This window comes from Lampetra fluviatilis, chromosome 39 (genome assembly GCF_964198595.1).
Source record: "Lampetra fluviatilis chromosome 39, kcLamFluv1.1, whole genome shotgun sequence".
Lineage (NCBI taxonomy): Eukaryota > Metazoa > Chordata > Hyperoartia > Petromyzontiformes > Petromyzontidae > Lampetra > Lampetra fluviatilis.
This window is the reverse complement of record NC_136313.1, coordinates 3,924,612-4,047,704: the sequence shown is the minus strand read 5'-3', so window position 1 is coordinate 4,047,704 and position 123,093 is coordinate 3,924,612. Positions and strand designations below refer to the sequence as shown.

The following is a 123,093-nucleotide window of genomic DNA, read 5'->3' as shown; positions in this document are numbered from 1 at the left end:
CCCCACTCCCCCAACTCTGTACCCCCCTCTCCGCCCTCACTCCTAAGAGACACAATTAGAAGTGGCTGCAACCCCCCTCCCCCCCCCAGCACTCTCAACGGGTGGGTGATCATGGCAACAGAGTGGTGCCCCCCCCCCCCACAAGCTCACGCTGCCTGTGGGAGTGTGGGTGATGATGGTTCTTGGTGTCCTCTAGGGGAGCTAAGTCCCTCCACCACCACACACCTACCCCACCCACAAGCCCCATGGGGCTCATTGAGCCACACTAATGCCCACGGAGGGTGCCCCGCGTGGGACAGCGAGGCGGGGCAATGGCTGCGGCGTGCGATGGCACCCCAAAAGCTGACATATTTCCATCATTTGTGCATAAATTATGGACGTGTGTGTGTGTGTACAGTATGTATATTATTGGTTCTTTCGGTAAAGTCACGTAGAAGGGAAATAATAATATTTTTTATTGTTTTATATTTGTATTATTTTATTGTTTCCCTTCTACGTGACTTTACCGAAAGAACCAAGAATATGAATCCCTGCAGTCACGAAAGCTTTAAATCAAAATGTATACAGTATGTGTTGTTGAATTAATGGATGCTAGTGTAATATTATCCACGACAATTATTTATCCCGAAGAGCCCTCAATGAGCTGTGACCATATTTTTCAAGAGGATTCCCGCATCGGGGATGTTTGACCAATTTCCGTAAATCGCCGTTTGGCTTTCATGCGGGAGGAAATTAGAATATACGTAGAGCACCCGTACAAGGCATTCAAGAATGCGCTGTTGTTCTGTCACCTCTTGACCACCTCAGGTCTCAAGCCGACAGCAGCTGCTATCGCCAGGCAGTGTCCCGTATAAAGCAGTGAACAGTCTCAAGCCGACACGTGTAGGCTGCTGCGAACAATATCATGATTATGGAAACTGCCTGATGATGCCGGTTGCAACTATCAGCGACACGTCCGGACGTACCCACTTGTGGAATGTGTGCGAATCGATGTCCAACACAGCGGCGCTGCCGCGACTTCACTAATACAATTTGCCACGTTTGTCCGTCACGTGACAACTTTTTTAGTCGCCTGTGTATTTTATTTTTAATAAAAAAAAAATTATTTCATAAAACTTTTTTTTTTATATAATTATTTTAACATTTCTTATTATTCTTTTATTATTCTTTTCACCTACGTGACTTTACCGAAAGAACCAAAAAGGCTGAGCTCACGGGGTCCGGCGAGATTGAGTCTGTTCAGGGTGATTGGGTCACATGGTCCGTTGTCCTTCCCCCGCACCTCCGATGAGCACGGTTGGCTTCTCACGGTGCGAAAGAAGTTCAACATGTTGCTTGATCGTGCACGGATTTTTTTACATGAAGATAAATCAAAGTATCCTGCGTTCTCCAATGTGCGTCTGGCGGTATTAAATTTCCACCGGTGTTGCTGAGCCAGTGCTGAAACGTCCACATTCCTGCGACGGACACGATTAAATATTTAAAGTGCAATTGAGTTCCTCACGAAGTGTGGACTTACACGATGGCACTCATTTTACCAACCCCAGAGGGACCATGATGATGATAGTGATGATAGTGATGATGACGATGGCAATGCTGATGTTGGCAATGATGATGATGATGGCAGTGACGTTGGTAACTATGATACTGACAGTGATGATGATGATGATGTTGAGGATGATAAATCTGGAGCTGAAGACCTCACGACTTGACAGCTCGGAGCCCAGTTGATCTCCCAACTAAGTTGTTCTGCATCGTACGTAAATATTACATTTCATACGTGCTGTATTTACAAACACAGATAAATATACGCACAGCGAAAAGTCACCCACATACGTCCGCAGTAAGCTATTATTACTTCCACAACTCGCCTTACTCAAATGCATTTCAAAACCATTTACTTGCATTTGTGGAGGTTTTTTTTGGCGTGCGTGCGTGCGTGCATATGCACACAATAAACTGTATGCACACATAAATGATGCATATACGTGTACATTAGTTTACATAATAAATGCAGTAGGAAATGGCAGGGGATTACTCGGGGGGGGGGGAGGGGAAATCACTGCCACCTGCAAGCCTGCAAGTATGCCGTGACATTACTGTGAGACGTCACCAGGAATGATCAATCCATTGCTGGATGATGGCCTCAACCTCCCACGATGCACTTCGTGGCACCTACACTCGAGCTGAGAGTAGCTTTCGTGTGCTGTGCGACATGACAAATGTAATTTTAACTCAACTATTTTATTTTACCACTGAGTTATTCGTTTTTTTGTAGAGGCGACCGGGCCACACATCATAGCTAATCGAAGTAGATTATTATCATCACCATCATCAAGTGTGTGAATTTATATTCCCAGCCAAATAATCTGAATGCACGCGTCGATTCTAAGTGTGCAGGGCAAAATACAAACCGGAGGACCACGGAAAAAAAATCCACGCGATCACGTGGAGAGAGAACACCCCAACTCCAACTATAGAAGCAGGCATCGTCAGGGTCCGGGTTTGAACCCACGACCTCCTGGGAGGAAGATAACATCTCGCCAAAGTTGCGCCCCCGCAATATGGATTCGTTATATGGGGGGGAGGGGGGCAAATAGGGGGCACGTTCAACCCCCCCCCCCCACCGTCAAACCCACGAGACCATGACGTCACCATCGTCTCATCCTGCCGTCCCTTCAATTATTCAGCTCTCACAGCACTTGCGAACGAACCCACTCGGATACAGGCAGACACACCGCACGCCACCCACGCATAGCTGCAAAGAGACAGACAAAGATACCCCGTCTAGCCTCAACAGGCTGTTGGGGCAAGTGCTGTTAGCGAGCACCCATGAAGACCAAAACGGCACACGAGGAGGTGGGTGGCCAGCACCACGCCCGGCCGCCTTTGTCTCCCTAGAGGCGATGTTTATATACCGCAACAGGTAGTAATTTGAGGCTGAGTCGACCTAGCGGAGACCCAGCACCGGCTCAAATAATCGTCACTGGTATTGGCCATGGGTGGGAATCGAACCTGGGCCGCCGGGTTCGTAACGCAGCGTGCTAACCGCTACACTGCCGCTCCAGCATACAAATAGCTGCACACTCACACACACACACGTGGCCTTGCTTGGCCTGTCGATGATCACGGTAAAGGTACAGCCCTGCAATTGCTCGCTCGCGTCACTGCTGGCGAAAGGGTCTCCACTTGGAGGGAGCTCCAGAGAGCCTGCCCGAGAGGTAATGTTGGTGTAGTTATTGATATTCTTATTACCAGCTTTCGATTTCGCCTGGATTGTATCTCTACTTCGTGAGTGTAGCTGCATTTTTACGTGCAGCGCTTTGAGATACTTCAATATGAAAGGCGCTTTAGGAAATAGAGGTTATTGTGATGATTAGAGATTACTTTGACATGGTTTTGGACTGCAGAAATCGATTGGCAGAAATCAATGAGCAAACATCGGGCAACAACAACAACATAAAACGCACACCGATAGGCGAATTTCATACGAAAAGAGACGTCTTTGCCAAGTGTGCCGCTCGCAAGACTCCGTTGGTGAGAGGCGGGCGCGAGGAGAGAGACACATTTTTTTGTTACCGGGAGAGAGGCACAAACGCCTCTCCCCGGACTGAGCAGCGGCAACCTCATTTCGCCAGCGAAAACCTCAGAGCCCGTGACCCCACATTGGCACGTTCATGAAATTAGACCCCGTAGCCCCTCAAAAGGATAGACTGTGATCCATCCACATGAATCACCCTGTACCTCCGATTAACACGGTTGGCTACGTACGGCGCGAAAGAAGTTCAACGTGCATATACATACGCCACTGATGTCTTCTTTCTGTCATAAGTAGGTGATGTAATACTGTACGGTGGAAGCGATGGTCTGTGTATCTTAGGCGGCAACAGGGAGGTCGAATGAATGCAACTGGTGTGTTGAGTGAGATTGTTGAGTGACACAAAAAGGGAAGGATTTGAAATGTAAGTGATATTTTTTTCAGATCCATGAATGTGTCCCTATTATTTCAGAGGTGGGTATACCAGTACTGCACGTGAATCACGTAAAAAATAAGCTGTGGTACGGGACATATCGGGTAAATGCCACCAAATAGGTAAATGCCACCACAGAAGTAAATACTCTTTGGTTGTTTCGGTGAAGTCACGTAGATATCGATGTGACTTTACCGAAAGAACCAAAGAGTATGGATTCCTGCAGTCACGAGAGCTTCAAATCAAAAGAGGTAAATGCCACCAAAGAGGAATCCAGATAAAAGCAATAGCAACGTCTGTGGAAGGTAACAGAGGACCGCCAAGGAAAAACGGAATGGGCTGATGTAGTGGAGGAGGATGAGGTGAGGGTAGAAGAATGACGAGAAACATCAGACACAGACGGGATGATATATAAACTAATCGCATTTTATTGTTATTTTAGCAGGTAAGGCCCACTGAGCTATATAGCTTTTTTTCAGAAGCGACCTGGCCACAAATGATAGCTCAACGAAGTGGCTTATCGCGTGGAAATTTAAAGTAACCAAATACTCTAAACGCAATTTTTTCTAAATGTGGAGTGAAAAACCGCAGGACCCAAAGAAAAATCCACACGATCCCAGGGATCAAACCCACGACCATCCTGTATACTAGACGAGGTAGTTAACATCTCGCCACCGTGGCGCCCTCATCATCATCAAATCATCATCTAATTATGATCATATAATGATGTTCTCAAAAAGCGGAGGGCTACTGCTGCTACTGCTGCCTGAAGTTCATGGTTCCAGCGTCCTCTGTAAAAGTGGCAGGACGGGAGAAGAAGAGATCTATAAATGGATCACCTTGTCCATGGGATAGAAGGCGGGCGAATTCCTTCCCACCCGTGCCTCGACGGGTGGGTGGGTGGGAATGTCGCTTCACTTTCTCACGAAAAACCCAAGAGAACCGGACAGTTTGGCGATGAGCTGCTTGTCAGATGAGACTCCGGTCAGAGCGAGCAGTGTCTTGTGCCGAAGTCTCACGCACGTCGGACGCACTGGCTAAATATAGGTCCTGAGACTCACGTGCAAAGAACCTCCCGCAAGACGAGGCCAGTGAGGCCCGTAGCCCGACACCGAACCCATTACCCACGCCCCTTATGAGTGAGCGCAACGCGGTTGGCATGGGCCCTGGGGTCACCATAGCCTGACACCGAACCCGGTACCCACGTCCCTTATGAGTGAACTCAACGTGGTTGGCATAGGCCCTGGGGTCACCATAGCCTGACACCGAACCCGGTACCCACGTCCCTTATGAGTGAACTCAACGCGGTTGGCATAGGCCCTGGGGTCACCGTAGCCTGACACCGAACCCGGTACCCACGTCCCTTATGAGTGAACTCAACGCGGTTGGCATGGTCCCTGGGGTCACCGTAGACCGGCACCACCCGCAGACTTTCTCGATAGATCGCCCCGCCATGGAGCGAACCCGGACGAGCCGTGAGGTGCGGCTCTACGGGACCATCCCCGAATTGACAACTGAACCTTTTTGGCCGCCTTATTCTCGGCTTGTCGGAGCCACAGCGATGAACAAGATAAGCCAGGCGCATAGCTTGCTTGCCGCGCTGCTCGTGGTGCAGCTGTGCCACTTGTCCCCCGATTACGAGCCTCTCATTGAAGCCGCTGGCGATAACCCGGGAGGAAGTTACGGCATCTGTGAAAACCAGACCCCCAGGATATCAGGATTTTTGAAGAATACTTTTGTGTGTGCGCGAAAAAAAAAACCCGAAAAAATTGAAAGTGACAAGTTTAGTTTCTACATCAGCGATGGCCAACTGGCGTCTCTCCCGAGCCGCGCACGGCTCTTGAATCCGCCCACACGCGGCTCCATCGAAGGGGCATAACGAACAACGCAGCACTATCACCGTCGTAGAAAAGAGATACTGAATTAAAGTGGCACGATAAGTTGTTTGATATAATAATATGATATATATACATACACTTGGATGTTTGTAGACCATGTGGGTGCTTTGTGGCTCTGAGTCTGGAGCAGGTCGGCCACCCCCCCCCCTTGCTCTACATAAACGCGCAGCTGCTTTGGTCATCTTGTTTACGATGCGTGAAGGCGAATCGCCGAGTTGTTAGATGGCTACGGTGACGTCAATCTCCAACACGCGCCGACTCAGTTGTTGGGCCCCTGTGTGGCCCGTCACGTTACCACGCCAGTTAGCGAAGGGTTCGTGGTGAACGCTGGTGGTTGGGGATCTTATTGAATCGGGATCGATGCGATGAACACTGAGCAGTCAACACTGATCGGTGTTCACCTCCGATGAGCACGGTTGGCTACGTGCGGTGCGAAAGAAGTTCAACATACATACAGTGAACACTGATCAAAGGTACTTAAACCGGCTTCGGGTTTGCCTCTGCTCTCCAAACACCCACGAAAATACCACGACGATCCCCTCTATAGCCGTAACTGTTGGGAAAAGGCGCTGTTAGCGAGCACCTATTAAGGGCCGAAAGCACAAAGCACGCGGGCATCAGCGTGGCCAGAACACCACGCCCGGACTATCCACCTACAGCGTGTCTTACCCAGTGCTGGTATTCACACACACAGCACCAGATTCTAATCTATGGCCGAATCCACCTAGCGGAGGCTCGGAACCCTGGCTCAGAGAATACGACCCGTATTTTTTTAATCACGACGTTACGGAGGCAACACAAGCCTCCCTCATCAGGTGTAAAAAGGCACAGCAAAGTTATATAGTTGTTTTCATTTATTTAATTGTATTGTTTTACCTACGTGACTTTACCGAAAAAACCAAAGAGTATGAATCCTTGCAGTCACGAAAGCTTCAAATCTAGAATTAATACGGCCCGTAACCAATTGTTGGCCTCGGTGGGGGAATCAAACTCGGGCGGGCTCCGGTTTTTAGTCGCAGTGCGCCGAAGCATCTTTCCCGCAACCTCCGATTACATAGCACTGTCGGCTACGTACGGTGGGAAAGACGTTCAACGGAGCGAAGGCAAAGGTCCCCCGTGTAGGCTCTCACAGGCGGTTGGCTAAGGGCGGTGCGTTCGTGAGCTAATAACATGCACACGCACACGAACGCACGCGCGCCCCCTGAACTTACAGACAACTCTTGCCCCCCTACAAAAAAGCTCCCCCCCCCTCTGCCACCCCCACGGGAGTGACGCACACGCAATGACTCATTCCCATGTGTCGGCCTTTGCGAGACACTGACCTCCCTCTCCCTACCTCCACCCCCCTGCACGCTGCTTGTTTATCTCACTCACTCACTCGCTCTCACGCACAGACGCACGCGCAAATTCATGGGGGTCCAATGCTAGACGTTGTTGTTGTTGTTTACCAGGTAAAGCCCACTGAGAGCCGTTAGCTGTTTTTGTTTTGTTTTATCAGAGGCGACCTGGCCGCGCATGATAGCTGATTGAAGTAAAACAAACCCGAACTATTAAACTTTTTTTTATTTTCCAGACGCGACCTGGATATCACACATTTGAGCCCAACGAAGTGGCTTATCGCGTGGAAATTTATAGCAGCCAAAAACTCTAAACGCGTGTTGTTGATTCTAAACGTGGAGTGAAAGACCGGAGGACTAGGAAAAAAATCAACGCGACCACGGGAAGAGAGACACCGCACACTCTAAATATACAGGGTCTGGATCGACCCCTCGGGTTCCTGCATACCAGGCGAGGTAGTTAACATCTCGCCACAGTGGAGTGACTGATATCATCAACATCACCACGTGTGGGAATGTATCATCGCAGCCGAATCATCTAAAAGGCATGTTTGTAACTGTGAAGGGAGGGGAGAAAACCCCGAAGGGACCAGGTGAAAAGTTCACTCGATTACCACGGGGAGAGAGAACACGCAAAACCCCAAATATACAACAGGCGTCATCACCAGGGTCAGGAATCGAACCCATATTCTCTTGCATAGGGGTTCGCTGTGCATTTAAAAAAAAACATCGTGCAGTTCCTGCAAAACTGCATTGTAAGACCATCGCTGTCTTAGGTCACCAGCAAAAAAAATTTGAGCAAATGTGGATGGGCTGAACAATGTTGGGGCATCTGGTAGCTAGATAGATATTGGTCCTGAGCCAGCGATGACAATGCCATATAGACAGTGCCGGATTAAGCTAGTGCGGGTCCTGTAGCATGATGTTATAAAGGGGCCCTAAACAAAAAAAAACACGTAAATATTAAATCACATATATTTTTTACTTGCATAGTAAAGTGATTGTATTTTTTCATTTGCTATACAGCCAGATATGACAAATCGCTAACCTTAAATGTTGAAGGCAGTATAGTGATAGGATAATCTGGCACTGCATATTGACATCACAGGGTCGAGTACTGCTACAGATGGAAGGGTCTGTCCGTGCCGTGGTGCGCTCCGCTAGTAGCTGGTGGTCAGTCCGCCGGCTTGGTGAAGAGGCCAGGTTCACTATTTTTTTCAAATTTACGGGCACGGGAGCATAGAAGTACAGTACAACAGTGGAGTCTGCTGCACTGCTCCACCTGGCGAAGACACTGACGCTCGCTTTGTACCAATGGTCTGCATGTCAACAGCGGCGGGAGGGTGGCCTGTGTCCCATACGTCACGGCACACGAGAGGGGGGTGGGTGGCCAGCACCACGTCCTGCCACCTTTGTCTCCCCGGTGCTGAAGTTCACACACGGCACCAGCTACCCGTATTAAGGCTGAGATCAAATATTCGCCGATCTTCTTGGTAGTGAGCAGCAATGGAACTCGGGTCGCACAGCGCATTGAACACAAGCGAGACACAACAAAAGGCAAAGGTGACCCGTATAGCCTTAACAACATGTTGGGGCAAGTGCCGTTAGCGAGCACCTATGAAGACCGCCACGGGACACGAGGGGGTGGGTGGCCAGCACCACGCCGGACCGCCTTTGTTTGTCTATTGGCGATGTTTACACACCGCACCAAGAACTCATTTGAGTCAACCTAGGGAAGGAAACCCAAGACCGGTATAGATAATCGTCACTGGTGTTGGCCGTGAGCAGGAATCGAACTGGGTCGCCGGGTTCGCAGCGCAGCGCACTCATCGCTACACAACCTCTCCAAAGACAAAGATTCTCGAAATAGCCTTTAACGGACTGTTGGGGCAAGTGCTGCTAGCGAGCACCTATGAAGGCCGGTACAGCACACGAGGGGTGGGTATCCAGCATCACTCCTTGTCGCCTTTCCTCAACAGGTGTTAACCAGAGAGTACACACGAATGTGTATATAGAAGTAAACGATTCCATTAGACATCTACATTCATAAAAAAAAATCTAATCACACGTTGCGCATAGTGATGCCTTGCGGCAGTTTGGCCCAAATGTATTGCTCAAAGCACCTCTCGCAATTCCCATCATCGCAGACTCGCGCGGCACTCAATGAGCGTCACGCGAAGGATGAGTCGAGACATTGACGAGGAATGACCAAACAGAAACAAAGCAATACCTGTCCACACATTCCACAGGTCAAATAACTTGACATCCTGCGTGTGCACAACCGGGCGAATTAGATATTGAATTTATTTATCTGACTGGAGATGACAGCAGGTCCCCCCCCCCGTCACGATGGCGTTTTCTCGTCAATTACAGATTGATGGCAAAATTTTGACAGAAAACTTTCGTGACTGCAGGAATTCATATTCTTGATTATTTCGGTAAAGTCACGTAGATACAAAAAAATATAATAATTTTTTAAATAAATTGAAAATAATATAAAAAATAATAAAACATTTTTTTTAAATAAAAATTATTAATTGAAAAGAATATAAAAGATAATGAAATACAATTTTTAATAAAAATAATACATTGAAAATAATAATATTTTTTTGATCTTCTTGTGGCGGCTGCTGATGATGTTGATGTAGGTTCTAGAGCAACAGCTCAACTTGTACAACGAGGTGGTTAATGAGCCACGTGCTTGCGTCCGTAGTGGTGCATCGCTGCTCTGTCACAATTCCTCCCTCCAACCTCGTGTCTGTGAATCGGACCTCGAGTTGATCGTTCCACGTGTCACGGTTTCTGTTCTGGATGATCACAACCGCCATGGCGAAACGTTAATCCCTTCGCCTGTTCATCTTCTTGGTTCTTTCGGTAAAGTCACGTAGAAGGGAAATAATAAAAGAATAAAAATAAAACATAATAAAATCATTCTCACGACGTTTCGGCCACAACGCAATCAGCCGTCCTCAGGTGAAGAACAGGTCTGTCGGAAAGACAGCGTCTGTCTACCTTCGCCTGGCATACAGGATGGTAGTGGGTTCGCAAACCAGATTTTGACGGGATCGAACCCATATTTGGAGTTTGCATGTTCTCCCCGTGGTCGCATGGACTTTTTTCCTCCGGGTTTTCCCCTCCACATGCTTTTTAATCGCATCAGATTTCCCACGGGATTAATCCACCTCGCTTAGCTATCATTTGTGGCCAAGTCGCCTCTGAAACAGAACTACATAACTCAGTGGGCCTTACCTGGTACAATAAAATAAAAAAAGTCTAGTTAGAAAAACGTGTCTGACTGCACGGTGACACAGGTGAGAGAGTGTTGAGATGCCGTTGTGTTGAGACTTGATCCACTGCCGTGTGATAAGCATGCCCCCGTGTGAAAGTTAATACCGATCAAAGCCTACAGCAAAACATGTAACGTACACGTGTAAGACGACAATAATCTCTACAGCCCCTTTGTTAATCTACTGCTGGGTGAAAGCCTCCGCATTTTATGCCGGTCACGTGATGGGGGGACTGTCTGGCCATACTTCACCACGCTGGTCGGTGAAGGCTGATGGAACGTGGGGTCTGGGTGGGGGGTTGAGAGAGAGAGGGGGAGGGGGTCGGTGCAGACTCGGTTGAGATCCCACCGACCACTGTGATGCTATCCGGGAATTGAATTCAGGTGGCCTAGCGCGATAGGCACCGACAACAGATGTCACGGTACCGCACGCTTCCTCGCCAGCATTGTTAAACTTCAGTGCCTCTGTGCACTGAAGTTTGACGGCTGCGATTGTCACAACAATGTCACACGGGGAGACGAACAGACCACTTCGGGGGGCTTTTTCTCTCTCCATACATTCTGATGCAATTAAAAACGCATTATTTGTCAAAATCCCGACAATTTTGGGTCAGGATTCAGATGTTTTTTTTATTTCGGCATTACCCGTAGAATACTTTCCACAGCTAGTGACCCGCGAGATGATTTTGGGCCACCTCCAGCACAAGTATTTGTTTTTGTACGGACTCTCCGAACACACTGTTACATGTTGTGTATGTACGTGTGTGTATGTATGTTGAACTTCTTTCGCATCGTACGTAGCCAGCCGCGCTAATCGGAGGTGCCGGGGAAGGACAACAAACTAAACAGAAAAAGCATTTCTAAAGAAACGAGCTTTCAATCTAGATTTTAAAGTCAATCGCTCCAGTCGCTTCCTAATATCGGATAAGAAGAGCGTTCCAGACGGCCGCAGAAGCGCATCTGACAGCGCGCGATGCAGTGGCCGTGTTTGTTCGGTGACTCGCCAAAAGCCGCTGCAAACCCAACTGAAAACTAAACATCTCCCAGGCGAATGATTCAGAACCGTCCGACAAAAAAGAAAAGAGAACGCAACACAGTTTTGACATCCGTAGCGCGTGTGCGTGTAACACAGATAAGACGCGAGCATGTGCCAGTCAAGGAGCCATTGAACCCACAGATTGATAAAGAAACGGAAATCGTGTCCGTCAACCCACATTCGATCCGACACTACGCACGTGCACGTCGCTTTATTGCTCGCTTACCACTGCACATTCCCCCGACAGCCTGTGTAGGCTACACGAGGGATGTTTGTCGTGTGTGTGTGCGGGGAGCGGTAGTGTAGCAGGTAGCGCGCTGCGCTACGAACCCGGCGACCCGAGTTTGATTCCCGCTCACGGCCAATACCAGTGACGATTGTCTGAACCGGTCCTGGGCCTCCCCTAGGTCGACTCAACCAATTGTAAAAAAAAAACACATCGCCACTCGGGAAACAAAGGCGGTCGAGCGTGGTTCTGGCCACCCACCCCCTCGTGTGCCGTGCCGACCTTCATAGGTGCTCGCTAACAGCACTTGCCCCAACAGCCTGTTACAGCTATACGGGGGTATTTGTGCCTGTGTGTGTGCCTGTGTGTGCGTCTGTGTGCCTGTGTGTGTGCCTGTGTGTGTGCCTGCGTTTGTGTGCCTGTGTGTTTGTGCCTGTGTGTGCCTGTGTGTGTGCCTGTGTGTGCCTGTCTGTGTGTGTGCCTGTCTGTGTGTGTGCCTGTGTGTGTGTGCCTGTGTGTGGCTGTGTGTGTGTGCCTGTGTGTGCCTGTCTGTGTGTGTGCCTGTTTGTGTGTGCCTGTGTGTGCCTGTGTGTGCCTGTGTGTGTGCCTGTCTGTGTGTGCCTGTGTGTGTGCCTGTCTGTGTGTGCCTGTGTGTGCCTGTGTGTGTGCCTGTGTGTGTGCCTGCGTTTGTGCCTGTGTATGTGCCTGTGTGTGTGCCTGTGTCTGTGTGCCTGTGTGTGTGCCTGTGTGTGTGCCTGTGTGTGCCTGTGTGTGTGTGTCTGCGTTTGTGCCTGTGTGCGTGCCTGCGTGTGTGCCTGCGTCTGTGTGCCTGTGTGCGTGCCTGCGTGTGTGCCTGTGTGTGTGCCTGCGTGTGTGTGCCTGTGTGTGTGTGCCTGTGTCTGTGTGTGTGCCTGCGTATGTGTGCCTGTGTGTGCGTCTGTGCTTGTGTGCCTGTGTGTGTGCCTGTGTGCGTGCTCACACTCTCCGCTCGCACTCGACTCACCTCCCCTCCCGTGTGCCGCAAGCTCAAGTTCACGGTCCCCCCCCACTCCGATTTTGCCGCTCCTCCCTCCTCCTCCTCCCACACTTTAATCAGCCGCAGCCTCCCCTCCCTCCAGCCCTGATGCCGGACACAAGGGGGGCAATTCCGCCGAGCCGAGGTAGCTTCTGTGTGCTGCGTTCACCTTGTGTCACCGCCGCCCCACGCCAGAGCAGAATCCAAGCCAGACCAGCTGGCTTCACGAGCGAACCCTCTCTTACTATCTCTCTCTCCCTCTCTCCCCCTCTCTCTCAGATCCTGGCCCCGGTTGGTGGGTGGAGAGATAAGGGTACTAAGAGTGGGCGGGAAGGGGGTTGCGAGGAGGGAGTGGGGATGGAGCGATGGGGTGGGGTGAGCGAGGGAGTAAGTGGGTGGGTGGTGGCGATGGGAAAAGGTTGCTGTGAACCAGTTGTGTTGGGAGATGTGAGATGGGATGTGAAAAAATTGTGAAGCCGTGGAGCAGCAGCGATGAGGTGTTTGCGCGCGTGTGTTATGGAAGTCGTTTCGGAAGCGGCAGTTGTCGCGGTTAGCGGCCGCGCTGCGCTACGAAATCCTGGCCACCCGAGTTCCATTCCCGCTCACGGCCAACACCAGCGACGAATATGTGAACCAGTCCTGGATCTCCCCTAGGTCGACTCAGCCTCATCAGTCTCGAATGAGCACCTGGTGCGGTGTGCAAAATCGCAACTGGGGATAAAAAGTTGGCCGGGTGTCGTGCTGGCCACCAGTACTCCTTCGTGTGCCATACTAGGCCATCGTAGGCGCTCACTAATAGCACTTGCCCCAAAAGCTATGTTAAGGCTATACGGGTGGTCTCTGTCTTTGTTATGGAAGTCGTAGAGTCTGCCGAGAATTAAGTTCTCAACCAGTGGCTCTTCTTAAGATGGGGTGCGAGACGTGGAACAGATCATTGTATAAAGTAAATCATTAAGTACGGGCACGTAAGTACAACTACTTTGCTTCATCAAGCCCTCTATGTATTAATTAACATTATAAAAACATTTTACGATTGAGAACCAAAGGGGTTGCAAGGCTGCAGTAGAGGTTAAGAACCATTGTTCTGAAGCTTTCATTGTTAATACATTTGACTCGTTCACTGGCGCACGTTATTTCTTTATTTAGGCACTTGAGATGACGTGCATATTCATAAACTATTTTTCGAGGAATACCTGAACACCGAATTTGCATAATGGCTGCAATATGTTTCGGTGTCAATTAATTCAATGGCCGGAAATTTCTCAAATGTTGGCCTGCGGTTCATGACATCGCCAACAATGCAGAGGTCTTAATAATCTCACAAGTGATGTAGCGGGGAATATCACATCCGCTTTCAGACAGCACGCTTGGAAAAAAAAGGCCTACGATTAATAGCAGAATTTAGCGACACCGTGACATTGTGAGTACGTGCCTTCACTGACACGTGATGTTGGTTGATAATTTGCAGGAACGCCACTGCCCACAGTGTGGAAACTCATTCTGGCCTCCCAGCACTTCAATTTTCAAATGTAAACTATTTAAAACAACTACAACTATTTTTATTTTAACAGTTAAGGCCCACTGAGCTATATGACATTTTTTTTAGAAGCGACCTGGCCACACATGATAGCTTAACGAAGTGGCTTATCGTGTGGAAATGTATTGCAGACAAATTCTCGAGGCGCGTGATGTTGAATCTAAATGTGGAGGGAAAAACCGGAGGACACAGAGAAAAATCCACGCGACCACGGGGAGAGGGAGACACACATGCTCAGAATATACAGCAGGCATCAGGGTCGGGATCGAACCCACGACCTCCTGTATACCAGGCGAGGTAGTTAACATCTCCTAGCCACAGTGGTGGTGATGATGAGAAGGAGACACGCATACTCCAAATATACAGCAGGCATCAGGGTCGGGATCGAACCCACGACCTCCTGTATACCAGGCGAGGTAGTTAACATCTCCTAGCCACAGTGGTGGTGATGATGAGAAGGAGACACGCATACTCCAAATATACAGCAGGCATCAGGGTCGGGATCGAACCCACGACCTCCTGTATACCAGGCGAGGTAGTTAACATCTCCTAGCCACAGTGGTGGTGATGATGAGAAGGAGACACGCATACTCCAAATATACAGCAGGCATCAGGGTCGGGATCGAACCCACGACCTCCTGTATACCAGGCGAGGTAGTTAACATCTCCTAGCCACCGTGGCGCGCCCACTTAAACCACGCTAACCCTATGAAACAATCGCATCTGGGCCACGCCACAAACCTCGAGTGCCCACGCTCGCTAACAACAATGATGCCATCGGCATGAATCTCATAGATATATTAAAAAAGCCCCCACAACTATGCAGCCATCAGTTATTTGGCAAGCGGCGGGCGGAGGATGTGAGACGCCAAGCCCCTTGCAATGTCCCCGCCATCCCATGCCGAGCCAGGTTCATCAACTCGTCAAGCAAATCGACGCACACAAAGACAAATATTCCCCACCCCCCGTATAGCCTTAACAGACTGTTGGGGCAAGTGCTGTTGGCGAGCAGCTGTGAAGGCCGGAGCGGTACACGAGGGGGTGGATGGGTGGCCAGCACCACGCCCGGCCGCCTTTGTCTCCCCAGTGGCGATGTTTGCACACGGCACTCAGGTACTAATTTGAGGCCGAGTCGACCTAGGGGAGGCCTCGAACGGGTTCAGATAATCGTCACTGGGTTGTTGGCCGTGAGCGGGAATCAAACTCGGGTGGCCGGGTTCGTTACGCAGCGCGCTAAACGCTTTACGACCGCTCCGCGTGCATACACACAGACACAAATACCCCGTGTAGCCTTCACAGGCTGTCGGGGCAAGTTCTGTTTGCGAGGACCTATGAAGGCCGGAAAGGCACGCTCGAAGTTGAGTGACCAGCACCACGCCAGGCCGCCTTTGTCTTCCTAGTGGCGATGACGCACAGACACACACACGCGCACGTCACGCCACGTACGTGTGTGTGTGTGTTTATTCGAGACTCACTGCCTGCTCGCAAGCCTCGAGCTCAACAGCACCCGCACCATCGTGCCCCCTCCCCCTCACCATGCCCCCCCCCTCACCATGCCCCCCTCCTCACCATGCTGCCCCCACCGTGCCCCCCCTTACCATGCCCCCTCCCTCACCATGCCCCCTCCTCACCATGCCACCCCCCTCACCATGCCCCCTCTCACCATGCCCCCCTCTCACCATGCCCCCCCCCACACCATGCCCCCCCCCCTCACCATGCCCCCCCCCTCACCATGCCCCCCCCCTCACCATGCCCCCCCCTCACCATGCCCTCCTCACCGTGCCCCCCCCCTCACCATGCCCCCCCCCCTCACCATGCCCCCCCTCACCATGCCCCCCCCCCCTCACCATGCCCCCCCCTCACCATGCCCCCCCCCACACCATGCCCCCCCTCACCATGCCCCCCCCCTCACCATGCCCCCCCCTCACCGTGCCCCCCCCACCATGCCCCCCCCCCACCATGCCCCCCCACCGTGCCCCCCCCTCACCATGCTCCCCCCACCGTGCCCTCCCCCACCATGCCCCACCAACCCAACCGTGCCGTCCCCCACCACTCCATGTCCACCCTCCGCTCACGTCGCCCCTCGAATCCCCGCTGCCTCTGTCCGTCAGGGCCGCAGTATTTTTATCCGAACAGGTGTCGCTTGGACGACACTCGATCCGGCAGGGCAGCAGCGCTCGGCCAGGTCTTGCGGGCTCTGCTGTGGTTTACAATTCTACTGATCTGTGGCATAGCTGCCCATGAGCCAACCCCATCCGCCCACACCTACCCACTCGCGCACCCTCTCTCAAAGGCAAAGGTCCCCCGTATAGTGCTGTGGACGGTTCGGGCAAGTTGCTGTGAGTGAGCACGCAGGCAAGAGAGTGGCAAAGATACCACATGCGGTAAGTTCACTCATTCATTAAATTAATGTTTTTGTTTAGCAAAAAGCTCGCGCCGCCGCACTAAAGAGGCCATCGATATACTTTTAGAGTATAAATTAAGCGAAGGAAGTCGTAGCGATAAAATCAAGACAGCGGGTGATGTTAGCGAGCACACACAGACACGGACACGCAAAGGCACATGTCTCTCCCCGTATAGTCTACATAGACTGTTGGGGCAAGTGATGTTAGCGAGCACCGATATGGTGGCTGGAATGTTTGGAATGGCGCACGATGGAATTTTAGCCGTGGACGGGAATCGAACCCACGAGGCCAGAGTTTCGCAAGCGCTGTGTGCTAACCAACGCACCACCGCTCCCTCACACACGCATCGCCGCCCTGGTCAGAGGCCGGCCAACAGAACACAGCTGAGAACTAGTTCAAGGACAACGCTACTTGATATGCTATGGTTCTTTTGGTAAAGTCACGTAGATAGAAAATAAAATATTAAATAAAATAATACAAATATAAAAAATATTTAAAAAAACAAAAAACTCACGACGTTTCAATCGCAACACAAACGTCCTCTGGTTTAACACCGTTTTTGAGACGAGGCTCAAAAGAAAGCTGTCTCTGGTGTGAACCAATCAGTTTCAAAGACAATGCATATATTTTCAGAGTATGTTTTTTGTTTGCATTCTGCCCACAAGTATTGTGGTTAATGCAGACATGATTCCTTATAAAAGGTTTCAGTTTGGTGTTTTAACACCTTAACACCTGTTTCGTTGCCAGAAAAAAAGGGAAAACTGATTCTCATATTTTGGTACTGGCCCACGATGTAGCTATTTGGCTGTTGCGTAGCTGGCCGCGACTCGCTGATGAGCGCTAAAAGGGAAGGCGACGTGAGCTCAGCTGGGTTGAGTCGCGCAAAAGTCTTCCAAGTGCCGCAGAAGAAACACTCACCGTCGCGCGTTACGTAAGCGCCCCCTACTTTGCGCGAAAAATGCTCAATTTCTTTCCCCCATTAATATTTTGACTCCGCGAGAAATTTTAAACACTTTGCTGACGCGGTAATTTCTCGAACGTTCGCTTCTTTCCCCCCCCCACCCCCTTTCTCCCAAAAATTTCTATCCCGATTGCTATATCAGCGTCGCGAGATCCATTCGGATATCTTGTGGAGAGCCGCCGAAGAGAACAGTCGCAACGCTTCTGCCACGTTGTGCACTTCTACGGACGGAAGAGCAATGTTCACTGCGTCGCGGGAAACATACCGACAAATTAAGCGCGGGGAAGCAAATTTAAAGCGACGCGGTTTCTGCGTAGCCACTGCCGATGGGAGTCTGAGATCATCAAGCCCACGGCTCAATCAACGACAGCTGCCTGGACTCGAACCAGGGATTTCAGTGCCAGCTCAGTGGACTGACACCCGATCCAGCGAGCCGCCTCTCTCCTCGTAATTCTCAACGTTCGTACAGAATGTATGCTCCTCGACATAAATTATGGAGTTATTTGTTTGTGTGTGTGTGTATATGTGAGTTAAGGCCAGCGAAGGCTGGGACATTCTGCAGTAAGGATACAACTGGAGGAAGATTTGCACAAGCACATGCAGTGTAAATGAAATATCCATTAATTTCCACCCCGCAGTTGAAATGGCCAATATTTGTGATTATCTGGTCATCATCGTCGTCATCATCATTATTCATGTTCAATGCACTGCTGGATAAAGGCATCCCCGGGGTTCCAAATAAAACAAAATGGCCGAGGCAATTAAATATTTTATTTCTGGGACACTTTTCTCCAGGCGTGTACTTAACTCCGCGACTGGGGTATCAATCAATCTGAAATCAGTGCCACACTCCGCGATGTCGAAACGCAGCGAGGACGATTACGCCGAAACCCTGAACGCTCGCGTACGCACCGTGGCGGTGCATCGTGTACAGCTCGTCGAGATGAGTCGATTGCCGCATTGCCGACCATCAACAGACTAAAAATGACTGCATCACGGACATTATGCGAGAGCCGGGGTACTATGGTACCGCCATGAAGTTAAATTATAGTATCTGGCCAACCTAATCATGAACACATCTCCAGGAAGGATCATAAAATACCTATAAATAATTACCATGCGTTCAATGATCTCCTATATATGCAAATAAATAAGTGAATATTTGAAGAGTCAATTGCAGGTAGGAGGAATCATGTCAATGTCTGTATTGTGTTAGTCACGTTCTCCACAACGACGCTGTTGGGTTATGTTGTGTTATATTCCTACTGGACGTAAAATTTGACATCAACTAATTCTCTTCTAATTCTCAAGATGCAAACATCGAACCGTACGTGCGTGAGAATTGATGATCTTGCAAATAACATGCCAGGCTAATGGAGCAAACGACCATACAAACAAGACATAATCGGCATGGGAGAATACAACTGACTGAAAAATGAAGACAGAAATTTAAACCGTGCTATCCCTATCGAAAAGGTTGCACTGCTCTGCAAGGGCATGGTGACTGTGTGATTGCGTGGGGAGCGGTGGCTCAGTGGTTAGCGCTACGCTGTGCGGCGAACCCGGCGACCTGAGTTCGAATTCCGCTCACGGCCAACACCTGTGACGATAATCTGAGCCGATGCTGGGCCTTCCCTAGGTCGACTCAACCTCAAATGCGTACCTGGTGCGGTGTGTAAACAAGGCCACTAGGGAGACAAAGGCGGTCGGGCGTCGTGCTGGTCAACCACCCCCTCGTGCGTCGTGCTGGCCTTTATAGATGCTCGCGAACAGCACTTGCCCCAACAGTTAGTTAGGGCTATACGGGGAATCTTTGTCTTTCCTTTTTGTGTGATCGTGTGTGATTGTGTGCAATTGTGTGATTTTATGATTGTGTGTGTGATTGTGTGCGATTGTGATTTTATGATTGTGTGTGTGATTGTGTGCGATTGTGATTTTATGATTGTGTGTGTGATTGTGTGCGATTGTGATTTTATGATTGTGTGTGTGATTGTGTGCGATTGTGATTTTATGATTGTGTGTGTGATTGTGTGCAATTGTGTGATTTTATGATTGTGTGTGTGATTGTGTGCGATTGTGATTTTATGATTGTGTGTGTGATTGTGTGCGATTGTGATTTTATGATTGTGTGTGTGATTGTGTGCAATTGTGTGATTTTATGATTGTGTGTGTGATTGTGTGCGATTGTGATTTTATGATTGTGTGTGTGATTGTGTGCGATTGTGATTTTATGATTGTGTGTGTGATTGTGTGCGATTGTGATTTTATGATTGTGTGTGTGATTGTGTGCGATTGTGATTTTATGATTGTGTGTGTGATTGTGTGCGATTGTGATTTTATGATTGTGTGTGTGATTGTGTGCGATTGTGTGATTTTATGATTGTGTGTGTGATTGTGTGCAATTGTGTGATTTTATGATTGTGTGTGTGATTGTGTGCGATTGTGATTTTATGATTGTGTGTGTGATTGTGTGCGATTGTGATTTTATGATTGTGTGTGTGATTGTGTGCGATTGTGATTTTATGATTGTGTGTGTGATTGTGTGCGATTGTGATTTTATGATTGTGTGTGTGATTGTGTGCGATTGTGATTTTATGATTGTGTGTGTGATTGTGTGCGATTGTGATTTTATGATTGTGTGTGTGATTGTGTGCGATTGTGATTTTATGATTGTGTGTGTGATTGTGTGCGATTGTGATTTTATGATTGTGTGTGTGATTGTGTGCGATTGTGATTTTATGATTGTGTGTGTGATTGTGTGCGATTGTGATTTTATGATTGTGTGTGTGATTGTGTGCGATTGTGATTTTATGATTGTGTGTGTGATTGTGTGCGATTGTGATTTTATGATTGTGTGTGTGATTGTGTGCGATTGTGATTTTATGATTGTGTGTGTGATTGTGTGCGATTGTGATTTTATGATTGTGTGTGTGATTGTGTGCGATTGTGATTTTATGATTGTGTGTGTGATTGTGTGCGATTGTGATTTTATGATTGTGTGTGTGATTGTGTGCGATTGTGCGTGATCGGGGAGGTGCGGGCAGCCAGCGCAGGTCGTGAACCGGGGTTGGATTGGAGGGTTGAATTAGGGAATCGAGGTTACACAGGGGTCAGCAGGAGTGGAGGTCAGCGTCCATCTGTCGGGATCTGCACATGCGGAGGATGCCTCGATAGGAACGGAGACCTGGGTTCACCTCCATCTGCAGGAATCTGCAAGTGCGGAGGACGATTCAGCAGGATGGGAGACCTGGGCTCACCTCCATATTCAGGAATCTGCACGTGCGGAGGATCCGTCGATAGGAACGGAGACGTGGACTCACCTCCAACTGCAGGAATCTGCAGATGCTGACTGTGTGTGCTTGCTGGTTCCTGTTCTTTTTCTTCTGATCTTTTTCCTTTGCTGACGCTTGCAATGTTCCTCTCCCTCTATGTCTGATTTATTTTCCTTTGGTCGTCTCTGTAGATTTTTCAAATTGCTCATGTAATTTAATCTCTTGCACTGCTTACTCGCGTGAGCGTGCATATTTAAGACAAATACCACCGATTTAAAGCTCGCTTCTTGATTGAGTTGTCGTCTGTGAATAATAATAATAATAATGTCATATTTTCATGAAATTAACCTAAACTCTACGTGACAGAATATCTCAAAATAAAGTTAAATACATTATTGAACAAATTGATATCTTACTTTTCATTTCCCGATGACACTCGGTGGCCTTACTTTCAATCAACATCAATGATTGTATCAGCAACACCAACAACAATTTGACGCATTACCAACAATTACATCAACAACAATGACATATCAACATCCGCAACAATTAAGAGTATTGTTCATATCAACAAACATAAACAAAAATATATCCCAATCGACATGACATGTCAACAAGAATGTAAATGTTAACATCATCAACACCACGTGTACAATAAATATTAGCAACAGCCGTAGAACTATTTTACAACCACAATTGAAGCTGCAATACTGTATAACTCGACCATTATAATGACAACGACAACCACATTATCACCACAACCACCACATTATAACCATAACAACCACGTTATAACCACACTATAATAACAGCCGTAATACAACCATAACAACATCATAATCACATCCATGACCACATTATGAAGTGCAATATAACCACAATCACCACATTAAAACCACAACCATCACCCTATTATAACCACAACAATGCCCACATTAAAGCAACGTTACGTATATTCGTTCTGCGTGTTTTCAACAGACCGTATAGGACAGTGTACTTCACTAATTTTCAGAAGACCGAGGGGTACTTTCGCCGACAAGACATCATCAGTGTGAGGAAAGCCGCCACACATTTAAAACCATTGCTGAGTTTGACAGCAGCACGATGATGATGATGATGTGGGGGTGTTTTCACATCTGTTGTGTAGTGTCGGCTGCCTGCAAGCCAGGGGCCGCACTAAAGGCCATCGGGGACCGTCAGTAGCCTTGCCATGAAGAACGCCGCTCGAAGCTGATGGTAGTGGCAGTGTGGGCAAATTGGCGACTGAGTTCAGGTGACGTTCAGATCGACACAGCTTCACACCGACAGCTGGTTCATATCGGATCGTGGAGAGGTGTCGTGACGTCAGGTCACAGACGGACCGGACGAATGCATTAACGCTTTCAAGTTTAATCAGCAAGTGATCCATAAAAATATGATGAAAATGTCGTTAAGATTTAAAGCTTTCGTGAGTCACGTCGGGCGCAACACAAGCGTTCATCATCAAGTGGGAAAGCTTGGTCTGCTGCTGAGGCAGACTGTTTGCCTGCGGCAATGAAAGCGGTGTTGTGTTTTACACACCGGACCAGGTACTCATTGGAGGCCTCATCAGCAGACCAAGCTTTCCCACCTGATGACGGACGCTTGTGTTGCGCCCGAAACGTCGTGATTTATTTTATAGCTACGTGACTTTACCGAAAGAACCAAAGAGTATAGTGTGTGTGAGTTCTTTTGAACTCCACTCAGCTCTCGAAGCTGCATCGGTGTTGAGCTCGCATTGCTGAAGTTTGAGCGCATCGCTACAAATGAGTTAAGCGCGGCCAAGAGTCTCGTTATACCGTGACCGTCAGCCGTCGAATCCGTTTTGTATGGGTGCGCCAGTTTGTAGGAAACCCACCCTCACCGTTGCTTCTCGCCTTAGCCATGGTGCAAAATACAGGAGCTGACTGTTTCGTCCCATCCACGCTCTGTTCAACCACCAACTCAGCAGGCCACAAAAAACAAAGACAATCACCCCCCATATAGCCTGAACAGACTGTTGGGGCAAGTGCTGTTAGCGAGTAGCACCTATGAAGGCCGGCACGGCACACGAGGGGGTGGGTGGCCAGCACCACGCCCAGCATCAACACATTCACTCACTCACCCACTCACCACACCGCAGGTCACCTCACTTTTCTTTCTGCTTCTTCCCTCCTCACACCGCTCCGTTTTGAGATTCACTCTCCCATCATCTATTCTCCTCAGCTTACCATAACATTGTTCAATTTAAGTAACGCGTTTAGCCGGTGTCTGTTTGTTGCTTGAGGGCTATGTTTTGGGCCTTTGTGCCTGATCATGGCAAGTGTAAAAACACACACACACACAAACAACCCATAGTTTATTATGGAAAGGGCACATCTGTGTATGAAAATTAGCAAATGTGGAAAGTTTGTTTTTCAACTGTGGTTTGGTTTTAGATATTTCAGCGTCGTAGATTAAAAATATTGGATCGATCATTTGGTTAAAAACAATGTATTGGACGGAAGAAAAATGAAGAATTTTGCATGCTAAATCTACTGCACATATTTTTATCTTGGTAAATAAAAACTAAAATACGACATAAACATTTACGGAAGTGTACCTTTATGGGTTGAAGAGCCGGATATAGTTGCGCTTTCACTCAAGATCTGAGCTCCTTCTTAAAGCTTTCGTGACTGCAGGGATTCATATTCTTGGTTCTTTCCGTAAAGTCACGTAGAAGGGAAATAATGATTGCTTGTGTTGCAATGGAAACGTCGTGAGAATTTTGTTGTTTTATATTTGTATTATATTATTATGCCCCTTGTACGTGACTTCACCGAAAGAAGCAAGAATATCTGAGCTCCTGTTAACAAATCCACGATACTGAATGCGATCCCCAACGAAACGTCGTTAAATTAGGTTACTCTCCAACAACAACAACAGCGGTGGTGCAGCTGAAGCAGTGACAACATTTGGCCACATACGATTCACGCGAAACGTTTATTGATTGGCTGTGTCGGGTGGAGGAGGGTTCTACGACACACATTTTGACGCGAACTAACGCAGAAGAAACCAACTGTGGATCAAAGAGATCGCGTTTGCAAAATGTAAAAATAAGGTAAGGTGTTTCACCACCACTATTACAAGTAAAAAATCTAATTATTTGGTGATACTGCATTGGCAGTGGTGCTAAAGGAAACGTAACTAATAACTCAACACGTTCATTAATAATACGACTGTGGCTTTAACGGGACAATTACAACAATGTCTAAAATAAGAATAAGTGACATCTTGTAAAATTCTTCTTCCTCTTCAGAACACATAGAGAGGCCAGAGAAATAAGAGTTGCGGATTGAACTTTACCCCATGGGACCTAATAAGAATAATATTTTTAAAATGTTTACTGATCAAAAGGTTTTGTTTATTGTGATATGAATAATCTTAATTTTGGAGCTTTCGTGACTGCAGGAATTATTCTTTGGTTCTTTCGGTTATTATTTAATTTATTATTTTATCTTTAGACGTGACTTAACCGAAAGAACCAAAGAATGTGATATGAATAGTTACCTATTACTTGATATTAAGTAACACACAGCCCCTTAAATAAGTATCACTAAACTCATTTGTATGAAAAGGAAAATTATAAAGTGTTGCTGGTACATTGCATTTATGGGTGGACCCGTTGGAGCGAGGTGAATTTGAACCGTGGTTAGCATAATCCATACTCTTTGGTTATTTCGTTAAAGTCATGTAGATAGAAAAAAATACTAATAAATCACGACGTTTCGATAGCAACACAAGCATAATCCACTTAGTGATGATCCATGTCTGGGCCCAACTATCATTGCAGGAGGATTAGTTAATCTCTCAAGAAGCTTGTTTTTGTTTTCCTTTTCAGGCCACGATGTTATTGACGAACACGTCGAGTTTAACCTCTCACTAATTACGCGACATTAACTACGACCATTATCATCTTACCGCCACCATCAACACAATCGGCCATCATCTATCCACTGCTGGATGAAGAACTCCCCAAACCTTGAAGAATTATGATGACTACATGTAATCCCCGACCTACGAACACCCGACTTACGAACATCCACACTTATCAAGGAGCTTCCTTCCACAAGGGATTAATTTGTAACCATCCGACTTGCGAACGTGAACTCACACTTGGGAACAGAATCGTGGAGCGATTTTGCTTTGCAAATCTAAACATGTGCAATATGTCTTCTTATTTTTGAGTTTAACAATGCTTCCCATTTTTGTTGCACCGTAACACTGACCGTGTGTGTATTTAAAGACAGTACATTCTTGTGTTCCGACTTACGAACCGTTTGACCTAAGAACGAGTCACGGTAACGGAACCCGTTCGTAAGTCGGGGACCGCCCGAAATTATATCTCGCCGTCTCGACCTCTCTCCCTCTCGGGTGTCTTTCCCAGAGGTGTGGACTCGAGTCATGTGACTTGGACTCGAGTCAGACTCGAGTCATGAGTTTGATGACTTGCGACTCGACTTGGACTTGCATAACAATGACTTTGTCCCACCTATGAGATGTGGACTCGAGTCATGTGACTTGGACTCGAGTCAGACTCGAGTCATGAATTTGATGACTTGCGACTCGACTTGGACTTGCATAACAATGACTTTGTCCCACCTCTGGTCTTTCCCTCCTTTAGCTGCCACTCATCATTAGTCGCGACCACCGCTCACAATTCTTGCGAGTCACGTGTTCTGTCTAAGGCCAATTCATTTTCTTAACAGTCAAAAATGTCTAGAAACTTGCATATGCTCTCCTAATCCACGTGTTCTTCTGAGTTATAGTTATAAACATGGACCTCCCTAACAATAAACAACGTTTCAGCTTGTGGTTCCTTTCCTTTGCCAATGTCCATGTGCACGATACTTACGTCACAGTAGGTAACAGACACGAGGTTCATTTTTTGTATTCAGGCCTTAAACAACTGCCATAGGTACACACATTATCTTCTGTTTTCCAGTTGTGCGCATCCCATGAACACCTTACATTGTTTAGCAAACATATTGCAGATGTTACTGGTAGGAACCCACTGGTTCCACCAGCCCATAGGGGATTATTGTGTCCGTCCGTCCGTCGTGCAGGGAGGGGCTGGGTGGGGAGGGCGGGGCTGGGTGGGGAGGGGAGGGTGGGGAGGGGCTGGGTGGGGAGGGTGGGGAGGGGCTGGGTGGAGAGGGTGGGGAGGGGCTGGGTGGGGAGGGTGGGTTGCTGGGTGGGGATGGGCTGGTCACCCCGTGGTGCCCTTATAAAACTCAACGTTCAACCTACTCACGCCGGCTTGTGCCCGCCCTCACAGTCGGGAATATTTGCGGAATACACCACGCCACCGTTGACCCTGGCCATTGACCGAACCCAACGTTCCTACCAGCTCCCTCCGCAGGAATGTGTTATCAAGCAGTAGTTGACAAGAACACACCAAAGACCACGTCGACTGCGGAGACGGAGCGACGAAATCAGCTGGGTGGATTGTTCCGTCGCGTGACCTTGAGTGATGACAACGACCTTGGGAAGGCCTTCATCCAGCAGTGGATAGACCGTGGTTGTGGGTGCTAAAGACGATAGTTACATGTACGCCAATGGAGTTGGGCGCTTCGGTTTCCATCCACATACGAACACTCACGATTGGCCCGATGGCACCTTCACGTATATAGAGGACCGCAGAACTTGGGCAAGTGCAGGCTCCCCGCGTGGCTGCTGCCTTCTGACCATTCATCGCGTCGCCTGTGGGCGGGGCGAGGGGTGGGTTTGGGGGGGGCGGTGCTGGGGAGATAGGGGGGCGGTGGGCTGGGGGTGCCGGAGTGGGGATGGAGGGGTGGGGCTGGGGGGGATCGTGAGCGGCGCCCGTGGGGGTGGTGTAGGAGGGGGTGGGGGTGTAGGAGGGGGTGGGGGTGGAGGGGGGCGGGCGGTGGGCTGGTGGGGGTGGGAGGGAGGGGGGTGCAGGAGAGGTGCACGCGGCCGTGCGGGACACGGGGGTGGGGGACGGTGGCACGTGACCTTTACACGCGCGCGCGGTCACCCGATATCCTCACAAGTGTCACAAGTGTACCGGCAACCTGACACGTGGGGCAATTCCCCTGTCGCTCGCTGCCTGCTCCCCTAACCCCCCCCTTCAACCCACCGCCACCAGCAGCATCAGCACCACCACCACCACCACGATCTCTCCCTGCTCCCCCAACCCCCACCACCACCACGTTCTCTTCCTGCTTCTGATGATTGAAGGGCCGTTGCCCGAAACGTCGCCTTTTATATACGTTTTTTAAGGACAAACGCACAGTGCTATTGATGAATGCGTTAAGGTGTTTTGTTCAAATTAAGATCCTCCATTACACCGCGAGCATACATTTAGATTCTAGATTTGGCCGATATACATTTAGATTCTATATTTAGCCGCTATACATTTAGATTCTTTATTTAGCCGCTATACATTTCCACACAATCAACCACTTCGTTGGGCTATCATTTGTGGCCAGGTCACTTCTGAAAAAGAGCTATATATAGCTCAGTGAGCCTAAGCTGGTAAAAAAAACAAATAGTTGAGTATAGTTGACAGTTTAAAATACAGGTGGTGATGGTTAATGCCCTGTGCTTTGAGCGCCCCCATTCTTCCACACACAGCAGTGTTCGTCACTCACTTTGAGTGCGAGGCCACCTTCACCGACAACAAGACATCGTCGGTGTGAAGGCAGCGCCGCACATTTGAAACCATTGGGGGGTTGACAGCAGCAGCACGATGATTATGATGATGGGGGGGAGTGTTTTCACATCTTTTGTGTAGTGTCAGGGGCTCCACTAAAGGCCATCAGGGGCCGACAGTGTCCCGCGGGACTTGCTACGAAGAACACCGATTTAATACGGAGACTCGCGCGTCGATCACTCGCTACATGGCACCAAATTTGAAAAGTTACCCGCAAAGTACTCTGCTGGAATATACGAAGCAATCGTCGTGCGTGCCGTCACCCCCTACCGCGAACACTTGGCAGGTCCCTCTTGAATAACTAGTCTCTTTAGGGGCCGTTCATAAATGACGTCACGCACCTGGGGGGAGGGGGGGGTCAGACATTTGTGACGATGGGGGGTGGGGGGTTGAGAAATGTGACGTCACATCAAAATGCGCAACTTTAATTAAATATAGACAACACATTCTACTTTTTGGGGGGGGGGGGGGGGCAGAGCTTTGTGACGTCATATTTGACGCCGTGTGACGAAGGGTGCGGGGGGGGGGTCAAAATCGTCCAAAATCGCGTGACGTCATTTATAGACGGCCCCTTACACTCAGCGAGGCATTTTTTTATTTAACAAGCATCACGATAGAACATTAATGACGACGGTACAGCGACAACTCATTCTGGCGATGTGGAGTGTTGGTTAGCCGCAAGCAGGCTCTGTACGCTTTCTGTTGGCTTCAGCATCACACTCCGTGAGAGGCCAAATATTTGGAAGTGTGAAAGCACAACATAGGAATATATGTTGACTTCTAGGCTGACCCTGGCCCTAAGAGTGAAACCTCTGGGGATGTAATCTCTGGAGGAAACTAATTTCGAACATCTTCTTCTACATGACTTTACCGAAAGAACCAAGAAGATGAATCCCTGCAGTCACGAAAGCTTTAAATCGAAATAATTTAGAACACTTTCGTTTTTAGTATTTTTCCTAGAATCGATATTTGTGCCAAACTTCAGCTGTCTGGCCCTTCTAGAACAACATCAGAATACACGTCAGCCACCCGCTCACGCTCACAATCGTCTGTATCACATGTACGGGGGGACGACGCGGCTATGCCAAGTACCTGGCGACTTGAGTTCGATTCCCAGACTGGCTGATATCATTGGTGAACGGACACCTCTGTAATGACCGATTATTAACAAGCAATCTTGATTTGAAGCTTTCGTGACTGCAGGAATCATACACTTTGGTTCTTTCGGTCGCAACACAAGCAATCGTCATCAGGTGGGACAACCACTGACGACGATTGCTTGTGTTACGATCGAAACGTCGTGATCTATTATTTTTCTACCTACGTGACTTAACCGAAATACCATTAGAACCTCATTTGCCAGTAAAAAATATGATATGTTTTTTACCCTTTTATCTGGCAACAAAACTGACACCTTTTTTTTTACCGAAATAACCAAAGAGTATTAACAAGCACTCACCCCGAGGCAATGTGCAGCCAAACGGTTATTTAAAAGTAGGCCAAGGTCTCAGATTGACGGAAAGAGGCCTCCACTGTGATTGGTCGGGAGGCGGGGCTTTCAAAGTGATTGGAGGAAAAGGTTTTGAACGAGAATAGGCGGGGCCCAGAGACGAGACGGCGGTTGGGAACCGTTAGAGGAGAAGGGCAGGGATTGGCTGGGGGGAAAAGAGTGAGGGAAGATTCGAGAAAGGGGGCTCGAGAGAGATATAAATGGGGAGAGCACGAGGGGGGGCGTACGTTCGAGGGAAGGGACGAACGCTAGGCCCGAGCACGAAGCTCGGGCCGAGCGTTGTTCCTGTGTCTGAATAAAAGAAGCTCCGAGTGGTTCGCCAATCGAGTCATTTCACCTCGACCACTCCTGGGCCTCCTTTCACCAAACCACACTCACTGGCGTGGCGAATGGCGGTAAAAACTAGACTGAGATGGCATGGGGGGAGACTTTCATCTAGCAGCTGATTGATCAAGGCTGTGAGAATTTAGCTTTGGATATATCGACAGTCAAAACTGTGATCTTCTGTCGGCTCTCCGAGGGACTCGCGGGTTCAAGAGATCTCTTGCGACAACCGGCGTAGCGTTGCAGGAGGCCTTCTGCAACGCAGTGGTACGTGGACAACTCTGGTTGGCACAATCGGCCTTCATCATCGTGATCGCCATGTTCCAATGGGCCTTCATCGTTGTGTTACAATGGGCCTTGATCATCGTGTTAGTAATTTCCAATGGGCCTTCGTCGTGTTCCAATCGGCCTTCATCGCTGTGTCCCTGATGATGATATCCCTCAGAACGTCTCTCAGCACTATTCCGAGTACGTATCTTTGCTCACTTTTCAAATTTTGTTTAATTTTTTCATTTGTATCCACCAAGGAGAAGCAGCGATGGGGGCACCGCTCCGTGCACAGCGGTGAGATGAGGGATTGTGGCATCGCAGGCCACAAGTGAGGAGGCCTTCATCCAGCAGTAGATACAAATTGGCCCATGATGCCGATGGCAGTGTAATTATAGATTCAGGTATGTATGCGTGTTCACCCGTAAGTATATACTCTGTGTACACTATATAATCCACGTAGAGACAATGCACGATCGTGTGCTATACACAGATATATTTTATTTTTCACTTAACATGCAGCATTATAAGAGCTATAGTGTTTGAAGCATGGCGCATTCAACACAACAAATGGTACACATATATATTACATTTTAATGCTTATGCTGCATATGCTGTATAAGTGTATGTATATGTAGAACATGCATATAGACACACATTATAAAAGTATAAATCAAATTAATTATTATAAACATATCTAACGCGCTTTTGTGCTGGTCTGGTGAAACATCACAAGTCACTTAGGACCCCCAACTTCGAGCAACAACAACAACCACAATTCAAGGAACCGCCAGTCCCACACTTGTAACGCGTGCAGATGCTGCAACTGGCAAAACAGAAATAACAAAACTCAACGAAGCAAACTTTACAACGCGTAAACGTGCGCGACAAGACGGTGGATCGCGCGGAGCATCGGATTCGGACCATCTCCGCATGGCGTCATCTCGGGAGGAGGTGGTGGCGATTCGTATCGCGGGAGACCTTGCACAATCGATTTAAGGAAACCCAGCAAATACGACCACAACAACCGTCCGGCATCGACCACCCCACCCCCACGTACGCGAGCGAGACCTTACAGACTTCGAAAAAAAAGTGCCCCCCCTCTAGTCCACGAAAGGCACGGAGCCGCCGTCCATGCCATATTTGGCGCCCGCGCCCCACGCGCTCGTCTCCCCCCACCCCCAAACCTTAACGAACAAATTGCGAGGAATGAGAGAAGATGGAAAATCGACAAAGCAGCTGAGCGAGCGAGATCAAGGTGGGGGTGGGGGGGCATGGGGGAGGAGGGGGGGCTGCCGCCAACTCACGCCGCAAAGTGTCCCCGCGATCGCGCTTCCTTCTCCTCCGTGGGCCTCGCCCTGCCCCGCCTCTCCTCCTCCTCCCGCATGAACGAGCGGAGCAGAGCGGTGCTCGGGTGGGGGTGCCGGCGGGAGAGTGTATCGCCGCCCTCCGTCCCCGGCCCTGCTCCCGCGGCCTTGCCCCCGGCCCTGCCTGCGGGGTGGCAGTCGGCGTCTCGGCCGGGCAAGGATTGGCCCCGCCAGCGGTTGAGGATACCGGCCCCGACCAGGCGGCGCTGCTGGGACTTCTCGTCGCTCGCCTCCTCCTGCTGCTGCTGCCCCGACGTCGCCGCTGCCCTAACCGGGGCCGGCCCCGCACCTAATCCAATCCCGGCGACCGCGGATGACGAGCGGGAGGACAGCGAGGAGGTGGAGGATGACGAGGAGGAGAGGGATGAGGAGGACGTCGTGCCGAGGCTGCCCCGCCTGCCCAGGCCTCTGGATTTCCACCACGTGGTGCCTGGGCCCTCGGCGGGGTCGGAGGTCGTCGAGGGATGCCCGCCGGCTGCCCGCGTGCGCCCCCACTCGGCCTCTGAGAGAAGGAAAGTGTTGATGGAACAAAAATAATAATTAATTATCGTACATTCAGACAAGGTCCTGCAAAGTTTACCATTCACGGCATCTTCACGGTGAGTCGATTTGTCGCATGAGAGCAACTGTTACGTTTCTGATACACGCTTTAAATAATGAGCGTGTGAATCAATTGTGTTATGCACAGTATATACATGTATATGGTAATCGAGGGCTTGTCGAGATACATTTGGGGCCTCGGTACATAATGATGATTTGGGACGCCCACAATCCTATTCCAAGCAAAAGTAAAAAAAAACACCTAATCTTGTAATGTTTGGAGTCCACTCTAAGCTTGGACCCCGAGTGGTGGTCCCGAATTTCCCCTCCTCTCATCATCTGCAAGAGAAGAGAAGCCTGAGTGTAAAGAAAGAAAGGGGCATTTGAGTTGAGAGTACTGTCTCTATTACTGTATGGATCACAGAGCTGAATACAAAGCAGCTTAACTCTTTCGCATTCCAAGATGTCGACAAGTTTGCAGGGTGGGTTGTCCCGTTCACCACTGAATCTCAGAAGGCACAAGTGGTTCAGCGTTAATTTTATTTAGAGAGGCATAGTGCCGTTGTTTTTAAAGACATTCCACTCAACGCAGAGAACTGTAGCAACACGACCACACGTTATGCTAGCTGGCCCCAAACTGTGCCACACGCCCTCCCACATGGCCATGTGGAAGCCTTGGTACCGACAAAGTTATTTTATTTTAGTTTTTCTTCTGGTTCCGTTCCAATAACATACACGTACATCATCAGAATGGAATCGGAAGAAAAACTGATGATGTACACGAACGTCATCGGAACGGGAATGGCTTAAAAATACGTTGTTGGCATTTGAGCCCAGGTGTCTGAGACGAATCCTCGGAATTTCGTGGCGAGACAGGAGAAACAATGCAGGTCGGTGTTGTAGCTACGCTTAGGCTGGCAGGGACGAGCATGCAGGATGGGGGATGCCGGTTCGACTGGACATCAGTAAAAAAGAGCTTTATAGCTCATCGGATTCCTCCAGTATAAATACATATTCTTGGTTCTTTCGGTAAAGTCACGTAGAAGGGAAGTAATAAAATAATAAAAATAAAACATAATAAAACAATTCTCACGACGTTTCGGCCACAACGCAAGCAGCCGTCCTCAGGCGAAGAATGAGAACATTATCAAGCTAGGAGCTTATGTAGGTGTAGCGAGGAGGAGCGCCTTAACAAAAGAATGTGCATATGAAGAGGAATTTAGCATACCAATGGGCAATGAGTAGGAGGTGGGCGGAGGGGTTTCAAAGTCCCATTATGCCCATGCATTATGCAGGATAAACAGCACCACGGGGGGGCGCAAGGAACAACGTTAATAAAGGAAAGGAATGTTAATGATATGTAGCTGCATTTACCCAACAACCACGTAGAAAACCAAAGTAAAAACTACATAAAAAACTAAAATATAAACTGATACTTACTATACTCTACAATAAGCTGAGTTGCTAACAACAAATAATAACTTACAATTCTACGTCGTAAGAAGTATATAATATACTTCCATCTAAACTTTATTCTCTTAGCATATACAGTACTATATACTGCCATAGATAAACCCAACATTAAATTATGTACTGTATTGCTGTAAACCACCCTATACTTTATACATTTTAATATAACACTATGTATTATTCAACTCACCCTAATGTGTATCGAAATGGTTTATTACGTCCTTCCAATGATTGCTAAGCCTGAATCCATCTTCTCGGTTAAAATTGTCTCTGTGTTTGTATATGTGGATCGCCTCATGAACGAATCTCTCATGATAGCCAGATGGCTTGCAGAGAACCTCCGTCTTGGAGAAGTCAATGTCATGTGAGCCCACTGAGTTGTAACAGTGGTCTGCCACGGCTGAGGTGTTTGTCCTACCGTGTTTTAGATCAGCTTTATGTTCACGAATGCGGTCTGAGACGTGTCGTTTGGTTTCCCCAATGTAGCTGCTACCACAGAGGCAACTTAGTTTGTAGACGCCAGGGTACTGTATGTCTGGAATCACATCTTTTACAGACGGTACCAGATCACGGATTTTATGTACTGTGTTGAATCGGACCTGGATCTTGTGTTTAATCAGGATTTTGGAGATCTTTTTTGTGACCCCAGCAATGTAGGGTAAGGTGATGGTCTTGAAAGGCTCCTCAACAGGATCTTTCTTGATGGTTGGAGTGATGGCTTTGCGGATTGTGTAGTCGGAGTAACCATTAGCCTTAAGAGCTTGGCGTACGTGTTTGAGTTCACTGGAAATGTGTTCATGGTCGGAGATGCATTGGGCTCTATGATATAGAGTCTTGATGAGGGAATTCTTCTGGGATGGATGGTGGTGGGAATCCGGTTTTAGATAAGCATCCGTGTGGGTGGCTTTCCTGTAGACAGAGTGGCTCATTGAACCATCAGGTCTCCTTTTGATTAGGACATCCAAAAAGGGTAGCTTGCCATCATTTTCGACTTCCATGGTGAATCTGATGGCTGGGTGTATGGAATTGATGTGGTCGAGAAATTGGTCTAGAGCAGGCCGGCCATGTGGCCAGATGACAAAAGTGTCGTCTACGTACCTCTTCCATAAGGTCGGGCGTAGAGTGGCAGTCTGGATGGCGTCCGTCTCAAATTTCTCCATGAAGATGTTGGCTACAACCGGAGATAGGGGGGAGCCCATTGGGGTGCCCTCAATTTGCTTGTAGAAGGTTCCATTCCAGGTGAAGTATGTATTGGTTAAGCAGTGTCTCACCAGGGGGGGTACCCCAGCATTTAGTCCTTGATGAACCAAGTCTTCAATGATTGCGATGGTGTCAGGCACAGGCACCTTGGTGAACAAGGAAACCACATCAAAACTGACAAGCAGGTCGTCTGGGGACAGGGCAATCCCCTTGATTGTCGATACCAGGTCAGTAGAGTTTAGTACTGCAGAGGTGGTTTTTCCAGTGAAAGGCCGTAGGATTTCGGACAAAAAACGAGCCAGTTTGTAAGTGGGGGAGTTGATAGTAGAGACAATGGGACGAAGATGTGTATCTTCTTTATGTATCTTTGGCAAGCCGTACAATCTTGGTGGCCTAGCTGCAGAAGGTTTCAACGAGAACTGTTTGGTCTGATCAATTAATGCGGTTGAAGCAGAAATGATGTTGTTGGTTTTGGAGACGAGGCTGTTGGTGGGGTCTCTTTTTATTTTTGTATAGCTGCCATCGTTGAGTAGTTCTTGAATTTTGTTGTTGTATTCTATTTCTGCTTCAACCGCATTAATTGATCAGACCAAACAGTTCTCGTTGAAACCTTCTGCAGCTAGGCCACCAAGATTGTACGGCTTGCCAAAGATACATAAAGAAGATACACCTCTTCGTCCCATTGTCTCTACTATCAACTCCCCCACTTACAAACTGGCTCGTTTTTTGTCCGAAATCCTACGGCCTTTCACTGGAAAAACCACCTCTGCAGTACTAAACTCTACTGACCTGGTATCGACAATCAAGGGGATTGCCCTGTCCCCAGACGACCTGCTTATCAGTTTTGATGTGGTTTCCTTGTTCACCAAGGTGCCTGTGCCTGACACCATCGCAATCATTGAAGACTTGGTTCATCAAGGACTAAATGCTGGGGTACCCCCCCTGGTGAGACACTGCTTAACCAATACATACTTCACCTGGAATGGAACCTTCTACAAGCAAATTGAGGGCACCCCAATGGGCTCCCCCCTATCTCCGGTTGTAGCCAACATCTTCATGGAGAAATTTGAGACGGACGCCATCCAGACTGCCACTCTACGCCCGACCTTATGGAAGAGGTACGTAGACGACACTTTTGTCATCTGGCCACATGGCCGGCCTGCTCTAGACCAATTTCTCGACCACATCAATTCCATACACCCAGCCATCAGATTCACCATGGAAGTCGAAAATGATGGCAAGCTACCCTTTTTGGATGTCCTAATCAAAAGGAGACCTGATGGTTCAATGAGCCACTCTGTCTACAGGAAAGCCACCCACACGGATGCTTATCTAAAACCGGATTCCCACCACCATCCATCCCAGAAGAATTCCCTCATCAAGACTCTATATCATAGAGCCCAATGCATCTCCGACCATGAACACATTTCCAGTGAACTCAAACACGTACGCCAAGCTCTTAAGGCTAATGGTTACTCCGACTACACAATCCGCAAAGCCATCACTCCAACCATCAAGAAAGATCCTGTTGAGGAGCCTTTCAAGACCATCACCTTACCCTACATTGCTGGGGTCACAAAAAAGATCTCCAAAATCCTGATTAAACACAAGATCCAGGTCCGATTCAACACAGTACATAAAATCCGTGATCTGGTACCGTCTGTAAAAGATGTGATTCCAGACATACAGTACCCTGGCGTCTACAAACTAAGTTGCCTCTGTGGTAGCAGCTACATTGGGGAAACCAAACGACACGTCTCAGACCGCATTCGTGAACATAAAGCTGATCTAAAACACGGTAGGACAAACACCTCAGCCGTGGCAGACCACTGTTACAACTCAGTGGGCTCACATGACATTGACTTCTCCAAGACGGAGGTTCTCTGCAAGCCATCTGGCTATCATGAGAGATTCGTTCATGAGGCGATCCACATATACAAACACAGAGACAATTTTAACCGAGAAGATGGATTCAGGCTTAGCAATCATTGGAAGGACGTAATCAACCATTTCGATACACATTAGGGTGAGTTGAATAATACATAGTGTTATATTAAAATGTATAAAGTATAGGGTGGTTTACAGCAATACAGTACATAATTTAATGTTGGGTTTATCTATGGCAGTATATAGTACTGTATATGCTAAGAGAATAAAGTTTAGATGGAAGTATATTATATACTTCTTACGACGTAGAATTGTAAGTTATTATTTGTTGTTAGCAACTCAGCTTATTGTAGAGTATAGTAAGTATCAGTTTATATTTTAGTTTTTTATGTAGTTTTTACTTTGGTTTTCTACGTGGTTGTTGGGTAAATGCAGCTACATATCATTAACATTCCTTTCCTTTATTAACGTTGTTCCTTGCGCCCCCCCGTGGTGCTGTTTATCCTGCATAATGCATGGGCATAATGGGACTTTGAAACCCCTCCGCCCACCTCCTACTCATTGCCCATTGGTATGCTAAATTCCTCTTCATATGCACATTCTTTTGTTAAGGCGCTCCTCCTCGCTACACCTACATAAGCTCCTAGCTTGATAATGTTCTCATTCTTCGCCTGAGGACGGCTGCTTGCGTTGTGGCCGAAACGTCGTGAGAATTGTTTTATTATGTTTTATTTTTATTATTTTATTACTTCCCTTCTACGTGACTTTACCGAAAGAACCAAGAAGATGAATCCCTGCAGTCACGAAAGCTTTAAATCGAAATATAAATACATATTCTGATTCTGATACCGAGAACAGGCATTGGTAGACGGTCTCCACGAGTCTGGCGATCAAGTCGAAGACCTAAGAGCAGATGGTGGGATACTGATCGGGCAGAACCTGGGAGGTTTTGTGTCTACTGTGCAGCAGCTGCGAGATCTGGAAGAGGGTACAAAGTGTTAGCAAGGCGAGGTGGTGGCACCAACGGCTTTGGGCACAATGGCGTCCGGCTCGATCGTCGGAGGTCTCGACACCGCACGCCCACGGCAAACGCACCGGCGAGCGCCGAGGTGTGGATCAGCGGTTGCTCTGCGTCGGGCGTCATGGCGGTTCCTGCCGCGGAGGAGGAGGAGTCGCTGACAACGCTCGTCCCCAGCGCGGAGCTCGACTCCGAGCGATTGGTCCCCACGGTAGAGCTGGACTCTGTGACGGAGGAGCGGCTCGAGGATGTGGAATCGGGTCCCTCCGATGGCGACGAGTTCGGGGGGAAGAGTGCCGACTGAGCGATGGGCGGGCACGGGCGGGAATGCATTTGCAGACACGCACACAAAAAGACAAAGATTACCCCATATAGCCTTTGAACAGACTGGTGGAGCAAGTGCTGTTAGCGAGCAGCGCCTATGAAGGCTGGCACGGCACACGAGGGTGTGGGTGGCCAACACCATGCCCGGCTGCCTTTGTCTCCCCAGTGGTGATGTTTACACTCCGCACCAGGTATTCATTTAAGGCCGAGTCAACCTGGGGGAGGCCCAGGACTGGTTCACATCATCGTCACGGGTGTTGGTCGTGAGCAGGAATTGAAATCGGGTCGCCAGGTTTCTAGTGCATTGCACTCACGGCTGCGCCCCCGCTCCAAAACACACAAAACAAAGATCCCCCGTATAGCTTTAACAGACTGTTGGAGCAAGTGCTGTTAGCGAGCACCTATGAAGGTCGGCACAGCACACGAGAGGGTGGGTGGCCGCCTTTGTCGCCGTGGCGATGTTGACACAATCGCACACAAGCAAGCGCACACAATGAAGCAAAGATCCCCGATTAGCCTGCAAAGACTGTTCGAGTGAGTGCTATTGGGCAAGCAGCTATTAAGTTTAACACGTAGGCTTTGCCCGCTGTTACCTGCCTTGCCAGCTATTAAGGTTGGCAAGGCACGCAAAGGCATGCACCTGCTGATGAGCCCGTGAATGTTGAAGCCGGTTCACTGTTTGCTTGTTGAAACAAATGCCGCCGCCGGTTTAATCATATGGTCTCCAACGCCCACTGGGCTAACGGAACTAGACAACGTTTTTGCATTGTGTGCGCCGACGTACAGAACGGGATCCGAGCCACTTATTTATTAATTTAAACCCGCAAATAGTGGAAGGAGCCACGTTTTTTTCGTCTTCTTACAAACGAGGGTGCTAATTAACAGGTGAGTGCACAGAACACAATCAGCACATAGCTTCACACCTTGATGCTGCAGAGCAGACGTGTCAGATTCTGTGCCTTCCCAACCACCTGGAACACAGTGACACGCAAAGACAAAGGAAAAGATCCCCCGTGTAGCCTTAGCAGACTGTTGGGGTAAGTGCAGTTGGCAAGTAGCACCGATGAAGGCCCGCACGGCACAGGACGGGGTGGTTGGCCAGCACCACGCCCGACCGTCTTTGTCTCCCCGGTGGCAAAGTTTTTGCACACCGCACCAGGTACTTATTTGAGGCTGAGTCGGCCAAGGGGAGGCCCAAGACGCACACACGCACGCACACACGCGCACACGCGCGCACACACACGCGCAAGCGTTCTGCTGCAGGCGAGTGCAAATGTACCACATCACTTCTATCATCATTATTATTATCCTGAAGGCAGAACCAATTATATATATTTTTGAAAATCTATTGGTTACTATCTTTTTTTTCATTAACAAAGTGACGGTGGGAATTGCAACTCGCTGAAATGGGGTCGTGAGCCTTTGGGAAGTCGCGTTCTGCCAATACCGTTTACAACACTCCTACACATCACGCACAAAGCGCTCGACACGAACCACAACACCTTACTGATCTTGCCAAGGCGCATAAAACACTTTCAAGCGAACTCCAGTCAACCTCACAGCAGCTGCTTTTGGCTAACCATCGAACGAAGACGATCACCGCATCGCGCACTTTCAGATGCGCTTCTGCGGCCGTCTGGAACGCTCTTCCTTCCAACATGTGGAAGCCGCTGGAGCTTTTCACTTTTAAATCCAGATTGAAAACTCATTTCTCGAGAAATTATTTTTAGTGTTTAGTTTGTTGTCCTTCCCCCGCACCTCCGATGAGCATGGTTGGCTACGTACGGTGCGAAAGACGTTCAACATACACACACACATTCTGCTTGGCGTGAAAGCCACTCAATCTGTTCTGCTCTCGCCATCGTCTGAAAACCTCTGCGCAGTTGGCTCCCTGCCTCTGTTTAAGTCCAGGCTCAGGTTTAAGGCCTTCCTTTCCTTGTTTCGCCTTCTTCCAAGCCTAATGCCCGATTCTCTCGTCAAAATAATTACGCTCACCGTTTCTGTGCAGCGGTTTGCGATGTGGTTGCATCTTAAGATGCCAAATTAATCTCATCAGATCTTGAAAGCCGAGCCAGTTAATTTGCGACCTGGCCACAAACGAAGTGGCTTATCGTGTGGCAATTTATAGCAGCCAAATACTCTCAATGCACGCTGATTCTAAAAGTGGAGGGAAAAATTGCAGGGCCCAGAGAAAATTTCACGCAACCACGGGGAGAGAGAGACATGCAAACTCCAAATATACAGCCGTCAGGGTCAGGATCGAACCCACGACCTCCTGCATACCAAGCGAGGTAGTTAACATCTCGCCACTGGGTGTTGTAGGTTTCGGCTGCGAGGTGACCGGGAAATGCCAATACGGCAATGGATTCTCGAATCCTGTCCATGCAAATGTTTTAGGCGTCACCCTCTCGTGCGTGCGGGTTTTCCCTGGGGTTCTTCCGTTTCCTCCCCCAAACCATTAAACGAACCTGGCCAAACATCCCCAGCGCACGACCCTCCAGAAAAAAAAATCATATATTTCTTGAAGCTCAGTGAGACTTTCCTGGACAAATAAATAACCTGTCTCCACCATTCTCTCGAATAAAGACGGATGAGTGGGGAAATTAGCGTCGAGGAAGCCATTGTTTAGGCACCGGATGAGAGAGAACAAGGGAGATCGGCAGTAAAACGCCGCATGCTTGGAACCGATTCAGCGGGCGAGGAGGGCACAGCGGGCGGGGAGGGCACAGCGTGAGTCCACGACGTGAGAGCGAGCGATTTTGTTTGGCTCCGGTATTGCCGCTTCACGCCGCCTCCATCTGGCTCCACGAGCCTCGATCACATCTCAAGTTTTGTGTGACTCAGACCAGGTGAGAATTCGAGGGACAAGGATGAGCCTCAATTGCAAGAGTGACCTGCGTCACCTAAATGACAAAATGCGATAACATGAAAGCAAGTACAGCAATGAATAACAAAATGCTTTTTTGGTCACGTGAACAAAACGGTGTGTCGGAGAGTAAATCCACAACATTTACGCGATCTAACGGAAAACAACAAAAAAACCTTGACTATCAATAGGATTGGTCGCGAAAGCCGACGTGTTACATTTACAACAAAGAAGCAAACAGAAATGACAGTGGAAAATAAAACTTCGTCAAATAATAAAAAAACATTGCACGAACCGCTCCTTGGGTTTTCCCGAACGACGTGATTGTGATTGGACGCCCCGTGCTGGCCGGACACGAAGCGCACTGGAGAAGAGGGGTAATCAAGGGCGCAGAGGGGCAGAGAGAAAGGACCCACCCTCAGATATGGCTGAGTCAACCTAGGGGAGGTACATGTACGGTACCGATTTCGCGCTGGTGATGTGAGTGGGAAATAATAGGATTTGGGCCATGGGCCATGTGCACCTCAAATTTCCAGGCCACAGCTGCCAATCCCACCAACACACTCACACAGATACAACACACGCACACACACACACACGCACTGATACAACACGCAAACACACACGCACAGAAAGACAAAGAACCCCCATATAGACATACAGACTGTTAAAGCAAGTGCTGCTAGTGAGCCCCTGTTAAGGCCAGATTGAGAGAGTGTTGTGGCCAGTACTCCACCCAACTGCCTTTGTCTCTCCAGTGCGGATGCTTAGGTACTAATTTACGGCTGAGGCAACCTTGGGGAGGCCCAGGATAGCTTTTAGAAAGCACTTGACACAGATGTAAGCTGTGGCTGAGAATAAAACTCGGCAGGTTCCTTGCGCAGTGCCCACAAGACATGCTGTCCGATCATGCAAAGACAAAGATCCCCCCTATAGCCTTAACAGACTGTTGGGGCAAGTGCTGTTAGCGAGCACCTAATGAAGGCCGGCATGGCACCCAAGGGACTGGGTGGCCAGGACCACGCCCGGCCGCGTATGCCTGTCTTACTCCTCGCGATGATTTGTTTCAACATCGCACTGAGTACTCATTTGCATCTGAGTCGACCTAGGGGAAGGCTCAAGACCGGTTCAGATAATCGTCACTGATGGGGTGTGAGTGACGAACGCAGAAGGGTGACGCGGTTCATTTAAATTGCTCTTAACTGTTACATTTGTGCTCTTATTAAAGCCATTCTTTTGGCAGAATATTCTTGAAATCCTACAAAATTAAAATAAAAACCATTCCAATACAAAATATCTTGGGTATTTTATTATTCCAGATGATGATTAAACAAGACAGCTATTTCTTCTTTTCCAACTGCAGAGCAACGGGTTCACTTACTCGTGATAATAATAATAACACTAACTATTACGCGTCTGTTGCACGCACGCTGCCAGTTCCTCTCCCATGCACGGCGAGACCCGGTACCTTCTGCATGTCTGGCAGATGCCTCCACTCCTTGCTGAAGTGCGACAGCAGCGAGGAATCTGAACGCGTCAGAATCCCTTTGGTCTCCAAGCCTGATGGCACACACAAAACCAAGATCACCACCTGTACACGTATAGCCTTCTATGTACGTATATACAAAATAAAAATAGTTTTGTTTAGTTTCCCCGAGTCTCCCATCCAAATATTAACTCGGCTCAAAACCCGCTCGGCTTTCGAGATTTCACGAGAATCATTTGGTATCTGAAGACACCACCGCAAACCGCTGCGCGGAAACGGTGGGCATATTTGTGTTGACGACAAAATCGGTCATTAGGCTGGGAGGAAGGAAACAAATGAAAGGAAGGCGTTGAGCCTGAGCCTGGACTTGAACAGGGGCAGGGAGCTGACTGCGCAGAGGTTTTCAGACAATGGCGACAGCAGAAGAGAATGAGTGGCGTTCATGCCGATCGACTCGTCAAAACAGAATGCACGTGTGCACGTTGAACTTCTTTCGCACCGTACGTAGCTAACCGCGCTAATCGGAGGAGCGGGGGGAAGGACAACAAACTAAACACAAACAGCAGTTGTAGTCAATGCTCCACTCCTCCCCATCATCATAATCATCAACATTAACCAGCCATGATTGATCCACTGCTGGATGAAGGCCTCCCCCCCAAACCACTACCGAACCTCACGATCGTACGATGTGACACTCCACCCAGAACCTGCACACCAACTGACTTAATCCCGTCTCTGCAAGTTATCTTGAACCCATTCCATTCCTTGGCTGCCACTCCATTGTAATCATTTACCAAAGGCCATTAACCTCGTCCGGCAAAGTGTCTTGCCTAAGCCCAATTTACTTTTCCCAACAGTTTGATAGATGCCATCAAACCAGCGCGTGTTGTCGAATCCACGTGTTCCTCTTTCTGTTTCTCAATGTTATTCCAAAATTTAACTAAAACGAAACTAAAGTAGTTTTATTTCACCAAGTAAGGCCCACTGAACTATATAGCTCTTTTTCAGAAGCGACCTGGCCACAAATGATAGCTCAAGGAAGTGGCTTATTGTGTGGAAATGTGTTGCAGCCAGATACTCTAAACACGTGATGTTGATTTTCAATGTAGAGGGCAAACCGGAGGACGTGGAGAACATCCACGTGGCCACAGAGAGAACACGCAAACTCCAAATATACAGGCATCAAGTTCAGGATTGAACCCACGACCTCCTGTATACCAAGCGAGGTATTTAACATCTCGCCAAGCTCCGCACATTACCGTTAATTTCAATCACATTACCTTCCATGTCACGGTCACTGCCGATGGTATCGTTGTCGACGTTCGATCGCACGCCACTCACATGCTGCTCGCAATGTGCGGAATAACGGCCACGCCATGACCACCCTGTGCCGAGTACACCCCCGGCGCGCCCAGCCGCCGTGTCGTGCGTTCCCTACCCCTGCCAAACCCGCATCTCCCCTCCCCCGTCGCTCACCGGCGGTGGTGAGCAGGCCGCCGCTCTCCAGCGCCGCCAGCGAGTTGGCACGGTGCGGCGCCGCGTGCGTCTCCGAGCCGTCGCGCCCCACGCCGTCGTGGCTGCGGCCGATGATGCCGGCGGCAGCCGCCGCCCCCTTGCAGGTTCGTCCCGGCGCGGCGCAACAGCTGACCGTGCTGCCCTGCCGCGCAACCGCTCCCCCGGAGCACAGGCCCATCGCCTGGTATGCCGACACGAGGCCCTCCAGAGATTCGGCTGTGCACAGCACGGCGGGGGATGGGGGGGGGGGATGCAGGAGAGAAGGTCGGGGTGGGGGGGAGGTCATTGGCGGCGGCGAGGCTGTGGAAGGTCTGGCAGGGCCACCTTGTGGACACGGACCGCCATTTTGTTGTGAATCTACTGCTGGATGCGTACCCCCCCCCCCCCCACTCACATTATCAGAGGAAGCTCCTCGTGGTGCCTGTGGGAGGCGCCGCTCACTCATGGCGCATCAAGCCGTTGGTGCTGGCTCACCTTGCCGTCGCTTCCTGCCCTCTGCCAGGCCCAGTCGCAGTTGCATAGCCAGGCGCCCGTCATTCTCACACGACTATTGATGCGTTCAGTATGTTCGTTCGTCATTAGGGTTTTAGAATCCAGAGTAGAAACTTGATTTGGAGCTTTCGTGACTGCGTCACGTATAAAGAAAATAAATTAAAGTCACGTAGAAAGAAAATAAGTTAATTTAGTTTATTTTCTTTCTACGTGACTTTACCGAAAGAAACAAAGAGTAATCCAGAGTAGGTCAAGGGTGAGCATTTCAGCGTGAACCCGCAGGTCGAGCAGTCATGCCCCAGTGCCGCCGGTAGAGGTCACCGGGCACTGTCGTCGCATTCAGAAACGTCCCGTGGCCGTGATTTTTCTCAATTCTTTGGCGCAGCTTCAAACTTGTGAAGGACACACGACGGAGGCGATACGCAAATGGCACCAGGGCTGTGTTTGAGGGATTCATTATTCTGCCTTCGTAGGATTTCGGGAAGATTAAAATGCGGATTTGGAGGAGAGTAGAAAAGAGATGTGATTGAGCAAGAGGAAGAATATCTGGATTGGGCAAGTGGTGGTTGTGGGAGGAAATGAGCTTAAGGATGTGATTGGGCAGGTGGTGGTGATGAGAGGGAATGAGTTAAATGAGGTGATTGGGGAGGTGGTGGTGGTGAGAGGGAATGAGTTAAAGGAAGTGATTGGGCAGGCGGTAGTGAGGGGGAATGAGCTGAACATTCTTTTTGAAAAGACCAAGAGGAAGGAAACAAACGGCGACGCTAGGCGACGTTCAACAAGGAAGGACGTATGGACAGGCTACGGCGCTCTATAAATATAAAATATGAGATCTGTGTACGGACAGAGCGCCTAACAAGTGAAGCGTGGGATGCCGCGCTCGCTGTACCGTGCCGAATGGCTTCGTCGATCATGGCCCTGATGCGAGTCGGGACCTGGGGCTCCGCGCAGGCTTCGGCCCAGTCATCCTGGCCACCCACTTGCTCAGCTGCACGCGGCACAAATACAATCAGGTGAAGCTCTTTTTCACAGATGTCCACTATGGGCGGGTCAGCGAGTCACAACACCAAACAATACAAAAGACCAAAATAGAGAAAAGGGAATAAAGCTGCTAAATAAATAATACATTCTTGATTTGAAGCTTTCGTGACTGCAGGAATCCATACTCTTTGGTTCTTTCGGTAAAGTCACGTAGGGAAAAAAAAAAGTATTTATTTATTTTATTTTTATAATAAAATAAAATTCTATTGCTTAATTATTAAGTCTGATTGATCAAGCTTGGGCAAGGCAGCAAAATAACACCACACAGCAGTAGTCCCTCAACAAAATGGCACGTTAATTGAACTATTGACACCGCACAGATAACGATCAAAGTTACAAATCACGTTTGCAAATGTGACCGCTCTGTATCCAGCAGGAGGCCAGAATGTCACCGCCCGGTGCCGTGGACAGTCTGGGCAGGAGCTTGCAGTGACGCGAGTGGCTAAACGTGAGAGACACGCGGCTTGCCAGGACAAAGGTATTCCCCGATTAGTGCAGCAAAGATGACGTTGCCGGCTGTAGGTTTTCACTGCTACAAGACAAAGATCCCCCGTATCGCCTTCAACAGACTTGGGGCAAGTGCAGTAAACCAAGTAGCAGTGCCTATGAAGGCCCATCATGGCACACGAGGGGGTGGGTGGCCAGCACCACGCCCGGCCGCCTTTGTCTCCCCAGTGGGGATGTTTACACACCGCACCAGGTACTCATTAAAGGCTGAGTTGACCTCTGGGGAGGCACAGAACCGGTTTAGACAATCGTGGGTTCGCCGGTTTCGCAGCGCAGCGTAACGCTAACCGCAGCGCCACCGCTCCCGTCGAACGCTCGCACGACGGTTCACACCTCTTTCTGGAGCCGCCTGCCTGGAAGGAGCTGACGTCTCCTTGACGCTCGCTCTGTGCATCCTCGGCTCCTGGCACCTGGGGACGCACAAGCGCGAGAAGCCACACGCGTGGGCACACTCCCGTTACGCGCTCACATGTTCGATAGGACGATGGAACGAACAAATACGCAACCAGCGAGACGGAACAGATGAGACGGGACGATACAGGCTATAGAGCACAAGGAGGATCATGAGAACTGAGTGTTGAAGCAAATCGTGGCAATTGGATCGAATCCTTCCCGACACTTCCCCCCTACTCACACAGACAAAGATCCCCCATGTAGCATTGCACAGGCCGTTTGGGACAAGGTGCTCTGAGTGTGCGCACACAGGTGCACAAGACATGAACAAAGATCCCTCTGTATCCTTATCAGGCTGTTTGGGGCAAGTGCTGTTCGTGATGAAGGCCGGCATGGCACACGAGGGGGTAGGTGGCCAACACCAAAACCCACTGCCTTTGTCTTCCCAGTGGTGATGTTGACACACTCTACCAGGTGCTCATTTAAGGCCGAGTCGACCAATGGGAGACCCAGGACCGGTTTAGATAATGGTAAAAATATTTGGGCCGTGATCAGAAATCGAACTCGGGTCCTAAGGTTCGTAGTGCAGCGCCGCGCTAACCGCTACACTACAGCCCCCTACACCCCCCCCCCCCCCACACTACCACACACACACACGTGTGCAGACACGGACGAGCACACTCACGTGCCGCTCACGGACGCACACGCGCACGTACCGCTCGGCGGCAGCTTGGCGGATGCGCTCCCTCCAGGAGTCGCGTGCGTCGCGCGATGCCAGGCGCACCTCGTACATGTGAGGGCCCTGCTCCGAGTCGTAGAGGAGGAAGAGGCCGCGCTCGTCGTTGGCGATCTCGCGCACGAACAAACCTCGCAGGGGGACCTCCGCCGGCTTGCGGTCCTGCGCGCGTTTACGTTGTGAGAGGTACGTGCCGAGCGTTACTCGACGCGTGTTGCTTGTGTACCTCACGTACGTGCGTTACGTGCGGTCCGTGCGCGCGTGTCTTAAGTGTGTTGCTTGCGTACGTTACGCACGTGTGTTACTTGTGTTATACTTTTATAATTTAACTAGCTTTTTGCCCGTCCAAGGATGGATGTATATTGCAGTAAATCTGAAATATTCAATAGAAAAATTGTTCAGCTCATGATTATTAATGAGGGGAGGGTTGCCCCATGTGGAGTGACGTTACCCGCTAATGGTTATTGGGGCGGGGTGCGGCATGTGGAGTGACATCACCCGCTCAGGATTATTAATGAGGAGAGGGGTGCGGCATGTGGAGTGCGCGACCTTCTTGTGCGTCAGTGTAAATTTCCACGCGGGCAAGAATATTAAAGAAGGGGGGAGGAGCCTCTTTTGCAGTGACGTCACGCACGGATGCTGCACTGTGCTGCGTAGATTTATTTTTTTACCGTCACTTTCTGTAAAGAAACGTCGTATTTGAAGTGACTTTGCGTAATAAATAATTTAATTCAGCTCGACCTTCCTCTGCGTTAGTGTAAACATCCACCCACTCATGAATATTAATGAGGGGGGATGGGCCTCATGTGGAGTGACGTCACGTGCGGGACGGACAGACATTTCTGGGTGAGTATAGTAGGTAATTTACAGGGGTGGGGGCTAAGAGCCCGACTGGAACAAAACTGGAAAAAGGAAAAGGTGAACAGGAAGCAAGGTAGGGGGGGGGGCAGCCATCGTGTTCTGCTGAGGGGGCAAAGGCAGTGGTGGGGAGCGCGTGCGTGCGTCTGTGCGTACCAGCGAGGCGAACGTGTATTTGTTGTCTCTCTCCTGCAGGAAGACCAGCGAGTCCGAGAGAAGCAGCAGCAGCGTGTCTGCGTGAAAACACACGGACGCGAGAAGCGACACACGGAAGGAGGTCAGCATACATACACGAAGACGACGACGACGCTGGCGAGTGCGCGTCAGGCTCGCTGAAACCGATCCTAGCGCACTGCCAGAAGTTCACGGGCAAGGTCCCTCTCTCTAACGACGACACCGACGACCATGACGACGATCGGCTGTTGGCTAGGGCGGGCGCGCTCGTGCTCACCCTTCATGCGCCCGCCGCCGCTCTTGAGCGCCACGACGCCCTCGTGCAGGAGCCGCCCCCAGCTCCTGGGCCCCAGCTCCCCGACGCCGCTCGCCGCCGCGTCGTCGCCCGCCAGCGGTCGCGACGATCCCCCAGAGACAGCGGGCGACGCCTGCTGCTGCTGCTGTTGCTGCTGCGAGGGGGAATGTTGCAGAGGCGGAGCGGCGGCGGACACGGAGACGCGGGCCCCGTCGCAGAGGCGTGTGACGATGTGAGCCAGGCGGGCGTCGAGGGAGCGCTCGCACACGCGAGCGTCCACCGCCGAGACGGCCTCGCGCACGCGCCGCAGCGCCCGCGTCACGTCCTCGTGCTCCTTCGTGTGCGCTGCGGGGGGCGGGGGGCGGGGGAAGGCACGCGGGGGGACGCAAGGCGACGAGTCGGAACGTGCAGCGGACGCACAGGGGATGGCGACGACAATCGAGGGCAAAAAGGCGACTGGTGGGAACGCGCGAAAGTTGCGCGGGGATGCGCAGGGACGCGAGCGGACGCAAGAGGAAGTGAGGGAACCAATGAGTACACGCAGAGATGCACGGGCACACGTGGGGGTGCACAAGGGGACACGGAGGAAGCGGTGATCTCACACGGCGACGCACGGCGACGAGCGGAGACGCAAGGGGACACGGAGGGACACGAAGTGTGCAGGGGGGTGATAGATCTGAGGGATGACTTCAGCCCTGACTGGGAATCTGCCGATTTTGTAATAGCGAGCCGTAAGCGTTAACCTCTCTTCCAAGTGAGTGAATGAGTATATGAATGAGTGAGTGGAAACGTGCGCGAGTGATCGAGTGAGTGAATGAATAATTTTAGTAGATTACTTGAGAGTGTGTGTGAGTGATTAAGTGCACAAACAAATGAGCGAATCGAGTAAATGAAATAACGTGTGAGTGGGTGAATGAATAAGTGAATGATCAAGTAAATCAGTAAGTGAGTGAGTTAAGTGGGTGAATGAGCGAGGAAATGAATGAAGGAACTGATGAATTGTTCCGCTCCCTGGCGTGGCGCACACTCACCCTCTGTGTGCTGCAGGATCCTCTCTATGAGCACGGGGTACTTGGTGATTCTCTGCGTCACCAGAAGGATGCATTCGGGAATCCCCATGCGGTAAACCTCCGGGCTCCGACTCTGCTTCTACAGGGAGTCAACAAAGTCGAGTATGTATGTGTGTATGCACGCAGACGCCTTTTGGCGTCATCGGGTCCAACACCATGTGAGACTGGGCTCTAAGAATAGCTGTCTCGGATGTGGACCAATCAATTTCAAGGACAGTGCATACATTATCAGAGTTGTCTTTTTTGTTTGCATTTTGACTGCAAGTGTTGCGGTTAATGCAAACATGATCCCTTGTATAAAGGTGTCAGTTTTGTTGCCAGATAAAAGGGTAAAAACCTATTACTATGTGTGTATGCATGTTGAACTTCTTTCGCACCGTACGTAGCCAACCGAGGTAATCAGAGGTCGGGGGGTGCGAGTGGAGCCCATGGATGTAGGCCGGTAGAGCCCACTGCCAGCTGCCACTGGGGGGTCCCCTATGCTAGACTGCAGAGCGACCATCGCCCCTTACTGACACTACTCATGCCAGGCTTGCAGGCCACGCACCGAGTCACATTGCGCCATCACCCCCAACCCCTCTCCAACTTGGGTCTTGCATCCATAATCCTCATCAGTGGTATTGATATCTTCAGCATCATCGTCAGCATCGTCATAACCACCACCATCATTGTCAGTGGCATTGTCACAGTAATCGTCTGTAATCGGCCCAGCTCCATCCCTAACCGTGGCGCCACCACTCCCCCCCACCTCCCCCTCTCCCCCCAGCCCCCCCGCGGCAGGCACCTGTATGAACGCCTGGAACTTGCGGTCGCGCGCCAGCAGCTCCTTGTGCAGGGCAAGCGCCTCGCGGTGGCGCGAGCAGAACTCGGCGTAGGTCGACACGAGCCGCTCGCCGCACGCCCCGGAGAACTGCCGAGAGGGAGAGAGGGGAAACCACGGTCACCCTCGCAGCGGCAGCAGTGGCGGTGGCGGTTATCAGCAGGCCATCAAACAAAGCCACAAGGGCACCGTGCCGCGTGCTTTTGGATGCGCTTCTGCGGAACGTCTGGAACGCTCGTCCCCCTTCCGATATTAAGAAGCCACTGGAGCTCTGCGCTTTTAAATCACCCAGAGTGAGAACTCATTTCTTGACAACTGCTTTTTGTGTTTAGATTTGTTGTCCTTCCCCCGCATGTCCGACTAGCGCGGTTGGCTACGTACGGTGCGAAAGAAGTTCAACGTACGCACACGCACAGGGTGTCACGCGTGGCGGCTTCTCCTCCTTCGTGTGGCTGATGTCGACGTAGACCAAGCGAGGTGGTTGACGAGCCGGGCTAATTAACTATTTGAAACTAGTTTATTTTTTTTCCAGGTAATGCCCCACTGAGCTCTTTTTCAGAAGCGACCTGGCCACAAGTGACAGCTCAAAGTGGCTTATCACGTGGGAATTAACAGCAGCCAAATACTCTAAGTGCAAAAATCTACAGGTGCCAGGGTCTGAATCGAACCCACAAACTCCGACATACGAGGTGAGGCAGATGCCATCTCGCCACCGCGGCGACTGCAATTGCGTCAGGAGTAGCGCGGTGCGTCACTGTGATAATGCCTGCTTCGTATTTGTGAATTGGGCATTGAGTGCACATAGACTAACATTGCCCATAGACTAGCGTTGCCCATGGACTAACATTGCCCATAGACTTAGATTGCCCATAGACTAACATTGCCTATAGACTAACATTGCCCATAGACTTAGATTGCCCATAGACTAACACTGCCCACAGACTAACATTGCCCAAAGACTCACATAGCCCCTAGACTCACATTGCCCACAGACTAACATTGCCCATAGACTAACATTGCCCATAGACTAACATTGCCCATAGACTAACATTGCCCATAGACTCACATTGTCCACAGACTAACATCGCCCATAGACCAAAACTGCCCATAGACTAACATCGCCCATAGACCAACACTGCCCATAGACTAACATTGCCCATAGACTAACATTGCCCATAGACTCACATTGTCCACAGACTAACATCGCCCATAGACCAAAACTGCCCATAGACTAACATCGCCCATAGACCAACACTGCCCCTAGACTAACATTGCACCACCACCACCACAGCGTCACCGCGCTCGCCAACCGACAACAACGACAGCGGCCGCGTCACCTGCTGCAGCAGCACGTCTCCGAGGCGCGTGACGAGGAAGTCTCCCGAGCCACCGGATCCCAGCGCCTGGCGGCGGCGCGCGAGCATGGCGCGCAGGAAGGCGGCGTGCACGCGCGCCAGCGCCGGGGCGCACGGCACGAGGCGGCGCACCGCCTCCGGCGCCAGCCCGGCGTGCCGGCGCAGGCCGCGCGCGTAGACCCGCAGCACCACTCGCAGCGTGCGCAGCACGTGCGCCTCCGTCTGCATGAGCTCTGGCGGGAGGAGGCGGGAAAGGTCGGAGATTTTGATGGAACGTCGGCGGCAAGCGCCCGTCAAGGCCCGGAGCGGCACGCGAGCGGACGGCGAGGCGCCGGTGGACGGCGTTCTGTTCCCAAGGAAGGTGACCGCGTCCGCGCGGCGCTTTCGCACGCGCCGTCTGGAACGCTCTTCCTTTCGATGTTATGAAGCCGCTGGGAGCGACGCCACTTTTAAATCGTCGAGATTGAAGACGCATTTCTTTAGAGCTGCTTTTTGCGTTTAGTTTGTTGTGCCCCCCCCCCCCCGCACCACCTCCGATTAGCACGGTTGGCTATGAAGAGTGCGAAAGAAGCTCAATGTACCCATAATATAGGGTTTTTGGGTTAGATAGCGTAAATATATAAATGTGTTGTTAAACCCGCACCACCTGACACAGCCAACTAGTAAGGGTTGTCACGTATACAGAACGTGCCAATTCGTCACCAGTACAGCAACACGGGGTGTTCTGTTTACCTGACATACCTTACTAGTTGGCTGTGTCGGGTGGCGGCGGGTTTAACGACACATTTATATATTTATGCAATCTAACCCAAAAACCCTGCATCATGGATGATATTTGTCGCGAAAGCCTGCGTGTTAAGCTCAATGTGTCTGCACATCATCACCATCGTCATCATCGCATCGCGACGAGAACAATCCGAGACAGTCCCGTCCCTGCGCGACACCGTCCGTCGACGCCGTTGCCCACGGCGCGGGTCGGCCGCCCACTCACCGTAGATCACCTCCTGGCGCTGGGAGACGGCGCGCGGCTGGCGCCTCGCGAAATCTGGCTCCACGGTGGCGCCCCACGAGCCCGCGGCCAGCACGCTGGCGCCCTCGTGGAGCACGCGCTCGGCCTCGGCGTCCCAGTCGTCGTCCTCCTCCACCTCCTCCTCCTCCTCCTCGTGCTCCGGCTCCTCGTGCTCCCACGTGACCTCGCCGCCGGCGCTCGGCCACGAGCCGTCGGGGGGCGCCGCGGCCGATCCCGTGGGGCTGCACGGGACGCTGCTCCCTGTCGGGGCGATCGGCGGAGGAGCCGTCGTTATCAGGGTCATCGTCGGCGGTACCGGCAGCAACAGCGGCAATGGTACGTACGTACGTGTGTGTATGTATATATGTTGAGCTTCTTTTGCACCATACGTAGCCAACCGTGCTGAATGGAGGTGCGGCTTTTGGCTGGCCATCGAACAAAGGCGGTGGTCACCGCATCGCGCACTTTCATATGCGCTGCTGCGGCCGTCTGGAACGCTCTTCCTTCCGATATAAGGAAGCCACTGGAGTTTTTTTTTTTACCTACGTGACTTTACCGAAAAAAATCTAAGAATATGGAGTTATACACTTTTAAATCATCTAGATTGAAAATTCATTTCTTTAGAACTGCTCTTTGTGTTTCGTTTGTTGTCCCTCCCCCGCACCTTCGATTAGAATGGGAGGCTACGTATGGTGTGAAAGAAGTTCAACATACATACGTACGTATGGTGCGAGGATGTCCAGAGTTTGCATGGTGGTTTATGCTCCTTAATGAGCTCAGCGTTTCAGCAAACTGGACGCACGGCCTAGCGGCAGCGCACACTCGCCGATCTTTACAGGGGTTTGTGGTCCGAATCCCAGCGGCCGCCCTGGTTATTACCGCGGTGTGTGTGATAGCCGTAATGCGACTTTGCGCCACTATGCTTGGCAGTGGACGTTAAAGGTTCCATAACGTAATTCGCAAGAGGAGGCCGTTATGTACCGGCGTCATGTCATACTCAACATTATAATCACCAAGACTATAACCACCACCATCATCATCATCATTACCACTAACATCATCATGTTATCACCATCACCACTATAATCACCAATCAATGTCACCAACAGCACCATCATTAACACCACACGATAACCAAAACCACCATCATCATTCTTGCCACAATAATCATCATCATCATGTCGCCATCAACAGAACCATCATCAGCAGAAGCAGCACAAGAATCATGCTATTTATTTATACTGGAGAAATTCGATGAGCTATAAAGCTCTTTTTCACAGATGCGTCCACGAGCCTTGACCGTACCGTGCTGGGACTGGGCGGCCGACCCGTGGTGTGGCCGGCTCAGCGACAGCGTCGAGTCGGTGGAGAGGGCTCGCGGCCTCATGGTGGTGGGGCCCGACACCTCGCTCGCCTGCTCCGACGTCGGGCTGCGCGGTGAGGGGGAGGGGGCGGGTGGTGCACAGCAAAGACAAAGATCCCCCATGTAGCCTGTAACAGACTGTTGGGGCAAGTGCTGTTTGCGAGCAGCAACTATGAAGGCGGGCACAGCACACGAGGAGGTGGGTGGTCAGCACCACGCCCGGCCGCCTTTGTCTCCCCAGTGGCGATGTTTAAATGTCGCACCAGGTACTCGTTTGAGGCCGAGTCGACCTAGGGGAGGCCCGGGACCGGATCAGATAATCGTCACCAGCGGTGGCCCTGAGCAGGAATCGAACTCGTGTTGCCAGATTTGAAGTGCATCATGCGAACCGCTACAACACCACTCCACAGCGCAACCCTCAACACCTCCATGCTTCGGCTTGGCTCTGTGAGCAAACGGAAGGACGTCACTCGGAATGTAAGAGCTTCACCTCCGCGCTGGTGGTGTTGTCGGGTGCATTCCTCTTGTGTGCGTTTCCTTCTTTGGCTGCCATTCTGTCACCAGTCTCATCCGTCGGCCATTATCCCTTCTGGTGACGAGATGTTAACTACCTCGCCTGATATACAGGAGGTCGTGGGTTCTGATCCCGACACTGACACCTGTATATATGAAGTTTGCACGTTCTCCCCGTGGTCATGTGGATTTCTCTGAGGTCCTCAGGTTTTTCCCTCCACATTTAGAATCAACATGCGTTTAGAGTGTTTGGCTGCTATAAATGTCCACACGATAAGCCACTTTATTGAGCTTTCATTTGTGGCCAGGTCGCTTCTGAAAGAGAGCTACATAGCTCAGTAGGGCCTTACCTGGTAAAAATTAGTTTTTGAAAAAAATAAAATCGCTTTTTCTTTTTCTCTCCAGCCAAAGCATCAAAAGCATTTATCTTGAGAGCAAGAGAGAGAGAAAGAGAGAGAGAGATCGCACCTGACCAGGTCACAGAAGCTGGCGCTGCGGGCGAGTGGAGAGGGGGAGATGCGCGCGTCCACCGACGCGGGGAGTTCCCGGGCGAAGCTCGGAGAAGTCCGTCTCGGGGAGGGCAGGGCGCTCGCCACAGGGCGACTTTGTCTCAGCGGCACCGCGCACAGCGACAGCGCCACGGACATCGACCCACCCAGCGGCCGCTCTCGCAACGCCGACACTGTTGGGTGGGGGGGGTCGAGACGGGGGGGGGGGCAGAGGGTTTGGAGAGCGGGGCTGGCATCACGTTGCATGGTTAGGTGGTAGGGGGGGTCTACGGTCAGGGGTGAGGAGTGGTGGCAGGGATATGTGTATTAAGGGCAGGGGTAGAAAGGGAGGGGTATGGAAAGAGATTCGGGGGGAGGGGTTCACGTTCGGAGTAAAGTTAGAGGGTCGGAGTCGGGGTAAGGTTAGGGACTTAAGAGTAGGGTTCAGAATAGCTATGGAGGTGGGGATCGTCAGGTTACAAAGTGTTTATGGTATGGTTAGTGGTAGAGAAAGGGTTGGAGTTACGAGTAGAGTAATTAGGGGTAGGGTTGAGATCAGATTAGGGTTAGTAGGGTTACGAATAGGTACGAGGCAGGGAGAGTCGTCCGGTTATGACTAGTGATGGGGTATGGTGATGGGTAAGAGATAGGGTTAGAGAGGCATGAATAGAGGTTCTGGGTAGGGTTAGGGGTAGAACTGGAAGTAGGTTTATGGGTCTAGCTGGGGGTAGGCTTAGTGGTAAGGGTAGGAGCAGGCACGGACAAGGGAGGCTACATCACAGCGGTGGCGACAATCGACAGCGAGCGAGATAACCGCACGGCTTAACAAAGTGTTCTCGGTGTTGCTGTTGCCGTGGAGACCGCTGCACAGGGAACTCTTCCAAGACCCCCACAATTACCGCCACCACCACCACCACTGCTGCTGCTCACCTCCCCAACTCATATAAACCGCCTCCATCACTGACACCAGTAACACCGTGACCACCACCGCCGGTGACACCCAAGACGATTCCACCACCACCACCACACTCTCCACCACCACCACAACCACACTCTCCACCACCACCACACTCTCCACCACCACCACACTCTCCACCACCACCACACCCTCCACCACCACCACACTCTCCACCACCACCACATTCTCCACCACCACCACTACCCTCTCTACCACCACCACCCTCTCCACCACCACCACCACCACCCTCTCTACCACCACCACCCTCTCTACCACCACCACCACCCTCTCCACCACCACCACCACCCTCTCTACCACCACCACCACCACCACCCTCTCCACCACCACCACCACCCTCTCCATCGCGGGCACACGACAGGCGCTGCGACACCCCAGGGCCTCGCACCCCCTTTGCAGAGGGCCGCGAGCACCTCCGTGGTGACCCTCCTCCTGCCCGCACGCGCCCGGCGCTCCGCGCGACACGACGCGGAGCCCGTGGTGAGGCCGAAGCGGGCGATGCCGCGGTGAGGGCTCGGGGAGCCGGCCAGGTGGGGTGGCGGGGAGGGGGCGGCCGCCCCGGCCCTGCCACCCCTGGGGGTCGCGCTCCCCGCTAAGCGCGAGAGGGCCGCCTCGAAGTGCATGGCTCTTGAGCGAGTTGGCCGGGTGCAGGCGGGATGAACACCGGATGAACACCACCCGATGATGAACACCTGACGCCGCTTGCTTCTCTATGCCTGTTCTAGTGAGTGCGTGTTTTGCGTGCTGTGCGCGTGTTGGTGTGAATGTGTGTGTTTTGGTGTGTTTGTGCTCGCTAACAGCATTTGCCCCAACGGTATGTTTAGGCTATACGGGGGATCTTTGTCTCTTGTTGTGTGAGTGTCTGTGTATATATCTGTGGGTGTGGTGTGTGTGTCTGTATGCACGTGTGCGTATCTTTGCTTAAGTGTGTCTGTATACCAATATGTGTGTATTAACTCTTGTGTATTTATGTACAAATATGTGCCGGTGTGACTGTGTCTTCGTACGCGTCTGTAGGGTTCTTAGTTTAAACAAGCGTCTCGTTAGCTACATGCGTGTCCCTCTCCTGTCTGTCAATAAGACTGTCTGGGAGTGTGTTCATCTGAATTCCCACTCGTTTGTCGATCTCTCTGGCTACCTGGTCACCTGCCTGCCTGCGTCTGTGTATCTGTTTACTCCCAGTCTACCTTCCGTCTCTCCGTGTGTGTGTCTACCTGCTTATCGATCTGCCTGTCTGTCCTACCTCCCTAACCGCACGTCTATCTGTCTACTCGTCCGTCTGCCTTCGTTCTGCCTGTCCCCGTCGGTCCGTCCGTGCGCCCTGTGTGTGTCTCTTTCCGCCTAGTCGTCTTCTATGTTTCCTTGTCTGTGGCGTGGCTGCCTTCAAGTGCGGTCGGGTGCCCCTTAATCTCGCCGAAGGAGATGAAGTCTTGAGCCCTAAGCTGTGATCCCAAACCCGTGAACAAGCTGATTTATATATACACGCACATACGCGTGGCGCGAGCACACACACACGCACAAAGGCACATTCATCTCCACTCGACGGCTTCCAATCCCTCCGGTCACCTCCCACTCATGAATATGGATCGGCCTGAGAAACGGTGGGGCGCAAGCGTCGTGGTGCGGGAGGGAGGGCGGGAGGCGGCGGTGGCAGGGAACTGAAGGAAGAGGAGGCTGAAGGAGGATTTATGCCACCACGGTCATGCTCGGAGCAGTGGTTCTTCGCTCAGCCCATCGGACAGAGACGGCGGTCGCCGCATTGCGCGGCTATTTCAGATGCGTTTCCGCGGCCGTCTGGAAGGCTCTTCCTTCCCACATTAAGAAGCCACTGGAGGCTATTCGCTTTTAAATAATCTGGATTGAAAACTCATTTCTTTAGAACTGATTTTTGTGTTTAGTTTGTTGTGCTTCACTCCCCGCACCTGCGATTAGCACGGTTGGCAACGTACGGTGTGAAAGAAGTTCAACATACATACATACAAAATAAAGATGCCCCTTAGAGCCTTAACAGACTGTTGTGGCAAGTGCTATTAGGTAGCATCTATGAAGGCTGTCACAGCACACGAGGGGGTGGGTGGTCAGCACCACACCTGGCCGCCTTTGTCCCCTGAGTGGCGATGTTTACACACCGCACCATGTACTCACATGAAGCTGAGTTGACCCAGGACTGGTTCAGATAATCATCACTGGTGTTGGCCGTGAGTGGGAATCGAACTCGGGCCACCGGGTTCGTAGTGCAGCGCGATAACCACGACGTTACCGCTCCCCCCACATAGATACAAACAGAAGGAGGAGACAGGAGGAGGAGAAGGCCAAGCCGTGGCTTCAACGGTCAAGAGCGAGCAAACAAGCGAGAGGAAGAGAGAGAGGGCGAGATTTAGAGTGGATGCAACAAAAAAAAACATGTGTGAGAAATTGCTAGAAACAGAGACTGATACGATCACACGTTCGCGACGCGTGGACACGCGGCGTCGACAATGCCGGGCGCATTAATGAGTCCCCCCCCCACCCTCCACCGCACCCTCAATTAGTGGGTTCAAGGCGAGGAATAAAGGCAGGCAATCTAGCTGACGATCCGCTATCTCGATTCACAGCCTTCCCCGCCCAACCCCGCTCAAGCTCAATTATAACCCCTTCCTTGCCCAATGTGCCGTGGCCGCGCGGCAATGGTTGCCAACTACGTACGTACGCACGCGTGCGTCAAACTTCTTTCACGCCGTGCGTAGCCAACGGTGCTCATCGGAGGCGCGGAAACTGTAACGGACGACAGTAATAGTAACTATTTTTTTAGCTTTAGAGCCAGGTTTGGTGGGCCAGTCAAGGATGAACTCTCGTGTTGAACGACCTAAGTGTGGCTTTGATGGACGATGGTCAAGTAAAAGTGTTGGCGTGGCGATTGACCTATGGAAAACGTCCGAGGGAAGACGTCTATTGGGGAGACGGAGCGTGCAGCGCCCTGCATTGGCAGGACCGCGATAATTTGGCTGTGGTGGCGGCTTCCATCCGGCAGTGGATTGACCACGGCCGATGAGGTGGCATAATTGGAGGGAAAGACTGCCGTTTTACGAGAAGCAATTCACCCGAATCACCATGTCAGTCGATGGCTCTGCAAAAGCAATTTAGCCGCATGGGTCGAGAAGACAATGGATTGGCTATATCATTAAAGTCCCTTTGACAGAAATTAGATTCGGGCCAGCATAAGCAAAATATCCCCCGTTTCGCCTTTAACAGACTGTTGGGGCAAGTTCTGTTTGCTTGCACCTTTGAAAGCCGGGACAGCACACGGAGGGAGGATGGCCAGGTCCACACCCTCCCACCTTTGTCTCCCCAGTGACGATGTTTACACATCACACTGGGCACTCATTTGAGGCCGAGTCAACCTAGGGGAGGCCCAGGAGCGGTTAAGATAATCGTCACTGGTGTTGGCCGTGAGCGGGAATCGAACTCAGGTTGCTCGGGGTCGTAGCACAATGCGCTAACCGTTATGTATGCTACTGCTCCCTTCACATAAAAACAAAGACAAAGATCCCCCATATAGCCTTAACAAACTAGGAGCAAGTGCTGTTAGCGAGCACCAATGAAGGCCGGCACAGCATACGAAGGGGTGTGTGGCCAGTGCCATGCTCAGCCGCCTTTGTCTCTCTAGTGGCGATGTTTACTACACACCGCACCAGGTACACACGAACACACACACAGATTTACACTCGGGCAACTATCCGTTTACAAGCCAGGACAGATTATTTTTGAGCTTATCTCAATTAGTGAACACCTCTCAAAGGCACACACCACATACACCCGGCCACCTTTGTCTCCCTAGGATATGGTGCCAGCATGCATACATACAAAAGTGCCCCACCAAAATATTCAACCATTTTCTCAATTCGAGAAATGCGTCGATTCATCGTCTATTACAACTTCTAACTGTTACGTATCTGGTCACAAGAGGCTTCATGGGGTATCTGGCCCTGTGCTCAGTATCGGTGATGATTTAAAACAAACCCAGTATTTAAAATTTTGTGTGAACAATTAGCTCATAACCACACGATGAAGGCTATATATATATCAGATATTGCTCATTAAAATCGGACCACTGCAGTTCAGCCTCAGTCGGATTAGAAGCAATTTAACAGCGGGCTAAAGAAAACAGCACCACGCATGCTCGGTTTTAGGTTTGGCGGATCACATAAAGATGGAGCTATCATCGTGCGCGTGTGTGCGGTGAGGAGCGGTAGAGTAATGGCAGTGTAGCGGTTAGTTACCCGAGTTCGCTTCCCGCTCACGGCCACCAACACAGTGACGATTATCTGACCCGGATCTGGGCCTCCCCTAGGTCAACTCAGCCTTAAATGCGTATCTAGTGCAGTGTATAAACAACGCCACTAGGGAGACAAAGGCGGCTGGGCGTGATGCTGGCCACCCACACCCTCTTGTGCCGTGCCGGCCTCCATAGGTGGCTGCTAACAGCACTCGCCTCAACATTCTGTTCAGGCTATGCGGGGGATCTTTGTCTTTCGTGCACGATACCCGCCTGTAGAATTGGGCTGCACAGCAAGCAACGGTGGAGTCGTGACGCCGTGGTCAATGCAGCCAAAGCTAGCAGCAGTTATGAGCGATATTTGAACTGGTCCTGGGCCATAGACTCTCACAGAGACCCCAAAGATTTACTCGGAGACTGGTAGACTCAGCGAAGACATAAACACCTGAAACCCCATCGCTTCCAAGTCCTTGGCGACTCTCCCATCTAAATCACAATTTTGATGCAAAGCTGTTGATTCTTTATGATAACTGTATTTGCAGTTGCGTTTGACTTGTCTGTTCCCATATTAGTAGTCTGTCACCCTATATCTATTTAATATGCCTTTGATCGGTCTAAAAGTAAGTTGCCAAAGCGGACTGACACTGTAGGGAAATAAAAAATGAAGTTTTGATTTAACGTTGAATTAAATTTGCGCAGAACTTTCGATTTCTCAGGTGATACAGGTGATTTCTGAGGCGATAAGGTGATTTCTGAGGTGATACGGTGATTTCTGAGATGACACAGGTGATTTCTGAGGTGACACAGGTGATTTCTGAGGTGATACGGTGATTTCTGAGGTGATACAGGTGATTTCTGAGGTGATAAAGGTGTTTTCTGAGGCAATACAGGTGATTCCTGAGGTGATAAAGGTGATTTCTGAGGCGATACAGATGATTTCTGAGGTGATACAGGTGATTGTTGAGGTGATAAGGTGATTTCTGAGGCGATACAGGTTCTTTTTTGAGTAGATACAGGTGATTTCTGAGGCGATAAGGTAATTTCTGATGCAATAAGGTGATTTCTGAGGCAATAAGGTGATTTCTGAGATGATAAGGTAATTTCTGAGGTGACTCAGGTGATTTCTGAGGCGATAAGGTGATTTCTGAGGTGAACAGGTGATTTCTGAGGTGATACAGATGATTTCTGAGGTGATACAGGTGATTTCTGAGGGGATACAGGTGATTTATGAGGCGATAAGGTGATTTCTGAGGCGATACAGGTGATTTCTGAGGTGATACGGTGATTTCTCAGGTGATACAGGTGATTTCTGAGGCGATACATGTGATGTATGAGGTGATAAGGTTATTTCTGAGGTGATACAGGTGATTTCTGAGATGATACAGGTGATTTCTGAGGCGATACAGTTGAGTGTGTGTGTTTATGTTCTGACTTAAAACGTTCGTGACTGCAGGAATTCATATTCTTGGTTCTTTCGGTAAAGTCACAATGTGTGACTTTACCGAAAGAACCAAGAATATGTTTATGTTCTGATTGCTTTTTGCCTCATTTCTGCACTGCACTTTGTTTTATTTCATTTTATTTTTGTCACTTTTGGTGACCCGGGGTCGCACCTTACAAACGAGACTCTACGCTCGTCTCTATTGAGTTCTCACCCTGGTTTAAACAAAATAAACGTGAAACTTGCCGACACGCAGGCTGATGCACCGCTAGCTTCAGAGTCCCAAAATGGAGACAACGCCATCTCCTCGCACGTTGCGGACAGCACTAAAATTGGCGTGTAATTTCCCAAAGTGCACTGACCAAGCACGGTGAATTAAATTCGACGTGAGGCGCACAGCGGCACACTTATGGCCTTCAGGTCATCATCCAACATTATAAACTATCATCGCTAAATACATTATTGTATACATTCTTCCGGCTGCCGCTTGGGGGCACAATGCCTGACGGAGAGGCTGAAGAATTTGTCAGCTGCCGACACAACCTTGGATTTGATAACCGCGCTGCTCGACAAAAGGGCTTGAGGCGACACGCGGAGTGGTGGTGCTAAGGATAAGCAAACCAAGCAAAACCTCAGGGCCCCCAAGGGGCTCAATTGGTCCTGCAATCCTTCATGCAGGTATGTACGTTGAACTTATTTCACACCGTACGTTGCCAAACCTTGCATAAAATATGCGATCGAATTTAAAAAAATCCTGGTGAAAAGGAATAATAATGATTTAAAAAAAACACCCTGATGAATCGCTCTCACCCCCTATCTATCGGTGCCGTTACTGGGCCGTGTGCAACAGGATGCCGAACCTGTCAAGGCTAATGATGATGTGAATTATTACATGGTCATAATGATGATTACTATTACTTTGTGATGATTAGAATGGTGAGCGATGATTTCATTGTTATTATGATGATGATTATTGGTTAGTTATGATGAAGATAATTATACGGTCATGATGATAATTACAGGAGTATGATGATAATGGCGATGATGGGATTTTGACTGCATTGTCATTATGATGATTATCACGTAGTGATGCTGATTGTGGAAATTATGACCATGGTTGCAAGGTGATGATTATAATGATGATATCGTGATGATGATGAGATTTAATAAACTCCAACAGAGATTATTACTCATAACCGTTCGATCTAATTGATTGATATAGTGAGTGAGTGATATTTTGACGAAAACAACAACAGTAATTTTTAAAGCATTAACTCTTTTTATACGCGCAGAAAATCATCGCAAGTTGCCTTTGTATAAAGGAGAATCCTACGTTGGGACGACTGGCCAATTTTGTGAAGATAATATTATTGTAGTGTATGTAATATCATCACAATCGCCATCCTATTTATATATATTTAATCCGAATATATATCAGTGAAAACATAGGCAGCATGTAGCCCTTTCTCGATCTTTCCTGCACGCCAATATGCGACACCTGCTATGCTATGAGAAAAGTCTAGATGCCTTGTGCTGCACTTTCAACAGGTGAATGTGCTAATGGAATTCTTGAAAAAATATATATATCTGCTTTACGTGTTATTACCGTATTCTCTGTATTATAGGATGCACCTCAAACTTTTGCCATTAAATACAGGGAGGAGGGGGGGGGGGTGCATAAAAATCAGGATAATACGGTAGTTTGTTATTGCATTCGTCATCATGAGCCCAATGATCTATCCACTGCTGGATGAAGGCCTCCCTCCCTAAGCTGACGCCATCTCCCATGATGTTGCTGATGTCAAAGTTGTGTGCGGGGGCAAATGTTGTTGATGCTGTCAATGTTGCTGGACTTTGTTCGTGTTGACGACGGCAACGACGATGATGATGATGGCATCACAGACGATGGTGATTGTAACTTAGGCCGTTTATGCTCACGATTTGGTCGATGCTGACATTGCCGACTGTGTTATAATCCAAAACTCCAGGCATCCTCGCAGCAGCTGCTTTTGGCTAATCATCAAATGAAAAGGTGGTCACCGCATAGCGTGTTTTCAGATGCGCTTCTGCAGCCATCTGGAATGCTCTTCCTTCCGATATTAGGAAGCCACTGGAGCTTTGCACTTTTAAATCAGAATTGAAAACTAAGAATTAGCTTTTTGTGTTTAGTTTGTTGTTCTTCCCCTGCACCTCCAATAAGCACGAATGGCTACGAACGGTGCGATGGAAGTTCAACATGACATACCCACTTCGTTGCGGACGGCGCCAATGTTAATTTCATAGATTCACACATTACGCACATTGGATGGCGTGTGTTAAAATTACATGTTTTCATTCATGTTGTTTGTAATGGGTTCACATCACCCCACAGCCATGTAAAATAAAATTGCAACGCGGGGGGGGGGGGGGGACGTAGGGGGTGGTGGTTGCAGGGGTTGGAGATGGTTCGATGGAGAATTTGCATTTACAGGGCACTGAACTTAAATTCCTCAGCAACTCAAAGCGCCTCCGTCACATCTCGCCTCAACCTTTGCAATTCCCCGTTGTCATCTAGCCTAGAGGACCCTCCTCTCCCCCAGCGACAAGCCTCCCTGCAAAGTACAGGGAGAAGGCAGCACCAGCCTGCCAGTGGGTACACTCTGCCAGAAGGGAGAATTAATTTGGCTTTGTGGTGTGTGGGGGTGGGTGGGATTCTTTTCTTTCTCCATTTAAGAAATGTTTTTTTTTGGTCAAATTTCTACCGTGATACCGGTGCGCGTGGCCTAACGCCCACTGTGAAGCAGAGGGCATGCACTTACGGTGTTTATGCTTTGAAGCTTAAAAAAAACTATTCAAACTAAATTTGTTTTTTTTCAGATAAGGCCCACTGAGCTTTAGAGCTGTTTTTAAGAAGCGACCTGGCCACAAATGATAGCCCAACGAAGTGGCTAATCACGTGGAAATTTACAGCAGCCAAATGCTCTAAACGCATGTTGATTCCAAATTTGGAGGGAAAAACAGAAAAATCCACGCGACCACGGGGAGAGAGACACACAAACTCCAAATATAGAGCAGGCGTCAGGGTCGGAATCGAACTCACAACCTCCCATACACCAGGCGAGGCAGTTAGCGTCTTACGCTCGCAGTATTATTCAGGGCGACCTATGGGCTCGTGCCTCGCGACAAGTGGCAAAAAAACACGCATCTGCTGGGCCAAGTCAGTGATGTCGCCGTCGTTGTTGGCACTCACCTCCACCGGGGAGACCGTCATCGCTGAAAGGCTGAGTGGTTGTTTCTCCAAACAGGACTCCATTCACGGCCTGCGACACAAAAGAGACAGAGATGGGCCACGGCCGCGACGCGCGAACATCCACTCGACGCCTCCCGTCGCCACGGCCGCAGGCAGTGCCGACCAATCGCCTCCGCGATTGCGAGTGCTGCAGAAATTTCTCTCTTGTTCCCGAATCGTTTCTTTGTTGCCATAAAATGTATGGGGCCGGTAATTTTGTGGCCACCAACATTAAAAATTCCCCTTTAGAATTTTGTGCTTCAAGGTTTTTTTAGAGCTGGAAGCAAGGCCGTCCAATTTCACCAGTGCTAGCAGAAGTGCCTCTAGTCGAAGGTGCTCCAAACAGCCACTCTAGTGGAAGCTATTTTGGCATCCTCTTCCACCCTGGCTAGACGTCTTGGGAGAAGCATCATTATCCTCAATTTACCAGAGCACTTACGCAACCTGCTGATCAACTTACTATGACGAACCCATTTATTCTGCTGGGTGTACAGAGGCAGGAGGATTTAAGAAACGTGCACTATCGTGTAAGTCAGGGTTTATTCTGCCAGAAAAGGAGTCAGGGAGTGATTAGAAGCTATGCACACATCATGACCTATGACCTGGGTCCGAACAAACTGCGATAACAATTTTGAAAGAAAACTAATCTCGTGGGATTTTAGAAATTATTAATTATCTCCGCATTCCTCTGAAGAGAAATTTAATTGAGAGTTTGGGAATAGTATTTGTGAAAGTAATGAAAACAAAAATCTGGGAGATTTAACTTTCATAAGTGTTGTATTGCACACGCATATACCAATTGTTTCGGGGTTGATCCAAAAATGTGATGTTACAAGAAGTGTGCATCACTTCAATGGTGTCACGTGTGGAATCTTCTCACCAAAGTGATGTCGAGTTGGCATTGGATAATGTTACTTGTGTTGGCAGAAAGAGACGCTAAATTATTAAATGATGCCAATCATCTTAAAATCTGAAAACATATCCCAAATTGTCCTTCAAGTTACGAAAAATCTAATTCATTTCCATCGGACATCCATCCCTCATGTTTATTATTTATGAGAGCACCCTTCACAATAGAATTGTCACAGAGAGGTTCACAAGTAAAGAAAGAGAGAGGGTGCGTGCACGTATGTGTATGTGAATGTTTTTGGGGAGCGGTAGTATCGCGGTAGTGGAACAGTTAGCGTGCTGCGCAACGAACCTGGCAACCCGAGTTTGAATCCCGCTCACAACCAATAACTAGAATATCTGAACCGGTGCTGGTCAATTTAGCCATAAACGTGTGTGAACATCGACACGAGGGAGACATAGGCGGCCGGGCGTGGTGTTGGCCTCCTCCATATGTGCTCACCAACAGCACTTGCCTCAACAGTCCACTGAGGCCACACAGGGGACCTGTGCCTTGTGGCAGTTTTATGTTGTCGCTGTTGTGGACATTTACCAGGCCGAGGGCGTCCCCTGCGTTGTGCACGATTGGCCGGATGCTTCTCTGTGTGCGGGGAGGCGGAGTCTGGGGTCGGGGCCGACTCTTGAGGCCAAGCCCAGCGGCCCGAAGGTCGGGCGCCGGGTCGCCTCGAGCCTGCACGCGGAACGGGACGGGGGGGGGGGGGGGGCGTCACGATGGCGGTGATCGTTTTTTGAGCCGAAAGCTCGACGGTCGGTTTAAAAGGAGGGCGCCGAGGTGGGGGGCCCCGGCGGGACTTTTCAATTCCCGAGCGCCGCTCGCCGTCAGTCGGACAGCTGCAGAGGGGGATCCGTTGAATTCAGGGCAGCCAGGAAGCAACGTCGTCTGACGGGGACTGAGGACAGTGGCGGCAGATTCGATTGGCCTTTTTCCGGCAAGTGAAAATGAAAAAATACATGTAAAAGCGTGTACTTTTCTTTTCCCCTCCTCGAGTTTTAGCCCAATTGTGCTGCGGAAGAGTCACGGGATCAAGACTCCATTTGTATCTCTCGCACAGCGGTGCAGCCCTTCATGTTAGAGGCAGGCTCAAGGAAGGCAGCGCCAGCTGCAAACCTCTGAGATCGTTACACGTGGCCTCTGTTCCACACAATATAGAGCAGCACTCTGAACTAAACTATTTTGTACTTTATCAGGTAAGGCCCGCTGAGCTGTACAGCTCTTTTTCAGAAGCGACCTGGTCACAAATGATAGCTCAACGAAGTGGCTTATCGTGTGGACATTTAGAACAAGCCGAATACTCTCAACGCACGTTGACCCGGAGAAAAATCCATGCGACCACGGGCAGAGAGAACATGCAAACTCCAAATATACAGACGTCTGACTCGGGATCGAACCCACGAACTCCTGCATACTAAGCGAGGTAGTTAACATCTCTCCACCACTCTCCCCATGGCAGGCAAACCTAAAAATATATAGCAATCTCAGAGCTGGAATTTTTCCAAATAAAGTAAGGGACCAAATTCAATGTGATCAAATGTGTGCAGTCATTCGTGACTGGGCTGAGATCATCGGCTCACTCCACGCGAGAACTCGGTTTAATCAAAGGCAAATCGAAACCTGTATTTGAACCGAGGCTCTCAGCTGTGCCGGCTCCACGCTGTGACCTCTTGAGACACAAAAGTTGTCTTATCCAGATAATAAGGTGATCATGGAGGTGCACTTTTTTTCCCACTCATATATTTTACCAAAAGTCAGGGGTTGCATCTTGTAGTCCAGTGAGTGTGTGTGTGACCAACGCGGTAGTGTAGCAGTTAGCATACTGCGCTATAAACCCGGCGACCCGAGTTCAATTCCCGCTCACGGCCAACACCAGTGACGATTATCTGAACCGGTGTGTAGGTCGACTCAGCCTCAAATAAGGACCTGGTGCGGTGTGTAGTAAACATCGCCACTGGGGAGGCGCGGTGCTGGCCACCCACCCCCTAATGTGTCGTGCCGGCTTTCAAAGGTGCTCGCTGACAGCACTTGCACCCAACAGTCTGTTAAGGCTATACTTTCCGGCAGTGTGTCATAATTCAGAGGAATAAGGTAGCACGCAGACGGCACTATAATAATCCACCCAGCAGGCGTTCAAAAATATGTCGAGGGAAATAATTTCCGCAGATGCGCATAAATTGCGGAGAACAGGGTCAACAGCACGGACGGTGGCCAGAAAAAAATCCAAACTTGTAATGCGCGGAGTGCGTGACGGTTAACTTGTGAGCACACATTGGCTCGCCAAGCCACTGGCGAATAGCGCAGCAGGGGACCGAATGAATTCCTCATGAGGGATGCGCTGTCTGAAATTGCTGACTCCAAGACTCGTGCACGTGCACAACAGCGACAACAACAGGAGATTGAATTAATTAATCTAGAAAAGCATCAACGAGTTTCTACAGTCTTCCACGTTGAGACGAATCGCGAAATCGCCGCCGACGTTACGATCCATCGTTTATGTTTTTTTGGGTTAAGCCACATAACTGTCTGAGCGGATTTCACGTCGTTAAGAACCCCCCACCCACCAACCAACATGGACAAACCTAACCGCCGTGCGACGTACGAGAAGCGTTACAACGACGAGCGCTTCGGACTCGCTGGCCGGCGAGCCGAAGGCTGGTTCTCACAACCAAATCTAGCGGCTGTCGTAAGTGTGTACGCTGAAACTCCTTTCGCACCGTACGCAGCCAACCGTGCTAATCGGAGGCGCGTTAGATACGCGACGGTTCGTTTGAAACTGCGTCAAACATCATCAGGGCACGTAACAGGAAGTCAGAATAACTGCATTGTGGGAATTGCAAGAAAATATCTTGAGAAGTGAAGGGCATGATTATTATTTCAATTCAAAGCTTTTGTGACTGCAGAGATTCATATTCTTGGTTCGTTCGGTAAACCACAGCAAGAACATTTTCTTGCTGTGGTTTTCACACCTAATGATGATTGCTTGTGTTGCAATCGAAACGTCGTGAAAATTTAATTGTTTTATTTTGATTATTTTATTATTTCCTTTCTACGTGACTTGACCGAAAAAACCAAGAATATGATTATTATTGTTCGTAGGGACGCTACCGTGGTGTAACGATCGGCACATTGGGCTTGCAATTCAGAAGTTGGCCGACACGGCAGTTGAAACAATGGTGTGAATTTCTCAAGTCCCTGCCATCTGTCTCTGTCCACCGAGCATCAGCACACACGGGTTCACCACAGTCAGTGGCAGGTCACATGTGTTGGGGTAAAAGTGTGGATACTCCCACCTCTTCCAGGCTGTCTGGCCAGCATGAAAGAGTAGGCCAAATACCATCTATAGGGGCTCTACAGAGCTCCTTATAGTGGTGGGCTCTTTTGTCAGCAGTGGCGTGGTTGCGAGATGTTAACTACCTCGCCTGGTACGCAGGAGGTCGTAGTTTCGATCCCAACCCAGAAGCTTGTATATTTGGAGGTTGCCTATCTGTCTCCCCATGGCCACGTGGATTTTTCTCCGGGTCCTCCGGTTTTTCCATACACATTTAGAATCAGCGAGCGTTTAGAGTGTTTAGCTGCTATAAATGTCCACACGATCAGCCACTTTGATGAGCTTTAATTTGTGGCCAGATCGCTTCAGAAAAACAGCTACACAGCTCAGTGGGCCTTACCTGGTGAAATAAAAATAGTTAAATGCAAAAATAGTTTCATTATTATTAAATCAGGGCAAAGTGTCAATCATACTTTCTTTCAGCAACTGACCCTGAGTGTAACCTCCTAACCTTCACCCTAAACTTGACCCTGAGCTTTACCTTGCTGATTCCCGTCACACGCCGGTTGCGGAAGAGGCCAAAGGAGCGAGCGGGCTTCTCAAGACCTGGAGCGGCGTCTCCCCTGCCCGGACCGGACTCTTCACTCCCTGGCCTGGTCTCTGGCAAACCTGGACCGGATTCCCTGTCGATCCTGTAGCAGTAGGAATGCACAGACGCTCAGTTAAGGCATCGTCAATTCCACGCTTCGTGCTTCTAGAACCCAGCCACAAATTCGTATGGTACAAAAATCCCAGATGTTTAATCCTATACCGTTGTGTAAATGTGTCGGTATCCAAACCCACTGGTCCTACGTATATAAAATGTTACGTATATATTTAATCCTGTCCGAAATTCTAAAGTTGCATCCCTGTAACATGACAGGTAGCACTGGCTTTCCTGAGGTCTGTATCCAGCAGATAATTAATCATGGCCAATAATGATGGCGATCATGATGATGCTGTCTTTTTCAATTGCGTTTTTACACCCTAACCGCTTGGCAGATGTGCTCACTAAAATTCCCCACAGGGGCCCCCTACGGTATAGTTGTCATGGATTCAGGGTTTCCATTCGAGAATTATGTTTTTGTTATCGGCGGTGTTCATACACTTGTGGGGTTTTTGTTGGCTGGCAATGTACAGGCTGAGTGGGAGCAGGCAGCGAACGACGAGGCTTAGCCGGCTATGGAACGAGGATGGAGAAGATCGAGAGGTTGGACATCTGTGAAGAAGAGCTTAATAGCTCATCGGATACCCCCAGTATGAATACATCTTCTGATCCTGATTCTGCAGCGATGTTGTACAGAGTGGTAGGTCGACTCAGCCTCAAATGAGTAAACATCGGCACAGAAAGGTAGCCGGGCATGGGTGTTGGCCATCCGCCCCCTCGTGTGCCGTGTCAGCCTTCATAGGTGCTGCTCGCTAACAGCACTTGCCCCAGCGGCCTGTTAAAAGCTACACGGGGGGATCGTTGTCATTGTGTGGCTGCACACACACACACGCACAACAATAACAACCGCCATTCACCACTAAGTGGTGGTGACGTCACCACGATGCCTGTGCCAGGCCAGGTGCACCTTGAGGCCACGTGAAGCATCGAACGCCCACTGGCAGGAGGTCACGGGGCAGACCCAGGTGCCACGGGTCGACTGACTGAGATGACCGAGATGACTGGCTGATGCACCACCTGTGCCCCCCTACTGTGCCAACTTGCTGTGCTTTAGCCACCCGCATACACATACACGCACACACGTGCGTGCGTGCGTGGCCCCGATAGGTGCACTCACTCGCGGAGGAAGTCGTAGATGGAGAGGCCGCTGTGATTAGGCCTCGTGTCTGAGCCGGAGCGACCCTGTATGCCCGCACTGCACACCGTCACACCACCACAGCACCACATCATCAGCAGCAGCAGAAACAACAGCAGCAGCAGTACCATCTGTAGCAGCAGTAATGGCAACATCATGAGCATTATTTTGACCGGCATCGGTCGAAGTCAGCAGTGGCATCATGATCACCATTGGCATCACCAACAACATGATGATGATCATCAGCAGCTCTAATATCATCATCACCATCACCATTGGCATGCGCATTACCGTTGTGCTCATAATAGTCGTCAGCCACAGCATAAACTTCATCAGCAGCATAATTATCATTAGCATCTTCACTATCACCATGATTGTCATCACAATATTTATCGTCATCGCCAACGGCAGAAATCATCGTCGGCATCATTAGCGTCATCAGGATCATCAATATTATAATAAGTCATCAGCCACAGCAGTGTCACCAACAGCAGCATCATGACCATCATCATCATCATCAGCAATGTCACCAACAGCACGACCATGACCATCATCACTATCATCATCAGCCACAGCAATGTCACCAACAGCAGCATCATGACCATCATCACTATCATCATCATCATCAGCAGCAGCAGCAGTGTCACCAACAGCAGCATCATCATCAGCAGCAGCAGCACCCTGTAGCTAAGCAGGTGAGAATCCACAGACGTGTTGTCTTGTAATTTCAGGAGAGGCAATGGGGTCACAGCAGCGGTGCTAAAGTGTTTTCAATCCGCTGCGGGTAACCATGGAAATCTTGCCAGCATTTGTTTTTTTTGTAGCAGGTAATTTTCAGATTACGGTCCTGACAACCGTGCTCAATTGGACTCTTATTTCACACGTTGGTTGCTGGCTTATTCCCAACAGATATGAATAAACTTTTTAAAAAAAACTCAACGATTAAAAAACAACTCAAGTAAACAAAAAAACTATTCAAAACTAAACTATATTTTTTATTTTACCAGGTAAGGCCCACCGAGCTATATACACCTTTTTCAGAAGTGACCCGGCCACAAATGATAGCACAACGAAGCGGCCTATCGTGTGGAATTTTATTACAGCCAACTACTCTAAACGCGTCGTGTTGATTCTAAATGTGGAGGGAAACACCGGAGGACCCGGAGAAAAATCTACACGACCACGGGGAGAGAGAGACATACAAACTCCAAATATACAGCAGTCATCAGGTATCGGGATCGAACCCACGACCTCATTCAGACGCTGTCTTTCCGACAGACCTGTTCTTCACCTGAGGACGGCTGCTTGCGTTGTGGCCGAAACGTCGTCAGAATTATTTTATTAAGTTTTAGTTTTATTATTTTATTATTTCCCTTCTACGTGACTTTACCGAAAGAACCAAGAAGACCACGACCTCCTGTACACCAGGCGAGGTAGTTAACAGCACTGGACTTACTCGTGCTTCCGGATCAGCTCCTGCAGCTGCTGAAGAGACGACCTGTAGGCACACACACAAAGACAAAAATCCCCCACATTAGCCTTTCATAGACTGTAGGGTCAAGTGCTGTTATCGAACACCTGTGAATGGCCGGCACGACAAACGAGGGGGTGGGTGGCCAGCACAGCGCTCGGCCGCCTTTGTCTCCCCAGTAGCGATGTTTACTCATCGCACCGGCTACTCATTTGAGGCCAATTCGACCCAGGGGAGGCCCATAACCAGTTCAGACAATCGTCACTGGTGTTTGGCCGCGAGCGGGAATCTAACCCGCTTCACCGGGTTCGTAGCGCAGCGTGCTAAACGCTACACTTCCACTCCCCCAGTGCGTACATGGACGCACAGGTCAAACACGAAGTAAAATCTCTGCTCCTTCAGCATCGATAGACTGCTGGGCCAAGTGCTGCCAGCAAGGGCTGATTGCGGTCGGCATGAGACATGGAGTGGCGGCAGTAGTGGCAGTGGTGGTGGGGGGGGGGGGCTGATGCCAAACACTCATCTCTCTCTCCCCTACAGCGGTCGTTATTATCTAACTTTTGAGACGTTAGACCTATTAGTATAAACGAGTCGTAACTTTTTGGCCGCTCCACCACCGCCCCCTCCTGCGAAGGTTTCCTGCTTTGGTTGGGAAGTTTGGATTGTGCTCTGGGATGTGTAGCAGACCCCGTGAACTCATTTCTCTGTTATTGTGGTCACTTGTTTGTTGTTTGGGCTTTAAGTTTCTGTGCCAGTGCTTAATTAGTTTGTTCATTTTTGATATTGCATGGTGGTTAGGGTGTTCATTTGTTTGGTAGTGGCTGTATATGGGATTTGGTCCTCATATATAATTAATGTACATCGTTATGGGATGCAATTAGCATTAATAGTATTATCATTAAGTACCAATGTTTAGGCTGAACTCCATTCTATGTCTGCACGTTGTATATACGCTTATCGTTTAGTCGACCAGCCTACTGGCTTTCAAGAGCCAATCCAATTCATAAGCAGTTTCGATCTTTGGGGTCTCATCAGCCGTCAGGTTTTTTTTTCAGATGCACTACTGCGGCAATCTGGAATGCGGTTCCTTCCGATATTAGGCAGCTTGCTGGAGCTATGCACTTTTAAATCTCAATTAAAAACTAATTTCTTCAGAATTACTTTTTGTGTCCTTCCCCCGCATCTCCGATTAGCGTGGATGGCTACGTACGGTGCGAAAGAAGCTGAGTTGCTTACTAATATAAATGTTGCCGGATAATATTGGTTTGGAAAGGCAATTATGCCAGTGGACTTGATGAGCTTGCATACACGTTTTTAGGCTGAGTTGACCTAAGGGAAGGCCACGCCAGGTTCATGATGATTAAGGCGCATAGGCAGGAATGGAACTCCAGTCACTGGAGGTTGTCGGGTAGCATCAACGAGCATGCACCACGCAAGAGAACATTAGGTGGGAAAATTGTATTCTTTTTACACGCTTTCTATTAACTCACCCTGTCTGTTGTTGTTGTCGTTGTATCCTGAAAACCTTGTAACTCAATTTTAACCCACTTCCCAATGTGGTATCGACTGCAAACTTGGTATACATATGTCATACTGATGACAATAGTATATTCTATCATAAAAAATAAATATTTTTAAACAATCTTTTTAATATGTTATATTTCGGCTTGGGTCTAATTGTCCACGGTAAACTGACGTTGGCTGTAAATCACCACGGCCCATTACGTTATGGCAAGCTTCGGGGCCACTTCCTGGAGTCGTGGAGTTCTGCCATTACTAATAGGGTACATTTAATTAAAGCGTGTTTTTTAAAAGTTTTTTTTTTATATAGAGTTGGCCATGATCGGAGGTGGCTGAGTGGCTCAGGGGTCAGAGTTTATAGGTTCAAGAGGGGTGCCACGGTGGCTAGGAGATGTCATCTACCTCGCCAGCTATACAGAAGGTCGTGGGTTCGATCCCGACCCGGACGGCCGTATATTTGGAGCTTGCGTGTTCTCCCTGTGGTTGTTTCGTATTTTCTCCGGGTCCTCTGGTTTTTCCCTCCGCATTTAGAACCAACGATAAGCCGCTTCGTTGAGCTATCATACGTGGACAAGTCGCTTCTGAAAAAGAGCTCTACAGCTCAGTGGGTCCTACCTGGCAAAAATAAAAAACGTTGTTCAGTTTAGTTTAACAGTGAATGCGATCTCTCGAACCGGCAATTTCGGATCGTGCAATTAATGATACCCGACGGCCGCGTGCCAAAGCATCGTTCGTTTACCGTTTGGACTGCCCATCTTCGGTTTCACCGAGGGGCTCGCTGGTGCCTGCGCAAAGGACAATTGGTAAGAAGGACGACACAGATCACCGTTAGCCGGCACGTGCAGCGGATGAAGCACAGCGTACGTAATATATATCGGCATCGCAACGATTTCCTGCGTACACCGTATACACCACGGGGGGGCAACTGCTCTCGAGCGAGCAGCATCTATAGAGGCGAGCACGGAGGTGGTATGGCCAGCTGCCAAGCACCACGCCTGGCTGACTTTGTCTCCCCAGGGCTCATGTTAACAGACCGCACCAACCGGGACTCGTTTCTCGACCGAAAGGCCCGAATGAAGGCCCCAGAGCTGGTTAATTCGCCGCTGACGTTAGCCGTGGCACAGGACTTCAACTCTGGTGGCCGGGTTTCGTATTGCAGTGCATAAACCACTGTGCCATTACGCTGCTGGTTGCGGAGAGACAGGAGATGAAATGGAACCGGTCACCTCTGGATTTAGAATCAGAATCTTTACTTAGGCTGCAGGAGGAACCCGATGAGCTAAGAAGCTCTTTTTCACGGAAGTTCAGCAAAATCACGACAACACTTTTACTAAAACACGATAGGGGGTGCAAAGCATAGGTAAGGTAAGTCACTACAAATAAATATTTTAACAAAATAAAGTACACAGGTACAAATGACAAAAGTCTACCAATTCCTGCCGGTTTTTTCTCTCACAATAAATGCACGCTCGGGCAAGGCAGCAAAACAAAAGCAACAGCAACAACAAACAACAGCCCCAGACCACGCCGAAAGACAACAACGCACAGTAGCCCCTCTAAAACAATGGCCCTAAAAGATTGAACTTTCGATACGCGGGCAAGGATCAAAGTCACCAATCGCATTTTGGCAGCAAAACATTAGGTGGGAAAATTGTATTCTTTTTACACGCTTTCTATTAACTCACTCTGTCTGTTGTTGTTGTCGTTGTATCCTCAAATCTTGTAACTCAATTTTAACCCACTTCCCAATGTGGTATCGACTGCAAACTTGGTATACTTATGTTATACTGATGACAATACTATATTCTATCATAAAAAAAATATTTTTAAACAATCTTTTTAATATTTTACGTTACGGCTTGGGTCTAACGTGGCAGCAAAATGCGATTTGCCGCCACGTTAGTTACAAGCCACGGCGCGCTGCTGACCATTACGCGACCACGGCAGCTCCCTGCGCTGCTCAGTCGCAGAGCGGAGCACGCCGTCGCGTGCGCCGCTCTGGAGTTTTATCCTGCGCGCGGTAAACCGGCAAAGAGCTTCGTCTCCACTCGGCTATCGCCGGTTGGTGTCGTGACCGATAACGGTACGGAGTAATGACGCCGATATGACAGGTGCGTCAATCGATACGAGGTGGGGGGTAGGCCTGATGGAAAGAGAAGACCGTCAAGCTGAGAGTTAATTAAGGAGAATATAGCAAAGACACGGAAAGAGAACAGCATTGATTCAGTCTGGCAGACAGTGATAAGTGTGGCACAGAGTGATAGTTGTGGCTCAGAGTGAGAGAAACGAGGCTCCACGACGCTCACTGTGCTTCTCCGTGGTCTCTTACAGCCCGTAACGGGGGGGGGGGGGAAGAAAAACATAAAACAAAAACACACGGATACACACTCAAAAGTCGCTCACGCAGCCTTCGCAGACTGGCGGGGCAAGTGCTGTCAGCGAGTGGCACCTATACAGACACGTGCACAACGGAAGGTCAAAGCGTTGAGTTAGCCGGAATTGAACTTTCACCTGTGCTGCCGTCACCATGGAAACCCTCAGCCTGGTGGGAACACGAGGGAGCCTCCTCGGTTGACCCCATCTCCTGAAACACCTCGTCACGTGGCCTGGCAAGACAAAGATACGTGTCCTGTGAGCGAGCAGCACCTATGAACGCTGGCACGGCACACGACGGGGTGGGTGGCCAGCACCATCCCCGGCTGCATTTGTCTCCCAGCGCTGGTGTTTACACACCACACCAGGTACTCATTTGAGGCCCAGAACCGGCTCAGATAAATCGTCGCCGGTGTGGGCCGTGAGCGGGAATCGAACTCGTAGCGCGGCGTGCTAACCGCTACACCACCGCTCCCCACACACACACACTCAGCTCCATACGTACGGAAAGCTACGCTACGTCCCAAGTTTGTGCGGCACGGTCTCGGTTTCAGTCAATGCCGTCCCGCTGTTCTGAAGCAATTTTGGTGAACATTTTGGATTTTTGTCCTCCGGTTTGAAATGTTGTGGGCGCACGTTCGACTGACGACACAGGGCGAAGCGACGGGGCTACCCAAGTAGTGGGCGCCGTTGGCAGAGGAGTGGGCAGGCCCTATGTGAGCAAAGCCTGGGCTCGGTCAAGGTTATGAGTAGCCCAAGGTGAATAGGAAGAAAGCGCCCACGTATGTATGACATATTTTTAAAAAAGTATAAAGTCATCAAACATATTTATTTATTTACCCATGTAAAATTAACAAATCCATTCGACTGGGAAGCAGTAGTGTATCGGTTAGCACACTGCACTATGAACCACTCCTGGGCCTTCCCTAGGCCAGCTCAGCCTCAAATGAGTACCTGTTGCAGTGTGTAAACATCGCCACTGGGGAGACAAAGGCGGCCAGGCATGGTGCTGGCCACCCACTCCTTCGTGTTCCGTGCCGGCCTTCATAAGTGCTCGCTAACAGCACTTGCCCCTATAGTCTGTTAAGGCTATACGGGGGATCTTTGTCTTGTGCGTGCGTGTGTGCGTGTGTGCATGTGTGTGTGCCGTGTGTGTGCGTGGGCATGTGCGCGCGCACGTGTGTGTGTGCGTGTGTGTGCGTGTGTGTGTGAGTGCGAGCGCGTGTGTGCGTGTGTGTGTGCGTGTGGTCCTCACTGGCAGGGCAGGCTCGAGGGCCTCCGTGCCGCCGTCATGGGGGCAGGCTTCCCCGTGGCGGGTTGGGGGAGCTCCCAGCTGTGCCGCCTGCTCGCCATGGGGGGGGCCTCGGGAGGACACCGCCTGGGGGGACCTGGTTCCCCCATCAGGCCTGGCACTGCACACGCGTCACAACGCACCAACGATGACGCGGAGAGAGGCGGTGACGCGCGCGACACGGCACGTGGAACGCAAATCGTGCGACGTGCGACATTAAAACGCGCGTATGTTGAACTCCTTTTGCACCGTACGTAGCCAACCGCGCTAATCGGAGACTGCAAGGGAGGGACAACAAACTAAACACACAAAAAAACAGTTCTAAAGAAATGAGTTTCAAGTCTCAATTTAAAAGTCCAAAGCTCCAGTGGCTTCCAAATATCGGTCAGGAAGAGCGTTCCAGACGGCCGCAGAAGCACGTCAATGATTAGCCAGAAGCTGCCACTGCGAGGATGACCAGAGTTCGCGTGATGGTTTATGCTCCTCGACGAGGTCACCAAGGTATTGTGGTCCATTTGTGACAAGCACTTTGTGTGTTTCGCGGCCAGACACCGTAATGCGGACGGCCATGAATTGGAGCGTGGCAATGGCAAAGGGGGACAGCGATCGTGAACTCCTCGATGCGCAGTGGTCAAGATACATCACCCTCCCCCCCACCCCCACACCTCCACAGGCTGTCCACTCAGCACTATTAATGGACACACCATGCAAGTTATGATATGGTGGGGTAAAGTGTGGGCACTATCACCTCTGACAATGTCTGTCCAGTGTTTGGATCTGAGTTGATTTGTTACAGCGTGGAAGAGTAGGCCAAAAACGTAGCTCAAGAGGGGGGCTCTTTTGAGCTCAGTCTAATGAGAATTTAGTCCAGAATCGGAATCTTTAGACTGGAGGAATCCGGTGAGCTAAGAAGCTCTTTTTCTCAGATGTCCAGTCGGGGCATGGGGCCAGAACGAAACAACAAACAATACAAAAACAGGATAGGAGTGCAAAGTATAGGAAAGGAAAGAAAAATCACAACAATAATACTAATAAAAATAAACAATTTTTAAAAAATTTCCAGGTAAAGCCCACTGAGCTATTAGCTTCCTTTTCAGAGGCGACCAGGCCACAAATTTTCGCTCAACCAAGTGGCTTATAATGTGGAAATTCATAGCATCCAAATCATCTAAATAATCTAAACGCGTGTTTATAAATGTGGGCGAGTGTGTGGGGGGGGGGAGCCAGAGTGAGGGTTTGAGCGTGGCCGGGTGGCTTTTTTTTGGTGAGACCTTGACTTCCCTCCAGGACTGCGCCCACAACTAAACAAGGGGCAATGCGGCTGCCGTGTACGACACGTCACGGGCATTTCGTGTCGATAAACAACTTCGTGCGCGTGCTCGCCTCTCTGCGCGTACACAAACTCGCCACGCACAAACGGACTCCACCACACACACGAGGCTTGCCCCTCTTTTCTCTCCGCCTGATGACGACCGCTTGTGTTGTGATCGAAACGTCGTGAGTTTTTGTTTTTTTATTAAAATTTTGTGTATTTTTATTTATCATTTTTTTTTTCTATCAACGTGACTTTACCGAAGGAACCAAAGAATACAACTCTCTGTGTCAGGGGAAAAACTCAATGAAATCGACAGCTCTAGACAGAAGCCTCCGCGGGATTTGTGTGCTGAGCACTGTGCCCGGGTTAAGCTTTTCGCTGCGTGAGGGAAATGTCGCCTCGGCTCGAATGGTGTTGAGCGTTCATTCAGTCAGCACATTTTTTTACTTATTGTAGTGTTGAGTAAAAGTCTAAGCCTGGTTGACTAAAGCAGCGAAACATTGAGTCCGCTTCTTGGCTGTCGGATGTTGACGCGGCATGAGCGGGATTGCGTCCCTGCAATGTTTATCTGGTCGATCAATCGGCGAACTCTGTAAAATATATATTTTTCTATAGATATAAACACACACAACACTGTACATGTATAGTCAAGTTCCTTTGTCGGGCCTCCTCAGCGCAGTGCCAGTAAACGATGTTTACGGCTGTGAATAACCGTAGTCTGTGTCTTCAGTCAGACTACGGTGACAGATTTCATTTCTTCACAGCCAGTCACACTTTGGCCATCAAGTGGCCGTTGTAGACACCGTCACAGTTTACACGACTCTTCATCCGCTTATAATCACGTGCTTGACGATAGGAAAATAAAAATAAACACCAACCCACTTCACTGGCAAAAAGGAACGAAGTTCAACAAAATTCTTGAACAAAATCTGACAGTGACCATGGTGTGGCTAAAACGCAACGCCTTCGTCGGCTTACAAAAACCCGAGCGAAAAACGGCCCGACCACCACGCTTGCTGCAAAGATGCAGCAGCCACGTGAGCAGAGGTCGCAAACGGGTTTTGATTCCTTACCCGTACCCATACCCGGCCGCACCAGGGTCACAATCGGGTACCCGTACCCGTACCCGGCCGTACCCGTACCCTACCCGTACCCGGCCGGGTACGGGTAGGGTACGGGTATCGGGTACCTGATTGCAATCTCTGGGATGAAGCCATGTTGCAGGCGCGGGTGGGTTGATTCTAGGAACTTGAATTGTGAGAAGAGACAAGACGTTGGGAAATGAGTGACAAACGGTTACTCACCAGTGACTCACGGCCTACCCGTACCCGGCCGCACCAGGGTTGTAAACGGGTACCCGTACCTGTACCCGGCCGGGTACGGGTAGCCGGGTATCGGGTAGGGTACGGGTATCGGGTACTTGGTTGCGACCTCTGCACGTGAGCCGCTACTGCCCGTCACAGTTACGGGGCATATGAATGGCCCTCAAAAGGACTGGGGTGAGGCCCTCATGCTAAATAACAATAATAATACTACAAATATTAAAGTACATTCGGTATTCATTCGCGCCATTCTCATCGTGCAAAAGCTTTCACGAAGACACGATGCTTCCGAGACATAGTTAAGCAGTCAGAATCAGAATGTTTCATGATTCAGGTGCAATGTTCGCCGCAGTGAGCAGCGGTATCCCAAATGAGTAGTTTTGCGGTGGGATTTTTTTTTCTAATTTTGACGCCAGCAAAAGCGGTCTACTCATTTAGAATAACGTCGCGAGATCTTTAACATCAAATTTCGATTTAAAGCCTTCGTGACTGCAGGGATTCATCTTCTTGGTTCTTTTACGTGACTTTACCGTTCTTTTACGTGACTTTACCGAAAGAACTAAGAATATCTTTAACGTCCACTGTGAAGCACATTTTTGTTACGGTTAATACGCCTGCCAATATTAACCAGGATGGCCTGCCGGATACAGAATCAGAACCTGATGGAGCTATGAAGGTAAATTTCACAGATGTCCAGTAGGGGTTAGGGGTCAACCAGTGACATCGACAAAAATTTGAAAAAACGATGGCGTGCCACGGTGGCGAGATGTTAACTACCTCTCCAGGTATACAGGACGTCATGGGTTCGATCCCGACCCTGACTGATGCCTGTTGTATATTTGGAGTTTGAATGTCTCTCATCCGTGGTCGCGTAGAATCTTCTTTGGGTCCTCCGATTTTTCCCTCCACGGCGTTTAGAGTGTTTGAATGTTATATATTTCTACGTGATAAGCCAAGTCCTTGAACGATCATTTGTGGCCAGGTCGCTTCTGAAAAAGAGCTGTGGAGCTCAGTGGGGCCCTACCTGGTAACTTTAATGAAAAATTGTAATAAGTCGCTCAGGTACAAATCACTGTACACAAGTAGCAAGCCTCTGAAAATCAGCGGCGATCACGCAAAACTTGCACAAACAGAGATGACATTCTCTGTTCATCCAAGAGCGCATTCAGTGGATTGAACACATATTCACTTTAAGATGTTTTTTGTTCATGTTTTTGTTTTTTGTTTGTTGCGGTTGCACTCGATTCAAGAGCCGAATGGCTCACAGGGCCATACCTAATAAATGAACTTGAACTTGAAACTTGAAATCTTGAATACAGTACATGTTCTATCCATATATTAATGGTTAATAGTATTATGTACGTACAAATATACAGTGCATGCGTATATAAATATACGAGGGGTGTAATGATTTGTTCTAAATATGTTGACTAATATTGATTAATATGGCCCATGATAAATGCATAGAAATTGCATGCGTAAGAATATTTTTCATTTTTTTCAATTTCTGCAAACGACATGCTTGTGTTACATGCAGGCCTCCAGAGTGAGCAAAACTGTAACAACGAGACGGGAAAAGTATGAGCAGGAACAATACAATCGAGACGATAAAAAAAATTGTTTCATTTCCTGCCCTGGCTAGCCATCGAACCACGACGGTGACCACATCGCGCTCCTGCGACCGTCTGGAACGCTCTCCCTTCCTATATTAGGGAGCCACTGGAGCTGTGCGCTTTTAAGTCATCGATTGAAAACGAATTTCTTTAGAATTATATATTTTTCGTCTAGTTTTTTGTTTCCCCTCCTCCCGCACCTCCGATTTCACACGGTTGGCTACGTACGGTGCAAAAAAAGTTCAAAGTACATAATTACAGCAAAGTGGAAAGTGACATCGTCATCAGCTGGGTCCTGGACACCCCCCTCCTCCCCACATGCACCAAGCCGCGCTGGGCAGCGTGGTGAAGTACGGTCAAACAACCCCTATGACCGATACGACATGAGGCCAGACCTGAATGTAGCAGTGAATTGAGAAGAAGCTGTAAATTATCGTTAATATCAAAGTATACGTATGCGCGCATGTTGAACTTCTTTCGCACCGTACGTGGTCAACCGTGCCCTTCGGAGGTGCGGGAACAGTCGCTAATTTCTCATAAGCAAAACATCGGGAACCATGTTTCAACAAATTGTCAAAGCTTATTGGGATCTTACGAACGTAAAAATACCGTGAAGCCAGTATTATATAAACATCTCCAATAGATATAGATGATACTTTATACCACCGAGAGGTTGATTGGTTTCACAGAATAAACCGGATAGGCTAAACTTCTACGTCGCTGCGTAAGTCTTCTGCCAAACACTGCCATTGATTCTAGATTTGAAGCTTTGGTGACTGCAAGGATTCATATTCTTAGGTTATTTCGGTAAAGTCACGTAGGTAAAACATTAAAATTAATAAAAGTAAAATAAAATAAAAAAAAATAAAAATAAAAATCACGACGTTTCGGAGGCAACACAAGCTTCCGTCTTCAGGTGGAACCGTCACAGCCACGACAGCTGTATCAAGTAAATGAGAGATTGCACGAGCTACCCCTCCGTTTATATAATGGTTGGAGAGGGGGGGAAGGGCCAAGTACAGCACACTTTTTATTCATATGGTAAGGTGAGGCTTAAGAGGGTGAGCCTTTGTTATGCCATTGATGCCATCGGCATCCGTCAGTGATCCACGTAACTTGGCTCCTATGGAGTGTGGCGCTAAAGACGATGGAAACGAGTTGAAGTCTCTACCAATTAGGAGAAAAGACACATGTACCATAAATACAATGTAGATACTGTAAACTGTATGTACATTTCCTAATTCATTTTAGAAGTATTATATGTACATATACTATTTTATATACGTGCATACACTAATTCTAACTCATTATTGAAATAGTATATGTAGATCTGGCTGTTGCCTGATGATGCTAGTTGTAATTACTGGTGAAACGTCGTACTCAGATTGTAAATGCTGTGTATTTACTCTCCAACACACCGGTGTGCTGTACTCGGAACGAATTGGTACGTTCTGTTTACGTGACAAACCCCTTACTAATTGGCTGTGTCGGGTGGTAGAGGGTTTAACGGCACATTTATATTTACGCGATCTAACCAAAAAAATACCTCTCTTATGGATCAATATTGATGTTTCACCCGTACGTACATATGTAGACGTAAAACAAACCATACATACGCATATCCACACATTCTTGGAAAACAAAGATAACCTCTCTTCACCGTCGAGAGGATTGTTGAGGCAAGTGCTGTTAGCGAGCACCTATTAAAGCAACCACGGTGCACAAGGGGGGACAGTATGGCCAGTAGCATGCCTGACCACCTCTGTCTCCCCTAGTGATGGTGTTTACACGCCGCGCCAGGTACTCATCGACCTATGAGAGGTGCACAGGACCCAACAAGATATTTGCCAGTGAAATTATCCGTGGCCGGGAATTGAACTCCGGTCTCAAAGAATATTGCTTTACACGCTGTGCCATAACTCCCAACTTTACAAAGACAAATATTCCCCCTATAGCCTCAACAGACTTTTGGGGCAAGTGCTGTTAGCGAGCACCTATGAAGGCGGGCACAGCACACGAGGGGGTGGGAGGCCAGCACCACGTCTCCCCAGTGGCGATGTTTACACACCGCACCAGATACGCATTTGAGGCTGAGTCGCCCTAGGGGAGGCCCAAGACCGGTTCAGATAATCGTCACTGGTGTTGGCCGCGAGCGGGAATGGAACTCGGGTCGCCGGATTCGTAGCGCATGCACGACGCACACTCATACTCAAGTTTCACTTACCTTTTCCAAAAGCAGCCCCCCACCGAAAGAAAATAAATAAACATTCAACTCAATCGCAAGGCTGCTAGACGACGCCGGAACTGCCCCGGCGAATAAAGGAACACGAATCTACTTTCCATGTCATGTGCTTGTAAGTAAAAAAAACAACAACACGAAGACACACACTACTTGATAGGAGAGCCTCCCCACTTTGTCTTCAGCCCCCCCCTCTCTCTCACTGTCTCGCTGTCCCAGCAACGCTCATATGCAGAAGTTTCTGTTGCAACAAAGAACCCTGATGGGGAACAAAACCCCCACAATATCCAGACCGAAGTGGAGACCCCACCGCCCACCCCACCACCACCCTCCCCCCCAGGGCCTTGCGGTTTTCAGACGGTTATCAGAAACGGCACATGCAGCAAGACTCTTGCACACTGCTATTGGCACATCCGTGTGCTCCTGTATAATTAAATATTATTGTCATAACAATAATATTTTGTGGATTTTTGATGGACGAACGCTCCCCCCTCCGCCGTGTAGGTCCCCGGATGGTGGTCAGTACCGGTTCACTTACTCGCCACTGAGGTGGGAATTAGTCGAGCTATGGAACCGATAACCGGTGGAGTAAATCGATTGTGTCGGTAATTGGCCGGCCCGGCTCTATAGAATTAATCGTATCGACGACTGCTGACGCCATGGCGGTGAGATGTTAATGACCTCGCCAGCTATACAGGAGCTGTGGGTTCGATCCCGACCCTGATGCCTACATATATGGAGTTTGCATGTCTCTCTCATGTCTTTCTCCCCTAGGTCCCATAGATTTTTTCTCCGGGTCCTCCAGTTTTTCCCTCTACATTTAGAATCAACGTGTGTTTAGAGTGTTCGGCTGCTAAAAATGTCCACACGATGAGCCACTTCCTTGAGCTTTCATTCCGAGAAAGAGCTGTATCGCTTGGTAAAATATAAACTAATTTAGTAGTAGTTCACTAAAACGGCATCTCAAATTGCTTCACGACACAAACGAGAAATCCAAATGGCAGAGGAGGGTTAAAGGGAAGGCTCGGAAATGGATTACAAAGCAGAAAGGGTGAAGCTCAAGGTGTAAATCTGTTTTTCTTATTTGTTTATCTCACCAAGACAAACTTGCGCTGCAAAACGCGTGGCCGGATAGTTTGTTTAAAATGTTTGCAATTTTAGTAAACAGCCATCTTGTTGCTACACATTATACAAATTGCTGTCTGTCACACTGCAATGACCATCTCCCTGCTGATCTGTGTGTGCATGTGGTTAACCACACACACGCACGTATGCACATTATTAGCCAAAGCCATGCATGTGTGTGTGTATTCGTGTTTGTGGACGGGCATGGTGTTGGCCACCCACCCCATTGTGTGCCGTGCCAGCCTTCATAGGTGCTCACTAACAGCACTTGCCCCAAAGGTCTGTTTATGCTATACGGGGGGATCTTTGTCTTTGTTTGTGTGTGTTAGCCAGCGGTTAGCGCGCGGCGAGACGAACCCGACGACACTAGTTCGATTCCCGCTCACGGCCAACATCGCCGGCGAATATTTGAATCGGGCCTGGGCATCCCATAGGTCGACTCGGCCCCCATGATCGACGCACAATGTGGCGAGGCCGTCGCCCGACAATTTACAGGGAGACGTAAATAACTTGGCCATTCTGCCTTCCGCTCAGCCCAAAAGTCCCACGAGCTTGTAGATATGAGCTGGGTTTGATCCCTGCCCATGATTGCACACCGTCATCGGTGCTGTTCAAACCTGGTCTGCACCTCCCCCGAGTCAACTCAGCCACAGTACGCGTACAGCCACCCGGTACGGTGCACCCATTGGCACCGGCAGACGAGAACAGTCGGGCACATGCCGTGCTGACCTCAATAGGCGCTCGCTAGCGGCGCTCGCTTGACCCGTGCGTGCGTGCGTGCGTGCGTGCGTGCGCGCGCGGTCGTGCGTTACTCACCCGACAGGTGGGCTGGGGTCAGCGGGCGTCCTTCCACAGCACCGGTTAATGGGTCAGAGTCAGAGCCGGAATCCTGCATCTGACCTTCCCTGTGCATCTGCAACGGTAAGCGCGCGCACAGGCGAACAATGGCGTTGTTTGGCCGTTATGAGCCCTCGGGTTATAACCCCAAGAATCCTAGTATTTCTTCGTGGACATATTCATTATTAACCCACCAATGCAGTACATTATACATGCCTGTATGCATTATAGATATGCGAAAGTACGACAGCTGAATGCACACTCACGCGCGTGCATATGGCACACAATGTGCATTGTTGAGTACGTACGTTAGCAAACACGTATGTATGTACGTTGAACTTCTTTCACACCGCGCGTAGCCAACGATGTTGATCGATGCAGGGGAAGGACAACAAACTAAACGCAAAAAGCAGTTCTGAAGAAATGAGTTTTCAATCGAGATTATTTAAAAGTGCATAGCGCCAGTGGCTTCCTAATATCGGGAGAATGAGCATTTCAGACGACCGCAAAAGGTCACCTGCCCGCTCATGATGGTGTGTTGCCCTTTAATCAGGGAAAGCCTCGGGGGAGTCATCTTCTTGGTTCTTTCGGTAAAGTCATGTAGAAGGGAAATAACAAAATAATAAAAATAAAACATAATAAAATACAATTCTCACGACGTTTCGGCCACAACGCAAGCAGCCGTCCTCAGGTGAAGAACAGGCCTGTCGGAAAGACAGCGTCTTAATGAAAGAACCTCGGGGGAGTGTTGAGACTCGCCTCTGGGAGGCTGCTACCACACTGGGATGTTTTGACAATTCCATCCGCGAATCTTCCCACTGCGCTTCCAGCTTTCGCCGAGTGCTGCTCAGCTCAATGGCCCCCGGCCACGTGGAGCGAAACGTCGGACGTCACGCCCGTGCAAGTCGAGAGAACTATTCTAAAAACTAAACGATGAACAATTGTATTTTTGTTTACCTGGTATGGCCCACTGAGCTGTAGAGCTCTTTTTCAGAAGTGACCTGGCCACAAGTGATAGCTCAACGAAGTGGCTTATCACGTGGAAATTTATAGCAGCCAAATACAAACTCAAAATAGACAGCAAGCGCCAGGGTCAGGATCGAACCCACGACCTCCTGTATACTAGGCAAGGTAGTTAACATCTCACCACCGTGGCACCCGTAAAACAGGTACGGCACGGCCGCGAAAACCCCAGCAGAGTCGCAAAAACATTACAGATTGTTCGTAGTGTGTTGTCCTTCCCCAGCACCTACGATTCACATCGTTGGCTATGTACGGTGCAAAATAAGTTCAACATACACACAAATCAGAGAACCTGAAGACAAAAAACACCTTTCATACGACAAGATAACACTCAAGAATCCATTGTTGTTTTCTCATCTCTCCCAGCCACCTCGCAGCCCAAGCCGGCAATACCTGCTACCCCCCAGGGAAGTCTCCCGTCCACGTACGAAGCAGCCTCAAAACCTGCTTAGCTTCCGAAACCGGACGAGAATCGGGCACGTTCACGACGGACACTTCATCACGACGCCAACCACGGCGTTTGAAGCCTGAGTCTACCTCCGCGTGACAAGGGACAGATTTAAATGCCATAATTGCCACTCGTGATGTTTACGGCCAGGCGCGTGGTGTTGCAGAGCTGCAATTATGCACTTCTCATAAACACGGCTATTATTATCATCCATATTCTTTGGGTCTTCCGGTAAAGTCACGTAGACTTGTTATTTTTATTATTTTCTTTCAACCTATCTACGTGACTTTACCGAAAGCGGCAAAGAATATGGATTCCTGCAGTCGCGAAAGCTTTAAGGCAAGATGTATTGTTACCATCATTATCGTTCCGGCTGCCGCGCGTGGCTGATGTTGGTGCAGAGCAACAACTGTGATTTCACACCGAGGTGGTTGAGCCAGACGACTGCGTCAGGAGTAGTGGATTGGTGCAGAATCGCTTGCGACAGCGCCTCCTCTTACTTCTTCGTATTTGTGAACCAGGCGTTTGAGCCCAGGTTATGCGTTCCGCGGTTCTGTTCTGGGTGGTGCCCACAGTAGTCGCAGCACACCGCTGGAGAGGTTTTTTTACTTTCCGTTTGAGCATCATCGGCAAGTGTCCGCACCTACCGCCACGATTTATTGTCACCGTCATGGACAGGCCACACGATCACAGACACAAAAGCTCCCAGGCTGTCGGTCACACGCGTAAAACTACCGCACGGAATGTAACGTAGGTTTGCGCCTCTGACATATGCCTGTATGTACATCTGTAATGGCCAGGTATGTTCAGAGGGAGCTACCAGCGTGTTGAAGTATGGTAAAAGAACCCCCCAAGACCCGCATGGCATAAGGGTAGCAACTCTTTTTCAGCAGCGGATTGACAAAGGGGCTGTACATGCATGTTATATGTGCATGTGTCTCTCTCTCTCTCTGTTTATGGATGTGTGTGTTTATGTTTGTAGTGGGGAGCGGTGGTGTCGCGATTAGTGCGCTCCGCTACGGACCCAGCGACCTGAGTTCGATTCCCGCTCACGGCCAACACCCAGTGAAAATTGTCTGAACTGGTCCTGGGCCTCCCCTAGGTCGACTCAGCCTCAAATAAGTACCTGGTGCGGTGTGTAAACATCGTCACTGAGGACACAATGGAGGCCGGGTGTGGTGCTGGCCACCCCCTCGTGTGCCGTGCTGGCCTTCATAGGTGCTCGCTAACAGCACTTACCCCAACAGTCTGTTAAGGCTATACGGGGGATCTTTGTCTTTCTAGATTTGAAGTTTTCGTGACTGCAAGGATCCATACTCTTGATTATTTCGCACCTACAGCCCCGCCCACTCCCCCCCCCCCCCAACATGCCCAGTATAAACCCCTTGACTCCGGCTTCTCTCCCACTTCAGTAAAATTTCTTGCTGTGATTGTCGCACCTGATGATGATTGCTTGTGTTGCAATGGAAACGTCGTGATTAAATTTATTTTTATTTTGTATCTTTTATTTTTTATTTTCTTTACCTACGTGACTTTACCGAAAGAACCAAGAGTATATTTGTCTTTGTTGTTTATGTCTGTACGTCTTCCTCTTTGTGTGGTTGCGTCTGCATGTGCGTACACAATGCATATTTGAAAATGTGTGTTTGTGATGTTTGTGCGCGCGTACAGCATTACGCATGGTTTTGTATGTACGTACGCGTACGATGAGAATGTACTTGTGCGTATACGTGTATAATCGCTTGATGTATCAGTTCCACTGTTGAATGAGGGGCTCCCTCCATGCCCTGCGGGTCCGTGGGGTTATCTTTAACCATGTTTCAGCACGCCACGTGCGACCATCGACCGCGTGGAAACATCAACAGACGGATGTGCACATCTGTTTTGTGAATGGAGAATTTAAAGACAAGCCACAGCGTCGTGCGACTGTGGCTATGCAACCACAACTATAGACCATAGACTAAACCCTTATCGCAGCGGTGCTTAAACTTTAGTGCCGCCTTGCAACCCTTTGATTCCCCGTGCCTCATTTCTGTTTCGATGATTTACCTTCTAAACAAATCTGGCCACGTCTCGCACCCCCCCCAGAAAGGGCATCTGGCACAACCCAAGGAGGTGCAGCTTTGCACCCCAGGTTAAGAACCACTGCCATATAGACGCACACTCATAGATATATAGGCAGACCCACAGAGATACACAGACCCACAGAGATACATATGGCCCCACAGAGATTAATAGAGAATTCTAGAGACCCACAGAGATACACAGAGACCCGTGGAGACACGTTAAAGACAAGCCACAGCAGTGCGAAAGTGGCCGTGCAACCAAAACTATGGACCGTGAGAGTAAACCCACTGAGCTTTGCGCTCATTCAACGGAGGAAGAACAGAAAATCGACGCGAACTCTCTCTCCTTTTTTTGAATAAAATTTTATTTAGTTTTTATTATTTATTTTGTTATTCATTTTTTTTTGTTTTAATTAATTAAAAAAAAGTAAAATGTTACTTATTATTATTTTATTTATTTAGCTATTTTTTATTTTTTATTTCATTTATTTTATTATTATTATTTTCCTCTCCTGAAGCCCTCTCGTTGTGACCAACAGTCCTCGACATTGGCACCTTGACTCCTGAACACACTGCGGTAATACGCAAGAACAAGCGCACGCTGACGAGCGCGGCTTGGTTTAATCACGAGGTTTTTAAATTAGACACTTACATATTAAATAACGCGCCCACTAACTGGGCAAAATGCTCGCTTACCCGTTCACCCTTATATACGCCGACCACGCAATGCAGCAACACACACACACGCACACACACACGCACACACCCCTCCAGACTCATACACAGAGTGGCCTTGGTAATTGCCGGTGCTGTCACATGTGGCAACCATTAGTGTTGGGTGGATGTGGGGGGGGGGCGGTGGTGGTGGTGAGGAGGAGGAGGAGGGGGTACACAAGCAGGGTGGGAGGAAGGGGGGGGGTCTTGAATCCGGGCCACAATTACTCACTCATACTTCCCTTAAGCGCTCCCCCCCCCCCTCCTATTTTCATATGCCCACTCGCCCCTGCACCCCCCCCCCCCACTGAAGATATAATAAAATACAGTATCGTACTGTAATATTTATCCAGCAAGGCCACGCTGGAGTCCTCAATGCCCTCCTTCATGGGTTTCCCAGTGAGCAGTCTGGCCAATCCTGTTGACGAGTCTTTAGACTATTTATTCAGGAGGGTCCTGCACGTTTGGCCACATTTGGCCAATTCAATTCATACACACACCCCACACGTGCACACGTTTACAAGCAGCATTCAATGCAAGCAGCCGTGGGTTGTGGCCGAAACGTCGTGAGAATTATTTTATGATGTTTTATTTTTATTATTTTATTATTTCCATTCTACGTGACTTTACCGAAAGAACCAATAAGATGAATCCCTGCAGTCACGAAAGCTTTAAATCGAAATTTAAGCAGCATTCGCTCATATGTATTGGCTTCAGGTCATATGAACGTTTCGCCTAGCCATATATACAGGGTGGTCCAGATGTCTCTTTACCCCCATTTGTTTTTCTAAAGCTGAATATATATATTTTTTGTATACCAATGGGGTTGTGAAAACGGAAATTAATAAGGCAAGGAAAAAACATTTTATGAGTCAATTAATTTGGGGTGGCGGGTGGTGGTCACAAGACATTTGGATCACTCTGTACATCCCGTGATGTAGGAGGAAAGCGGTGGCTTAGTGGTTAGCGCACTGCGCTACGAGCTCGGAGGACCCGGAGAAAAATCCACGTGACCACGGGGAGAGGGAGACACACAAATTCAAAATATACAGCAGGCATCAGGGTCGCGACCTCCTGTATACCAGGCGAGGTAGTTAACATCTCCTAGCCACAGTGGTGGTGATGATGAGAGAAAGACACGCATACTCCAATATACAGCAGGCATCAGGGTCGGGATCAAACCCACGACCTCCTGTATACTAGGCGAGGTAGTTAACATCTCCTAGCCACAGTGGTGGTGATGATGAGAGAAAGACACGCATACTCCAATATACAGCAGGCATCAGGGTCGGGATCGAACCCACGACCTCCTGTATACCAGGCGAGGTAGTTAACATCTCCTAGCCACAGTGGTGGTGATGATGAGAGAAAGACACTCATACTCCAATATACAGCAGGCATCAGGGTCGGGATCAAACCCACGACCTCCTGTATACTAGGCGAGGTAGTTAACATCTCCTAGCCACAGTGGTGGTGATGATGAGAGAAAGACACGCATACTCCAAATATACAGCAGGCATCAGGGTCGGGATCGAACCCACGACCTCCTGTATACCAGGCGAGGTAGTTAACATCTCCTAGCCACAGTGGTGGTGAATATGAGAGAAAGACACTCATACTCCAAATATACAGCAGGCATTAGGGTCGAGATCGAACCCACGACCTCCTGTATACCAGGCGAGGTAGTTAACATCTCCTAGCCACAGTGGTGGTGATGATGAGAGAAAGACACGCATACTCCAAATATACAGCAGGCATCAGGGTCGGGATCGAACCCACGACCTCCTGTATACCAGGCGAGGTAGTTAACATCTCCTAGCCACAGTGGTGGTGAATATGAGAGAAAGACACTCATACTCCAAATATACAGCAGGCATTAGGGTCGAGATCGAACCCACGACCTCCTGTATACCAGGCGAGGTAGTTAACATATCTTAGCCACAGTGGTGGTGATGATGAGAGAAAGACACTCATACTCCAATATACAGCAGGCATCAGGGTCGGGATCCAACCCACGACCTCCTGTATACCAGGCGAGCGAGCAATCGTGGCGCCTTAGCCCTAACTGCCCACCGTGGTGAAATATGGTCAAACAATGGACGGCAAGGAGTGGGGAGGCCTTCATCCAACAATGGCGTGACAGCCGGCTGTAGATTACTATTAATAGTATAATTTGAAGATTAATTTTTAAGAATTGTGTATACAGTAATAAAATATTATGGTACACGCACAGAATAATATATTGTTTAAGTGATTTTTCAAAAAATTATATTAGTCTAAACAGTATCTTGCTGGAAAAAATATAAATTTTATTTAAACTTTACTTCCATGTAGTATCAGTACATTTTACACAAACAGAACATCTTGACTAAGCAAATGATTTACATTCTAACGATGCTCTAGAGGGGCTAGAAAGCCGACATTTGGCACAAACATTATTGAGTCTATGCCTGGGAAAATCAAGCGCAAAAAAAAATCTGAAAACCAACAATCATTCTCAAATTTGGCCTCCTACAAGATGACTATCTGCAGATTGATAAATAAAATTCACAGGGCAGGATCGGCATAAATTGCGACAATGCTTAAAACACTTCCAGAAAATATACGAACACCCTTGCGCGCACCAAGTCACAATCTTTATTTAGACTGCCAGGATGAATCCGACGAGCTCTAAAGCTCTTTAAATTTTTCACAGATGCGAGTCGGTAAAAATCGCCTTTTCGTGGAGTGCAGCACTCAAGCCGAGAGAAAGGCGATCACGGATATCAGCATCCTCCGCATCGTGGTCGTGCACGTGCACGACAGGGCACACAAGCGAGGCAAGAAAGGTCCAGAAACAAAGCGAATACGAGAAACAAAAAAAGTTAAATCATTATTATTGTTGAGTGGCACCCTGCTGGCTTTCATCGTGAAATCCCTGTGGCGGGCACGGTCACGGATATCAGCATCCTCCGCATCGTGGTCGTGCACGTGCACGACAGGGCACACAAGCTAGGCAAGAAAGGTCCAGAAACAAAGCGAATACGAGAAACAAAAAAAAGTTAAATCATTATTATTGTTGAGTGGCACCCTGCTGGCTTTCATCGCGAAATCCCTGTGGCACGTGCGGTCATGTGTTCTGCGGTTTCGTGAGCACGTTCGACGCGCCGCACGCCTTGCAAACAAATGTCAGAGCCTGACAAAATGCTGTTGACGAACATAGAATGAGGCTGGTATCCGGCAACACGTGAGGGAGGTGTGGGTGCTATGTATAGCCTTTCTTGTGCTCTTCACGTGTTGCTGTTTGTTGGTGTAACGTTCTTACTCGCCCCCTACTGGACATATGTGGGAAAAGGGCTTCATAGCTCATCGGATTTCTCCTGCACTATAATATAAATCTTCTGATTCTGATTCAATCCCGCCACACCAGCTATACTCGGTTGAGGTTCGCTCGACCTCGGTTAGCTCCCCGGGAATCGTTCGGAAAAATGTGACGTTGACCGTGACCTGGAATCATAACTCAGATTCCACCATGTTCGTCGCCAAAGTGCGGTTGTCCGCTACGCCACAGTGCCAACACACGCTTGCACACACACACACGCACGCACAAACTCACAATCACAGCACTGTAGAAAAGAAACCGTTCCCTTCACCTCCCCTTCTCTATTTCCGTTCGGCTGCCTTTCCTTTCCTCTCCACACCCAGCCCCCTGGCCTCACTCACTCACTCTCTCCTCTCACGCACAGTCACAACGACACACGTTGCAAAAAAACGAATCACCCCTACCCCACCAACAACCGATTAAGTTCAATTACAGCCGTCCCCCGTCGGTGTGGCCTGCCCACACACCAGCAATATTGATTTCACGCGGGCAACAATCGTGAAAGAAGCGTGCCCCAAACGCGTGGTTCGCAAAGTAAGGCCGCGGTTGGGGGGGGGTGGCGGGGAAGTGGTCCGTGGAACTGTCGCCCATGCTACTATTTTGGAGGAGCTGCCGGTACAAATAAAATGTAAAAGTTACCGATGCATTGGTGGTCTGTCAAAGATGTTTCGAGGGTTTGCGGTGCGGTCTGTCGGTCTGTGATGTTTGGGAATTGCTGGCATTAAATAGTCTCCCTTGTTAATATGCTCTCATTAAAAAAAAGGTTTTCGCTTGTTTACCCAGGAAAGCCTGAGTCTCATGACCCTTCCTTATTATTAGGGAGAGTCCTGCCCAAGTTTTCACAGTAGGGGGCGATGCTGCTGCTGCTAAGTGTGATCCCAAATAAGTCATTTTCAGGTAATTTTTCAGCATTGGGATGTTTGGCCAATAACACCATATACAGTTTATGGGAGTTTTTTTTAGCTATGGGAGAAAACTGGAGAACACGGAGGTCAACCCACGCAGAAGAGGGAGGATAACATACAAACTCCACACACAGCGGCACCAGGCTCAGGAAACGAACCCATGTGCTCCTTGCTATTTACTGTATATATGTTGAACTTCTTTCGCACCGTACGTGGCCAAAGTGCCAATCGGAGGTGGCCGGTGAAAGGACAACACACTAAGGCACGGCCGTTAACCGCTGTGCCACCCTGCAGCCAACATTATTAGAAGAACACACGCGGGTTAATAAACGGCATCGTTCAAACTGTTAGGGAAAAAAAAACTGTTAGGAAAATAAAGTGGGCCCTGGCTAAATAAATGCATCACGGCCAGGATGGCCGATGGTCAAAAACATTCCGTAACGACGAAGCCGTGGCCGTGGAAGAGAACGCGTCCGAGGGGCTCGTCGCGCCGTGGAGATGGAGTGATGAAATCAGGTGGATTGTTATACATCGCAGGATCGTGAGTGTTGGCAGTGGTTTTCATTTGGAGGCAAGGCCTTCATTCAGCAGTGGATCAGCAAAAGGACTTGTGGCCATTACGTGCTCTTTTAACCTCTTTTAACCCCAAAAAAACACAGGACGTGGCCACCGCTGATTTGCGCGTGAGCCCTCTTGCGCTTATGATATTACTACAAGGCAGAGAGAGTGGACCTACCAAATTGGCATAGTGTCAATACCAACATTGCATGCGTGTGTGGGTGCGTGCATGCTATTTCGTGTTATTTTCATAATAAATCCAGAAATACATCATCTCCCTTTCCCCACGAGTCCCATCATTCCCCAGAGTTTCTGTTCAGCGTCTTTTACGTGAAGCTCGATGTGAATCCTACGCGAGACGCAGATTTCGCCGTCATTTTAAGTTTGCCATTAATCGATAAACGGGCGCAACAGACGGCTAATCTTCCAGCCAAACTCAGGGAAGGAACTCGCCAAGAAGTGGAAATCCACGCAGTTTCGCCTGCTCGCTAGCAAAACGTCGTACAATGCCCAAAAGTATGAAATGAAAACAAATAAAATGCCTTGACAATTCGGCTTTGGATCTCTTCCCCTCTCGCCTCTCTATATGGCAGCGGACACATGCGTTCGTTTGAAATCCTAAACGCCAAAAGGAACACCCATCAGCAATGTAACTTCATTGCTCAAGCCACTGTTGGCAGGTGCCATATATACACACCACCAGAGGGAGTTCTAGAGACAAGGGTAGAAAGTACCCACGCTTTGCCCCACCACACGCACTGTGGGTCGATTAACCCCATCCATGCTGCTGGGCGGACAGAGGCGGGGAGGCTTTGGCAATGCCATCGTGCAGTGGCAAACCTCTGGTTGTGCTCGTTTTGAACCCCAGGTCTCTTGTTGTTGAATCCTTCACGTTGTTTGAACGTGTTGTGGAGATGACAAGGTGCCGGCGGCACCTCCACGCTGTGCTAATCGCTTGTTGTTTTAAGGACATATACAAGCACAATTTGTCCCGAGTTTCCGCCTAACTTAATAAATGTATGAAAGCTGCATTTTCTCCAAGCGGAAGGGGACATACCAAGTGACCAATGGAAAAGGGGGGGGGGGGAAGGCGCGGCGTGAGGTTGCATAAACACAGCCAAACCCACCCCTCTAACGCAACATGGGATACTCCAAAAGTCAACATTGCAAGCTCTGCTCACTCACGTCTTCACAAAATGTGTTGTGTCTGGAATGGGGGTTGTGTTTTTTTTGTGAACACAATGACCGGTCAGCCACCAAATGAGGAATCTGTTGTTCCGCAGAGGTGGAAGTTGTCTGAAATGAAAATAGAGCGATGGGAGTGACACAGACTGACACGGATTATGGGTAAGTGATGGCATCATGGGTAGCAGACATTTGTGCAGCTCATGACATCATTTATGAGATGACTTGGCCTCTTGAATTTCCCTACATATAATTTTCATGCGGAAATAAATATCCACGATTGCGCTATTTGCGCCATGTCATGGACATGAAGGGTCCGTTTGGATCTCTCACAATGCGGCGCAAACCCCTTCGTGTTTGATCTTATTTTGGAGCTTTCGTGACTGCAGGAATTACTCTTTGGTTCTTTCGGTAAAGTCACGTATAAAGATAAAATAATAAATTAAATAATAGCATACGACGTTTCGATTGCAACACAAGCAATCATCATCAGGTATAAATGAAATAGCAACAAAAATCTAACCAGAAAACTATAGACAGACATATAAGCAGACAGATATCACCAAGATACATAGAGAGAGAGCAACACATGGTGATATCTGTCTGCTTATATGTCTGTCTATAGTTTTCTGGTTAGATTTTTGTTGCTATTTCATTTATACCTGATGATGATGATTGCTTGTGTTGCAATCGAAACGTCGTATGCTATGATTGAATTTTTTATTTTATCTTTATACGTGACTTTACCGAAAGAACCAAAGAGCCCTTCGTGTTTGACAACGGCCCGCGGAAGTGGACACCGTAGAGCCACCTCTGATATACCCTCACGTGACCTCTCCATGGTCCACTCAGTACTCTGGCAACACATTCCCACCCGCTTTGCCACTGAGTCGCATCAAACGGAGATAGTGATCCCTCGTTTATCGCGGTTAATGGGGACCGGAACCCCGTCGCGATAGGTGAAAATCCGCGAAGTAGGATTGGCCCCCTAGGAATTTCCGTATATGTGTGTGTGGGTACCAGAATGTTTAAAATATGTATATTTATACTTTATATATATATATTTTACTTAAATCTATTTAATTATAAAACCTTAATATTATACATTCACTCTCTCTCTCTCTCATACGATACGTATTATGGTGTTCTACACTCACCAATGACAGTAGTATCTTGAGACTTGACTCCAGTAATGACGACGACGACGATGACGATGACGATGACAATGACGACGATGACAGACCTGTGCAGTTCGATGAATGTGATGATGAATGATGATGATGATGGTGTTACTGCACAGGTATAATGAGGCCTTTAAATCAGTTCGAAAAATCCGCGATGCACTGAGGCCGCGAAACTTGAACCGCGAAGTGGCGAGGTATTACTGTATATTGTTTTCAACTCTCACAGCTTGAACTCTAGCCAGATGAAATGCAGAAGCAAATTTTACGCGACGGGTTCATGGTGCAGTCGCTGGTGACCCACAACTCTGTTCACGACGACTGAGAGTCCCGGTATCATCACCAGGCCGCTCTTTTGGAATCGACCCAGCAACTCAGGAATCTGACCTCTGAGTCACCCGGCGGCCACTTCCCCTGGAGATAACTTATCTCTTAATGATGCGATGCCAAAGGACATCATTCGGAGATGGGAATGATTAAATGGACTGTATTGAAAGCCTTATTTCAAGTGGACATCGTGCAATGGAGAGATTCATGGACTCAACTGGGAGCGCAGGTGTTTGCGTGTTTCTTTGTTCTCATAAACTGGGGAGCGGTTCGTGCCCTGCACTGCAAACCTGACGTCCCGGGTTCGATTCCCACTCACGGCCAACACCAGTGACGATTATCTGAACCGGTCCTGGGCTTCCCCTAGGTCGACTCAGCCTCAATTGAGCACCTGGTGCGGTGTATAAATATTGCCACTAGGGAGACAAAGGCGGCCGGGCGTGGTGCTGGCTACCCATACCTTCATGTGCCGTGCCGGTATTCATAGGTGCTCGCGAACAGCACTTGCCCCGACAGTCTGTTCAGGCTATACGTGGGTTTCTTTGTCTTTGTCTTATAATCGTGGGCAATGAGGCATTGAGGCAGTGCCCATCCTGTGTATAGCCCTGCAGAGCCAGTGGTGCAAATTCCATAGTGCTATGGCGGGGGACGAGGCTATCCATAGCACAGCCACTGTTGACTTTGCCCAAAATTTTTTTGAAACAGTGGATTGACACATGGCTGGAAACAAATATACGTAACATGTGTATACAGTAGGGAACATTTATATACAGTAGGTAACGTGTCGAATTCAGTGAAACTATTTTCCGTCCATGAGTAACCTGGGTTAAATTTAGAATATTACCAGAGAGCCAACATATTCCTGGTTACTATAATAAAAGCATTCATATTTAGGTTTTACAATATATTTAATTTTTTTTTACTGGTCGTTCCCAAGACTAACTTTTGACAGAGGGGAGTTTCTACGAAGACAACTTTTGACGGAGAGGAAGTTTCTGTTAATGCCTTCAACTTACAACCAAACCAAAATTAACAATTTTCTCACATTCCCAACATTGTTTATCTCTCCCAAAACTCTTCACCATTATCTAGGGCCACGGTGAGGCTCAGCAGAACTCTGATATACCAACCAGCCTCAAACAAAAAGCAAAAGGTGCCCCGTGTAGCCCCCACGGGCCGCTGGGGCAAGTGCTGCGAGCGAGCACCTGCGAAGGCCGGAACGCGTTGGTGCGGCGAACACAACGCCCAGTGCGAATTATTACACACCGCACCAGGCGCTCTGCTCATTTAAGGCTGAGTCAACTTAAGTGAGGCCCACGACCAGTTCACATATTTATCAGCGATGTTGGTCGTGAGCGGGATTTTCATTCGGCTCGCCGGGTTCGTAGCGCAGTGCGCTGACCACTACGCTACCGCTCCCCACAAAGACAAAGATCCCCCGTATAGCCTTAACAGAATGTTTGGGCAAGTGCTGTTAGCGAGCACCTATGAAGGCCGGAACGGCACACGAGGGGGTGGGTGCCCAGCACCACGCCCAGCCGCCTTTGTCTCCCCAGTAGCGATGTTTACACACCGCACCAGGTACTCATTTGAGGCTGAGTGGACCTAGGGGAGGCCAAGGCCCGGTTCAGATAATCGTCACTGATGTTGGTCGTGAACGGGAATCGAACTCGGGTCGCCAGGTTCGTAGTGCAGCGTAGCGCTACCGCACCCCACACACGATCCTATACAGAGTAGACCTGACTTAGGACTGCCAGTACACTCACCCAGCTTAATAACCAGGCTACAGTCTACATTATAGACTGCCAGTACACTCACCAAACTTAATAACCAGGCTACAGTCTACATAATAGACTGCCAGTACACACACCAAAATTAATAACCAGGCTACAGTCTACATAATAGACTGCCAGTACACTCACCCAGCTTAATAACCAGGCTACAGTTTACATTATAGACTGCCAGTACACTCACCCAGCTTAATAACCAGGCTACAGTTTACATTATAGACTGCCAGTACACTCACCCAGCTTAATAACCAGGCTACAGTTTACATTATAGACTGCCAGTACACTCACCCAGCTTAATAACCAGGCTACAGTTTACATTATAGACTGCCAGTACACTAACCCAGCTTAATAACCAGGCTACAGTTTACATTATAGACTGCCAGTACACTCACCCAGCTTAATAACCAGGCTACAGTTTACATTATAGACTGCCAGTACACTCACCCAGCTTAATAACCAGGCTACAGTCTACATTATAGACTGCCAGTACACTCACCCAGCTTAATAACCAGGCTACAGTTTACATTATAGACTGCCAGTACACTCACCCAGCTTAATAACCAGGCTACAGTCTACATTATAGACTGCCAGTACACTAACCCAGCTTAATAACCAGGCTACATTCTACATTATAGACTGCCAGTACACTCACAAAAACTTAATAACCAGGCTACAGTCTACATTATAGACTGCCAGTACACTCACCAAACTTAAGAACCAGGCTACAGCCTACATTCGTATTTTTTGGTTTTTAATTATAAATTTTCATTTAATTTTTTTGTATTTTTATTCACTTTCTTTTTTATTAAAATGTTTCTATCAACGTGGCTTTACCGAAAGAACCAAAGAATAGGCTCAACTGTGTTAGCAAGCACCTATCAATGCGGGTTGGCACGCGAGGCAATGCCGTCGGAGTTGCTACCACACCAGCAGCTGTCCGTCCCACCTTTGTGTCTCCCGCGCGTGGGATCTCTGTGGACACGCGCGGCACGTGACAACTTTGGGCTGAGTATGAGCCGTGCACTGAGCACGTGGCCACAGCCGCGGATGCAACCGGGTGACCCTTTGGGGTTGTTGAGCGGTGACGCAGTGGCTCGCGCGCTGTGCTATGAATGCTGGCACCTAAGTTCGATTCCCAATCAGGGCATCTGCAAAGGTCCTGGATTTTCCCATGACCAACACGGCATGGGCAGGATTGAAAATTATTATTTTCAGATGTTTTTTTATTGTTTGTTAGTGCGCTTTCTGTATTGGTTTGTGAACAAAAATACACTTTTGGACTCAATGTTATATCATCTGGTTTAAATCACCAATATACATACGTATCTAAAGTAGTGCAATCCATATCTCTCACACACACGTGCATATGTATAAGGATACACATATAATAATACCTAATAATGTCTCAAGCATCGTTTTCAGGAGGGTCTTGCATCGGGACGTTTGGACAAAATCTACAAATGTTTGGCTTATATGCACTATGTTGAACTTCTTCCTTGCAGAAAGTAACCAAAGCAACTCGAGAAATCCGATGCATATGCGGCACTCAAACACACACATCTCCGCAACGATAGATTCAAGAATCCATCGCTGTACTTCTGCACCTCTGAATAGCGCAGTTGGTTACGTACGGTGCGAAAGAAGTTCAATATACAGTGCATACATACATACATACACCTGACCACATACACACACATATGCAAACCGCTCAAGCGTACAGAGTTCACAGCTCAATCCAAAACTGTTCACGTTAACTTCCACCACCACCACCCGCGCCAGAAAAAAGCGTGCAGTGTAAAAGCACGAGAGATCCACAGCTCTCAATCAAATCCCTTTGCTCCGCTCTAAATCAAAGGACGTCGTAAGGCAGTGGCAGACCGTGGATGTGTTTTTGTCCTCCTCCTGCTTCGTGGCACTGTTTACGAACGAGTTCAGTTTTGATGAATTAAAAATGTTGGCAAACGCACAAACGAGAGAGGTGGTGGTTTGTTTGGCGGTGGGGTGGGGTGGGGTGTTGTTTGTGTTGGTGTTGTTGCAGCATTGAGTTCCACGTGTGCACAGGCCACGGAACAGACGATGCTCTTCACTCGGAAGCCGCGACCGGGAGACCCCTGAGCTTTGGACGGCAGTGATCGGGGCCGTGGGCCGCGTAGTAAAAACCAGACGACACCAAACCGCTTCACCGCACACACACCACACACCACCACCACCACACACACACACGCCTATAATTCAGATCAGTTATACACTGGAAGCCCTCACTGAGGCCGACCCGGCATCGACAAAGCCACGCACTGTGTTGCAGTTTGCTTACAAAGCGGAACGCGCGTTCCAGGGCTAAATAGTCTCCCATGGCGTGCCTCTCTCTCTCTGAATTCTGTTTGCCCAGCCTCCTTCGCTCAGACCGAGGCTCTCTCTCTCTTCCCCTCCCTCGCGAGCGCGACCACCGTTTGTCAACATTCGCCGGCTACCCGCTGGGTCGTCTAATTAAGCGGCCGACGCACACGGCCGCTCTTTGTAATTATCCCGGCACCGTTGGTGCACGCAACGCTGCGTAGAGAGCCGCTACGTTGCGATTCGTGGAGGCAGCAATTTGCGCGGTGCTTCTCACGGGAGTTTGTTGGACTGCGATATGAACAGTGGGAGTGTGAAATGGGGTCGCCAGCCGCCCCACCCCCAACCCCCCAACGTCGGGCAAAAAGAGCTTAATAGCTCATCGGATTTATCCAGTGTAAATTAACGTTCTGATTCGACGCCTGCGCCGATGCAGTGGTAGCCGCACGCACAGAATCGATAGCAGCTGTGCGAGCCACTTCGCCAGCTATGAATCTGACCAATTGCAGCCACATGCGAATCACAGCGGCGAGTGATATCGGTTCTGGGGTCCCTATCCCCCACACCACACTCACCAAATTCACCAACGCACGCCGACCAGAATTGGTGAAGTATGATCAAACAACCTCCCCACCCCCCGTTTGACCGACATGGCATAGGGGAAAAAGGAGGCCTTCATCCAGCAGTGAATTTACGAAACGTCATTTCTTTTTGACTATTGTTTCTTTTTGTACATGTTGGTTAAATGTGCGGGATGTTACCTGTACAGATATTGTTACGTTTATTAAATCCTACCACCCCATCTGTCCACGGGTTCACTTCGCCAGTCGATCGGCAGATCGCGCCTGGTGGGGTAAAGTGTGAGTACCGCCACCTCTGCCAAGACCTCTGGCCAGGCGTGAAATAAGGCCACAAGTCCCCTCTACAGCGCTCCCGAGGTCAGGGGGATATCTCGATGCAATGATACCTGGACAACCCCTTGAGATGGAGACATCTCGTTTGCAAGGGGGTTTGGTAAGTCAGAACCGGCAGGCCGCGCTGGTTAATACTGCGAGTGGTGTAGTATTATTATAATTATTAACCATTGAAACACGCGACCGTCTGTCTCACGGTGGACGTTAAAGATCCCGTGACGCAATCCAAACATGAGTAGACTATTGTTTTGCCGGCGTCCTCTGGTCCAAATAATGGCATTTTTGCTCAAGTTTATTCGCAATTTACTTAAGTTTATTCGCAATTTACTACAAAGCGTAACCGCCACCCCCGACCCACTACTACACAGACCTTGGCAGAACCCTCCTGACAAACAATACATCTTGAGAACTTTACGAGGCTTCGCTGGGTAAACAAGTAGACGACGCACAACATTAGCCACACACACAAACGAACACGAAAACGTGAAAGTCAATCCACCAGCAGCGGGCGTGAGCCAACGACTTTCCGGGGGGCAGGCTGCCTTAATCCACAATTATTTCACGGGGCAGCCGGGCGTGGTGGTGGTGGTGGTGACATTCGAAGGGAGGGTTCCATCCTTCACCCTCCGCCCGAATTTCTCACCTTGGTGAGGGTGACGCCGTCCTGAGCTGCGATGTCATCTTCGCAGGGACACACGCGGTAACTCCTTCTCCCTCCTCGCTCGTACATCGTTACCCCGGCTCCGAGCGCCAGACACGGGGCAAAGCAGGGACGCGGGGTCTCCACGGTGGGGGGTTGGTGTCGAGACGGTCGCAATGAAGAAGAAAAATTATAACAATGAGGTCTTGCGACTGGGTTGCGTGGAAATATACCACCACCCACCTCCACCTTTCTCTCTCTCTCTGTCTCTTTTCTTTCGCAGGTAGAGCGTAGCACGGGCACGCCCGGGCAAGTCGGACCACACAGGAGCGCGTCAGAGGCTTGTGGTGCCGTAATTGTGAAGAGTCCGCGGCACGTGAAAAAGTTGCGCACGTGACCGTGATGATTTGTGCAATTAATAAAAATGCAAACGGGGGAGGGTGGGGGGTGAAACGAGAAAACAGTTACTTGCTTCCTGCAAGCGGCGGCGATGAGTTAAAGGCAAGGGCAGAAAAGAGGAAGGTCTGGGGGTGGAGGAACAGACGAGGTCACGGGTGGGGGAGTTTTTTTTTACTAGAAGCGAGTGGAAAGATGATGACGCTCGGCTAGCATCTGTGGTCAAAGAGCTTGAGAGAGCGTGATATCAGAATCACTGCCAAAAGACACCTACGCCAGGCTCACACCACCTACGCTATTCTCCCACCACCTCGCTCTGCCCATGAATCATAGCGTACACGTAGTCGACGAGTTAGCTGAGCAGTAACCTGCGGAAAAGTTGGACATCTTCAGCTCGAGTTCATGGCGAGGGAATCCAAGGTTTGCGGGTGTTTGAAGCGGACTGCTATCCCCGAGGTTTGCAGCTCCATCCGTGTGGCTGGCCGCCGCCTCCTCCTCCTCCACGTAGCCGCCGCTGCGTCGACCAAAAAGCCCCGAGCGAGAATAGAGAAGCAAAGTAAAAAAAAAGAAGCAAGAATCTCGGAAAATTTCCCGAAAAGAAAATACAGCCCACGCGCGGAACAAACACCACACCCTTTAACACCTACCCCGCACCGCCGAGCGTTACCCCACGCTTCCCCCCTTACATCCACCCACCCGTCCGAGCACCACAAACAGACCAGACGGTCTGGTCCAGCCCCGAACCTCCCCCTACAACCCCCCCTCCCTTGCGAGCCGCGTGTCCTCCCTCCCTCCCTCCTCCCTCTCGCGAAAATCCCCCTGGACCCCCACGAGCCCAAAACTTTAGTGCCACGCGGAGGGGAGAATTGAAAATGCCCTCCCCGCTACAGCCCTGGGTCGGTCCCTACCCAACCCACCCACCCCACCTCATCCCACCCAACCCACCCACCCCACCCACTCCACCTCATCCCAGCAGCAGCAGGAGGGGGCGGCATCACGCACCACGATTTTCCATCGGGGAGTCTCATTCCGTTTGCCACAAAAAAAAAACCGAGGTTTTTTTTTCCGAGACGCGGCCGGAGCAAACCACTCGCCTCGTTTATTGCGGCGTTCCATTGCTCGTCCGAAACGAGCGATATGTAGAACTGAATAATGGTGTTTGGCCATTCCTCCTGGGCGCGAAGCGAGGCTAAATCTGTTTTATGGTGTCACGTAAACAATAATAACACTGGTGGGGCAGGCATCCGAGTAGCGGCAGTGTGGTTGGTGACCACATGGCCTGGAGAGAGAGAGAGAGCGAGCTTTAACCGGTGGAACTTTTTGCCTTTGGGGTGGATAACCCAAAGGACCGAGATAGCGTTTCGATTTAAAGCTTTCGTGACTGCAGGGATTCATCTTCTTGGTTCTTTCGGTAAAGTCACGTAGAAGGGAAATAATAAAATAATAAAAATAAAACAATTATTTTATTAAAATAATAAAAACAAAACATAATTATTTTATCAAAATAATAAAAATAAACATAATTATTTTATTATGTTTTATTTTTATTATTTTCGTTCTACGTGACATTACCGAAAGAACCAAGAAGACCGAGATGGCGTTTAAACGGGCATCGCGATGAAGGAGGGTCATTGGAGGAAAATGAGTTCATCTCAAAAACAGGAACGCATTAAAAGGAAGCGCGTGCTACGATAATACACGAGATAACCACACAAGGCGTACACGCACACATGCCCAATGTTACAAGGAGAATGATACCCCGCCCATATAGCTTGAACGGACTGTTGGGGCAAGTGCTGTAAGCGAGCGTATATCTATGAAAGGCCGGCACGGTACACGAGGGGGGTTGGGTGTGGTGGGGTCAAGTGTGGGGGTACACCCACATCCTCCATGGTGTTAGGCCAGAGTGGAAGAGTAGGCCAAATACCATCTTGCTGGGGGGGCTCTTTATAGAGCACCGTATCGTGGAATCTCTGTTCACCAGCAGTGGCGTGAGAAAGCAATTTCAGGGACGGACCCTTCACTTTTTAAATAATTTCTAGTGCTCGACGGTGGGGTAGAGAGTGGGCATTCCCAGCGGGGTACACCGAATGCCCTCCAGTGAAAGGCCGTTCCGCCCAGCACAGCCGTGGGGCATGCAACTGGCACGCTCGGCTTGCCTGCCGTGTATATATAGACACGCAGTGCGTATTCTACACGAGTTATTTAAACTTTTTGCCAGGTCTTCTTCTTAGTGAATGAAGGCCGCAGAGCTGCGTGGTTTTGTATACGCACCGTGTACACAACAACTGTGTGTGTGTGTGTTACACACACACAAGTGCTGTTAGCGAGCACCTATGAAGGCCGGAACGGCACACGAGGGGGTGGGTGGCCAGCACCACGCCCCGGCTATCTTTGTCTCCCCAGTGGCAAACACCGGTGACGATTATCTGAACCGGTCCTGGGCCTTCCCTAGGTCGACTCAGCCTCAAATGAATACCCGGTGCGATGTGTAAACATCGCCACTAGGGAGACAAAGGCGGCCGGGCGTGGTGTTGGCCACCCACCCCCTCGTGTGCCCTGCCGGCCTTCATAGGTGCTCGCTAACAGCGCTTGCCCCTACACAGTCTGTTAAGCCTATAAAGGGGTGCTTGTCTTTGTAAACACACAAACGTACGAAACACATCACAGGACGACACACACACACGTACGCACGATACGCATGCGTGCAACCGGCACCCCCCCCCCTTGCCGGGAAATGGAACAGGCCACTGACAATCTTGGGAGTGGGGGAATCAGGCGGTCGGGATTTGGGTTGGGTAGCTGAGGTGGTGGTCGCGCTAACGTTGCATAGGGCTAGCCCACCACTCCCATCACACACACACAAGACAAAGATACCCCCGTGTAGCCTGTAACAAGACTGTTGGGGCAAGTGCTGTTAGCGAGCACCTATGAAGGCCGGCACGGCACACGAGGGGGTGCGTGGCCAACACCACGCCCGGCCAACTTTGTCTCCCCAGTGGCGATGTTTACTACACACCGCACCAGGTACCGTACTCATTTGAGGCTGAGTCGACCTAGGGGAGGCCCAGGACCGGTTCAGATAATAGTTACTGTTGTTGGCCGCGAGCGGGAATCGAACTCGCTACCCCACCGCTCCCATACTCTCATCACCCAACGCCCTTACACAAACACGCGAAACGGAACTTGTGCATCTCACACAGACGACTGCCTACGCTCCCGTTCGCCCACCATGCGTATTCTACTATGAGGTCACTGGCGCTCGACAGACTGGAGACCCCACGTGGCATCTCCGCTCTCGGGCCGAGCATATCCAATTACGTTCAGTGACCGATCAACCCCACAGATTATATTATCAGTTCCTTTGCTCGAGAAATCGGACCGAGTGAAAATTGTTGGCCGGAGTGGGGGGGGGGGGTTAAAGTTGTGTGCCGCTGGACGGGAGGTGATGGGCGGGGATTGGTGACATCATCGGTGCCGTCAGCCACGCCCCGATGGGCGCGGCTTGTGGGAGGTTTCCCGCATTCGGCAGGAGGATTTTGGGCGGCCGCTGTTTTTTAAAAGGAGCCTCAAGTAATCGACCACAACAACAAGTCAGTTATAACTTGTCGATTGATCGGGTTGACAAATTGTCGCAACCATCGGCCGTGGTCCGAACCTCGATGACAACCGTCTCAGCTCGTGAGCGTGATGGCGTACACGCCTGTGGTCTCGCGTGCTTTGGAGGCGAGGGCTTGTGGTGGATCACGAAGCTCTGTGAAACGTCCAAACCCGCTGGGCTGCACGGTGGCCGGGAGATGGCAGCAGCATCTGCACCAAACATTTGCCAACACGCCAAACGTTACCGAATGGATTTAGCGAAACATTCCAATGCAGGAGCCTCCTGTAAACGATCTTCATACTCGGTAAGGCTTTCCTGGATAAACAAAGGGAATTATTGTTATTATAATAAGTGGGGGAGGGGATAATTGGCTCATTAGCAGAAGGGTAGTGGGTGGGTCGGGGGAGAGAGTGGGATACCGGGCTTAGCCGACACTGCATTCGTCAGCGACTGCAAGCGCAGTGTACCCGACCACAATTAAAACGCAGAACCACACCAAACGTTCGCGAACGTTCTAAACTTTATTTTAAAACCGCGGAGCAACGCAACGCACGACAGAACGGTTCCGAAACGGTGGTCACGGCGTTGGGGGCCCCACGCACCGCTACCTCCCAATTCCAGCGTTCGGGAGGATTTCACAAGCGAAGCGAGAGTGGCCAACCCACCAAAAGACCCTGCCCCCACCTCTACAACAACAAAAAACGCTCGCCTAAACTCCGCGTGTATCCCTTGCGGAATGTCCGGGGGGAGAGTAGGGGGGTGTCAAAGCTGCGGCGAGTCAACGGCCAACACACACGGACACAGCCGATGGCGGTGGGAAGATGCGGCCGTGAAATTTCCACGATCGAAAACGGTGTACCCCCCACCCACCCACCGAGGTTCGCCGATGTAACCGGTGCGATGTTTGCACACCGCACCGGATACTCGTTTGAGGCCGAGTCGAGCTCGGGGAGGGAGAGCCCACGACCGGTTCAGATATTCGTCACCGATTTAAAAGGTGCGCAAGTGACCGATAGCCATCGACGTCACCGCCGCTGCTTCCTATGGCGGCGCACGACGATGTCAAGGCGTGGCACCGAACGCCGTCGTGAGATTTCTGACAAAAGTACAAAATATATATATTTTCAAAAAATTATAATGTAGAACTATTACGGTTCGGATTAGGCAACACGATTCGCCCTCGCTCGCCACTCGACGTGGAGTTGTCCCGATTCAATAGCCGGACGTCTTGACGCTACCGGGGTTAATGCGGCGCATCTCGTGGCTGCTGGGCTCGTGGAAGCGACGATTTCTCAATCTGCAGGTCCAGTGTCAAACGCCGTTCTCCGTTGACCAATCTTGTCTGTTCAACCACGATGCAAGTCGTTAACACCCTGCACGCACCTGACGATTACTAAATACGTCCCACGCGATGCGGATAACGCAGATCAAAATCATGACAGAGGATGATGCTAATATGGATCAGGGTACACCTTTGTCACTTTAAGAGACTGCATTAGGATTCTATATTCGATATGGAGCATCGTCGTTTAGAGGATCTTCATCTGTATTTGATCAAATACAGATCTCCCCCTTTTGACATCAGGACGTGTGCCGTATTGTCGAAAAATATGTTAAAAGGTCCAAGTTTACAGCCCTGAAGCAGTGATGGAAATTACACATTGCTAGGGCATGGGCAAGGCTATGCGTAACACCACCACTGTGGAACTACCCCACAAAGCTGGCGGGCCCGCTCGCTCAACCTACCAAGCCGCGTGGCATTAAATAAATAATAACACACGCATCATATCCCGACGTAAAAGAGGATACTCTTTGGTTCTTTCGGTAAAGTCACAAAAGTAGAAAAAAAAAATTTGTTTTATTTTAAAATTTTCCACCTACATGACTTTACCGAAAGAACCAAAGGGTACGGATTCCTGCAGTCACGAAAGCTTCAAATCAAGGGTAAAAGAGGATCTTTCATTTCGAGCATCTTACTCAGAGGGCACGGGACACGTATGCAAAACCACGCGGCTCACGCGGCGTGTGTGTGCAAAATGAAGTCATTTGTAAATCAAAGAAACAAGAATGGCGAACCATGGACATGCCGCAGCGTGGTGGGGATCACGAGCGCCTCGGTCTGGGAAACCCTCCCCCCCATCCGACGGACACCGATGGTACACAACACGCGCACACCGGTGACTGATGCTCGCGCGCGACGCCACGGACGAACCGATGCGTACAGGGCCCTTCAATCCTCACCGAATCTTTTCGGGCCCCGCTGCTCGACCGGAGATGGCGCGCGACTTAAAAGGATTTGCGTTAATTGGACGCTTGATTCTGAGCACCGGCTCAGGTCGGCTTGTGTCACGCAGGGTAGTGGGGGGGGGCGATTTTGCAACGTGGTTTTACCGAATTAAAGATTCTGCGAGAATTTTTTTTAAAAGTTGGCTAATTTGGACCGCAACACGCTCGCAACGCAACACGTGTCCCAACCCAAATGACATCAGGGGATCTTGAACGTCCACTGCACAGCAGACGGCGCCGTAGCTACGGCTCGTACACTCGCAGTGTATGAACCGGGGCCGCCGTTGGGTTCCGAACCACTGCAACCAGCGGCGAACAACGCTGCCGGCTGCCGCCCCCCCGGCCACTTCGAGACCGCGCAGCGCGAGGAAAATGCGACACGTAAACTGCTGAGGCTCGCAAGCAGTTACCGGGGCCGCTGAACCAGAGCGCAGACCCAGCTGAAGTAAATCCCTGGGAGTGTCGCCGCATGTCTAACGGAGGTGACGGGCCGCGACGGGGGCGGCGGGGGGGGCGGGGGGGGGGGGAGGAGACCGTTGGGCTATGATGTCGCGACCGCGGGAGTCGCCGGCGCCGGCACGGCCGGGGTCGGGGCGAGCGCCGGCAATGCGTCGCCCTGCGCGTGCTTGCGCTCGGCGTTGGCCGCGAAGAGGGCGTCCATCATGCCCATGGCGGCGAGCAGCTCCTGCTGGAAGGAGACCTCGCGCTCGATGAGCTCCGCCAGCTTCTCGAAGCGCTGCGCCACGACCCGCGACTTGTGCAGCGTCGAGCCGTAGATGTCTGCGGGCGGCGCGGGAGGACAATCTCTGTTTGATTTCGATTTAAAGCTTTCGTGACTGCAGGGATTCATCTTCTTGGTTCTTTCGGTAAAGTAAAATAATAAAAATAAAACATAATAAAATAATTCTCACGACGTTTCGGCCACAACGCAAGCAGCCGTCCTCAGGTGGAGAACAGGTCTGTCGAGAAGACATTCTACGTGACTTCACCGAAAGAACCAAGAAGATGAATTTCTGTTTGCTTTACTCGTATTTATCACCGTGAGCGCGACATTGCATTCTTGTTTGTTAAAGTCTTCTAAACATTTCCTGCAGTTCACCCGTAAACATAAGGAACATCATAATGACTTTGTAAGGAGGGTAAACGAGCATAGCGACAACAACCAACAAAAATAATCAAAGTGGGCTTCAGCGGGACACATTGTTTGAAGGGATTATGGCCGAGACGACGTCACTGCAGAGATGGAGTAATGAAATCGGCTGTTATATCGCAGGACTGCGAGAGATGGAGGGTGGGGGGGGGGTGGCATAGGGAGGCCTTCATCCAGCAGTAGATTTATCACGGCCGACGACGATGACAATCAAGGCTTTCATTTCCACATTTGTACGACAGAGTTCTTCTAGACATGTGGCCGATTTCGCGGATTCAAAAAACGGTGTCTGCCCGCACGCCCAGCGAAGCAAGGGTTAACGGGCGCAGGTCGTCTCATTTCGCCGCAGACCAAACACTTGCCGGATACCGAAGCCGGGGGCGAGGCGAGCTGTGGCGCGAAACCGCGAGTCGGTGCGACGTCTCACACGTCATTACAACCACAGGGAACACGCTGCAGAAAACGCACGGGGGGATTCACCAGTACCAGACAATGCCGCCCAGACCAATCGAACCGAGGTCGGCGCGGCTGGCACGTGCGGCACGCTTCCCACGAGGTACGCGGAGGCACAAGAGCACAAACGAGATGCTTGACACACGCACGACGCACGCACGACGCACGCACGACGCACGCACGACGCACGCACGACGCACGACGCAAACACGACGCACACACGACGCACGCAAGTGCACGGCCCCTTTGTCAATCCACTGCTCGACGGGGGCGGGGGGACGACGACGACGTCTCCCTGCCTGCCTTGTGGGTCCTACGAGCTATGAGATCGCACAATGTTGATTTATCAAAGAACTCGCAATCGTCAATAACACTGCGGCCTTAAATGTAAAAAAATATCGATATGATCGGTGGCGTTTCAGGCTATGGCTCTTCTTCACAGCGTGTGTCAATTGTGCCTCTGCACCGCTGCCAGCGTGGCATCGCTAACCGTTGCCTTTAATATTGATTTATGTTCGCTGTGTTTTTACTTCTTCTGTACAACGGCTGTTTTTGCTTTTGATTTCTCTTTGCCTGTGTTTGTCTCCGATATCTTGTTTGCTTCGTGGCAGCATATTGGTTTTTCATCACCGCTCTTTGTAATTTTTGTGGCTCGGGTCACTGTTGCAAATGAGACTCATCCCGTGGCCTCCAGAGTTCTCACCTGCTTAAACAATGAGATCAACTTGAAACTCTAGTTTTTAACACACCGGTTAATAATGATGATGTTAATTAACGTGCCAAATTTTGCAGACAAATCAACAACTCAGAGGTGCGGAGCCAAGCTCAGGGCTGCTCGAAATCCTGACCGAACAGACAGAGGCCTTTAGACGTTTCTTCAAAGTCAGGAGTGCATTCGATGTTGCGGATGTGCAAAGGGATACAGAGAGTTCCACACAAAGGGGGAGGCAGCAGAGAACCGCCGTGAGGCCGTGACACTTCGAGACCTTCGGTGTCCGAAGCTGATTCTGAGTGATGCTGCGTAGGGTTCTACCACGAGTTTCAGTGCAAGGCGAGAGTAGTGAGGCGAGGTACGGCGGTGGAGGCGGGGAGGGTAGGAGACGGACTCACCGATGAGGGCATCAGCAACCGTGGTGAGGACGGAGGAGAATCGTGGGTCCAGCATGTTCCTGCACGCGCATCAGAAGCACCGCCGACGCAAGCGAGCGGTCGTCGACACATTGGTGAAATTTCCACAATGATAGAAAATGAAACAACCCTGAAGAAGTACCCACTTGTACCCCCTAACACTCCGCTACGAGACTTCTGTGGGCAACGGTCAAACCGAAACTGTTTTTTTTTTAAGTCACAGGACGAGGGGGGAATGTAGCCCATTTACGTGAAAAACTACATTTCCTAGAATTTAATGGATTTGGTAATTGGTAACTGTGCCGAGAAGTTGAACTTGTTTCGCGACAGAACCCGGTTCCTATCTCAATCTAGTGAATTTACCGTCGAGAAATGCGCGTAAACTCATGCTTGATGTCAAATGGCAGCGATTTGACGACAGAAAATTTGCAAGTGTAGTTCATCCTATCTTCGTAAACCATTTTTCTATTCTCGTTATTTTGTTCTATATTATTCTCTTGTTTTGTTCGGGCTTACGTGCGATTGGGCTTGCACGCGATCGAGTTTCCACGCGATCGAGTTTTACGTACGGTCGACCTTACGTGCGATTGTTTAAATCATCGAGCTGTGTAACTCTCTCTGTCATTTTGCCGTCACTGCCGACCAGCTTGGGCCGGACACCAATGTCCATAGACCAGGTATCTGATTACACAGACGGGCGTCTATTAACTTAAGACACTTGGGAGTTTGCGCGCTCTCCCCCGGGGGTCGCGCGGATTAATTAACATCGACAGGTGCCTATGAACATAAGACGCTTAGGCACCTGTAAACGGTAAGCAGGAGAGGGCAACATTCAAATTCAAACCGGGGAACTTAATGGTAACCAGCTGGCGCCCTGACCTCCGAGCCAGCTGGCCGCTGAGTCTTGTTTCTTCCACGCACGCATGTATGGAAAGAACACGCAGACGCTTCGACCCCCCCCCACCCCCCAACCGGAAGGACAAAGCCAACGTCGCAGTCACGTGGGCTGCACTGCCCCCTATAGGCGCCAGCCCCAGCAGCCCCCTATTAGAGTAGAAGCCGGATGTTATTGTTACCGTCACCCCGCTTGTTTACCCCCAGGAAAGCATCACGAGTCACGTGACCCAACTCAAGTAGGGTCGTGTCATTTGTTTAGCAGTGTGGGGGAGGAGGGGCGATGATTGCTACGTAAATTTTTTGCAAGTTGGCAAATTTGAGGCATAATGGCAGCGATTAGCACAGTAGGACTTGCTCCGTAAAGTTGTTATTCTTTTATCTGTGCGTGTTTGTATGTATGTGCGTGTGAATTGAAGGAGGCTACTGAGCAGTTGGAAGCAGTCGTCCTCCAGCAACAACGGAGAGTAGAGAAGAGGAGCGACACTCACAACAACAAGCGGAGCACTGGGCGGATAAAATGCAGCAAGCTGGCACAACGCGGGGTACAGCTGGTGAAACGATGAGTCATCTCAGTCAGCCAACCCATGGCACCTGGGTCTGTCCCGAGACCTCGTCAGCGAGCCTTCGACACTTCACGTGGCCTGGCACAGGCGCCGTGGTGACTTCACCGTCACTTAGTGGTGAATGGCGGGTATTGGTGTATTGCCCCAACACTCTGTTAAGGCTACACGGGGGAACTTTGTCTTTGTATTGTTGAAAGTGAGTATGTTTGACTGTGTGTGTACACTCATAGTTGGCACAGTGGGGAGCACAGGTGGTGCATCTCTCAGTCGTATCAGGCAGGTAACCCACAACACCCGGGTCTGTCCCGTGACCTCTTTGTCAGCGAGCCTTCGGCACGTCACGCCGTCTCAAAGTGCACCTAACCCGGCACAAACTGTCCAGTGACATCACCACCAGTTAGTGGCGAGTGGTGACTGTTGTTGTTGTACACTTAAACGTGTATGTGTGTGTGTAGAATGTGTGGGGAGCGATAGGGTAGTGGTTAGCGTGCTATGCTGTGAACCTGGTTACCCAAGTTCGATTCTCGCTCACGGCCAACACCAGTGATAATCATCTGAACCGGTCCTGGGCCTCCCCTAGATCGACTCAGCCTCAAATGAGTACCTGGTGCGGTGTGTAAACATCGCCACAAAGGCGGTCGGGCGTGGTGTTGGAGACCCACCCCCTTCGTGTGCTATGCCGGCCTTCATCGGTGCTCGCTAATAGCACTTTCCCAAACAGTCCGTTAAGGCTATGCGGGGGATCTTTGCCCTTGTTAGTAGCACGTCCGTGTGTGCGTGCCCGAGCGTGTGCGTGCGCCCTCACCGCAAGAGGAACGCGAGCAGAACCAGCAGCTGCTGCTCGTCGCGCCCGGCGATGGCGCTCTCCAACGCCTGCCTGCGCGCCAGCTCCGCCATCACGCTCACCGTCACCTCCGGGTGTCGCGACGCCACCTGGGCCTGGCGGTGGCGGCGGAGCAGAAAGACACAAACGGGGGGGGGGGGGGGGGGCGTGAGCGTATGGGATCGACGCGGGGGAGCCGCGGCTTGCCATCTGCCGCCTCGGGAGGCAAGGGTCGATCATCATAATATTATCTCCAGTCACATTTTCTTCAGCCTAGGGAACCCCCCCACTCCACCGCTCCGATGGTAGTTGGTCCAAGTGCGGCACAAGGTGCGACTCTGCGCCAGCCTGAAAAGTGCGCATCAGTTTGCCAGTGATGGGCAAATGTTGATATTGATTATTCCAATTAAGCAACCTGAGAATATTCGTGTACAAATTTTCGGACAACTATGCCTGTATCTATTTCCAACAGTGCGTTGGAAGACGTTTGTGAAGTTCCGAAAGCAACTGGCCTGCGAGGTGGCCAGAAAATGTAAGTAGAGCACACGGGGGGAGGGGGTTTGTGAACCCATCTGTGTGGCCCCCTTCTCCCCTCCCCTTGCGCCTGAAGCCCTGGCTTAGTTGTTACCCTGTCCAGGACTCTTGCCTTGCCTGGTGGTGGTGCGGAGGGGGGGGCTGGGGGGTGTGCACGCAGGTGTAGAGGTTTGTGCGTGCAAGGGCACAGGTGTGTGTGCAGGTGTAGAGGTTTGTGCGTGTAGGTGTACACTGGTACCTCGAGAACGGCGTCCAGTGCGTGCGAGTGCTGGAAGGTCCTGAGCAGCTTGTCGTACTTCTGCTGGTGAACCCGCGCCTGGAAGCTCACCTTGACATCGCCCTGCAGGGAAAACCGGGAGGACGCACGGCACTCTGGCTCGCTAAACGCGCGCACTTCTAGTTTACGTTCGATATGCTTTTGACCAGGCGAGAGAGACCTCAAAGAGACCAGGGCAGAGCCTCTTGTCGGCAAGAGTTAGCCGAGGTCACCGAAACGACAAAAGAAAACGACACATCAAGTGACAGCAGCAACGATGTCAATAAAAAAAATATATAAAAAAATATTCTACCCTTCCCACCCGGGCCCCGTCACACGCACACACGTGAACAGCAGGGCACGTGCGTACGTGCGTGCGTACGCGTGTTGTGCGCGCGGAAGTGGGAGCGCATAGCGCCACGGACCCGGCAGCCAGAGTTCGATTCCCCGTTCGCGGCCATCATTGGTGACGAAGGACTTAACCGATCCTGGCATTCTGAGCCTCCCTCCCCAAGTTGATTCAATGTGAGCACCTCGCACGGCGTGTAAGACATCAGCACTGGGGACACAAATGCCGCCGGGCGTGGAAATAGCCAATCCACCCCCTCGTGTGCTGTGTCGGCATAAATTACGTGCTCACGAGCGGTGCTATCCTCAACAGGGTAGGGTTCTTCAACTGATAACCCCACGGCCAGGTGTAGCTCGCAAAGACTCCTGGGGTCTGGTCATGTGCAAGGGAAAAAAATTGTAATAAACAAGTTTTTTTCAATGCACACGCTTTTTTATTTGCATTCAAAAGTAGAAAATACATTCTCGTGACCCCCAGAATTAATCAAATTTGATGCGCTGAATAAAAGTGAGTGGGGTGGCTTGCATAAAGCAAATGAAACATAGAAAAGAAACCACCAACTTTTATTCACCACATCAAATTGTATTAATTCTGGGGTTAAAATAATTTATTTTCTACTTGAGTGAAAATAAAAGTGTGTGCATTGAAATGCATTTGTTTTTACTGTGAAAAATAAGCGTAACTTAAAGGCCTTGGTTGCTGAAGCAGAGTGCTTGCAGTGAGGTGGGGGTGGGTGGAACTTGACATTAATCTGGGATTGGACTGGGAGCTGGTGAAGGGAATTGGAGTAGCGGGATGACGTGGTCTCATTTATGGAGACGGGTCAGAAGTATGGAAGCGGTATTTTGGTTCATCCAGACTTTGGAGACGAGCAATTTCGGTGGTGCCAGACATGCAATACGTCATCTGACCGACCCCCTGCCCGAGCGACCTTCACCACTTGTGACCAAAGTGTACCTATACTCTTAGTTCTTTCGGTAAAGTCACGTAGGTAAAAAATGAAATTAAAATTATTAATAAATAAAAAACACGACGTTTCGGAGGCAACACAAGTCTCCGTCATCAGGTGGGACCGTCACAGCCAGATTTGCTGCATCAAGTGAGGCAGGGATTCAAGATGCAAGCCGTACCTTCTTGGGCAGGTAGTCCTTTCCGCGGACGTAGTAACGGTAGGAGGCGCTGCGACGGCGGCGAGGCTCCGGCTTTTGGCGCTCCTCCGTCTTGCGGTTCCGAACGCTCAAAAGCCCATTGGTCATCCCAGCCACCAGCGTCTGGTCATCCGGCTGGGGTGAGCAAGGAAACCCAAAAAGACAAAGACACACACACATTCGAACAACAGCAGCCACCTTTTGACACTGAAGGGATAGCAACATCACCACAGGCTGGGTTCAAACACGTACACTCAGCCACGGTTGGCTACTACTGTGCAAAAGAAGATCAACATACGTACATACACTCAAGTATACAAAGAACCCCCGTATAGCCCTCAAAGACTATTGGGGCAAGTGTCTGTGTATGTATACTCAAGCAGAGCGCTATCCATTACACTACCACTCCATACACAAAGACAAAGACCCCCTGTATAACCTTAACAGACTGTAGGGGCAAGTGCTGCTAGCGAGCACCTATGAAGGCCAGACGGTACACGAGGGGGTGGGTGGCCAGCACCATGCCTGACCGCCTTTGTCTCCCCAGTGGCGATGTCTACACACCGCACAGGGTACTCATTTGAGGCTGAGTCGACCCAGGGGAGGCCCGGGACCGGTTCAGATAATCGTCACTGGTGTTGGCCGTGAGCGGGAATCGAACCCGGGTCGCCAGGTTCATAGCGCAGCGCGCTAACCGCTACACTACCGCTCCCACAGGCACGCACACATAAAGACTCGCATCAACGAGTCAATGTTTTGTTGCACTTGAGTGTTGTTAGCGAGTGTCTATTGAGTCCCATGCGGTATGGGGGCACTCACAGAGATGCCGAGGCTGAGGATGGCAGCCGGGTAGTCGAAGCTGTGCACCGGCTTGAACGTGGTCGTGCTCAACACCTTCACGTGCCTGCTCGCCACAAAGACAAAGGTCCCCGTATAGCTTTCACAGCGAGTAGGGGGGCAAGTGCTGTTAGCAAGCACACAGTAAGGCCTGCACGGCACACGAGGTGGGTGGTGTGGTTAACACAATGCCCGGGCCGGCCTTTGTCTCCCAAGTGGTCAACGTATTGAAGGCCGAACGGCATGGATGCGTCATCGCCGTGTGGCTCAGCGCGAGGGGTCGCGGGGTCGCGGGTTTACGGGTTCACGGGCAGAGGGGCGACCTGTCAAGCGAGGCGGTGAGCAGCCGGTCGCCGGCGCCGTTGAGGGTGAGCGCCGTCACCGTCTTGTGGTGGTGCCGTAGGCAGGCGAGGAGGTGCCCTCCACGCATGGCGTCCCACACCTTCACCAGCCGCCCGCCTGCGCCCACGGACAGCCCCACGCAACGATACGGTCAAGCGCCGTTACACGCGACGTTCGTGCGCTGTCATGCGACACACGGAGGCACGGGAATTATAACAATGACTGCAGGCTTGAGGGCATATTACTCCGGACTTTTACGCGATCGTGACCCGTGTTTGCCTCTTGGATGTCTGCGTTGTGTATTTGCGTTCTTGAACGAATCAGAATAATGACGTGCAAGTACGACGATGATAATAACAATGATGTGTGTGGGGGTACAATGCTGATGACGATGAAAATGCTGAGCGGGTGCTACTATCACGACGATTAATGTGCGCGTGGTCTGTGACGACGATCACGATGATGTACGTTGGTGTTGGCGGGGGGGGGGATACGACAATGACGGCGATTATATAACGACAATGACGATGGTGCGATGTGCGCGGAAGCACTTGCCGGCCGACACGTAGAGCCCCTCGGAGGGGAAGGCGAGCACACTCTCGACAGGGAAGCCGTGGTCCAGCGTCAGCACCGCGTCCGGCTGCCGCACGTCGAACACCCGCACCATGTGATCGTACGAGCCTGCCGGAGCGAGCAACACCGGGACATCAAGGTTGGGTTCACAATCTGAGCAACAGCCCTTGGTGCACCGCTGTATTCTGGTCTGCTCGCAGCCTAACTGGTTTGGGAGTCTCACAAATAAAATAAATACTTAGGTTAATTAGGAATCGCCGGTCAAGCAACTGGGTCGCAGGCATGGGTAACCACACGTGGCCCAAATGTGACTCCAATTACGAAAATATTGTCGAATCACCGACAAAGTACACATTTATATTAATGTAAGTGTAGGAGGTGGGTGGATAGGTGGGTAGCTCAGGGGGATAAAGCCGTTGGAAAGAGCACTGCTCCAGCAACACTGCGATCCAGGGGTGAACATCAGGTTTCAGCCACCCGTGATGAAACCAGGTTGTGTCCAGTGTCGTGAGTCGCTCGTCTTGGCCCGGTCACATTCAATTTAGCTCTCCACTCCATTGGCTAAAATCCAGCTCCGAGAATTAATTATACCATTTTGACTTTCAAGTGACGGCCATGGCTCTCATATGGTAGGGTGGGTGGGAAAGCGCTGGCCCCTACTGACCCAAGGTCACTTGCAACGATACCTGAAATAGTTCTGTGATATCCGCTTTTGGGGGTCATTACCTGAAATACAGGACGTTTGTACTGCTCTGCGAGAAGTCCTAATGGGTATTTAATTTCATATGATGCACGTTAGGACAATCAGGATGAAACTGGGAAAGAAAATGACGGATTTTTGTTTAAGGCATTAAGGGGAAAAATATTTTAAAATCACCGATGCATTTTCGGCACGATATCAGACATTTCGTTCCACGTGCTGCTGAGAGCTTCTTCAGGAACAGAAGGTTATTTAGGAACTTAACGATCTCCCAAGGACGTACATTGTAACATCAGGCATCATGCCGGAAGGCTACACACGGCACGGACGCGAACACTTAAAGCCGGGCAAATCGTCGCGTCCGTGCGAGGAGCTGTTGCACGCACCGGTGATGAAGAGGTTGGGGTTGAGGGTGCACGGGTGCGCCGACCGCACGTAGTCTCCGTGGCTAGCGAAGGACAAAAGCTGCGCGCCGGTCGCCACGTCCCAGAGCCGCGCTGTGCAGTCGTCCGATCCCGAGAGCACGCGCAGCCCGTCGCTCATGAAGCACGACACACGCACCGCACTGCTCGCACAGCAGGGTGGGGGGGGGGCAGAGGTCAGAGCACCGCGAAGCATTGCGCGCTTCCCACAGCCGTCTCAAACGCTCCCCCTTCCGATACTAGGAAGCCACTGGAGCAATGCACTGCTATATCTAGATTGAAAACTCCTTTCCTTAGAACTGCTTTTTTTATTTTGTTGTCCTTCCCCTGCACCCCTGATTAGCACGGTTGGCTATATACAGTGTGAAAGTTCAACATACAAACTACTACTCTATACTACACTACTGTACACTACACCACTATACTACATTGAGAACTAATTTCTTTAGAACCGCTTGTCGCGTGTTAGTTTGTTGGCCTTCCCGCACACCTCCGATTAACAAGGTCCGCTATGCCACGGCGTGAAAGAAGCTCAACATACAAACAAATACGGTACGCAACGAGACTCCGCCGCGCCGAAGCCGCGAGACTCACGCACCGCTTGTGCCCGTCAAAGCTACGCAGCGGCACCCGTCCCTGCGCCTCGAACACTCGCACCACCCCCTCTTCGCTGCCGGCCACCAGCAGGCGCCCGTCGGTGCGGAACGTTGCGCCGAAGGCCACGTCGCGGAACCGCGTGAACGTGCGCTGAGGCTCGGCGGAGTGGGCCGCGTACACGTGCACCTGGAGGCCGAGCAGGCCACGCAGAATCAAACCGTCAATCGGTAATCCTTCACGAAAGGCAGGTGAGACGGTGTTGTACATGAAAAAATAAGAATAGGTTTTACCCTTTGTGGCAATAAAACCGGTGTTAAGATGTTAAAACAACAAATAGAAACCTTTTGCAAGGAATCAAGTTCACGTTAACTACACGTACTTGTGGAGGACATGCAAGCAAACATGCTCTGATGTTATACACACACACGTGTACCTGCCTTGTGCGCGAAACACAAAATCTGTCGATCAATGAATTTAACATCCTTTTATTTCATCTAAGTAAGGCCGAGCTGTACACGTGCACAACATCAATTAATTCTTCATTTTAGTCAAGCGAGAGAGTGCCGAGACTAAAAGCCTCTTTTTTTAAGGAAGACCTGGGCCACAAAAGTACACTGGCGTTATCAAGTAAATGGTATACAGAGACAGAATATGAAGCAAACACAAATATCAGGACATTAGGCAATCAACCAACGATAAATAATGTAACCAGATGATCCTAGGAGAGAGAGCTTGTGACAGTATGTGTTGTGGGGAGGGAGGTCGCGTACCCTGGTAGAGGCGGACACGGCGAAGTGGTGCGGAGCAGTCGGGGAGAAGTGCACGTGCGTGACGGCGCCATACTCGTTGATCTGAACCGGACTCTGTACGAGGACGACATGGCGGCGGCAGCGGCGGTGAGGTGCGCCATTATGAATGAGGCACGGGTGTCGCAGAGATACACAACAAGGATTCGCACGGTGAATCTGTATCAACGCGAGGGTAAACAGGGTGGCCGGCGCTTTGCGAGCGAGGTGGCAGACCGCGACAATTCAGATCTTCTCTGGACGTCTCATTGCATTCCATCAGTATAAATACAAATTCTGATTCTAAAAAAGATTAAGGTACGGCCCTACAATTGAGATACAGCAATGAAATCAGCTGGTGTGCAGGAACTCGGTGGAGTTCTTCGTCGCAAAACTGAGAGATGGAGACAGAATATGGAGGTCTTCATTCAGCAGTGGATTCATTCTGGCTGATGATGATCATGATGATCATGATGAATGGTAACTCACCCGATAAGCCTTCCAGTAGAGGGTCTCGGTGCTTATTTTCTCACCAAGTTGGGGGATGTTCTGAATGCGAGTTGGACGAAAAGAACCCATGGCGGCTATTCTGAACACGAAACAAACACAACACAAATATGAACCGGTAACATTCTGAGCAAGCTTCGCATTTGCAACATTCATAAACAACCACGGCAGTCATGTGTGAGCAGACCTGGGGTCAATTATTATTAGAATTACAAAGGCAATGTAAATTACATGTACACTCACACTTGGATTGCGCAATTCATTACGAATTGCAATTCATTATGAATTGCACAATTTCATTTGACCTCAGGCCTAACCTGGGCATCTGCCCTGTATCATTGATAGCAGCAGGTACTCTCGATCACCTGCTTGATGATGCCAGTGGAGCCACACAGTTTGTTTTAAACTTCAAACCTAACACGAGATGGATGTGCACATAACCTGCCCCACTTTGTCAGGCCGCTGCTGTATGAGGACCTTCTCATAGCCGCGCAGGTCTTTTGGGGTTATTTGGCCTTACTTCACCTCGCCGGTCAATGCGAGATTGTGAAGGCGGGGAGCATAAACGTGGTGTTCCCAATTGTACATTGCAGCTTAACTAAATTGGCTAAGTACTGCAACTATCACGTATTCCGGGATGTACTGGTCACCGCCATGAGAATGTGGAACTTCCACCGTTGGCTCAAAATCGCTCTACCTTCTTGGACTCCTATTGGACATGGAAATGTTTGACTTTTTGATTTGCCGTCTAAAACAACGGCTTAGTTAAAAGTGTTAAATACAGTACAGTACGAGAGTACAGTGGCACTATCGATACAACCACTTGCACAAGGCAAATGTATTGATTTTCTCTCAAATTTAAGGCTCGATTACGCAAAATTATCTTTTCTCAGGTTTGAAGCTGGTTACAAACGTTTTATTAAAGTTAAACGACGAGACGAGTTCATTCAGCGAGAGATACCCTATTCTGCTTAAAGCCGGTGTACTGTACAACCTCACGTGGCCTCCTGTTTCGCGTTACATTTGCCCGTTATTTTATTTCCGAAACACAAAGACACACAACGCATACAAACGTGTCCTTTTCTTGCACCACGTACACATTCCCACTCGAAAACAAACAAAAGACGCGATGCTGTGTATACAGTGACCACGCGAGACCGAACAGTGGAGCCTCGGTCTTACCTAGCGACCCTGCCGCATTCGGTGAGAGGTCCCCGGCAGAGCTTGGTAAGATTCGCCGCCCCTCACAAGGCCGGGGTCCGGGCTCCGCTACTCCACGTGTGATCGGCGCGTGGAACACCGCGTAATGACGTCACTCCCCGTGCGCGGTTGCGTCACGGCACCGACTTACTCGTGCGTCGTGACGTCATCGCGCTCGGTGTGATTGTTTTGCATATCGGTCACTGCTGGTTTCAACAAGCACGTGCTCGACGGGATAAAGCATCGCTTTAGTCGTTAATGTTTTTATTAGCATGTATATGTTTAAGTTGATTTGCTGACCTTTGCTATACTTTGCACTCATACCGTCTTTTTATTATCCTGACCCCGTGTCCCCACTGGACATCTGTGCAAAGGAGCTTTATAACTAATCGGATTCCTCCGGTATAAATACTAATTCTGATTCCAATTCTTGGGCGTATTCTCATTCGACTTAGCTCAAGAGCCCACCCCCCTTCATGAGCTACGCTTTTGGCCT

At 49.8% G+C, this 123,093-nt stretch overlaps 2 protein-coding genes across 4 annotated transcripts; both read right to left on the bottom strand.

Moving 5' to 3' along the window:
• Nucleotides 1-30,281: 30,281 nt before the first annotated feature.
• LOC144945885 (uncharacterized) lies at nucleotides 30,282-104,099 on the bottom strand. Of its 3 annotated transcripts, none has more exons than XM_078874501.1 (27): nucleotides 103,054-104,099; nucleotides 85,584-85,680; nucleotides 77,118-77,274; nucleotides 76,001-76,095; nucleotides 74,229-74,274; nucleotides 71,954-71,995; nucleotides 70,480-70,557; nucleotides 69,198-69,348; nucleotides 65,926-66,063; nucleotides 64,446-64,515; nucleotides 54,525-54,738; nucleotides 53,486-53,610; nucleotides 52,163-52,441; nucleotides 51,154-51,404; nucleotides 49,781-49,906; nucleotides 48,958-49,075; nucleotides 47,909-48,271; nucleotides 47,614-47,690; nucleotides 46,580-46,761; nucleotides 45,804-45,880; nucleotides 44,812-44,910; nucleotides 43,392-43,646; nucleotides 41,898-41,989; nucleotides 40,725-40,793; nucleotides 38,487-38,534; nucleotides 37,317-37,539; nucleotides 30,282-31,626 (listed from the first exon to the last, which is right to left on the bottom strand). In XM_078874501.1, exons 1-27 carry the CDS (start codon nucleotides 103,138-103,140, stop codon nucleotides 31,061-31,063), a joined length of 4,125 nt encoding a protein of 1,374 aa, XP_078730627.1. In that variant the 5' UTR covers nucleotides 103,141-104,099; the 3' UTR covers nucleotides 30,282-31,060. The 3 variants fall into 3 exon arrangements, with proteins under 3 accessions (XP_078730627.1, XP_078730628.1, XP_078730629.1); XM_078874503.1 differs by lacking the exon at nucleotides 30,282-31,626 and adding an exon at nucleotides 31,694-32,003; XM_078874502.1 differs by lacking the exons at nucleotides 85,584-85,680; nucleotides 103,054-104,099 and adding an exon at nucleotides 83,628-83,771 and having other exon boundaries at nucleotides 30,283-31,626.
• A 3,461-nt stretch (nucleotides 104,100-107,560) lies between these two features.
• On the bottom strand, nucleotides 107,561-122,703 carry UTP15 (UTP15 small subunit processome component). Its single transcript, XM_078874499.1, has 13 exons — nucleotides 122,580-122,703; nucleotides 121,380-121,479; nucleotides 120,876-120,968; nucleotides 120,107-120,291; nucleotides 119,473-119,651; nucleotides 118,369-118,494; nucleotides 117,795-117,930; nucleotides 117,454-117,538; nucleotides 116,617-116,769; nucleotides 115,120-115,221; nucleotides 114,330-114,463; nucleotides 112,047-112,105; nucleotides 107,561-110,113 (listed from the first exon to the last, which is right to left on the bottom strand). The coding sequence occupies exons 2-13, from the start codon at nucleotides 121,467-121,469 to the stop codon at nucleotides 109,875-109,877; spliced, it is 1,581 nt and encodes a 526-aa protein (XP_078730625.1). The 5' UTR covers nucleotides 121,470-121,479; nucleotides 122,580-122,703; the 3' UTR covers nucleotides 107,561-109,874.
• Between the last annotated feature and the right edge of the window lie 390 nt (nucleotides 122,704-123,093).

What these genes read in the sequence shown, in the direction of transcription:
- LOC144945885 (XM_078874501.1), bottom strand. Translation starts at nt 103,140, where the DNA reads ATGTACGAGCGAGGAGGGAGAAGGAGTTACCGCGTGTGTCCCTGCGAA. An exon ending in CGCCAAGCTGCCGCCGAGCG is followed by an intron (nt 45,881 to 46,579) that starts GTACGTGCGCGT and finishes GTGCGTCCCCAG; the next exon opens with GTGCCAGGAGCCGAGGATGC. An exon ending in TCGGGAAAACCCAAGGAGCG is followed by an intron (nt 38,535 to 40,724) that starts GTTCGTGCAATG and finishes ACTGTGTTCCAG; the next exon opens with GTGGTTGGGAAGGCACAGAA.
- UTP15 (XM_078874499.1), bottom strand. Translation starts at nt 121,469, where the DNA reads ATGGGTTCTTTTCGTCCAACTCGCATTCAGAACATCCCCCAACTTGGT. An exon ending in GGGGCTCTACGTGTCGGCCG is followed by an intron (nt 117,931 to 118,368) that starts GCAAGTGCTTCC and finishes CCGTGGGCGCAG; the next exon opens with GCGGGCGGCTGGTGAAGGTG. An exon ending in GGTTGCTGATGCCCTCATCG is followed by an intron (nt 110,114 to 112,046) that starts GTGAGTCCGTCT and finishes CGCCGCCCGCAG; the next exon opens with ACATCTACGGCTCGACGCTG.